This window comes from Melospiza georgiana, chromosome 12, assembly GCF_028018845.1.
Source record: "Melospiza georgiana isolate bMelGeo1 chromosome 12, bMelGeo1.pri, whole genome shotgun sequence".
NCBI lineage: Eukaryota > Metazoa > Chordata > Aves > Passeriformes > Passerellidae > Melospiza > Melospiza georgiana.
The window spans coordinates 4,906,081-5,048,625 of record NC_080441.1 but is presented as its reverse complement, the minus strand read 5'-3'; the positions used below and the strand labels follow the sequence as shown (position 1 = coordinate 5,048,625).

The window sequence follows — 142,545 nt, the reverse complement described above, 5'->3', positions numbered from 1 at the left end:
GCAGATTTAGAAACAGAGGATAAAAATGCTGAGCAAAACCATCCAGCAACATTTCAAGCAATGTTTCACTTTAGATGCGCCTGCTCATCAGCAGAAATATTGAAATTTTAGCTGGTTCCAGAAAAGCACAAACACGTGATTTAACATGAAATGAACTTTACAAACAGTCAACTTACAGAGACAAAACAAGGTTGCAGTGAGGAGCCAGAGCTGCTCAGGGAAGAGAAATGTTTTGGGGAGCCTGAAGGGAGGAAGAATGAAACTCAAATATTGCTTTAAGAGTAACTTCCAGCTTTAAGCATTTCCAAATGCTATGAAAAAATGTATGTATGTAAAATATAACTTCAACCTTTCTGGATGCAGCTGCCAGCCACGAGTGAAAGCATTTCCCCAGGAGAGGGCAGGAGCTCTGTACACAGGAGCTGCCAGCCCCAAACCCTGGCGTGGCTGAAATACACAGCAGCTCCTGGAGTGGAGAACACAGGGCAAAAATTCCCTGTCTCAAACACCTATTTCTGCCTGAGCCTTTAGCACCACAGTCCCCCAGACATAACCTTAATTATGTCAGTCAAATGTTTGTATTTGTTAATTCCTTTCAAGGGACAACACTGGAAATCTGTGCTGGTTCTGCAGTTCACCAGCCTGGGATAAGATCAAAACTCCACAACAATCAATAAAATAATGAAGCTTATTTAACCTTCCTGTTGCAGCAGTCTCACTCCCAGTCTATTTTTAAATCCCTCCAAGGCTCACAGCAAGGCAACAGACTGGGAAAATCAACCATGTGGGAGCTCAGAATTGCTGTCTGACCCTCAACTAATTCCAGAATGGCCCAAACCAGCCTAACAGCAGCATCATTTTTAACATTAGAGAAGCCAGACACAGTAGCTGGAGCTGTCTGCTTTCAGACACTGAACCCTCAGCAGTTCATGGCCAGCTCTGAGTAAACTCTGGTGTGGAGTGATTCCACAGCAGGAAGCTTCCAGCACTCTCATGATATGAAGTAACAGAATATTAAAAAGCTGAAGGAAGTCCAGCAAGGCAAAGGCACACACACAGTCACCCCAGCTGGGTAACTGGGTTGCATAGATACACCATGACCATGGTTACAATGTTCAGAAGCAGCCAGGGAAGAAAATGAAGGAAAAAGTCCCTTTCCAGGATGATTTATTAATCATTTGAAGGAATCATAGCCAGGCTACAGCTGTCAATATGTGGTTTTTAAACACCTTCTAACTTCTCCTGTTTACAGGAGGAACACTCAAGGTGTTTACATTTATTTTAAATGTCACTTTCTTTCTAACAAGTGAAAAGATCCCATTTTAAACTCACGGTTTTAGTTCAGCTGCCGGTGTGAGAGAATCCCACAACATTTCAGGTTGTTTTGTCTATCTGATTTTCCTCACTTTATTTTTACAGTAACCTTGATTACTTCAGTACATAACATCCTGCTCAGAGTGAGCTGGGTAACACATTCAAAAGAACATCTGAAACTGCTCTGAAACCTTTGATAATTTTTGTACATTTTCACTGAAAAAATCCTGCTTGAATAAAAAAGTGAGTTTTTTCTTTTTCCTTAAACAATTCCCTAACACTGGAAAACCCAAGTGGCCCTGAACACCAGGCAATTCAGAACCATTCCAAGCCTGGTGCTCCACACCTTCCCTCACCCCTACAAAGACAAAAAATAAAAATGAGACCAAAAAAAATCAGGAAGAGAATTTGAACGTCACTGTTTATCACAACACATCACAAGTGGTCTCAGGTACAAATTTCTACAACCATTTCTTATTTTACAACTGCAACAAGAGTTTGAAGCTACTGAGAGCAGCCAGACTCTCTTACTATGCAGAAATATAAAGGGATTGCTAAAATTAGCTCCTCCATACAACCAGAATATTAAAAACAATGGGATGTTATCTGCAGAGAGCAACAGACCTGGCAAAGAGTCCAAAAATATATTTTATTCCTCCTGTGCTGAAGTGATGCCACCATACAAGTCCTCAGTTATATGAAATCAGCTTTTGGTAACTCATTTTTGAACTAAACTGTTAATTTCAGCACATTTAGCCTAAATTTTAAAGACTAAAAAACTCAAAGTCCACTTATTTGTTTCAACAAGTGCATTTTCCAGGAGGTCCACGCTGTCCATCCTTGCGTGTTCCAGGAGTTTGGCTCTGTAGGAAAATGATCTGCAACAATCATCTGAGCTGACACATCAGTTCTCCAACCAGAAACAGTTCTCATAATTTAAAAAAAATCACTTCATAATTTAAAATATATCTCACTGACACTCTGCTTTGCTTGGAACTAGAATATACCACCATTAGTAGCTGACTTAGAACATCAACTTGAATTTGTGAAAAAAGCTTGCAAAAAATAGATCAACTTCCAAATGTACAGAAAAGGACATCAGAGCTGGTATTTTTGGGTCACTTAATGTATTTTAGAAAGAGTAGCAAGATGGGAGTGAAGTACCCTATATTACAAGTATTCAAACACCTAAGCTGAACTGTTTTACACCTCAAGTGTAGTGCAGGGTTAGTTCCAGACAGGGAATTTGGAAGCAGGTCCAGAGAACTGCAGCTCTGCTCAGTTACACTTGATCACGGAGGCGGGCCAGTCTCTGTGACAGCTCATCCTGCACAGTTGGGAAACAAAAAGGGAAAACCAACCATCAGCAACAGGAAAAGCAGCTTTTGCCACCTCGTGTCCAGCTGATGAGAAATTCTCTCATGGCTTAACAAGATTTGCTTAAGACCTCAAGCATGGTTGGGAGGGAGGAGCTTCAGAACACAAAATTAGGCAGAGAAAGAATTCTTTCAAAGAATGGGGAATATTTGATAGGACATGGGGGCTGAAATCCTTCCCTGGGAGGTGGGGAGGGCCTGGCACAGAGTGCCCAGAGCAGCTGTGACTGCCCCATCCCTGGGAGTGTCCAAGGCCAGGCTGGATGGGGTTTGGAGCAACCTGGAATAGTGGAAGGTGTCCCTGCCCATGGCAGGGGTGGCACTGGATAAGTTTTAAGGCCCCTTCCCTTTAACATCCAGCAAATGCATTGTTAAAATTACTTTGACAGCAAGACTTTTAACCACACAGTTTCCTTGGAAGAGCTGAAATAGAATTTAACAATTTAACATTTTGTTTTCACTGAGGGAAGCATTGATTCTCACATCCCATTTCTCCAGAAAACATTGACCTCACTGAAATCCAACATTTACCTGTTCTGCTGAGGCCACACTTGTAGAAACTGAACCTGTCTGTCCTTGAGGTAGTTCCATGTTCAGATCAAGGCTAAGAGGAGAAAACAGAGCAAACACCAAGTCAGGCATGCGTGGATCAAGGGGGAAGCACAGGAACAATGAGACAGCACCCCCTGAACACTCCAGAGTTACACATGCTGGTGAGCAATTTTGACTCGCTACCAGGACAAGTCAGGTATGTCCAGAGGTAAAAGGAAAATTGTGGTTTTTTCTCTGCTTCCAAGAGACAGTTTATAACACAAGGGTACTTGACCTTCGATATAATCAGCAAGGGCTGTGGGAACCATGATTTGTTCTAAAGAAATAGAAATTTCACCTACCCTGCTTCATCTGCCATTTCCTGCAGGAGCATGTCCACTTGGTTCTAAAGGAAAACAAAATAGATTGCTGCATTTGGAGTTTCTGACAACCTCCTGTTAGATTTTCAGAGAACAGGAATTATTTTAACAAAACTGATTTAAAGATAAACGCCTTTGGCAGAATAATTTTGTGCTTAAACACTAGAAGATATGGACTCAAAAATAAGCAGCAGAGATGCTCAGCAGTTAAAATTACATTAATTGAATCCTGGCTTGTAAATAGTGTTTCTACAGAATTCAACTTACCAGTAAAAATCCCCAAACATATACCTGAGTGTTTCAAGTGCTGTTAATGAACACTTTAGACACATAATTTAAGATCACCTTGCTAACACATATTTTATCATTCTTACTTGTGGCGTTGTCAATGTTGTAGTGTTGCTCATTGTGTCTTCCATCTGCTGTGTCTGAACATCCAGTGTCTCAAACTGATGCTCAAATTTGTCCATTAGTGCAGATATCTATGAAAAATATGAATCAAATCACTTATCTTCAGATAAAAGAAAAAATACCTCTCAACTGGAAAATTCTTGATTGAATTTCCCTTTTTAAAACTTGTCCCTTCTGCTTTTGATGTCAGCTCCAAGAAAATTAAATCTATTTACCTTTTCCAAGTTCATGCTCTTCAAGGTGGCATCCATGGACTTCACCACCCCTGCCATTGACTTTGTAACCTGAAACAAGGAGAAGGAAATTATTACAAGGAAAAAAGAGCAGTTTAGGAACAAATCCTTCCCTGTGAGGGTGGGGAGGCCCTGGAATGGATTTCCCAGAGAAGCTGTGGCTGCCCCTGGATCCCTGGAAGCCTCCAAGGCCAGACTGGACAGGGCTTGGAGCAGCCTGGGATAGGGGAAGGTGTCCCTGCCTAAGGCAGGAGGTGGCACTGGATGGGCTTTAAGGTCCCTTCCAATCCAAATTATTCTGGGATTCTGATATTTCCTACCCAGCTCTCTTATCTCTGTTCACAGAGCTTTGACAGTACCAAATAGGAGGCAACATCCTATCGCCATCTGGAATGTCATATCTTAAACAGCTCCTACCATATCCAGCTCTAGAAATTAACTCAGCCACTTGAAATACACATTCTGAGGCAAAATTCACTAAAAATGAGCTTTATATGGCATTCATTTCTCTAGACTTGAGACCTGTCACTGTTAAGGGATGCATTGGGTCCACAGGTCACAATAAACTTTCAAGGTGAAGAGCAGTAAATTAGTTTACCTTAAACAACTATCTGTTGGAATCACAACTCCTACCTCATGACTTTACTTTGAAGGGGAGAAGCACCTTTACGAAATAACCCAAAAAGCAGCTGCCAGAGGAATTCCAGCAGCCGATTTACTCTTGGCTGCCTCTAAAACCAAAAGTGAAAGCTCCCAGCTCACTGCAGCCAGCATGAAGCCACCGCAGAGAAGATGAGAAGTCTCCTCCTTGCCCCTCAGGAGGGGGAGGCCTCACCTTGCCCATGGTGACGGCAGTCTGGACCCTGGCAGCCACGGCGTCCACGCGGGCGCTCATGCGCAGGAAGTTGATGGCCTGGTTCTTCTGGCGGATGGCGTTCTCGGCGTGGATCCGCGCCACCTCCATGTTCCCCTTCTGGATGGCCTTGGCAAAGAGGGAGACAAAAGGAAAACCCTTTTACCCTTCCCTGCTCCTTTCCCCTTCTGGATGGCCTTGGCAAAGAGGGAGACAAAAGGAAAAGCCTTTTACCCTTCCCTGCTCCTGTACATAGGATGTCTGTGTAGTCTGTTTTGGATTTGAAAGAAGCGTTAATTAGTCACTGTGTCTTTTTCTATTAAAAAATAAACAAATCCCTCCCTTCTCCCACAACAGATCACAAACGTTTCCAAGATGAGAACTCCCAACTTCTTTCCAAGGAAGGCATTGGAAAGAATGCACTTCAAACAGGCAGTTTTGCACAGCTACAAAAACACAATTTCTGTTCCTGAAAACAGTTTCAGTCTCAAAACACAAACACAGGCACAGGTGGTACAGCTGTATCTCATGGGAAAAAACACATCAAATCAACTCAGCCTCTCTCTTCACTGCTTCAAGGACTCAAAAGCTGTTTTGAAGTTCCTCTCCACAAGCCCATGTAATACAAGCTGATAAACATGAAGTGGTTTTAACCCTGAGAACAACAGTCTCTATCAAAGCATACACAAGACAATCCTCTAGGGAAGCAAATGCCATGAGCCATCCACGAGGATTTATCCTGTTTATTAATAAACACAGCAATATTTATAGTCACATATTTTAAATCACAAACATTGACTACATGATTACGAGCATGCACACCAGGGAAATGACAACACAGCAGATGTCTTCCTGCCCTAACAGGCAAGCAACAGATTTAAAAACTTGGTTCAGACTTACCTTCTTAATTTTAGCTTTCTCAGCCTTTTCTTCTTTGTCGCATTTTTTGGAGTTTCTGTTGAGCTCCTTTGCAGCAAACTTCAAATTAAACAGGTGTTCTGCAGTGCACGTTAAGGGACTAAACCTATTTCAGAGTGATCAATCCACCACCCAACACCCCCCAAGAGAAGCTGAGAGTGGTTCTCTGCTGGTTACTTTCACTCCCACACCAGAAGCCTGAGACTCCAAGTGAAATGATGAATAATGGTTTCCTGACCTGCCTGGAACCTCTCCATCCCAAAAAACCCCAAAACCACTGAAAGACACAACAAATTAACTGTGTAACAGCAAACTGGCTCAGCTGGCCACGGCCAGCTACAACCCAGCAGGATTCTGGATTTAAATTGTTCTTCCAGCTCCTTCCCAGCCCTGGGTCATGTGAGTGATCCCAGGCTCCCCGACAGCTCTGTCATCTGACTTTTGGGCAGAGAGTACTCCAGTCAGGAAGAGAAACTTTAAAAACAAAAGTTCAACTGCTTAAACTGAAAGCTCCAAGAAAAGAGCAAGACAAGCCTTCAGAGAGATTTGGAATGACTGCATTAAACCATTGCTGACAGAGAACAGAGTGTGTGCTGTACAAATAACAATCAAAAACGCCTTCTTAAAATACTGTTGATGAAAGCTTCCAAATAATATCAGTCCTTCTCAAACAATATGTAAGTAAAAAGCTTTGTAGGTTTCTTTCCTGCTACCTGTGGTATCCTAAGAGGAAGATCCCAGCAGGCTCTAAGATGATTACCAATTAAGTGGAAACACAAAGTTAAGCATTATGAGTACTTGAGGTTTCTTCAATATTTCAAGCACATAAATTATTCCAGAGCAGTTTTCTGCTTTAAAGAACAGCTATTCCCCTTACTCTGACAGGAACCTGGAGACATTAGGAATGTCTTTTGTTATCCAAAACCAGAGCAGTTTATTTTGAAATAACTTCCTCAGTTACTCAGCTAGGGAATTTACCTGACATTAAACCAGCTCACCCATTCCTGAGGAGCACATTCCTGCTCCTCCCTTCAAGTGTCTTTCTCAACGTGCCACAAACCAAGTGGGACCCAACTTCCACCTCAGTCTGTGACTCACAGTCAGCTGCCCCAGCAATCCCTACCAGGACAACCGGCAATGCCAGCAATGCCTGCACATTCCAACCACGCTGAGACCACGGCAATCCACACTGAGACCTCTGCACTCTGTAAGTTTTCTGCCCCTGTGTGTTAAGATGGTTTTATACAGCAATAAAGTTTCAGTCGGCTCACACAGGGCTCTGCGTGTAAATTCTTTCCAAGAGCAGGAAGCACAGCTGACGTAGTGGCTGTTTGGGGAACAGCCCAGCTGACATCACTCTAGTTTGCACACATGTATGCTGTCCCTGCTGTCCCATCTAATCTACACTATTTTTAGTATAAACTGTGTTTTCTGCCTCAGGAACTGGGCTGTCCCTCCAACCACCACATCCCTGCCTCCTCCTCCTCACTCCCAGCCCAGGCTGCCTCACCACAGCTTGGGAAGAGACACCGAACCTCCCACCCACTTCCTTGTCCCTTCAGGGCAGTGAAACCACAGAATCACGGAGTAACTGAGGTTACAAGGGACCTCTGGAGATCACCCAGTCCAAGCCCCAGAAAACACCTGGAGCAGGTGACCCAGGAACGTGTCCAGGAGGCTTTGGGATTTCCCCAGACAGAGACTCCACACGCCCATGGCAGCTGTTCCAGTGCTCTGCCCCCTCCACGGAAATAAGTTCTTCCTCGTGTTGAGGTGGAACTCTTGGTTTTTAGTTTACGATCACTGCTTCTCATCCTGGTGCTGGGCACCACTGAGCAGAGCCTGGCACCATCATCTGACACCCCCTGGTACTGGTATGGAATATGAGATCGCTTCTCGCTTTTCTCCTCTTTAGAAGAGAATTCCGAGGTTGAGCGATCTCAGCCGCTGCCAGTGTCACACCCAGCCCTCCCGCTGCTGCCCCTCGGTCCCCGCGACCACCGCCATGAGGGGGATTCGCCCCCTCGCTCCCCGCGCCCCGGGGGCTTCTCCCGGCGGGGAGGCCTCGCTCGCCACCTCCCCCAGCCCGGCCCGGCCCGGCCCAGCCCGGCTCGGCAGCTCCCGTCCCCCCGCGGTCCCACCCGAGGATACTCTCCATGTTGGACATGCTGGCGGCCCCGGGGGGAGCGGCGCGGCTCCGGACCGGGCTGGGGCAGCGCTGGGCCCGGGGCGGCGGCGGCTCCGGCGGCTCCGGCGGCTCCGGGTTCCGGCCCCGTGACGAGCCGAGGCGGGGCCGCGCCTGCGGCTTCGGTCTGGGAGGGACCGGGAAGCTCATCCCGGCCCTCCCCTGCTGAGGGCAGGAGCAGAGCCTTAGCTTAGGGTGCTCCAAATCCCAGCCAGCCTGGCTTTGGATGCTTCAGGGATGGGGGAGCCAGAGCTTATCTGCGAAATCTATTCCAGGGCCTCACCACCCTCACAGGGAAGAGTTTCCTCCTAATATAAAGTCTAAATCACAGAGTATCCTGAGTTGGAAGGGATCCACAAGGATCATCAGTCCTGCTCCTGGCCCTGCACAGACACCTCAGCAATCCCACCCTGTGCATCCCTGGCAGTGCTGTCCAAACCCTCCTGGAGCTCTGGCAGCCTTGGGGCTGTGCCCTGGGCAGTGCCCGACACCCTCTGGGGACAGAACCTTTCCCTGAGCTCCAGCCTGACCCTGGCACAGCTCCGGCCATTCCCTGGCTCCTGTCCCTGTCACCACAGAGAGCAGCATCTGCCCCTCTGCTTTCCCTCATGATGGAGTTGTAACTTCGCTGAGTGTCCCCTCAGCCTCCAGCTGAACAGACCAAGTGCCCTCAGCTGCTCTTCAAGGCACTTCAGCATCTTCATGTCTCCTCCTTTGGACAGCTCTCCTCTCCTTCAGTTTGAATCCATCCTCAAGTTGTCCCTTCTCTCCAGGCCCTTGTAAATAAATAGTGGGTACTGGGAGGCCACAATTAAGGCCCAAAGCTTCTCCACAGTGGACAACCCCAGATCTCCCAGCTTTTCTCCACATCAGAGCTGCCCCATCCCCTGTAATCATTTGTGGCCTCCTCTGGACTGGCTCCAGCAGCTCCACATCCTTCTGGACCCAGAGCTGGAGGCAGCTCTGCAGGGCAGGATCCCCCTGTGCTGCTGCCCACACTGGGATGAGCCCAGGACTTGGGGGCTCTGGGCTGGGCCATGTCCAGCCTCTCACTCACCAGGATCTATAGTTAACAATATTTTCTGCTGAGGTATCTCAGACAAAACCTGCCAGAGGAGTGATGCATCTGTGCTGGCACTTCTTCCCAGGTGAAATGCCTGTATGAGTTGTGGATACGGTAGTAATGCAGGAGTGCTTGTAGCAAATGAACTGCAAAGAGTGTGGCAGAAGACACTTGAGCAAAGCCAGTAACTAATTATTCTTGCTGGTGTCTCAGGAGTCTGAATTTATAGTGATAAAGATCAGTCCTGGCTGTGAAAGCTTTGAAACTGAACTGGTGACTCCACAGCAGTGACAGACTCCATGTGTGTAATAGGAGAGGTCTGCAGGAAGGACCTTTTTATCCAGGAGATGGGAAAAGATGAGATTTTCTGCATCTGATAATTCTCAGTATCACCAGTTCACAGAAGTGTTATTATCTATGGTTTTAAACCACATCTTGGGAGGGCTGTAGGAGAGATTTAACATATTTAATAGTTCTCTGTTTAAAAGAGTCTGTTCCTGCTTGGACAACCATCCTGTGTTAAGCCTCCTGGAAGCTTGCACTGTAATTCTCATGAGTAATAGTTCTTTAAATGAATAAGGTTTTCCAGGGTCAGAAGCAGACTCTAGATCATTGAATATCCACCTCTTTTTTCTCTAATATTCCTGGAACTCTCTCATTAGGACATGATTTGGAGGTGGCAGTGATATTGGATAGGAAGTATTAGAGTGGTCATCTACTCTGAAAAAAATGATTCATTTCAGTGCTGTCAAAGAGAACTGAACCTGGCCTAATTACTCACAACAGTGTTAGAGAACAAAGCAGCAAAACCTGCTCAGAAACAGGAGCATGCAATGTTCTACCTCAATTAAACCTGGAGAAGCATCAGTCAGTGTCACACAGGTGTCACAGGAGGAAACACACTGAGCTGCAGCTTCCTCAGAGCTGCTCAGGACATTAGCTCACAAATTCCAACTGAAATCTCTCCTTCTTTTTGACTGCTAAAGAAATATCCTGATGGTATACCTTAAAAAGCTACCTGAGTTAAAAAATAAATTTTATTGGTTTGGGTTTTTTTCCTGACAATCATCACTGACTTTTCATTATTAAAAAAACTCCAAATTTGGAAGAAACACATTACCAAGCAACCTGAATTAAATATGTTACCTACTGTGGGTGAGGTGTGGACACACACCAAGATGTTGGCACAGATTGCAATAAAACTTATGTAATTTAGTAATGTAGAAATATTTTCATTATAATAACAGCTGGAAGCATAGGAGGGTCCCCCCTGATCTGTGCTTTGGTGCAGAGTGAGGCTTTGCTCACGGGAGCTCAGTGCCCAGACCCTCCAGCCTCTCTCACCCAGGAGAAAAAGAACAACTTTGACATTGGAATCCTGTTTTTTGACATCTGAGTCACCTATGGTTAGGAGGGAATAAAGCTGTTGATTAATCCCTGATCTCTTGGTAGAGTCCTTCTGCCTCTAAAATGAGGAGTTTGCTGTATCTCAGGTTTTCAAAGGTGAAGGTGCTGTTGGTGGCTTTTTCCAGCCAATAAAATTGTAAATAAATTGGTTTACCTTCAAACAATCATGGCTGTCCAGTACTGCTCACTAAAATCACCTAAATCACCTAAATCAAGACTAAAATCACCTTGCACAGACACGATTCCTGAACAGTTCCCTCCTGCATTTTTCATTTCAGTTCTTGATAAATCCATTTTAGAGCCCCAGCCATTTTGCACTAAGGTACCAACACTCAATTCTCAAATCTCTTCCAAAAGCAGCAATTTCAAGTCTGCCTCCTGCCTCCTCCCCTCCTACACATCTTCCACCTCATTTTGGATGCAGCAAATATTTATTTTTCCTTAAATTTTCTTGAGTTGTGAATTATATGTTGCTCCCTCCATAGCACTTTGGAGAAATAAAACTGACAAAGTGAGCTGCACAAGAAGATGAGCTAGGGAAGAAGCAAACTGAAAATATGAAAAAAAAATCAGAATTATTAAATAAAAGTGTTGAAAACTCAGCAGAATTGAGTTTCCAGGCATGACGGAGGTGTATGGATTTGCCAGTTTAATGAGTGCACTTACAGGTGATGATGGTGTTTAGGGCAGGAAGGAGGTGATGAGGTGGAAAACATTCATTAAATAAAATTTTCCTTCTCTGCCTGTGGTGTTTCAGCTGAGCTTTTCTGTTTCTTTTACTCTGCCTCCATCATGTTCTTTTTAATCTCTTTTTTTCCCTTTCCCGTGTGTTTTCACAGGCAGGAATTGACCAATCCAGGATTTGTTAAATGTAATGAGCTTTTCAGTGCAGCATGGTACAAACATTTGGCATTTCCTTCATGCCCTTCAGCCAAGCCCACAGGAATACCCTTCATGTTTTGCAAGAGGGAATAAAGGTACATTTTCTCTTCATGGTACCTGAGATCCCATATTGCATAAACTTCCCAAGAGTGGCTCTTACTATAAAATGTCATTTTTGAAATGCATCCAAACCTAAATATGACTTTGCCATTAGGTATAAAGGCCACAAACAGAGCTTGATTCTTATTCCTGTGATGATCAAATCCTTTAATTTTGACGTAGTGATGATTTTCCTCTGCTCAATGAGATTCTCACCATGTGCAATGGTTACAGGCCCAAGCCAAGTGAGCTCATGAGGGCTGGCTTGTGAACTGTGACACCAAGAGCGATGAGGATCAATTTTAATCACAATAATTGATCTGGTCCCTTAGTCACTCCCGGTGTCAGTCACGCATGAGGCGCAAGAAGCGGCAAATGTTAAATAGGAATTCAGAGGTAGAACACCAGAATGAGCAAATCCAGGTGTGATGCAGCACTGCTGAGAACTCTGACCCTGCAAGAACACTTGTCATTAAAATGCAGGGTTTTTAGGGGATGCAAATAAAAGTAATACAAGGATTAGAGTCATATTTAAAGTCTACATACAGCAAAAAGAAATTAAGGACATAAAGACATTGGGGGATGTGGGATCTTGGCTGCATCTCTGAGGCAGAAGCAGTTGGCCATGGGAGGAGGGATGATGTTATCCCTTGGGATGAGCCAGGCAGCTTGGATGGAGCAGCACTGGCACCAGGACCTGCACGCGTTGCCCACTGGCTGCTTTGCTTTTCTGCATGCAGCAGAAAGGAGGGCTCTGCAGCTCAGAGTTCCTGATGGCCCGAAGTGCTGGTGACTCACCAGATTTCCACTGCAGGTGGTTGGCAACTGCACGAGTCTGGTTCAAAGAGGGAAGGACAAATCAGTCCTGGCTCTGCTGGAGAGAGATGATGGCAAAATGCAGCTCTGCCACTGTCTGGATCAACAGGGATGTTCTGGTGGCTGTAAAAGCCTGCTGGTCCTGACAGTGTTTGTACCACACGAACATGGCTACATCCCCAAATGAGCATTTCCATGGCTCGATAAAATCACTACAAGTGTAAGGTAACCATAAAACCATGGAGTGGTTTTATGGAAAGGACCCTAAACCCCTTCCCCACCCCATTCTTCCCCACCTTCCACTATCCCAGGTTGCCCCAAGTCCTGCCCAAGTTGTCCTTGGCCACTTCCAGGGATGGGGCAGCCACACCTGCTCTGGGCAGCTGAATGTTGTTTTGTTCAGCACTGAACTGCTGGTTGTTTTTTCACTGAAACACCCCTGTTATAGTTCCACCACTGAAAGTGGACAAAACTGAGTTTCTGTTCCACAGAAAATTCACCAAAAATTGTTCCCATTTAGAGTGCACAGTAGAAATTATACAAATTTCCAGGAAAGCAGAGTCAAATAATTAATGTTTTAGAAAAAAACCTCATTTTCTGATTTTATTTTTAAATTTCAGTTGGTTTTGGTTTTGGATTTTTTTAATAAATCACCCTCCTCTTAGTCATATTTCATGTTCTTTAAAACATCATTGCCTTTAAGACCTTCTGGCTGTCCTTTGAAATGTTGCCATCTCCTTCAAAGTTTGAAGGCAAGAAAACTTCTTCCTCCATGGGCATTATTTATCTGAAGCAGCAGAGGGATTTCTCCTGTCTCTTTGTAGAACAATGAAGACAAACAGGACTGTAAAGCCCAGGATGAACTGTTTAGGAATTCAGAGCAAACCTGCCAGGATCTGAAAGGCAGCAACCAGAGGGCATGAAAGAATCACTTCAATAAAACCATTTAATTCTCCAATAGCAGCATTAATGATCTGATCCTCCACCTCTGACATCCCCCAGATTGTGTCATTTTCAGAAAAATTGGTGTAAATCTAAGTTAGGTCTTTTTGAAAGCCAGCAGGACAGGGAAAACCAAAAGGCTCTACATCACTGGGCTCAATTATTTTTACTACTAAGTTTTTTCTCTATTCCATTACCATGAATTTCCTGAATAAGCTTCATTTCCAGCTTATCTCTGCCAGGAGCACTGGCACAACCTTCTACTGAGCTGTGCTGGTTGTGTTCTGCAATGGTTTGTGGATGTTCAATTTAAAATAGGGACGTAGGGTTTCACTCAAAATAGATTGAGGGAAAGAAACTGCTAGTTCTGAAAAAGATTTGAATGTTTATTTTTTCCCCTCTAAAATGCTTTCTGTCTGTTCTTAAATAGATCAATATTTAGCCTTTGAAAATACTCTGTCAACCACTGAGCAAATGAGAAGCCTGGGACAGATTTAAGGAAAAAATTAAACTTAGTTAATGTGACAGGGATGTGATTTTTCTTCTGGAAAAAGACTGGTGGAAAGAAGCAGTTAAAAGACCCAGCGTGAAGATTAAAAAATCAAAATTATTTATTTTTAAAAATTAACCTCCTTTCAATAATAGATCAATACAGCAGCCAGGAATGGCTCTGCCACTGCTTCGGGTTGTGGTTACACTCAGCCCAGCCTTGGAGGAAGACAAGGACCTCCAAAGGCTCAGAGACTTCAAAAGCTTTTATGTGGGGTAGCAATTTTTTTTTTCAAGTTAAAACGGTATTTTTATGTCCTTGCATTACCTTTTGTTGCATTTTATTTTGGGGGGTTTAAGAAATAATCCTCTAGAGTTTTTAGGGCTTTTCCCTCTTTTGTCCCCAGCTGCAATCATGTGACAGGGAACCTCCAGCAGCCTACGTGACTGCTCCGTGCTCCAGGGATTCAGATTTCTGCTGCCAGGGCTGTCTGTGCTGTGCCGAGCGTTTCAAACATGTTTTCTCAATGATGATCAAAACAAATCCTTCCTCTCAGTGCAGCATTTATCAGCGTTGTTGATTCTCTGAAGGAATCGCTCAGCACTTGTCATTCTTTGGGATTGCTGCAATATTGCACAACTCAGTAAATAACAACACCGAGCTCCACTGCAGCTCTTTTCACACAAAGCCCATGAAACTGTTCCTTGTATCGTAGCACATGAATCCCACTGCAGAGCCTGCCTGTTCCTCCCTTCACCATCCCACCCAGGCTGCCCAGAGCCTTCCCCGCTTTGCAAATGTGCAAAGCGCTGCTGCTGCTGCGCTGCCCGGTGACTCAGCGCTGCTGCCGTCACGCTGAGGTCAGTGCCAGCTGCAGCCCTGGCCTGGGGCTCGGCACGGAACTGGCACCGGGACACCGCTGCCACCCGGCTCTGTCCCTGCAGGGACACCGCTGCCACCAGGGCTCTGTGGGCTCTGTCCCCGCTGGGACACCGCTGCCACCCGGCTCTGTCCCTGCAGGGACACCGCTGCCACCAGGCTCTGTCCCTGCAGGGACACCGCTGCCACCAGGGCTCTGTCTCTGCAGGGACACCGCTGCCACCCGGCTCTGTCCCTGCAGGGACACCGCTGCCACCCGGCTCTGTCCCCGCCGGGACACCGCTGCCACCAGGCTCTGTCCCTGCAGGGACACCGCTGCCACCCGGCTCTGTCCCTGCAGGGACACCGCTGCCACCCGGCTCTGTCCCTGCAGGGACACCGCTGCCACCAGGGCTCTGCCCCTGCTGGGACACCGCTGCCACCCGGCTCTGTCCCCGCTGGGACACCGCTGCCACCCGGCTCTGCCCCCGCCGGGACACCGCTGCCACCCGGCTCTGTCCCTGCAGGGACACCGCTGCCACCAGGCTCTGTCCCTGCAGGGACACCGCTGCCACCAGGGCTCTGTCCCTGCAGGGACACCGCTGCCCCCAGGGCTCTGTCCCCGCCGGGACACCGCTGCCACCAGGGCTCTGTCCCTGCAGGGACACCGCTGCCACCCGGCTCTGCCCCCGCCGGGACACCGCTGCCACCCGGCTCTGCCCCTGCAGGGACACCGCTGCCACCCGGCTCTGCCCCCGCCGGGACACCGCTGCCACCCGGCTCTGTCCCTGCAGGGACACCGCTGCCACCAGGGCTCTGTCCCTGCAGGGACACCGCTGCCACCAGGCTCTGTCGCTGCAGGGACACCGCTGCCACCAGGGCTCTGTCCCTGCAGGGACACCGCTGCCACCAGGGCTCTGTCCCTGCAGGGACACCGCTGCCACCAGGCTCTGTCGCTGCAGGGACACCGCTGCCACCCGGCTCTGTCCCCGCCGGGACACCGCTGCCACCAGGCTCTGTCCCTGCAGGGACACCGCTGCCACCCGGCTCTGCCCCCGCCGGGACACCGCTGCCACCAGGGCTCTGTCCCCGCCGGGACACCGCTGCCAGCAGGCTCTGCCCCCGCTGGGACACCGCTGCCACCAGGGCTCTGTCCCTGCAGGGACACCGCTGCCACCAGGGCTCTGCCCCCGCTGGGACACACACAGGTCCCGCCTGTGCCCCGCTGGACGGGAAGGGCCATCTCGGCTCTTTTCCCTGCAAGGACTAGCGGATTTGTCTTTACAAATAAGCTGGTAGATAAAACTAGCACTGGGAGATAAAAGAAATAATGGGAAGGATTCCACTGATTGGTGAATGGGAAAAGATATTTGCTTTTACAAATAAACTGCAGGTTTGCTGATAAACGCAGCATTAGACATTGAAAGATGAAAGAACCAATGGGGAAGAAAAACCCCTAAAAACCCCTAAAAATCCCTAAAAAGCGAGGGTTATACGTTAGAGGGAAATCTTTAGTATCAGGCATAGTGGAAAGTTTGTACCTCTCAAGTACCCTAGCCAATGGAGAAAGAGAGAAGGGAAATATGGCTGAGAAATTGGGATAAAAAGGAGGCTACATCCTCCAAAAATCTGAGAGATCCCAGAGGAATGCTCCATGGCCTCTCTCTTTATTCAAATAAAACCAGAAAGGACTCCCCTGTCTCCTTTTTGGACATAAAACTCTGGTGTTTGTGGATTAATTTTCCTGACAATGGGAAGGTGGATCTGAGTCAGCCATGTCCTGACAGCCAGGAGGGACACGGGGGACACAAGGCAAGGGAGGGGATTGTCCTGCTCTGCTCTGCACTGGGGCAGCCTCCCCTCCAGTCCTGGGGGAAGTTTTGGGCGCCACAAATAAGAAAGAATTAAACTATTAGAGTGTCCAAAGGGGGCAAAAGATGGTGGAGGTTCTCGAGGAGTGGTTGAGATCACTTGGTCTGCACAGCTGGACAAGAGGAGCCTGAGGGGAGACTCATCACAGTTACAGCTTCCTCACGAGGGGGAGAATGGGGGATAATGGGGATTTCCAGGCAGTTAATGCTGTTACAGCACCAGTGAGTGCAACAAACCTACAGGGAGGTGTGAGGCCAGGTGTGACCCTGCTGCGGACATTGCTGCTTCCAGTGGGGGCCAACGTGCCTGGTCTGGGCAGTGGCACAGTCCTGGCTGTGGGGACAGCCCCAAAGGAGGGACACAGTCCTGGCTGTGGGGACACCCCCAAAGGAGGGACACGGTCCTGCTGTGCTCTCTGTGCTCCCCTCAATGGTGTGGGAGGGCTGGAAAAGCCCTGGAGCAGGAGACCAGAATCACAGGATCATTGAGGCAGGAAAAGACATCCAAGGCCATTTAGTCCAGCCTGTGACCAATCCCCACCTTGTCACCAGCCCAGAGCACTGAGTGCCACCCCCAGTGACACCTTGAGCACCTCCAGGGATGGGGACTCTGCCACCTCCCTGGGCAACCCCATTCCAATGCCTGACACAGCACCTATGGAATGTTTCATGGATTTGTGTGTCCTCACCTGGGTCTGAGGGTGAGCAGCGGCAATCTCAGACATACTCAGAGCACTGATGCAGGAAGACATTTCAGCAGTTTCTCTGCTCATCTACAGTATTTCATTCTCCTCCCTCAGGTGCTCCAGAGTGCCCTACACAACACAATCAAATTATTGGAGCTCTACTAGGAGAGAAGATTGGATTAGCAGCTAAACAAACCGGATCAGGTTATAGATTTCTGTGCAGTTTTATTTTCTTCCTACCACCACAGGGATTTGTGTCAACAGGCACAGATACAAAGCCACCAGCATTTGCCATCCAGGGGCATCATGTTATAATGGCCACACATTTCTGAAGTGTAAATATTTTTTATTTGGGATCTGATACAGGAGTCAGAGGTGAAGGGCACACACAGAGCTTGTCTGTCCTTCTGACTGGACAGGCAGGAAACAGCATTTTCTGAGCTTCCCAGCTGTCCATTGATGACGAATTCCTGCTTGTTCCCATTTAGCCCAGCTTCAGCTGGCCTGAATATATTCTATTTAAAAGTGCCCTGGGATTAGTTCAGGTTGCTCCAGACTTCAGCGTGCTGACGTTGGAGGAGATAAACAGAAGTAATTTGCTGATTCACCATTACAATTTTCATAAAATATGAGTCAGGGTTTTCTTCTTTCATGTAAAAGGGAAATTAGGTTACCATGCTTTGCTGAACACTGTGCTGCACTGTGTGTGTTCCCAGTAGCATCTCATGTTCCTGCAGTATATTTTTGGAAGAATAACCAGATTTATGAGGCCACATCTTCTCCTGTTTCCCTTGACTTTCCAACACACTGGCACTCACCACTCTGCCTTGAGTTAGAGTCTTCCTCTTCACTCCATTATAGAGTCATGTTCCTGACTGGATTTTCTGCAGCCTCTCACCTGCTGGATTGTTATAACTCTGTTTAAATTCAACACTTCCATGAGCTTCTCCAAACCTCAACATCTGGAGCAAGACTGGCTGAGTGCTCATGGCAGAGGGGTTGGAAGAAGAAAATCTTCAAAGTTCCTCCCAACCCAAACCATTCTGTGCTTCATGTCCCAGGATCCACCTCAGATTCCAGAGTAGGGAGACACCTCTTTCCTCAGATTTCTTTCTCATCTTGGAGCAGGGTCTTCCTGGCAGCTCTTGCATGTGCATTCCCCCTTGGATATTCCTACAGTTGCCTGGCCAAACCTTGCCTTCCTTGTGACTCTGATGGTGCCTTTCTGGTTTAAAACAGAGTTAAATTGAAGTGGTGACTGGAGAAAATGACATCAGCATTTAAATAGATTTCCTGAGGAAATTTTTAATGGTCATTTTTATAGCTTATTTTGTGCTTTTTAACTTTTTTCTCCCCGGTCAAAGGTCAAGGAATTATTTCATACAGATCAGTACAGGAAAAGAGCTAATTCTGACTAATCTCAAGGGGTTGATTGTTTTGATTCATTTTCATTCTCAGCATTGATGGCCTTCAGAGAGTTTCTTTGGATGAATCAAAATATTCTCCACTTCTGGCTTTAGGCAATACAAAAACTTAACAAGTCACTTCACATTTAAGAGTAAAACTCCATAAAAAGGAGCAGGAGCTATAAAAACCCTGACCTCAATGCACTTCTTGGACTTTCTTAAGAGAAGTTTACACAGCAAGGAGCTCTCAGTACTTCCACTCAGTGGCTACTAAATTGAATATAAGTTCCTTCCAAATCCTGGCCAAGTGCTCAATCCAAGGTGCTTGGGGATGAGAGGAAAGAATTTACAGTGTTTTGAGAGTCCTGTGTGCAATCTGGCTTCACTCTGGCAGGCTGGAAAGAAAAATTTCTCATGGTTCTGTTCTCTTTGGGTGTGTGTGTGCAGAAGTGAATGTTCAGTTCACCTGGGAAATGCACTTTTACACACCCCCATGCTGGTTCAGCAGCATCTGCCTTAAGTTAAGGCCATGGGGAATGTTTCTTCTGGGGTGATTTCCTTTGAGACAGAATATGCATCATTCATGACATGAAATTCTGGAGTTTTAGAAGGAAAACATAGCCCTGTGATGGAATTTTCCAAAGGTAAAGATGATTTTCTTCCACCTTGCTGAACTGCAGAGCACCGAGCGAAATGCACAGGGTATCTCAGATCTAAATACACGTGAGAATTGGGGGAGTGCAGAGCAGGCTCTGACCTTTACAGTTCTAATCTTCAGCGTTTCACAACTGCCTTTATTGCTCTCACAGTTTGAACTTGTTCTGCACAGCCAAATCCCTGTGAAATTTGATAAAATCTCCAGGTAGGGCTGGACCCCATGGTTGCTGTGGAGGATTTAGGCGCTGTTATTCCAGCAAAACATGACCTTGCATTAGGTTATCCATGGCATACTATGGACCTTGAGCTCTGCATTCATAAAACCCCACAAAGGGCACAGTTCCAAGCTCTGTGAAAAACTGGCTGTGCTTCTACAATTTTATTCAGCAAGAAATCAGTGCTGTGCGTCACTGGTCAAAAGATGACTAAGCTCTGGTTCTAAATGATAGAAACTGTGAGGATTTACAGCTTGATTATCCCTTTTTACTCCTTTGGAGTAATACCTTACTTCTTCACCAAGGAATTAAGAGATAAGCAAATCGTTAAATTAGGTGTTTGCTCAAGAGCTTCGCCAGTGAGAAATGTATTTATGGATATATTAAGTGTTTTCTGGAATTAGGACCAAAACAAGAGCAGGCAGCAAGAGTCCAGGTTTAGGGATTGTTTCTTGTACATCAGCACAGGAGACCTGGCCTCAGGAGTGGCCTTTAAAATCCTCATTTCCAGACCAGTGGCCTTTAAAATCCTCATTTCCAGACCAAACAAAAGGAGCTGGGTGAATTCCCAGCTTTACTGAACTCAGGAGCAGGAGTCCCAGCACCTTCAGTGGCCCTGGGATGTCATCAGAGAAATGTCCTTGTCCTTCATTTAGTCTCCTGCCACTTTTCCCCTTGGAGAATGTGGTGCTGCCAGCCCTGTGGTGGCACTCCTGACCTGCCTGTGGACAGTCCCAGCAGCCTGCTGACATCACCATGGCACATTTTTACATCTGCCTCCCTGAAAATGTGCAAAGAGGTAAAGGCACAATTCCAGGAGAATCCATCTCTCCCTGCCTGACATTAAATTGGGTTCCTTGCCCATTGAGCACAAACTTTCCTCAGTGTACTGAACACCATTCCCTTGCCCAGCCCTGTCATGGCGCTGCAACTTCCTAGTGATAAAAAGTGGGAAAAAAAGAGAAATATATGTATCTTTTCCTAAGTGCAGGAGGACAATTAACTAATTAATTTGCCAAATTAATCAGTCAATAGCTACATACAATGGCTGGGCAAGCCACGGGCTTCATCCTGGCACAGGGTAAGAGTTAAGATGCTCTCCCATCCCATTCCTCTCTCCAGCAGTGCTGCCTGTCCAGAGCCTTTGGGCTCCCTCCAGCTTGGCTCTGGTGGCCCAGGACCAGGCAACTGGAAAAGAGACATGTTTGGGCTGAGATTTGCTTTGTGTTTGGATTTTCAAATGTTTCCTCATCTCTTTTTCACTAATTTGTGAACTAGGAATATAAATTAATATTATAATAATAAACAAAGAAAATAAATAATAAACTAGTACAATAATATAAAGTAATTTAAATATAAATGCTTTTCAGAGCTGGGAATATAAAATATTATAAACTAACTTTATGACATCAAATGGAGTTGTCTCAGGAGTGGGATGCTTTAATTGTGAAGTGCTTTGTAATAGCTGCAATTGCTCTATCATAAAACTATTCCCAAGAGGAAAGATGTTTTTAAGGGCCCTAAAGAATAACAGCTGGTCTGGGGACTTTTATGTTCAACAAGGGTCGTATTTCCTTGCTGTGGATTCTTTTAGGAGAAAAGGTTAAAATCCTGCTTTGGTGTAATACCCAAGAGCCAGCCTAGAAGTACCTGGGTGCTAGAAGGTCAAGTACAGACACAGCTATTTGAGATAATTTTATATTTCCCTATGATACAACGCAATTTAAAATACTTTCATGACCTTTTTTTGCTCATTGTTATGAGTCACTGTAGTACTAAACCTGCACTTTTTTCGAAACTAATCATGTCTTACCCATTTGGCATATTTTCTCAGAACAGTTAAGTAAATTATCTCTCATTTTAGGTCTGTGTCTGAGCAAACTTAAACATTGTACAGCAGCAAAGGTATTCGGTGTCACAGTGCAACGGAAATTACCAAAAATGGCACGAATGCCATAAACTCATCCCATGCCAGGTTTTATCCCATCCATCCAGTGAAGTAATTATCAAAGATGATAAATTTTAGAGGCTCACATTGGAAAGCTTGTATTTTAAATTGAGTGTTTAGAGCCAGAACTGAGTCTGTGACATCATACCTTGTACAGAGAGGAGCATATGGAATGTTTACAGTGGGATCATCTGCAAGCAGAGCCACGCTGGAGGAGATCCTGGTTCCAGAGCCGAGGATCCCACAGCAGCCAAGAATTTTTCTACTCCGGGAAGGGCTGAGCTGCAGGTGAGGCAGAATTTGGGGGACTGAGTGGCCAAATGGTGCTCACATCACTGATTCCTCCTCAGTCATCTTAATCCTTCTATTTGTGCTTCTGAAATGTAGGTTTCCTTAGATTTCCTTGGCAGTTACATCCTGTGCATGTGTCTTGCCCAGAGAAGCTGTGGCTGCCCCATCCCTGGCAGTGTCCCAGGCCAGGATGGACAGGGCTTGGAACAACCTGGGATAGTGGAAGGTGTCCCTGCCCATGGTATGGTAGGATGGATGCTCTTTAAGGTCCCTTCAAACCCAAATCTTCCAGGATTTTATGAAATAGTGAGGCCAAACCGACAAACTATTTGTGCAGGAAGGACCTCGAAACCAAACCAGTTTAGTTCTGACTTTTCTTGAGTTTGATGATCTGAGAACTGGATCACCAGGATAAAAATGTTTGCCACAAGTCAGTGGGACCTTCTTTCCATAGGCTGACAGGACCTCATGTTGCACCAGGGAGGGTCAGGTTGGATATTAGGAAAAAATTCTTCACAGAAAGGGTTCTTAAAGCATTGGATTGGAATGGACTGCCCAGGGCAGAGGTGGAATCACAGTACCATGGAATATGCTGAGTTGGAAGGAACCCATCAAGATCATCAAGTCCAGCTCCTGGCCCTGCACAGGCATCCCAACAATCCAACCCTGTTCCTGAGAGCAATGTCCAAGTGCTCCTGGACCTCAGTGCCCATCCCTGGAGGGACTTAGCAGCCATGCAGATGTGGCACTTGGGGACACGGGTTAGCACATACAAACTGCCTGGGTTTGGCAGCGCCAAGGTCCCTCGGTGGCCTTAGTGGGCTTTTCCAACCAAAACAATTCCCAGATTTTATGCTTGATTTCCCGGTTCCACGTTTCTGTGCCCTCCACCTGCAGTGTGTGGCAGGGAAGGTGGACAAGGTGATGGTGGCCGATGTCACGTTGGGGCAGAGCGAGCACGACTGCAGTGCCGGCATGCGGACCCTCCGAGCCTGTGGGTGTGCAGGGGGCACCGGGTGTGGCAGTGCTACCGGGGTACCGGGTGTGACGGTGCTGCCGGGGGTACCGGGTGTGCCGGGGGTACCAGGGGTACCGGGTGTGCCAGTGCTGCCGGGTGTGACAGTGCTGCTGGGGGTACCGGGTGTGCCGGGCTTCCAGGGGTATCGGGTGTGCCGGGGATGCCGGGGGTTCCGGGTGTGCCAGTGTTGCCGGGGTACCGGGAAGGCCAGTGCTGCCGGGGTGCCGGGTGTGCCAGGGTACCGGGTGTGCCGGGGTGCCGGGTGTGCAGAGGGTACCGGGTGTGCCGGGGTACCGGGTGTGCCGGGGTACCGGGACTGCCGGGGGTGCCGGGTGTGCCGGGGTGCCGGGTGTGCCAGGGTACCGGGTGTGCCAGGGTACCGGGTGTGCCGGGGTACCGGGTGTGCCGGGGTACGGGGTGTGCCGGGGTACCGGGTGTGCCAGGGTACCGGGTGTGCCGGGGTGCCGGGTGTGCAGAGGGTACCGGGTGTGCCAGGGTACCGGGTGTGCCGGGGTGCCGGGTGTGCAGAGGGTACCGGGTGTGCCGGGGTGCCGGGTGTGCCAGGGTACCGGGTGTGCCGGGGTACCGGGTGTGCCGGGGTACCGGGTGTGCCGGGGTACGGGGTGTGCCGGGGTACCGGGTGTGCCAGGGTACCGGGTGTGCCGGGGTGCCGGGTGTGCCAGGGTACCGGGTGTGCCGGGGTACCGGGTGTGCCGGGGTACCGGGTGTGCCGGGGTACCGGGACTGCCGGGGGTGCCGGGCGGCGGCGGGCGCGGCCCCCTCACGGCGTTGCCATGGCGGCCATGGCGCTGCGCTCCGCGGGGGCGGGCGGGGGCGGGCGCGGGGCGGGGCGGGGCGGCCCCTTCAGCACCAGCGCGGCCGCGGACAGCGGCGGCCCCGGCTGGAGCGGCGCGGGCGCCGCGCGGGGAGCGTCCCGTACACCCGCACGGAGCGTCCCCTCCGCCCGCACGGTGAGTGTCCCCGCACGGCGGGTGAGTGTCCGCCCAGCCGCTCGCTGCGTGACAGTCCCCACAGCCGCTCGGTGACTGAGAGTCCCCCGCAGCCGCTCGGGAGCTGAGCGTCCCCGCAGCCGCTCGGTGAGTGGATGTCCCCCAGGGCCGCTCGCTCGGTGCACGGGTGTCCCCCGCATGGCGAGCGGGTGTCCCCAGAGCGCCCAGCCCGCAGGGCCGGCGGGTCGCGGGTGCCCGCGGGGTTGGGCCGGGCGGGGCCGTTGCGGGAGCGGTTGGGCTCGGTTAAAAAACTTGGAGAAACCGGAGCGCTCGGCTCGGCTCGGGCCTTTTCCTTCGCTCTCCGTAAGGCGTTTTCCTTTAGAAACTTTAGGGGTGAACTTGTGAAAAGGGCGGCGCGGCGGTGCCGGAGGGGCTCTGTGTGTGTGTGTGTGGCTGCACGTGAGCTCCGTCCCACTACGGGCGTTCCTTCGCATGAGCCCTAAAAGCTCCCTGGAGCTGGGCAAGCCCTGCCTCGGCACGCTCGTAGTAGCGGTAGTAGCAGCGTGGCATTCCTTACTCGCTGTTGGAAGCTCTGTCATCCCGCTTAGATGATGACAGCCCTGGTAGCTGAGGCCTTTTCTGTGTATTCTGCAAGGACCATCCGTGTTTTGGGGGAGGTCACAGCCTGGAGGTGACAGTGACAGTGAAGTGACAGTGGCAGCAAGCTGCGATTCTGTGCCCTGAACTATTCGGAAGTGCCTGCATGCAAAGCAAAACTGCTTTCCAGCAACTCGGGGCTGGAATTGTGTGTCTTCTCAGCCAGGAATCACTCTCGTGTGCTCCCTGCCTTCTCCCACAGGCATCTCTGACACATCTTTGAGCCGCTGCAAATCTGTAATAGCATTAATTGTTCCCTCGGAAAGAGGAGGCTGGGCTCTGCAGGCTCACACGTTGTGCTCCGTGTGCTGCCTTGAGAGTAACAGCCTGTTCGTGGCTCCCATGAAAAGCAGCCAGGTGGGAATGAATGGGGATGTGCCGAATTCTCCGCTAAAGGCCGAGGGATGAATAATAAATGACAGTGACTCCAGAGCAGGGACTCTCCCATGCTTCCTGCTCCTGACTTCTCCTAAAGCTCTAGAGGCACATGTGATGTGTCTGTCCCATTCAGAAATGTTAAAAACAATCCTGTGCCCTTTCATCCTCCATGTGCTGTGCCTGCAGCATCCAGGAATTGGGAATACGGGCTTGCTGTGTGGAGGGAGAATAGCTGTCTGCATTATCCCTTCTATTCCTTGTGTCTTATCCCTCTGGCATTCCCACAGCTCAGTTCAAAGGGAGCACCAATAATTCCTTTAATTTGCAGTGCTGCAGACCTCTGACCTCAGGGCAGTGCTGCTTGCACACCATCCCTGCCCAGTTGTGCATCCCAGGCATAACTTTACAGTAAATTTAGTTTTGTTGCCTCATTAGGCACCAGACACACAGGGCTGTGTGCTCTGGGATGATTCAGCTGTGACACAGACACACAGTGACCCTTGTGAGCAAAAGCCTGACCCTAAATTCCTGCCCTGCAAGATCAGGGCTTGAGCTCCTGCTCAAGCTCAGGAGTAACTGCTGATGCAATAGAGTCCCATAATTTATGAATCAACCGTAAATCAGGGAGACAGATGTAGACCAAGTTTCTTGAAAGATCACATTGAGACTGAGTTATTTTGGAGAGTCAATTAAGCAGCATTTAGGCTGGCAGTGGAAATTAATTCATTAATTAACAGTGCTTGAAGGAATTAAATTCTTCCCATGTTTCAAAACACTCCTAATCCAGAGTGGTTTCGTGGTTCTGGGCTCTGATGAGCAGACTGCAGGAGGGGTTTGGGCTGGGCCACCCGTGCTTGGCCCCAGCAGGGGGGAATCTCGCTACCTTTTGCTCTGTTTTGCCTCTCTCATTGGTGTTGTGAAGCCCTTGGTGGGTCCTCCTGAGGTTGTTGACGGTGTTTGTTGAGTTCTCAGTACCTTGATGGTCTCTGCATGTGGGGATAGACATTTGTAATGGATTTTATATGTAGTTATGTCTCCCATGTCATATACATGTCTTCCATGTCATATATCTCTTATGTGTCTATGTTTAGCCCAGTGGTTTTAATGGATGGAAGGCAATGAACAGTTAGAGGATTGGAGGCAAATTCCAAGCCAAATTTCACCATCAAAGGATGGGTAACATGGAGTGAGGGGTGGTCCATGGAGAGTGGAAGCCAACCCAGAGTTTACGTTGCAGAACTCAGATGCTCAGCCATGAACAGATGAGGCCAAGTCTTCTCCCATTTACACCAGAGCAATTCCTCCTGAACTGAGTTATTATTCAGTCAATCCTTCATCAGGAGCTGTAGTGGTGAGATGGGAAGTAATAATTTCAAACTGAAAGATGGCAGATTTGACTTCAGTATATGGAAGGAATTCTTCCCTGTGAGGGTGCTGAGGGCCTGGCACAGGTTCCCAGAGAAGCTGTGGCTGCCCCTGGATCCCTGGAAGTGCCCAAGGCCACGTTGGACAGGGCTTGGAGCACCCTGGGATGGTGGAAGGTGTCCCTGCCCATGGCAGGAGATGGAACTGGATGAGATTAAAGGTCCCTCCCAAGCCAGACCATTCAATGATTCCATGAATTTATGCCATTTGGATTCAAACGTTAAAAAAATACAAATATTTTGGGAATTGCAGGCTGGCTTTTTGCCTTTGCCACCATGATCTTCACGCAAAAATAATTATTCAAAGCGTCAGCAGAGAATCGAAGATGCCCCAGGGAATCAGCAGTGTGCCATTGCCTATGGCCATGCTGAGTTAGTGTGGTACAGCGAAGGAGAATCCAGCTGCAAAACTTGAGCATAATACTGAGCGTGGTTCCTTCATGTTGCAGAATTGCTCCCATTTCAGTTCTTTTCTAGAAAAAAATATTTTAGAAGCTCTAAAAACTTTCTTTCAGCATGTACCACCAAAAGGGGAGTTTTCCTCCATAAAATGCCACGAACGGGTACAGCAGATGTTGATTTATGTCCACATCAGCTGATTTTCTTCTCCATTACCCTTTCTGCTGGATCTTTGCTTATCCAGCAGGTCCTGTTGCCCTGACATCCGATGTCAGGTTGGATGTTTTTGCACATTTGGTGAAAGCTTGCCTCAGTCTTTCTCCCCAACTTGGTGTCGTCAGGTGCATGATGGTCATTATGAATTATTGATAGTGATGGAAAAGTCACGAATGCACAGCTGTGCTGCAGGGCCTGGGCCTTTTTCTTGGGTTTAATCATCACTTTATCTCCTCTCTGCCTTTTAGTAATAATGTCAACAGAGATTTCGTGCTGCCTTCACCACAAAAGAGGAGCAGTTCCCTGCTCTGCTGCTGCAGCCAGAATCCTTTTGCCTGTCGTAGTTTGCCCAGAGTTCTGCAGATTTTTCAACTGCAAACTAGAAAACAGTTCACTTATCAAAAAACTATTTTCTGTGGAAATCTTGGCTGTTACTGATGCAAAATTAAACATAAACTCCTGTGCAGCAAATACTTTAAAGATAATGAATAATTCATTTCTTTTCCCCCAGTTTTACAGTGTAACTCATAAAATTGGGAAAATGACATTAAAATGAAATCCCACTGCTGTGTTTTGTATTCAGAGAGTAACTTTTTAATATAAGTATGGAAATTAATTCATAAAAATATGAATTCTATATGAACATTGTAAACACAAATAGCAACATAATTAAATAATGGAAGACACAGTAATCTCTGAGTAGCCTGTGAGACACAGTCCTGTGGAGGTGCCAGCCCAGCCTGCTCCAGGATACAGAAGTTTTCCCAATTGAATTTAAACTCCCCCCTTGCTGTAGCAATAGGGAAGAGCCTTTATTTGGAGGGATCCTAAACTGCTTCACAAACCAACCTGAACCTGGGCCTGGAGCTCACAGCTCCTGCCATGAAATGAAAATACTCCTGGAGTGGAACAGAATAATTGCTCAACAGAAACACTTCTGTAGCCTGTGCAGAGCAGAGCAGGGGTGAGGCAGAGAGGCCTTCAGGGTGCATTTCTTTCATTTTTGGGGCTCCTCCCAGGGAAAACTCCAGATCCACTCTGGGTGAGCAATCAGAACCCACCCTCCACACCCCAATGGCTCAGTGTTGGTTTGGAGGAGAACCCCCACTCTGCATGGACTGGAGGAACTAAATCCAGCTTCCAGCAAGGGGTTTTGGGCTGTGATCAGCCAAAAAAGAGAAATCCATTTCGTGGATGTGGTTGGGTTGGAGCCCTCTGAAAACAGACAGAAGGGTGATCCAGGAGAATCCTCTCATGGTTCAGTGACCATGGGGATATTTGATAGTTGTCCTTTGGTGTAGATGAGGGGAAGATGGTTCTGGAGAGTTCCTGAGGAGAGCCTTGACTTTGTAAATGCCCTTTTTACCCTGAAAGCAGCCCAGCTTTAGGGCTGCAGAGGCACATGGCATCACTCATCCCTCTTCCTCTGGCATTTGAAGAGGAGAGATGATTATGAAGATGGTTAATAGATGGAAAGAGAAGGATTGTTTCAATTTTTACCTTGCCTGCTTTTGCTGCAGTTTAGTCATAATAATGAGAGTTTTTGATAAGCGAGCTTTGGATTGAGTCACTGGGATCTCGAGTGAGTAAATAGATTTTGGGATTAGTCTGAGGAGCTGAGCAGAGCAGTCAGGGGAAGCTGCAGCACACAGGGGGAGGAAGGAATCTCTGGGACCCTTGGCTCTTGTTCCTGCCAGCTCAGGGAGCATCACCTGGAAATGCCCTGGGAGAGCTCATGAGGTGCTGAGCAGCTCCACATCCATCAAAGATTTAAGATCCACCTGGAAGGTTTGAGGGTGGATATTCCTGAGGGTGAGACCTGGGAGTGGGGACACCCAAAGGAGTGACCAGCTGGGAAATTGTGGCACAGAGGGAAATCCAGGGCACAGAGCCCCACATCATCACCCAGACCCTGCTGCATCTCAGGATACTCCTGTGCTCCTTAGGCACCAGGGGAAAATTCTTGGGAATGGCTGTGTTGGTGCATGTTGCCATAATTCACATCCCCAGTTCAGGAACAGGGAAATGGTCTCTTTAAAACACAGGGTAATTGTTGACATCATCATTTTTATTTTTGTTTTTCCTTCAGCTGAAAAAAATCCTGGGAACCCTGAGCGTAGAGTAAGGAAATGATGCTTTTTCCTGTGGTGACTGAGCCAATAAAAGGCAGCTGTTGGGAATAATGTCCCAGTAGGCAAAGCAGCTCATCAATCTCAGCTGCTGCTTCTATGAACATATTATATAATAATGCCTCTTCTACCAAAAAAAAAGTGCTATAAAGGTCTCTCTTCTTCCCCTAAATATCACCAGGGGAAGCCATAAATTCTGCTCCAGTGTTAATCTGTTCTATCAGGGTGATATATCCATTAGTGGATATCATATATCCATTAAACCTTCCATCCTTGCACAGAAAGAAATAACAATATTTCAGCATTAAAAAGAAGTTTGTATTTTATTTTTTTTTTTTTTTCGCAAAGTGACTGATTTGTCTGACTTTTCCAGACTCCACATGCTGAGATCCTTTTATCTAAGCAGCCCAGAACTCTTCCTTTGCCATCAAGGCCTGACTGGCTGCTCACTGCCAGGCTCAGAGCTGAGCTCAGCCCTTGCCAGACTTAACCCTTTATTGAGCTGCCAACGTGAGCCGTCAGTGCACGGATTTGGGAGCAGGTCAGGAACATGCATTCAGCTAATTAGTGGCCCATCAGGAGTTGGAAAGCAAATGAAAGCTGCAGACAGGCCCTGGCACAACAGACAGGTCCTCACAGGGTGAGCAAAGCAAGTGCTGTGCTTCTGGCAGCACTAAAATGGCATTTTCAGGGATAAAAATCTGCCTGCTGTAGCAGGGAGGAAAAATCCATTTTATTCCTAATAAAGGAATAATGCAGTCCATACCTCCTTGGGCTATAATTTCAGCTTTTCCAGCAGATTATGTAGATATTTACACTTAAATCATACTTTAAATATTATCTTTACTAAGAACCATGTGTAATTTGAGCAAAAAAGCTGATTGTGGAACACAACTCAACAAGGAGTAAATTTCTGTGAATAGCAAACCATAGAGTGGACAGGTCCTGCTTGGGATAGTCAGGGAACTTGAGTGGATGTTGTGAGCTTGGCAGGATGGGGTGCTGGAATGGGAGGTCTTGCCTGAGAATACTGACTGTCAGCACATGTTTGAAATGAGAAACAAATGTAAAGGAGTGCCTTTATGATAGCAGGTGAATATTTACAGAAATACTTCATTCCAGCACATGGCATGAGCATGGAAATTCCAGCAACAGGACCCTGGGCTTACTCTAAATGAACCAACAAGCAGAGCTTCCTGTCAGCTGCACACTCTGATAGAAAGAATCTAAAGCCACTACACAATTCATAATACTTCATTCTGCTCTGAATTATTATTCATTCTAAATTTTATATGACTCTACTACATCCCTGCTAATTTGCATGTCTATTAATAATATTAAATTCCCACTCAAACCCTGTAGGGAAAATGGCAGGTTTGTTAATATCCTTGCAGAGGATTAAGCATGACCTGAAACCCAGAGTCTTTATAAAGCCTTTGGTGCTTTTCCCACTACTTTTCCCTTTCCATTCCCCACTTCAAAGTCTGTTGTTACCCCTGCAGGACTGCCAGGCTGCAATGCATCATTTATTATGTCCAGCAGGTGACCGGTGGTTAACATTGATCTCCAAATGAATGTGATTGTTTGTTGGGTTTTATTTCCTGCAGCTCTCCCGGGGAGCTTTGTGTTTCTGTCAGCGACAAGATGACAATTCATATTTCTACCAAATGATTCAGTGACTCATCCTATTAACTCTGCTGGAATACACGCTCCCAGTCGTCCTGCCACGGTGAGTCCGTGGGATTTTGCATTCTTGCTGGGAATGTTATTCAGGATTCAGTCCATAAATATGTTTTTGGTAGTACAAATAAGCTTTTCCTAAAGCAGGAACTTTCCAGGGATGACCACAGTCCAGAACAGACTAAATATTGAAAATAGCAGCTATTTTTAAAAAGTTATTGAAGTGTTTTATGGCAATTGAGGTACTGACCTCATGGTTTTTAAAGGGTTTGGTTGGTTTGGACTGGAGGCCCTGTGAGAAGGAGCCTCATGTGTTGTGGGAACTGATATCAAGTCATGATAAATAGGCCCTTGAAAATGTTGCCCTGTGAGGGGATCCCCATCTGGCTAAGAATGAGTGTACCATGAGTCATGATGGAAAAATGGGACATCCAAAAACCCCCAAATATCCAGCATGACGGAATATGGATTATTATTTCATACTGGGTGCCCAAGTTAAACTCCTCAGTTTGTGCCTCCTGAGAACTCCCAGCTCATCGAGCCAATATCCTGTAATATTCCAGTAGAAATAGAATCCCAGCATGGTTTGGGTTGGGAGGGACCTTACATCCCATCTTGTTCCATGGGCAGGGAAACATCCCCGTCTGGGATGCTCCAAGCCCTGTCCAACTGGTCTTGGAGACTTCCAGGGATCCAGGGGGCACCCACAGCTTCTCTGTGCCAGGGCCTGCCCACCCTTAAAGGAAAGAATTTCTTCCCCATATCCCATCTAACCCTGCCCTCTTTCCCTTAAAGCCATTATCCAAGTTCCTTTTGTTGGGTGGGAAAAGCAGGACACATTTTTGTGGATCAAGCCTCATCCTGTGTTTACTTTTTGTGCCCTCGAAGGTGCCATTCTGTGGCACAGCCCAAGCCCACAGCTTTGCATTTTGCCCACCTTGCAGCCTTATCTGCCAGGGGAGAGCTGAGCCATCATTTGTTATCCCAGGGAAACTCGATGGGAACTGGACTGAAAACTGATGGCAACTCATGCGTTATCTCTTGATAACAGGATAAATAAACACTGCCTTCACCACTGCATTAACAGTAATGGAAGGGAAAACTCATGGAAAGCACTGTCAAACCAGTTTAAATATGTCCCCATTTAGGTTTCCCAGATGTTTTACTGCTTCTCCTTGTCTCATCTGGGTTTAAATTACGACTGGAAGTCTCTCCACATTTGACATTCCTGCCTTTGGAACTTATGCCAGCTGCAGTTCTAAAGTAAGTGAGCAAAATACTTCCAAATGTCCAGCTTAATAGAGAAATGGATCTTTGAATTAAAATAAAGCTTTAGCAAGAGATCATGGGCATTTATAGTGATGTGTGTAATGTGTAAACAGGAAAACCAGTGCAGAGGTGAGAGGAATGGCAGAATTTCTGTGGGTGGTTCTGGAGTGATCCTCCAAAACAAGACCACCACAGCAGCTCCCAAGATATTTTGCTACATCTCTTTTCCAGCCTCTTCTCCCAGGGAACAAGGGACAGAATGAGGGGAAACAGCCTCAAGGCATGCCAGGGGAGGTGCAGGTTGGACAGCAGCAGGAATTCCTTCGTGGAAGGGGTGGCCAGGCCTTGGCAGGGGCTTCCCAGGGAGGTTTGGAGTCCCCATCCCTTGAGGTGTCCAAGGAGGTGGCACTCAGAGCTCTGGGCTGGTAACAAGGTGGGGATGGGCACTGGTTGGACTCAGTGGTCTTGGAGGGCTTTTCCAACCTCCCTCACTCTTGAGTTCTGTGATCTCTGAGAGGTCCCTGCACAGCTGATTTCAAGTGCAAAGTAAAAAAAATTGGAGCATTTAAATACGCTTCAATTCCCAACCTTTATTGTAAACAGAAAAACATGGGAGCAGATAGAAGCCAAGGGAAGAGGATGGAGCTGCCACAGCTGCACAAAACCTATTTCAGCTGTATCCTGCCTCAAAATGCCAGCACATGGCAAACCCTTTGAAAACACACTGAATCAACATTATGGAATATATAAAAAGAGAATCTAAACAGTTTATCAGTAAAATATGAGCTAAATTTGATGAGACTGTTCTCTAGACTGCAAGAATCTGTTTCTATGAAAGTTGTGGGGAACATGAAAGATGTCATTAGCATGGCAGATTTGCTTCATTCAGATGTAAAGCCAGATCTGCTTGGATTTTTTTGATCAAGCTCATGCAGAGTGGAGAGCTAAGAGGTGGTTAATGAAACATTTTAGCATCATTGTCAGCCCAAACTCAGAGCTGCTTGCTTCAAAAAGAAAATTAGAGCCTCTAATTTCAATAGGAAAATAAATGATAAAATCTAACAATATTATGTTTCAGTATCCAAACATTTTTCCACATTGTGACTGCTTTAGCAGGTGAAGGTGACCACTCAAGGACAAGTTAGAAGTTGAGTCAGAGAAATATTTTTTTAACCTTATAATAAGAATGATATATCACAAGACTTGACTGGGTCTGATCCATCTTATTCTGTGCTTCTCTAGCCAGTGTATGTAAAAGAAAACACCTTGAAAACTGCTTTTCTTCATCCTTTTTCCTGGCAGAGATCTTAAATCAGATGGGATTCAGGGTCTATTGCAGTTTATGGTAACATTTTAAAATCCACAAGCAAAAAAACTTCAGAAAAATCACTAGGAGAGAATCTCAGTAAATTAAAATATTGATGAAGTGTGGAAAAAACACCCTCTTTTGCATTTCATTGCCATGGTGGTGATGTTTGTGCAGCTCCCATTGGCCCACATGCAGACTTTAGGACAAGAAACCCCTGAATGTGGAACACCTGAGATGCTTTGGGGTATTTGTGTGGAAGGAGTTTCACAAAGGGAATTCTTTGGCAGAGGGCAGCAGGGGAGCTGGGATTGGGGGTGCCAGTGAGGGATCTGCATCCAGGGATCACAGAATCCCAGCATGGCTTGGTTGGAAGGGACCTTAAAGATCATCTGCTTCCAGTTCCACTTCCACTGTCCCAGGCTGCTCCAAGCCCTGTTCAGCCTGGCCTTGGACACTTCCAGGGATCCAGGGGCAGCCACAGCTGCTCTGGAATCTGTGCCAGGTCCTCAGCACCCTCACAGGGAGGAATTTCTCTCTAATTTCATCTAAACCTCCCTTCCTTTTAAAACCATCCCCCTATCCTATCACTCTCTTCCCATGTAAACTGATCATCCTCCGTTGCAAACAGCAGCAGTTTCCAAGGAATAAAGTGATTTTCCGGCCTCTTTTCTAATTAAGCAGCTCAGTACTCACTTGTGCTTGGCTTCATCCAGGTGCTGTGGTCACATGCAGGGAGTTTCCTTCCCTTCATCCCAGGATCTCTGGTTTTACACAACACTTTGACTAATTAGAACCTCAGTGTTGCTGCTGATGCATTGTGACAGAGGATAATTACATTAATAATAATTCCTGACATTAACCTGAGCGCCTCAGTAAGTAAATTTGCCCCTGCTTTGAGAAATCAGGTTCCTAATGACTATTAAAGTGCCTGGAAATTGTTCTTTTTGCCAGAGAAGATTGAAGAAAATAACAAAATAAAATCCTTCTAGGAGAGTGAAAGGTTAAAGTATTGGCTTGCAAACTGGTAGAAAATTAGTAAATCATAAAAAATACTATTACTAATAATAATGTTTATTTAGCCTTACCTGCAAATTAATTATGTTTTTGAAAACTGAATTCCTGGGGTTTTTTCCTAGTACATTTTTCTCACTTGTCAGAGTTTAAGGTGTTATTTCAGCACAGAATTCTTTAATATTTATCATAAAACATTTATGGTGAGATTGAGCTCCCAAAGCCTCCTCAGATTCTCCAGGAATCACTTCAGAGAAATGACATTTTGAGGGATGCCTCTTCAACACAAAAGAGAGATTTACTGACATTACCTTCTCCTTTCAGTTTCAAACCTCAGTATATTGCAGTAACATCTGAAATACCTAAAAACATGTAGCAATAAAGGAAGGATTTCTAAGCTTATTTAGAGATATGCCCATCTTCTGACTTTCCAAGTGTTTGAAGAGGGTCCCTGTGCTAAAAGGGGGTTGAATTTCAACATTCCCTTCTCTGCTCCCTTTTTTTTTTTACGTCACATCATCAGCCTCAGAAAGGTCAAAGTTTTGCAATATCAAACAAATGCCATAATAAAAATTACTGCTTAGACAGCAATTCTGACAATTTTAAGTTAGCTACGTGATCGTTTGGGCTGGTCCACCACAATCTGGCATGTAAAAAGCTGGACTTGATGATCTTGGAAGTCTTTTCCAACCTTAATTCTGTGATTGTATGAATGACTGAGGTGACAACATGGCAGCAAAAACATTTGATCAAAACCTTCTTCCAACCTGCCTCCACCCAAGGTTGTCCCACTTCCAGAATTAGCAGTAGCTCTCTGTAAAAGCTGGTTTTTAGGATAGACTTGTACTGAGTTGTCATAAAGGCTCTGAAGGATGCATAGCTAGTTTTAAAGGAATAACCATGGAATTCTTATGAATATTTAATGGTGAAATCATTAGCATGTAGAATTGGCAGTGCTGCAAAGGGCAGTTTCTCTCCTTTTCAGTTCAAATGTTGTGCCCTCTAAACTCCTGCAGGAAAAATGTGGATATTTCTGAATACACCTGAAAACATACCTGATATGGGTGTGGAATTATACACTATGTACATGATGCCAGGAGCTACGTGGTTGTGCCAGACCTGTGGGACTGATTCCAAGACCTTCACACTGTCAATTAAATTCCCAACTTCAGTCCTGCTTTAGCCAACTTTTAAAACATTCCTTCAGCTTCAAACATCTGGTTAGTCCCATTCTTTGTCATGAGGCCAGGAAGGTGCTTGGAATTACATATGCTCCTGATCAGCTTAATGGGAGCTGAAATTCCAGCAGAAGTATGTGAAATAGAGCTCTGCCATATTCCCAAGCCATTTGGCAGCTCACAAGTTACTTGAAATTACTAAAATATTCCAGAATGTGGAATCTGAAGGCGAGGGAAGGGGAATGTATGACAACGTACATATGGAGCCACCACTGGTTAGAGAAACAACAGTGGGGACTTTTCTGTAGTGTTGTTACTTAGTAGGATTTTACTTTATTTTTATCCTTGAGCTTTGGCTGAAAGAATATGTTTGAGCCATCTGGCTGCAGAAACACTCGGGGGTGTTTCAGAAGCAGGTTCTGGGGGCTGGCAGATTCCCAAAGGCACTTCCTGCACCCAGCTGGTTCCTCACTGAGACCCTTCAGATGCCACCTGGCCACCACCTGAGGGTCTCATCTCATTGTTAAACGTGATGCTGTGAATTCAAGATATCATTTTAAACTGAGAAATTCCCAAAGCTGAGATTTATATCCCGTGTATTCTATAGGTGCTTCTTTCTTGAGGTCCTTTTTCCACAAGACTGAAAGGGGTTTTCTCACCAGATCTGCAAACCACGACCTGCAGCATTGGTACATTAATGTAGAACATGGCTGATGGCTTAGAAGGGAAATATTTTCCACAGAAACGTTACGGAAACAACTTGACAATTATCAGATATCCAGTCCTTAAACCACAAGTGATATTAAAGGATGTCTGTGTTTAGATGATCCATAGAGACCAAAGTTCATCCAAGGCATATGGCTGGATAAACAGGGAGCAGGTTGCAACATTCTTGGTTCTCACAAAAAAACTTCCTGGTCTTTTGGTACTTTTAAGTATTCAAGTCACTGAAGATCAAGGGAGATGTCTAGGCAGGACAGAAAGAACAAATTTTCTCACTTTGCTCATTTTATCTCTTCATGGCGAAATTTATTTGGAGTTCCATTAGAACCACCAAGTACTTCATGTTATTAACCTTTGAGTAGTTTTAAATTGGGTCTATATGGTTTGCTGCATTTACTTTGAGTCATGGGTTATAGAATAACGTGATGGCTTCTCAGCAGGATTAAAACCTGAGTACATTAAAATTCAATTAAAAGCCTGTGACAAGTGCAGTGGTTGACTCAGACCATTAACTGGGGTTGTGTCTCTAAAATGAACAGCTCTGTCACTACACTGAGGGAGGAAGTTTGGTATAACCAAGTGAAATGTCCTCTCTGGTATTCCAGAAAGTTCTAACATTTGTCTCTAATTCCTCTTTTTCTGTTTAGCCAACCAATACCACAATGACTGAGGACTTGGACCACAGATTCAGTTATCTCACCTGGGATCAGATTAAAATCCTGGATCAGGTTTTGACTGAGGCTATACCTATTCATGGGAGAGGAAATTTTCCAACCCTGGAGGTAAAGCCTAAGGATATAATCCATATGGTAAAGGAGCAGCTCATTGAGAAGCAGATCCATGTCAGGGACATCCGCCTGAACGGTTCCACTGCCAGTCACATCCTGGTGAAGCACAATGGCACCAGTTACAAGGACCTGGACATCATTTTTGGAGTGGAACTTCTCAGTGAGCTCGAGTTCCAGGTGGTAAAGGAAGCGGTTCTCAATTGCCTATTGGACTTCTTGCCAAAATGCGTTAACAAGCAAAAAATCACGGCTCAGACCATGAAAGATGCCTACGTGCAGAAGATGGTCAAAGTCTCCACCGACCACGACCGCTGGAGCCTCATCTCCCTGTCCAACAACAGCGGCAAGAACGTGGAGCTGAAGTTCGTCAGCTCGCTGCGGCGGCAGTTCGAGTTCAGCGTGGACTCCTTCCAGATCATCCTGGACTCCATCCTGGCCGTCTACAGAGCCTCAGACCGGCCCCTGACGCAGGACTGCCACCCCGCCGTCATCGCCGAGAGCATGTACGGGGACTTCAGCCAGGCCATGGACCACCTGAAGTACAAACTGATCTCCACCCGCAACCCGGAGGAGATCCGGGGAGGCGGCCTCCTCAAGTACAGCAACCTCCTGGTGCGTGACTTTAAGCCGGCGGATGAGGCTGAAATTAAATCTCTGGAACGTTACATGTGCTCCAGGTTCTTCATTGATTTTCCCGACGTTGCCGAGCAGCAGAGGAAAATCGAGTCCTACCTGCGCAACCACTTCATCGGGGAGGAGAAGAGCAAGTACGACTACTTGATGACCCTGCGTGGGGTGGTGAACAAGAGCACAGTCTGCCTGATGGGGCACGAGCGAAGACAAACCCTCAACATGATCACAATCCTGGCTTTAAAAGTGCTCGGAGAACAGAACATCATCCCCAACGCGGCCAATGTCACGTGCTACTATCAGCCTGCTCCCTATATCAGTGACAGAAACTTCAGCAGCTACTACATTGCCCATGGACAACCCCCTGTGTTCTACCAGCCGTACCCTTTCCACATACAGCTACAGAGCGGGATGGTGTAGGAGCACTCCAGCCTCCAAGCACTCACCACTCCTCCCTTTCCAGTTCTCTCCTTAATAAAGGCCTCATTAAAGCGAGTTTTATCAGCACTTTTGAGTTAAGGACATATTTTTGTGCAAGTTGCCAAAGTTGTTTGGTTGGTCAATGTCTAACTCACCATTAAGCAGGTGAAATAAGTGAAGCGTCTGTCATTCGTGAAGTGTTTATACCTTGATGTGTGTTTGGGCTGTATTTTTTTGCAATGAAAAGAGAAGGATATAAATTATTCTAATTTTGTAAAAATGAAATGCACTAAGTTCTGGGTTCTAAAAAAAAATTCTTAAGAAAAATGTAAATGGTGTCAATGAAAACTGAAGCCAATTAAATACCTCTCTGTAGAAATGCCTGATGTTAGAAGGGACAGTGCTCTGGGTATGTCAAAGTCAATCATCCCTTGGTTTTATCCATGCAGTTCCAGCAACTTTTATTTGCAGCACCTTTGAAACCACACATTGCTGGGTCATCTCTTGGTGGCTGATTGTTCCTCAGGTCAGTCAGAAACTCGGGGTCACTCCCCTCTCCACAGAACTGGTTTGTGCTGGTGAGCAGGGAATGCCCCTGCCAAGAGCAGACTCAGCATTTTGTGTATCTGAAATTTCCACTGATCCCAGGGAAAGATTTGGCTGCTCAAGTCAGGCAGCATCAGAGCCCAGGATCTGCCTCACAGATAACAAAAGCTGTAAGGGGTACAACTATTCTGATTAAATTGGTTTTGAAAACCAAGGCAAGAGGATGAGAAAGGAGGTGAAAATTGAGCAGAATGGGCTCACTTTCTATCACTAATTTGTTATTGATCACAGCTGCTTTAATGCACAACAAACAGAGTCAGGAAAAAACTCCAAAAGCCCAGGACTGGCGCTATTTTTGGGTGAATTTTAAAAAATCCTTGGCAGTGGCATTTGAAAAACTCTTTTGTACTGGTAAAGTCCTGTCTGTGTTTAGATACCTGCACACATCCACCGGTAGCAAACAAGGATTTACGATCAGGAAGCAAAACATGAATTATACATTTTTGTGTGTGTGAGTGTTTACCAAAGATAAGTTTTAAACATGTCACATAAGTGCCTCCCTGTGCCAGTTGCTCCATGAAATGCTGGAAATGGTGCCAGAGAGTTCCTAAATTATGGAAAGGGAAACATGGAAAGGGAAACACACCCTGGCGTTGCAGAGTGGTTGTAGCAGTGACGGGCAGAGGGTTTCTCCAGGATGAGCAGGTTTGGGACAGATGGATCTAAAAACCAAACCAAACTTGGGAAAAGGAATATGGAACAAGGACTAGTGGGAAAAGGAGGTTTGGAAGGGGTGTGGGTGTAAAATGGGAACAGCCAACTGGAAATGCAAGCTGTAGAGTTTCTTACATTGACTTTGTGTGTCGCTGTGTTGTCCCTGTCACTGTTCATCCTCATCTCCTCGGCTCCAGAGCAGTGGCTGCATTGCATCCATTTCCAACAGGTGTCAGGCCTTGGGAATTTCTTCTACTTGGGCACAGGAGTTTGATTTATTTTACAGAGAAATGTGGTCTATAAATGTGCTGTTTTGAATCAAACATTTCTAAATTTTCTAAGGTCTGTGAAGTCTGATTGCCAGTGAAATGTAGCTTCCCTTTCCCCCATTATATTCCTGTACATTTGAACAAAGAATTGTTCAAAGACCATAATCACTAAAGTCGACTTTTTTCTGTAAAATACAGTGCAAAAAATTGGTATTTCTACAAAATAAGGTTTTGCTGATGAATCTGATTAATTTTGTGATGTCTTTCATGAATAGAGTACTGTTACTTTTGCTGATTTTTCAGGTATGTATAATTTGGTGTCTGAAAGCACACTTTATTCCGCTTCCACTAAGATATTTCTGTTGGTTAAACTATAATTAATAAAACCATCAATTCTAATTGCTCTGTGATCAGCTGTGGTAGCACCATGTTTGCATGAAAGCACTTCTAGGGAATTCCCCCTGTCAGGAGCAAAATGGAGTGAGACATGGTGGATTCCTTTAATTTCTGTTTTAATTGAGCTGTCAGGATGACAAAGGGAACCTTTCCATTTCGTTTGGTGTTTGCCATGTTAAATAGCACTGTGAAATTCTGTCAGAGCCTTACGTGGGTCACATCCCTGCTACTGCTTGGGATCTGCAGGGATGAGGAGCTGAGAGCTGGGCTGGGCAATCTGTGGGAATCAGGCATCCAAATGCCTTAAATTTCAGGGGGAAGGGGGCTCCTGATCTCTTTAGATTTGTTGGAAAGTCTCAGTCCATCTGCACTGACCTGTGACCTTAATGTAGTGTTGCCACATTGATTTATTACTGCTCCACTCCCTGGTGTCCGTGGTTGCTGGTTGGAAAAATGGGTTGATCTCCCCAAGAACCAGGGAACAGGTCAGGCAGGAAGGAGCATTTTCAGCGTGTCTTGCATGGCCAGTGATCCAAAACCCAGAAAAATTCTTCTCTAAGGTGTTCTCCAACCAACAAGTAGAAACATGCATTGGGTAAAGCACTAAAATACTTTTAAAATCAGATATTGTGGAAATATCAGGAGTGGTGAACTCGCTGTGGATTTGTATAAGCCAGCCTGTGCACTTGTGCAGAACTTTATTTAGATATATATTGAATTCTGTCACCTCTCTGTTGATCCAGGTTAGGTAGGGAAGGGCTCAGCCAAAGTCCCTGGAGCTGGTGGGAAGAACCCCCCTGGCTGCAATGGGCTTTGTACCCCAGGAAAGAGGAAAAACTTAGGGGAGCACCTACAGGCAAAGGTACAAAGACATCAATATGCAAAAATCTCTCAGGTATAAATAAACCCTTTAAATTTATGGAAAAAAGGTCTTATATTTCTTACCTAGAGGTAGTTCAGTTCTGAAGGTTGAGGTTGTGATTTTGTATATGTAAGCATATATATAGATATATATATATATGTAATTTATTAAACCTTACATATATAAAATCTCATTTATCTACACCTACAGGGGCAATTAACAAAACCTGATGGTTTGAATTATTTCCTTCCAGATGTTCTATTGATACCTGGCAGCAGTAATTAACCTGGAGGGTTTTTTTTTGTTCAAGGTCATAATGATTCTGTAAAATAATATTAAAAAGGGGATGATGTATTGACTGCTGATTGCAAAACGCTGATATCAGTGTGTAGGATGGAATATTGGAACCTCTTCTCCATTTGTTACTGATTTTATCATGTGCAGATCTAAATCTACAAAGAATTGAGAGTTTTCTCAGTGCCAGTCTCCTGAGCTTCATGTTTGCATTATAATTATATCTTGTTGTTACAATCTGTTCAATGATTATAATGCCTGGAAATTGTAATGCTGATTTTATTTAATCACAAAACTTCTTAGGGTTTACAGCTTAAAGTTATCTAATGTTGTCAGGACCTAAGTGTTACAGTTTCAAGTGCTTTCCTTAAAAAAAAAATGTCCTTTGAATTTTGTGTTTTGTTGTAAAAGGTCTATTTGAAGCAAATACTTTATGGTAGTTCCTTTAAAATGTATTTTGTGAGCTTTATACTCGACACGTTACAGAGGTTTTTGCAATGGATAAAAGAAATGCAAATTGTGCTCAGTGGAGGTGTTGCCTCTCCATGTGTTACCTGGAGCCTGAGGATCTGTGAGGGGATTTGGGTGGTGTTAGAGGAGTTACAGTGATAAATTGGAAATAAATTTGGAGTTATTCAGGTGTGGATTTAAGATGAGCTGCAGAAATACCTGGAGAAAGGAGGGCAGCGAGCTCAGTTTTGGTTTGATTCTTTTTCTATTAAATAATCACATGGAAGGGCATTCAGGACAAAGCTGTTGCAGATGAAATATTCCTCTTAATGTGCCATCTGAAGCTGTGGAAAAAAAAAATTGTAATGCTACAAATGTGTAAGAATCCCGCCAATTTGTAGGTCATTAGTCCACGGTGTTGACTGGTGCCTTTGGGTATTTGGGGGGTGATCATTAAAAGAACATTTTATTTAACCTCTGGTTTCCTGTAATCCCTTCATTGCTCCAGCTGGAGGTTTCTCCAGGAAGCCAACCTGAAGTGTGGTAACTGCAAGAGAGATGAAAATTTGGTTACAGCTCCTCAGGTGGATACAGCACAGGCTCAGATTCAGCCTGGCAGACCCACAGGGAAAGTTCTAGAAGGGTTCCCAATGATCTCCCATGCCTTGGAATGGCTCTGTGCTCCTCAGCACCAGGCTTGTGTCAGATACTCACATTTGAAGTGCCTACATCTCTATAATAAAAACCTCACTGTCTGCTGGGTCAATAAAATTAATACTTCAATGACAAAGGATTGGACTTTACATGCACATCCCCACAAATCTGATCCCATATTTATCCAGGATTTCTGGTGATGTTGGGCCAGGGTGAGAGAAACTCCCACAAACCTGTGGGTTTTAACTGAGCAGCATAACCACATCCATCACAGTTACGTTTCTGGTTGTTTACTTGGATTTTCTGGGTTTGAGATTTTTAGGGGTTTTTTGTTGTTTGTTTGTTTCATGGGCTGGGTTCTGCACTACTGCTCATTAATTCAGAGTTTTTAAAGAGGACAAGACAATATTGCTCTTTCTGTGGGGAGGTGTCATAGCTGTTAAATCCCATGGACTCTGAGAGTCTTACAGAGCCGGGGCAGAAACATTCCAGAGGTTTTGACCCCATGTGAGAGCTTGGAAATTCCCAGTTGGCTCAAAATGGTCCTCAGTGTTTTCCCCAGCTCCACTCAGCCCTTCCTTGGGCACCGGACCCATCCCAGGGTGTGGGAGGGCAGTGAGACCCCTGCACTCCATGGAAACATTTTTTCCTCAATTTTATCCAACACTGCTCAAAACAGGGTTGTTTCACCCCTTTTTCACTGTGCAATGGGTAAATTTTTGTAAAAGCCCTCCCATTATTTTAACCAGCAAACACCATTTTATAATAATTTCATTTCCAGACTGGTTTTTTAATACAGTTGGATTTTTAAGAGTTTGCCTCAATAAAATGGGAAGTGGGGAAGCGAGAAGGCAGCACATATAGGGGAGTTTCCCTTCCTTAAATATTCACCAGATGTTTTCTTGAGGAATTCAAAATTTGAGGAAATACATGAAGCTGAGAGAGCTGCTTTGTGTTCTAGTGCCTGCCACCCCCATTTTTTCTGCTCCATCAACCCCCATCATTAAAGACCATTTCATAAGCAAGTGATTTTCTTCTTCTCAGCTGCCTCCATATTCAGCTCCATTTCATCCTGTGCCATTGCAGAACCTGTGCCTCGGAAATCACAATTAGTTACCATGGAAAGCAACTCAAGACCATAATAAATACACTCGAAGGCTGCTCACTCTGCCTAGGATTCCAAAATAAAAGTAAAAATAAGTCCTCTGGAGAGCTGGATGCAGATCATGGATGTTTATGGGCATTGTGTGCTTGTACATCCCCCAGGTTAATGTCATTTTTATTTCATTTTCATCATGTCTGGGTGCATGGGAACAGCAAACCCCTCCACGATGCAGCCCCACTCCCTCCCAAGCCCACCCTCCAACTGGAACCCCTTTCCTCCATCCTCTGTTTCATTTTTCTATAAATATTTCCCTCCTGTTGTTGATAAGAGTTTATTCACACTCCTCCTGGTTTTCTGCTGGAGCAGACAGGGACAGGATGCTGCCCATATGTCCCTGGATTTCTGCACACACAAACCCAGCAGCGTTTCCACATCCCAGGAGCTGCCCAGGGCTGGCTTTGCCCTCCTGTTTTCCCCATGGAGCAGCAGGAGGAGGACAATTCCCAGCTTGGGATGATGAGACCCCGCAGTGCTCTCACCATTCATGCCAACAATTTCTTCCTCTAGCGTTTCCTCAGCTCCTGACATTTCCCAGACAATGGGCTGGAATTGCAGCTCGTGGTTCTGTCTCAAGGATCCAAATGGGTGTTGGAATAGATCCCTTGATATTGTCCTGCTGTTGACATTCCCTGGCTGTTCCCAGGGAATGGCATTGCCCAAGCACAGATCTGGATTCAGCACCAGACTTGAATGTCTGATTTACCCCCAGATCAGGAGAAAGAGCTGTGACCTTCCCATGTTAAAGTACCCACAACTCATTTCACATCCTTAACCCAAATTTCCATCCCAAACACTCACTTGTGGAACATTCTGATCATTTAGACCTTTAAATACTGTATCCAGTGAATGAATTTCTCAACTTCTGTAGGAAAACAAAGTGTCACGAGTGTTTTTATCCAAGATATGGTGCAGGCAGGTGTGCTGTGCTTCTTTCACTGAGACGCGGCCCTGGGAACATTTAGGTGCTTTCCTGAACTGAAATGGGATTGTTTCCACATTGGTTCTCAGTAACATAACAAGAAAACAGGTTCTAGGACAAAAACTAAGGAAGATCCCTGGGGGAGAGTGGTTTAGGTAAAACCAATATGTTCTCCTGTGAATGTACAAAACAAGGGGTGCTCAATGCCTTTTGGGAGCCAAGGAAGAAGGATCCCAGCCTGGAACACTTCTATTATTTTTTTTGGTTGGTTTTGAAACACAAACCAAAGGGTTTTTTTCTTTTTAAATAAAACCAACTGCTCCCTTGGTCTGGGTGAGGCTGGGTGATCCCAGCTCGGGAGTCAGAATGGATCCTCTGGCCATGTCCACGTCCTGCTTGGTGGCCACAGAGGACCCTTGTCACAGACATCTTTTATGAAAAATCCTTTCCTTAGGATTTTTCCTCCTGAGAATTTGAGAGGCCTCAGGAACAAAATGTAAACATTGATTATCTGCTGATGTGGAATGCAACAGGTGCATCTGGGATTGGTCTCATGTGGTTGTTTCTAATTAATGGCCAAACACAGTCAGCTGGCTCGGACTCTGTCCGAGACCGAAGCTTTTGTTATCATTTCCTTCTTTTTCTATTCTTAGCTAGCCTTCTGATGAAATCCTTTCTTCTATTATTTTAGTATAGTTTTAATGTAATATATATCATAAAATAATAAATCAAGCCTTCTGAAACAAGGAGTCAGATCCTCATCTCTTCCCTCATCCTCGGACCCCCGTGAACGGTCACAGACCCTCTGTCCCACCCTGCCAGGTCTGCAGCTCTATGGAAACACCACTGGACATCGTCATTTGTGGCACTTCAGTCACCCTGGAAACAAAGTGGCTGCTCCCAGCCGTGACTTTTAGCACAGCTAATTATGTCATTAGTGTCAGAGCCGCTGAACCAGGCCGTGTCCCCTCCCTGGTGCTGCCGATGTTTCCATGGGAATGGCCGAGCTCCACGCCTCGAGGTGTCACAGCTTCTGCCGCTCCTGCCAGGGCAGCTTTGGTGGCTGATCCCAGCCCTGCAAATGGACTTTTGCAGGAAGAAATTGCTGATGAATTCAGTCTGATTTACTGAGAGCTCTGCCCTGAAACGTTTCTGGTGCCATCCCCGTGTGTGGGACTCAGCCGCTCTCCCACCTCAGGATCCACTCAAGGAAAAGAATTCATTCAATAAAAGGTAATTATAAAAAAAAAAAAAAAAAAAAAAGTAGCAAAGTGAAAGCTTTCCTCCCTGTTTCCCAGGGCTTCCTGTCATCCCCAGCAATGCTGATCAGCACTTCAAGGTTTCAGAATGACTCAGAGGAGATTTTGGTGGGTGTCCAAACCATTCATTGTCTGGCACAAGGCACTGGTTCCATGGGGAGTGTGGCCATGCCCAAGAGCCAGATCTGCTGCAAGAAGAGCCTGCCAGGCTCCTCAGATCCACAGGCCAGCAGGAAAACGCTGCTGTTTACCTCCTCACTTGCTCATACCTGGGGCCAAATCACTGCTGATGAGGTTTTCTGAAGTTTAACAGCATTAGAGCCACACACTCACCAAGAAAATTGGCTTTAGTTTCTGACTGAGCAGCAAACAGCTCTGTAAAGAGCTAATAAATGATGTTTGGAAGAAAAAAACCACTGAATTATTAAACCCCTGTCCTGAAGGCTGCGCAGGTTGGCTCTGCAGCCTCACAGAGCTGCTTCCCCCCAGGAACAGCCCTGATGGATGGGCTGGAGGGGCTGGGGCTGATCATCAGCACCCAGCTGCTCCACAGAGGTGCTGCCACCTCGACTGGCTGGGGCTGGCAGCATTTTGGGTGTTCTGAGAGGCTGATCCCTCCCCAGAGCTGCAGGTGGTGGTTTCTGAATAAGGGGAAATAAGAGGAGGGGTGGATGGGCACGTTGAAGATGAAAACTGAAAACAGCACTTGTGGATTTAGAGAAATCAGTTAAAAAAATGATGAAAATCACTGAAGAGCCACGTGAGTCTGGTTCCCCTGGCCTGGGAGAGATGGATGGCCTCGTTAGCAGGTGATACCCAACAGACCCAGCACTGCTGGAGGCCCAGCTTTAACCAGGGAATGTGGAGACCACAGGGAGATGGATGTGGTGGAGCTGTGCCCAAAGCCCTGAGAATGAGGCTAAATGCCTGCTGGATATTTCTCAGCACAGACAAGAAGCAGTTGGGGACTGTTTTGCTGGGGTTCAGCTCCGTGGTTTAAATGCAATGGGAGTTTTTTCCCCTTTTGGGGATGCTTCTATTTATCCCTTGCTCCCATCACCCCACATGGAAAATCCCAAGACCCAGCCATGCACACACCTCTGACATTCCTTCACTTCTTGAGGAGCCTCTGCCTGCTCTGTGCTGCAGCTGGCTTTTGCTCTAAAGCAGAAGAAAACCTGGCAAAATATCTTTGCAGAGACAATGTCAACATGAAACGGCTCCAGACTGGAAATAAAAGGAAGCAGGTGGCTCTTGACTGGAAATCCTCGATCGCAAGGTTTGGAGGGCCCAAATTCCTGCAGCCACCCCAGCTCTGGGAAAGGCAGTGGGACCAGAGGCTGGGCACTCAGACCTCATCAGCAGGGTGGGTTTGGGCTCAAATTCCTGTTGGGAAAACCTCATGGAGGGTGGGGGTGAAGGGCTCAACACAGCAGCAGAGCCTGTTCAGGGCCACTGCTCGCCTTGGACAGAGGGGAATGGGGCAGGAATGACTCCCACTGCCAGAGGACAGGGCTGGGTGGGGTGGAATTGGGAAGAAATCCTTCCCTGTGAGGGTGGGGAGGCCCTGGAATGGATTTCCCAGAGAAGCTGTGGCTGTTCCATCCCTGGAAGTGCCCAAGGCCAGGTTGCATGGGGCTTGGAGCAGCCTGGGACGGTGGAATTGTCCCTGCCCATGGCAGGGGATGGGATAGAGTGGAACTGGATGAGCTTTAAGGTCCCTTCCAACCCAAACCATGCTGGGATTCCCTGTGCTGTGCCTGCAGTGACAGATCCTGCTGCAGATCCAAGGACACTGCAGAGAATTCCTGCTCCCACCGAAATCCCCTGGCAGCCTCAGGTGCCAATTACTCCAAACCTGACTCCAGCTGAAGAGCACCTGCTCATAAATATCCACAAATCCTCCTACATCCTGTTTGCATCATCCTCCCTGTGCTTTGGTGGGAGAGAACATGAGTAAATGACTGACTCACAAGGTCTTGTTTCCCAAATTTCATGCAGTTTTCAAGTTTTCCTTGTACTTTGCATTAAGATGCTTTTATAACCTTCATTACACAGAGCACAGACACAAATAGCTCTTGAATTCATAAATATGGAGCAATCAATGTATTTTATTTTGCAATTATTGGGACAAACAAATAGAATATTTTGGGGCTGCTCAGATGTGCTCTGTAAGTGATGCCTCCCATTGTCCATTAATTGTAAGGATTTGGTAAATGAGCTTTAAAGGGTCTATTAGTATTCATTAGGCAGAAGCTCCCATGTATTTTCTGCAAAATTAATGAAATAGAACAGTTTCCTCTGCTGATGACGTGGCTGAGCTGCAGCCCAGCTCAGTGCAGGTTCATTACAGGTGTCTTTTTTTTTTTTTTTGGTTCTGCCCAAAATCCTGCTTGGGAACGTTACAAAGTTCCTTTTTCCAGCTCGTGGCTCTGTAATGAACACTGGGGTGGGCACTCAGCAATTTTCTGAGGATTTTCAGGGTCGAGTCCATTGCCCAGCTGGGAGATGATCCTTGAAATCCAACTGGGTCTTGGAATGCTAAACCAGCATTGCCAGGGCAAGAGCTTTGGGGTGTCCCAGTGCTCCCCAGGGTCGACCCCAAATGTCAGTGCTGGGGTGAGGGAGGAGGAGGTGACCCCTGCTCTGTGGGGGTATGTGGAAGGCAGCTCTGCTCTCTTCTATTTTCTTTTTTTCTTTTTTATTTTTTTAATATTATTTTACATCAAATGCATTTAAAACAGTTTGCCAGTGTTGTATTTTTTGTTGGGTTTTGAAACATGAACCAAACTTTCTTTTTAAATAAAACCAACTGCAACCAAAATCCCAAAGGACAGCTACACAAATCCAGAAGGGTTTATGAAACCCCAGGTGAAGAGCTGAGGACTTTTTTCCTCTCAAATTAAGGAAAACTTGACCTAAGGAGGATTTCAAGCATGTCCACATGGTGGAAAATTCTCGAGGAGGTGAGGAAGGTGAGCTGAGGCTGCAACAGGCTGTGCCAAGGGGTGAAATTCCAGCAGCACAGCCCTCATGGAGTCATGGATTGGATTCATGGATTCATGGATTCAGAGGAGGGTCTGTGGGAGCATCCCCAGCAGTGGCTGTGTCAGGAGCAGGAGGCAGCAATGGGAACAAACCCTCCTGCGTCATCCCTGGAAACCAACACCCACTGCCTGTCAGGGCGCGAGGATGGAACACAATAAATTAATTTATAATGGAGCACGTGAAAGGAAAATAACCCCAATGGCGAGCTCTGCTGACAGCAGGTTTGTTCTGGGTTTGCTGTGGAGGTGCCAGCTCGGGTCCTGGCAGGTGATTAATGACCTGGAATGGGAGAGATGCTGCAGCCATGCCAGGAGCTGGGAGACAAACGAGCCAGGGCAGAGGCTGCAGGACGTGACAGGTTCCTGCAGACAGAGGTAAAAAATGACTGAGGGGAAGGGTGGCTGAAAAACCAACTCAAAACCAATCAGGAAAAGCCATAAAAGAAATCAATTACAATATAATGAAGGCTAAGACATTCTGAATTTTCCTCTTCCCAAAAGTCTGATTAAATCAGCAGAGGGAGTGGAGGAGTGTGGGCTCTCATCCTGAAGGGAAACACTTGCTGGAACAGTCATCCATCAGACTGGGAGAAAAGTTCATCATCAGGGGATTACTTATGGCCAAAGAGAATGCCAGCCCCAAGTCACAGCAAACTGTGGGATTTGGCTCTAAACCCCAATGGAAGTGGCAGAAGCAGATTCATTTATCCACAGGATCTGTTTAATAAAGAAGGGAGCAGGTCAAGCAGCTGATGGCTCTATATAAATATTTAAATGGCACCAGGGCAGCCCAGCATTTGTGTTGCCCAGGGGTTTAGGCTAAATAAATGAAACTGGCCTTTCCCACCTTGTCTTCTGGAGCTTGGTAAATATTTGGGATGCTCAGCCACCGAGAACAGAGTTTGGGAACAAACCCACACCAGGCACTGAATTTAAGAGGAAATATCTCCATGCTCCCACTCTGAGAGAAGAAATGATTGCTGCTTGCTGGTTAAGTCAGAATAATAAAGGATTTAGTAAATTTGCTGCTTAAAGGCATCTGAAATTACAGATAAATGATGCAAACTGAAATCTTATTGATCTTTTGATCCATCTCAGGGTCAGGTGGGGACGCAGCTCCGCGTTTCTGCCATGTGATGTTAATGCATGGAAAGACAAACTCCAGCCTGCTTTCCCTGAGCAGGAGGAGCTCTGCTGGCTTTAATGGACTTGGAGGCATCCTGAGAATTCCATTTAGGACCTGGGCTGTGGTGTGTAGGTGAGGCACGAATGAGTCAGGGGTTTCTCTGGCTTGGAAGAGGCGCAGGAACCTCCTCAAGGGCAGAGCGAGGCATTGATCCCATCCCTGCCCAAATCAGGGATTCTGCACAGCTCCATTCAAGGCAAAACCTCTCCAATCACCATGTGAGTGTTTTTCTGTCCCCTCCAGCCCACGCAGAGCAGGGCAGAGGCTCAGCAGCACCAGCAGAAATAGAAACACTCAGCATAGCCTGAGCTCCCTGCACCTCTGCACTTCCCCACCTTTGCTCACACAGGGAAGGGCCAGGGAATCATTGCATAACTGGGCTGCACAGGAGCTGCTGGGCTGGAGCAGCCCTGGAAGGGACAAATCCCAGCTGGAAATTTCTGACTGGGCTGTCTGGGGCTGTGGCAGGTGTGAAGGGAGCCAGGGGAAGTGCCACGAGCTGGGAGTGCTGAGCGGCTGCCACAGACATCTTTTATGGAAAATCCTTTCCTTAGGATTTTTCCTCCTGAGAATTTGTGAGGCCTCAGGAACAAAATGTAAACATTGATTATCTGCTGCTGTGGAATGCAACAGGTGCATCTGGGATTGGTCTCATGTGGTTGTTTCTAATTAATGGCCAATCACAGTCAGCTGGCTCAGACTCTGTCTGAGACACAAGCTTTTGTTATCATTCTTTCTTTTTCTATTCTTAGCTAGCCTTCTGATGAAATCCTTTCTTCTATTCTTTTAGTATAGTTTTAATATAATATATATGATAAAATAATAAATCAGCCTTCTGAAACATGGAGTCAGATCCCCATCTCTTCCCTCATCCTCAGACCCCTGTGAACACGGTCACAGAGTGGCTTCCCTACCAAGCCAATCTAAATTTTGTAATTTTATGCACAATGCAAAATAAAAGGTATTTTGTGGAATCACAGGATGGTTTGGGTGGGAAGGGATGTTCAAGATCATCCCATGGGCAGGGACACCTTCCCCATCCAACCTGGCCTGGGACACTGCCAGGGATGGGGCAGCCACAGCTTCTCTGGGAAATCCATTCCAGGGCCTCCCCACCCTCACAGGGAACAATTCCTTCCTTCATAAATCCTCCATTCCCCAAAACAGAGCCCAGTACAGCCTCCTGTAACAGCACAAGAGAGGAGAAATGTCTGGAAATGGAACTCCAGTGACCAATGCAAAACTCTTCATCCACCCCCTGGCTAGACCAGGGCAGCACAAACTTACATTGAGGGAGTTAAAACTGTGTGATCAATGAAATAAATATTCCCCCAGCAGCTTTATTGGATCTGAATTTACCCACTGGGTGAGGCAGGAAGGTTTGGCAAGGAAACACCATTTCTATCCCCTCCCCTCTCCTTGGGGCTCACCTTGCTGAGATGAAAATGGGGAATTGCATTCTATTGATTTAAATCCTGCAGCTTGTTTTGCATCAGAGGAGCTGTGCTGGCTGCAGTCAATTATCCATTTGAAGGCTCTATAAGAATTAATTTTTAGGGGTGGGAAGGAGAGGCCTGGATCACATTAATGATTAAACCTGTGTGGGATCTCACCATGGCCCTTCCAACAGGGACAGAAATTGGTGCCAAACCTGGAAGAGAATCCTCAGAGTGTCCTGGCTCCTCCCTGCCCAGGCTGCCACAGTCAGAGAGGGATTTGAGATTGAAGAAAAGTATGAATCTACCCTGGGTGATAAAAAAATGAGTTTTCTCCTAAAATGAGCCTTCCCAGCTCTATGAGGTGTGGAAAAATTCACTCTGAAGAGGAAAAAAACCCAAACTATCATCATTGTGAGCGCTGCTCAGAGACATCTGCAAGAGCTCTGCTGAAATGTCACAGATAAATGAACACAATAATGTAATATTGATAAATGAAGACAATAATGGGATATTGCTGTGCACGTCGTGGGAGCAGAGACAAAACACAGGGATGAGCAATCCCTGCTGGATGTCACACACGGCAGCAGGTGAGTCTGTAGTGCCTGGGGACCCTGTGCCATCCCAGGTCACAATTCCAGGTGGGCTGGGACAGATCAATGTGTCCTCCTTGAGTTGGCACACAGCTCTGGAGACTCTGCTCTGGCATTTAATGGGATGTGGGCAGCAAAATAACACAGGCAGGGATCCTGGATGGCACCCAGGAGGCCTTTCCCACCCCTCCTCCTCCTCTTCCTCCTCCTCTGGGTTCATCCAAGGTTTCCCTCCCAGCTAAACCCAACTCTGCCACCTGAATTATGAACATTGGGGATTTTTTTCCCAGTCCCCCCTTTCCCACTGCTGTGCGTTTTCAGGAACATCAAATCCTACAAACCTTTTATAGTTGTGTTTTTATAAAGAGAAAATCCTGCACCCACCATATTATTTGTGATGAGGGGGAAATTAAAAGAATGCAGTGGAGTTTCATTCTGGGGGAGTAAAGGAGAGCACAGGAATTGTGTGTGTTGAGGGAATTTCCATCCTTTCACCCCAGAACAGCTCAGACCTGTCCCACTTCCACAGTGTCCAAACAGGAGAATAAAGACACAACACCACATACATGAAGGTGTGCAAATTCCAGAAATATTTCCAGAAATTTTCCAGAGATGGGAGCTGCGGGTGGCACCTGGATGTGGCACTGGAACCAGGAGCTGCCAGGGGCTCTGATGGCCCCAGATCAGCTCTGCCAGACAAGAATAATCTGGGGTCCATTTCTTCACTTGGGGGGTATTTGCTGTTTCTTCCATCCTTCAATTCCTCCTAAAAACATTTTCCCTGCCCAGGTTTTGGGGCTGTGACTAAATCAGAGGATTCAGAGGTTTGCATCCTATGGAGAAGGAGCATTTCTGCTCATTTAGAGCTGGAATTGGAATTCTGACCCACCTGGAACACAGAGTTGTTTTTATCACTCCCAGGGCCTTTCCTTCCCCAGCCTCATCCCCTGGCAGATATCCAGGGACAAGCATTCAGCATCCCCAAAAGCTTTTTGCAGATTCCTTGGTTTGTTTTTCAGGAAGACAGAAACACCTGAGTCAGATTTACTCAAATAAAAGAATGGCAGAGCAAAACAGAAAAGGACATTTGCCTGCAGAGCCAGCCAGGGGACAACACTGCACCCAAGGCACAAACAACAAAACTTGAATGAAATAATTACAATTTGCATAAAATTGAAGGCAGAGAACTTCCAGAGATCTTTGTAAGAGTTCCCTTTCCCAGGACTGGGAGAAAGGACAGCACCTGCCCAGCCTCTCCTGTTATTTACTCTGAACATCTGCTAGCAATTTCTTGCAGGACATAATTAGCTTTTAATTAGCAGACAGGTCATTTGTTACCTGAACCTATTGAGCAACACCTTGAGTGCTCCTTGGTGAGGGACCTTTGCTCGCAGAGCTGAGGTTGTGTTTGAGGCAGTGCCTACTATAAAAAATCAGTTTATTTCTGGCGTTATTTGCTGTGGCATTGATAAGGCTGTGGTGGTTTTTATCTGCTGTAATGAGCTGGAGCCTGGGGGCTGCTGGTGCTGGGGATTCTCTGTGGGGATAAGGAGCAGAGAAAGGGGCAGGGCTGCTCCAGGGAGTGCTCAGGAACAGGGAGAGGGAATTTTTGGAGAAAGCAGCAGTGCTGACTTCTTGATGTTTTGTCACCTGATTCCAGCGGGTTTGGGCTGTGCTTTGGGGCTTGGACCAGCCTTTAAATGAATTTGTGCCCTGGATTGGTGTCAGCAGAATGGAGGACGCTCAGGGATCTGTCAGAGTTCCTGAGGGTGTCACAGGTGTGCAAGAGGTGCCTGCCCTGCCCCTGCCCTGCTGTTTTGGGCTGGAAAAGCAGAGCACGGAGAGGAGCTCTGGGCAAGGATGGGGTGCTTTAAGGAAAACCATTTGTTAATGGAAACCCACTGAGGAGAGGGGACCTGGGCACCGATGGCTTTCCTGGGTTCCTGCTCAGAAAACATCCTCATAATGTGGGTTAAAAATCCTGATTTTAATGTACCTGCTCATCCATCTGATTCTCCCAAACACTTGGAAGCTTTTCTCTTGATTTTCCATGAAACTGAGTGAATATTTTATAGGATGGTTAGGAAGGGTAAATTTGGTTTGGGTAAATCCCATTAGGGGATTATTGCCTTCCTCTGAGGGGTCTCTGTAACAAACTGCTCCTTCCTTGCTCTCCCTGTCCCAGGCATGGGCTCCCTCACAGGTGCAGGAGGAAAGGCAGCACTAAACTGGGGGGAATGCCATGGAGAACTTTCTTTGCTGATAGCTGGGGGCAGCAGAATGCTTCCTGACATGTATTGATTCAGCAGAAAGTCTATGATGTATAATAATGCCACTTTGTCATTTTATATCCAATTATTTCTGCTCCACGTCCTTGGGATTTCCCAGCTGAGCATTATGAAGTGGGCAGAGAGCAGCCTGCACTTTTTAGCTTGCTTAAAAAACAGAGATGCTGCTAATCCTGGAGGAGCAGCTGGAATTCTTCAGTCTAGGCTGGGCAAGAAATTCCCTCTCATGGCCCAAATGCCCTTTGATCATCTTTGGGATTCCCCTAAAAGTGAATGCTGCCCTGATTTTCCTGGTCTTTGCTGCTTTCTCCTTTGCTGTGATGTTCCCTGGAATCTTCTGTGCAGTGCTGACACAGCAGCCCCTGGCTGAGGGCTCAGGCCCCTCTCTAGGGTCAGGAAAAATCTGATTTTCTGCACCGATCATCCCGCACCTGAAATTCAGGCTGCTCCCACCTGGAGCAGCTGCAATGACTCAAACACTGCCTGAGCTCATTACACAAATAACCCACATAATGAGCTTTGGAAATTAATTGTTATTGATGCTCAAAACCACTGCAGAAAGACCCTGTGCTTGTGACCATTGTTCCAATTAAAGTTTTCTGCTCTGAAAACCTGAGACTTGAATTAAATTTTAAAGAGAAATAGCAGTGGAGAGGATTCCTATGTGTCACTCACAGCGGTCAATGAGTTGTTCCTCATGCAGCTGGGCAGATGTGATCTGAAAATCCTTTTGGGCTGAAGGAGAGCAGGTTTAGATCGGATATTAGGAGAAAATTCTTCCCTGTGGAGTTGGGGATGGAACAGAGTAGAAATTTTCCAGGCATGGATTTCCCAGAGCAGCTGTGGCTGTCCCTGATCCCTGGCAGTGTCCCAGGCCATGCTGGAGCAGTCTGGGCTGGTGGAGGTGTCCCTGCCCATGGCAGGGGTGGAATTGGTGATCCTTAAGGTCCCTTCCCATCCAAACCACCCTGGGATTCCATGGAATGACTGGAGCAGGTGCCAGGTAGAACACCTGGAGCCACCATGGGAAATAGCACGGCTTTGCTCCATCTCCCAGGCAAAAACCATCTCAAATACCAACAGTGCAACACCCAGGACTGATCCTCGCAGTGACAGATCGCCTGCACCTCCCCGCGTCCCTCTCATCCCACCCGGGGCCATTCCCCACGCTCGGAGGAAGCCCTGCCATGCAGATGAGCCGCGTTTCCCGGGAGCCGCTCCCTTTGTTTCCCCTCCGATGCCACAATTGTTCCTGTCCGTGTCCCCCCCCGTCATTGCCGTGCCGAGCGCGGCTCCTCGGGCGCTGGTGACATCCATGAGCGCTCGGCTCCTCCCGCAGAGCCGGCCCTGCCCGCCTCATCGCCGTTCCCTCGGTGGCACCGGGGCCACCGCCGGGTGACATCAGAGCCTGCGTCACCCCGGGCCCTCAGCCCGTCCCTGGGGACGCCCGGAGTCTGGGCTGGCGATTGCTGAGATTCCCGTTCGGCTCCGGAGGGCTCCGGAGGGTTTGTGCTGCTCGCTGTCCTGTGCATCCCGCTGCCATGGTGACCGGGCGGGATGCTGGCACAGCCCGGCTGCGGATGGGCTGGCGGCTGCCTGAGGGATTCTGCCACACCTGAGGAGAAAGGGTAAAATAAAACAAGCAGGGAAATCTGCGCTAAAAAAGACTTGGGATTTTTTGCCTGATGATCAGGGATTCGAGGTTTTCATTATTTTTGTAGAATCACAGAATGGTTTGGGATGGAAGGGACCCCAAAATCATCCTGTTCCAAACCATGGCTGGGCACATCTTTCACTTTGTAGCTTAAATACAAAGATTAGAAGCCTAATCCTGGGGCTGGACTAAAATTCCCATGGATGGAGCAAACCTGAGCTGGGTCTCCTCTGAGCTGTGCCCTCACACAAATTTACCTCCCTCCACAGGGACCTCCCTCCACACATGGTCCCAGGTGGATTGAGGGACAGGGACTGACCACACATGGTCCCAGCAGGATTGAGGACAATAATTGACCACGCATGGTCCCAGCAGGACTGAGGCTCCACAACTCATTGTCCTGCCATACCGATCCTCTCCATTTCAGCAGGAAAGCACAATTCACCTTCCAAACAACTGCAGAACTTTCTGCTGCAATGTCAGGTCTCTCCACGTGTCCTGGTGGTGCACGGGGAGGTGTCTTTGCAGTTTGGAGTGGGTCACCCTTTGCGACCTGGTTTTTGTCAGAGCGGCTCAGCTGGCGCGTTCTGCTGGACACCGTGTCTGACACAACCTGTTTGTGGAGTCACTGCATTCATTAAATACAAAGAGACCCAAAGAACATAAATTTTGCATTATCTATTTACTCACATCTCCCAGACCAATTGTTTATTTTGGTGGACTTCCAATGCCCGGGGCAGACAGGTCGTTGGAGCCACTAATAACATTTTTCTCCTCTGCTCAGCCTGTAATTATTATCTTTCTCTCCCTTTTATCTCTTCTCCTCTGTAGTAATAAAGTTCTGGTTCTTCAGTGGTACCTCAGGATGTCTGACCTACAAGGCAGATGCCCAAAGGGATGTGCTGCCACCAAAGCAGGAGACAGCTCCAGCTGAATTTTAATGGCATGTTGTCAATTCAACAAGAAATCTGCTTTTTCTTGCCGGTCAGATGAAAACTTCCAGGCATGAGGGAGTTGGTGGCAGAGGAAAGCAGGAGTGCTGCTGCCCAGGGAAGTCCTCGTGGGCTGGATGGAGTGAGAGGAGATGGATCTTGCTGGCAGGATTTCCCTGGATCACTCTTGCTGCAGGGTCCAGGTGGCCAAGGGTAGAGTGTGGCGATTATGGGAAATATTTTTATACTCTCACATTTCACTTCATGAGCTGTGAAATGTGGGACCCCTGGAGAACATTTCCCTTTGGTGGCAGGTTGGATCCCACTTCACCTGGGTCACCCTGGCAGCAGCTCCCCTCATCCCGAGCCCTCTCCTGTCCTCCCAGAGCTCCTGGATCTCCTGTCAGGGCAGGAGCACCACCCCAATTCTACTCCTGGTTTGCTCCTGGTTGGTTCCACACTCTTTGGGAACTACTTCTACTACTAATTCCACTTCTGGTTTGCTCCTGGTTGGTTCCACACTCTTTGGGAGCTCTCCCCATTTCTGGGCTGCTTTTGCTTACCCTGAGCTTTCTGGGGAAGGGTGAAAGCTCCTGCTGAGGTGGTTTCAGCCCAGAAATACCCTAGGAACAGGTCACCTTCCTTTTCTGGATCCTGGACCACCTCAGGCTGCCAATTTTAGCAGTGCCAGAGCTGAGGGTTTGTTCTTTATCACCTCTCAACCCCTGATGCTCCACAAACACCCAGGGCTTGGCCTTAGAGCATCCCAATCAATATCTCCTTGGATCTGTATTGCACAGAAAAAAGATAAAACATCCCCAAACCCTAAAGGGTGTTGATCTTAGGGAAATTAGTGAAGGCCAATAGCTCCATTATGTTTTTCTATTACCAGACAGATGTTAATCCTTAATGAATTATGTTTGCCTGAATCCAGGAGCACCATTTATCCCTTGTGACCTTTGCTGAGTTGAGTTATTAAGTGTTATAAATAACTACTCTTAATATGCAGGCAGTGTCCAAGTGCTTTTTATACTGATTCAGGAACAATCACAAACTAATTCCCCACAAATAATTCCTCAGATATTTGAATAAAAAGAAGACTCCATTTGCATATCTGCCCAGAAGGAACTCATCTCCCTGGAAAAATATGCTGGTTTGCAAACTGCTTTAGTCAATGGCTTTAGCACAGTCACTCTCACAAGAAATTATGCTAATTCATGTGGGAGATTTCATTTTCTTTCAAAAAGAATGGAAGCACAGTAAGACACAGAACAGCCCAAATGACTGCAGGGAGAGGCGCTGCCCTGAGAAATGAATTGCAGGATCTACTCAAATAAATCATGGTTTGTTAGGGAAAAACAGTTGGCAGGTTTGAATCAGATATAGCCACGGACAAGTACTCAATGAACAAATAGAATTCAGGATTTAATTAGGATGTGCAGGTGTTGTGTTACATGTGCAGGACTCGCTGGGATTGGCAACTGAAAACAAAAATAATCACTTGGGAACATCCAGGAGAGAATCACAGAGTCCCAGCATGGTTTGGGTTGGAAGGAACCTCAAAGCTCATCTCATTCCATTCCCTGCCATGGGCAGAGACACCTTCCACTACCCCAGGCTGCTCCAAGCCCTGTCCAACCAAAAGAGCTGGAATACAACTTAAAATCTCATGGACCACTTGGCTGATTCACCCCACATATCCCCACAACCAACAGGGTGGAAAATAACACAAAAATCCCGTGATTCTGTGGTTTGTGGGCTATTTAATTTTGGATTCAATGAGGGGGACATGGAGGAGCTCAGCATGGCCCTGTCACGAGGCACCTGAGGTGACCTGCAGAGCTCCCATCCAGAGTTTGCTCCTCACCAAGTGAGACAAACCCAGAGCCAGCACCGAGCACTGAATATTTCAGCAGTGGGGATGTGATGCCTTGGCCAAACCCCTGAGTCCTTAATTGCCAGCTTTGAATGTTGTCTCTGTTTGAATAAGACCATCAAGCTGTGCTTTAAAGCAGCTTTTTAGTCAAAGGAAGATACAAATATTCTCATGTCTGTGAAGGATCCCATCAACTGAAAAAATCATGAGAAAGCCTCTCCTGAATGAAGCCTGGGCTGGGTTGTGAATCTTTAATGTGCATTTCTGCAGCTCCTTTCAACACTCAGCAAATTCACATTCTCTTTGACAGAGTAGACATTTTCATGAAGTATTTATAGCAGCCAAACAAAATAACCCAACTTCCTTTTTAACAGAGGTTTTTGGGAGGCAGCTCCCAAATCCCAGTCTTCCTTATTTACACTATAAACAACAGAGAGATCAAATAATAAAATGGAACTGCAATTACACTGGTTTTTCCAGTGGAGAATACCTCCTTTTGTAAGAAGATCTGGGTAGATTCTGGCTGTTCTGTACAGCTCCATTATTTATGAGTCAGGAGGAGAAAGGAGAACTGGGAAGAGCTGAGGGAGGAGGAAAGAGCAAACCCAAACCTGCTCCTGTGCCATCAAACCCAGCCCATCTCCTGGGCCCGTCCCAGCGTGGGGAGAAGGGTTTGCTCTCCAGGGAAATCCATTCATCAATTGATAAAATTCACTGCAGGGCACAACTGCCAGGAAAAACAGGGCAGACAAAGATTCTCCATCCTACAGATGAGATCCTTTCACTTGATGGACAAAGTCCTGCAGGCTGGAGACCCTTGGAGGGTCCTCAACCTTCCCTCTCCAGTGGCTGAATCCTGGTGCCGTTCCTCCTTACACCACAAATATTCCAGACTTTGGATGGATTTTCTGTTTCCTACAGGCTTGTGACTCATGATCTGCTGCCATTGAATTGGCTGGGTTTAACCAGTGGCAGAAAGAGGAGATTCTACAAATGTGAATCCTCTGCTCCAGCTTCTGCATTTTATAAGTCACTTGATATTTCCTGGTTTAAATGACTCCAATAAATGTGGCTTGCTGGTCAATTTAGCAAGATGAGTGTTTCTAGTGAGGTCAGTGCAAGACAAATAAGCAAGTTTCAGTAAAATGACTCGTAACATTTCATAGAAATTATTAAAAAATCATAAATGAGTGTTGCTTCCCACTAATTGCCCATTTACAGCCATATTCCCATTGCTTCCTTCAGGAGCTGCACCAGTCAGACCTTTAAAAAATATACAAGGAGCTTAGAGAAGACATTTGTTACAATTGATTGGATGCAGATGTCTATAAAAAAATGGAAAATGGGAAAAGGAGAGCAATATCTCTGAGTTTTCCTGGCTTTTATGGGCAGCAGAAGACCCGGCTGCCATCGTTCCTCTGCCTGAAGGCAAAGATTTCCATTACCAGTGAATCAGTCACATGGGCAGGGAAAGAGATAAAAATTGGTCCTTTGTACAATGTTCAGCTGAGGTAATTAATTGGGGATTGATTCAGGAGAAATCCAACTCATTTGAAGTCTATGGTGATGAAATCAGCACAGATGGGTTGGAGCAGGAGGAGCTCCAGCCTGGGGTGGGAGCAGCCAGCCTGCCCCAAGGCTTTCCCAAGGCTTTCCAAAGCTGGGAATTTGCTGTTTAAGTCCCAGGAGTGGCACTTCTGTCCCCATTTCAGCTCCATGGGGCTGCTCCCACCTTGGAGGGCTGAGGCTGCAGCCTCGTGCCTGGTTCTGCTGGGATGGGACATTTTAAAAACACATAAATGTAATTATTCACAAACTACCTCCATAAGCCATGTCTTTCCTTCCATCTGCACAGTTTTCCCTGCTCTGGAATGTGATCCAGCCAGGGCTGTGCTGTCACTGGGCAGTCCTGTCCCTCTCCCTATGGAAAAATTGGTGCCACCAACTCCTGGTTTCCAGCCCAGCATCCCTGACTTTTGGACTGCTCAGAGCATTACTGCTCTGTAATCTCAGCCTCCTCCCTCCCCTTCCTCTTTTCCATGAATCTCTGCTGACCCTCTATTTGGGAATTCCTCAGTTAACACTGTCCTTTTTTCCTCTTCCAAGCCACCCAGGGCCGTGGCTTCACCAGCCTGAAATATTCCATTTAATTCCCACTTTTGATGCAATTATGGATCCAAAAATCTGCCAGGCAGAGCAGCATCCCTGCTGATGGTGATGAATGGAGCAGAACCAGCAGGATGTCAGCCCCTGGATCCACCTCACTCTTCTCCAGGACCAGGATGATTCTGGGATCTGCCCGCTCATTTGGAACCTGGAGCTGGAAAAGAGATAAAACCCAGGCAGTAAAGTCCTGCTGTAGAATTTAATATTTCCCCTGCCAGTTTTTAAGGTTTTGGTACAGAACAAGGCTTCTTAAACCTGTTATTCCATAATGAAAGGGGGGGTTTTAAACCTGTTTTTCCATATTCCACTATTTTGCTGGGCACACAGAGAACCAGACCAGAGCAGGAGTTTTTTGTCTTTTACGCACAGCAGAGCTTGCTTGTTGTATTTTAGCTACATTAACTGCTCGAAGCAATTTTCAGTATTTCTAGTGAGTTAAATTTAAAAAAAATAATGAAGTTTTGTGCCTGCTCCAGGGGGAAGCAGAGGTGGAAATAATGAACCCACGAATATTCCATGGGCTCCATAAAATGGTGACGCAGCTCCGGAGCAGTGGAGGCAGCCAGGGCAAACCCTGGCACCAAAGCTCCTGTGGAATTTCCTCCTGAATTCCCTGAGCCCTCTGGACACCCAGGAGAACGCAGCCAGAATAATCCTGACTCCTGCATTTGGTCTGCATGATTATTTTTCACACTCAGGTGTTTGGAGTCCAATGGCTCCGAGCAGGTTTAAGGATTCCTGCATCCTTTACCAGGATGCAGGAACGTCATGTGTAGATAAAGGAAAACCCTTTAGAAATCTGGGGGTTTTTTTTGCCAAATCTTGGGAAAAACACATTAAGAGGAGAGCTCCTGCATGTGGGTGATTCAGGCTGCTTCTGTGTAAGCAAAAAGAGCCTTTTTCAGGTTTGAATTTAATTTGGATATCATTTGAATTTGAAATTGTGCAGAAAATGTAGAAAATCGACCTCTCAGTTAATCACAGTCCTCCCCCAAATGCTACCAAACTAAAATGCAGCTGTTTTTGCAGGCAAAGGAGTGGTTTTGCAGCTCTCAGTAATAAAACAGCTCAGACAGAGCTAATGGCCTCTCTCCAGAGGCAGTGGAGTCATTCCTGCCCTCCAACTTTTCAGATCCTTATTTTCATTAGGTTTTTATTTAATGAAAGAATAAAACCCACGCACTCACATGGAGACAAAACCCCAGGAAAGTCTATTTTAAATAAGAAATCAATGTAATCATGCACCTCAACTCTTCTTCCCAAAAATCTGCTCAGAAGGATAAATTTCAGGTGGGACATGGTGGCTGTGAGCAATGCTGGCTAGAAGATATTTTAATTTATGAAATATTGTATTTTATTGTAGATTCAGGGGTGTCATGCCGCTGATTCCCACAAATCTCATGTCCCATCTGAGCTCTTACAGATGTGAATCCCTGGATGTGCCACAGCCCTGCATCCCTTATCAGGCTTATTTAACACCTTATCTCCTTCCCTGACAGCAATAACACTCTTTAATTTTAATTTTAATTTTAATTTTAATTTTAATTTTAATTTTAATTTTAATTTTTTTGTTTTCCTGGTGAGGTCCCAGGAGATGAGATTTTCCTGGGCATCCTGGCATTGTCCATGTCTTAATGTGGATTAATATTTCCTGAATATTTGCCTGACATAGATCACTTCGGGACCTGGAATTGCTTGGTAAGGGATGAGTAAAATTCTTTTCTCTTATTTTCCTGGCTCTCAGTAGTAAGAGGAATGATTTGTGCACTTTGAGTTGGCCTCTAATCTCCTTTAATGGGCTCCCCTAGTGGGAAATAAATAGATCAGGGTCAAACCCCTTGTCTGATGCTCACATGGGGATAACACGGATAACACTCCAACAGGAAAGAATTTCCAACCCAACAGGTCCCAGGGAGCTCCCCCCTCTCGGATACCACAACACAGAGGTGGTTTGGAGCTAAAAATAACCTTTATTTGACCCAGTGATACACAGTGATGAGGAAGCTTTAACCTATTGATCCAGGGCATGGCATCATGTGTGGAATGATCCCTGAGGGAGCTCTGGGGCTGGATGTGGAATTAGAGGAGCATTTACCACACTCACACGGAGCTCTGGAGTTAAAGGAGCATTTACCACACTCACACGGAGCTCTGGAATTAGAGGAGAATTTACCACACTCACACGGAGCTCTGGAATCACAGGAGAATTTACCACACTCACACGGAGCTCTGGACTTAAAGGAGCATTTACCACACTCACATGGAGCTCTGGAATCACAGGAGCATTTACCACACTCACATGGAGCTGTGGAATCACAGGAGCATTTACCACACTCACACGGAGCTCTGGAATCACAGGAGCATTTACCACACTCACATGGAGCTCTGGAATCACAGGAGCATTTACCACACTCACATGGAGATCTGGAATCACAGGAGAATTTTCCACACTCACACGGAGCTCTGGAATTAAAGGAGAATTTTCCACACTCACACGGAGCTCTGGAATTAAAGGAGAATTTTCCACACTCACACGGAGGTCTGGAGCTCTGGAATCACAGGAGAATTTACCACACTCACACAGAGCTCTGGAGTTAAAGGAGAATTTACCACACTCACACGGAGCTCTGGAATTAGAGGAGCATTTACTCACACGGAGTTCTGGAGCTCTCTCTGCCTTCAAACGTGTTTTCCCTGGTGCCTGCATGAATTGTGCCCATTGTTTCCCTGCTAGGAAAAAGCAAAATGCTTTCCAGCACGGGAATTATTTGCCATTTTATGAATAAAATTATCCCATTGTATCCAGCAAAAGGGCATTTGCTCCAGTTCTCATCACTCCCAGTTTTCCCTCTCGCAGTGCAGTTTCACAGCACTATATCCCAGCTTTTATCCCATTGTTAATGGAGAGGGGAAAACATCACAGCCAGGATAAATCCCAACTCTGCCCTTCTGCAGAAGCACAAACACAAACCCCATCCCAGAAACAAACCTACCACAAAAAAAAAAAAAAAAAAAAATCCCATTTTTGCCCTGTTTTGCTCCTGATACAAAGCTTTTTTCAAGAAAACAAGCAAATAGGAAGGAGCAGTATCCATTACAACCAGACTTCTGTGTTATGAAGGCTGGAAAAAATATCTACCATGAGGAAAATTAACTTTTTTATTTTCCTTTTGCCTTCCTTAATGGTTCTTAAGTCACTCAAAGTTTTGAAGGTAAAATTTCTTTCTAAGCAAAGCCTTGGACTATCCCAGTTCTGAGGGATGTTTATGGCCAAGCTATAAAGTGATGGTAATGGAAATGTTGGTAATCTTCAGCCACAATGATCCCAGCTGGCCCCTCTGATAATAAAATTGTATAAAATGAGGATTTAAAAGGACTCTCTGATCCACCAGGGTTATCTGCAACTGAGTAGTGAAAACAAGTTGGATTTTCAGCCCTGCTGTGTGTTTGGGGTTTTTTTTCCCATTTTTTATTTTTACCCAATGGCTGGAATGGTTTAAATTAGTGTTGGGGATGTGTTAAGATTTTATATTGTGAATATTTCAGTGGATATCAGTCTTTAAAACTCTGCTCTTTAATATTCTGCTTAGTTTAGGAAATTTGAGAATTATGGAGCAGAAATGACACAAAAACATTGTACTATGGTGCACCAGCAAAACAACCAGCTGAAATTTCTCGCAGTGCGGGCTGCACTCTTGCAATCAATTCGGCTTTGTACACATGCAAAAATGTTCCCTTTGGGAACGTGCTCGATATCCGATTTTCCCCGAGCCTCTGGAGCACTGGAGGGATCAATAGCGACCCAAACCAGCAAGCAGATGGATGTTTCCCTCCACAGCCTGTTCAAATGCTCCCCGTTTAAAATTCTTTTGGCTAAACAAGTCAGAATGCTTTAAGATGCTGGAGAAAAAAAAAAATGGATCTTGCAGTTTTGGAGCAGGGAACTCCCGGGTTTCCTGGGCAGAGCCACGAGCGCCTCGCTGCACAGCCCATGCTAATGAGCCTCATTATTTAATGATAAACAGCAGCACTTAATTAGTGCAGCCATTAGCACACATCAAGCCCTTTAATTGGGCTGGGGGCTGTGGAAGGAGCTGGTATGAGCCGAGCCGAGCCGAGCTGAAGGCTCCGCTCTGGAACCATGGGCAGACGCAGAGCCAGGGTGCACCCATTAATTAATTACCCACGGCCAGGGTGTTAATTGGCACAGGGCGTTAATTGGCACAGGGATGGCTGCAGCTCCCTGGACACTGCTGGGTGGGACGGGGATGGATGGGGCAGCCGAGTTCCAGAGCGGGATCTCAGCTCTTCATTCCCCGCTGGCAGAGCCCGCAGCATCCCGGCAAACCATCCACCCTTTCCTTCCCATCCCTGCCGCTTTTCCTCCTCCAAAACGCATCCTCAGCCTGGCCAGGTCTTTCCCCCTGGCAGGAGAGCCCACGGGCACGGGGCCATGGGCGCAGGGAGCCGGGAGAGGCTTGGCTGCAGCATCGCCCTCCTGCAGCATCCCCGGTGCGTGTCTGACGAGGATTCCGAGCTTTCCGCAGGGATCCATCTGCCGGGGCTGCTCCCGTGTGAGCCCACACAGAAATAATTCCTTGTGTCCTCCCCGCTGGAGGCACAAATCCCTGGACTCGGGTGGCAGATGGGCTGCAGGAGCCTGAGCAGCGTCTCTGGGGCTGCTTGTGCTCTCTGGGACACGGCGGTCGCTGGCTGGGAAAAAAACCTGAAACGGTGGAAAACGATGAAAAATTATGAAATTGCCAAACTGAGGTGGAATTACAGCTCAGAGTTTATCCCTGGAAGGATAAATGGATGCAGGATGTGGACCCTGGGGTGGATGGAGCTCTGCTGAAATCAACACTCGGGTTTTCTTTCACTCCAAATCCTGTGTTTGTACATCAGCCTGCCCCAGAACTGGCTGCCCCCAAAGCCAGGAGGGTTCACTGTCCAACAGTGAAAAGTATCTGGCTGTAGCTTTTCCAGTGTCTAAAACCCACATTTAATCAGTTAACCAAATATTTCACTTACATCACTTTTCTCAAGATAGAGCTTTGCTGAAGACTTTTATTGTAGCCCTTTCTAACTGAGAAATAACCATTTAAATAGTAAAACAACAGGCCCAAATCACCCAAAACCACTTTTATGAATTATGTAAGTGTGAAAAACAGATTGCAATGAATTTGGTGAGAAATGCCTGTGGTGGCTGGGTCCAGGTCAGGCTCTGAGGTCTGTACCTTGTAACACCTCCCACCAACCTGGGACCAGTGTGTGCTGGGCTGCGTGACTTCACCCACCTTCTGCTCCTCCAGCTGGGTTATTTCCAACCTAAATTAGTCCACGAGACGTTTCAAAGGCACTAAAACAAATGATAAATATCCGGCTTTATAACAAATTTCTATTTTGCAAGATTGGAAACTTCGGTTTTTTTGTGGATCACATTTTCTTCTGAAACTTTGTGCTTCTGCCTTTATTCATCAGAAATGCTTTAGTCTTAATTTACCATTATTCTGTGGCTGCTTTATGGAGGAGAACCAAGCTGCTCTCCCCCCTCCTTGCATCTGCCAGGAGAACAAAACGCTGATCCTCTGCACCTGTCCCCAATTCACCACCAGCTGAAACGAAATTCACTCGCTCAACAAAGTGCCAGCAATGACTCAGTATGGAAATAAGAATGATTTCTTTTAAACTCTATTCTGAGGCAGCACAAGAGAGAGGACCTGTGTTCCATGGCAGAGCAGATCTGCTGGGTCACGTCCACAATCCTCTCCCAGAACTTCCTCAACAGCTCAGAGACAAAAGGACAAAATACTGATTTTCTATCCTAGACTGAGGCACATCTGCTCCAGTCCCTATTTACATTTCTGAACGTTGACAAGGCATGGTTAAAATGCAAGAATATGGAGCAAAATTAGAGGAAGTGTTGCAGGTCCCAAGTTAGATCCAACCTGCACTTCAGTTTCCCAAATATCCACCAAATTTAAGGTCCCTTCCAACCCAAACCATCCTGGAATTCTGTATTGAAATAGTAAACCAGGAAACATTTCAGCTCTGAGGATGCTGGGGCAGGAACCAAGGAAACTTTAAATTCCTGTATGAAGCCTATGGATATCTGCTGCCCACCTTAACCAACCCAGGTCCCTGCTCCACTCAGATTGTACAGCCACTAACTTCCAACAAAAGTTTGGGTTTCAGGTCTTCTATCTGTTCCCTGTTTTCAATAAAATCCTTTTTGTTGTGGTGAATAAACCTCATCCATTCCTCATGGCAGTGAACACAAGGAGGTTTTGCAGCTATTTAAAAAGTGTCTAATTGCTTCTTTTGGAAAAAGTGCCTGAATGTTCCCGTTCCAGCACTGAACGAGCTGCGTTTGTAGCTGCTCTCAAGATTGTTTATCTTCCCTGCTCCTCTCTTCCTAATATTCTCCACTTCAGTTATTCTGAAGCTGTCAGGCTCCATCTAAAAAGAAAATGAGTAAATGATTTAAAAAGGAGCTGGTTTAGAGTTGAGCTGAGTGTAAAGCAGTGAGTAAAACAGAGTTTTATTGCAGTTATGCCATCCTAGTGTGGAAACGCGTGGAAAGCCTTTGTACCCTCACCTCAGAGAGGCACTGACACCATTATTTCTCTTCCCATTTGCATAACATCAGAATTAAGTGCAGAAATATCCGCCCTCGGAAGGATATGACTTGGGGACAAAAAGGAGCAAAGGTTTTTACCGTGTGACCCAGAGAGCAGGGAGAGGATTGCTCTTGAAAACTGCTCTTGAAACAACTCTTCCAGTTTTCCCACTTCATGTTTGATTCACATCTCTGTTAAAATTAAAGATAAGTAAAAACTGATCTTTGTGGCCCAAATAATGATGCCAGTTAGCAATTGTGATTTATGACATTGGTGCTCCTGTTTGGTGCTTTCTGCCCACGATTCCATCTGGAAGTCACCATCAGTCTGTTTGTTGTTGGCTGATGGCTCCAAAGCTTTCTACAGGTCTCAGGTTTATTGCTGTGCTCATATTTGGGAAATAGGATTCATTGTTGAGGAGCATGAGGGAAATGATGTCACTCAGCCACTGTAAGTTTGTGAAGAATAAAAAATGCTGGGCCTTTCCTGGAGGACAGAGAGGCCACCTCCTTCTCCCATAAAACCAAGTGCCACAGGATCTGTCTTGGAGACAGACTCCTGCAAGCCACACAGAACATTCTGGCTGCAAAACAGTTCCTCATCACAAATGGCTCTGTGCCACTACAAACAGGAGGGAAAACTCTCCTTAAGGTGTATTTGATACTGCAAAGTTCAGCTTGACCCATTTGCTGGGCTTGAACAGTCAATTCTTTTGTTTCTCAGTGTTAATCCAGCCTGAAAAACTCTTTATTCTGAGTGAAAGGTTATCAAAGACTCCATGGAGAGGTTGTAGTGCACATGGATTGACAAAATCATTAAAACAAAGCCCTTTTCCAGAGAAGCTGTGGTTGCCCCATCCCTGGGAAGTGTCCAAGGCTGGGTTGGATTGGACTTGGAATAACCTGGGCTAGTGGGCTGAGGGCCTTGAATTTTTAACTTTGGCTTTCTCTTATTTTTCCCTTTAAATGTGAACTTCTTACATTTTTGATGCTCATTTGTGACATAATTAAAACAGCTCTCTCATGTATACTCTTGGAATTGTTCCAGCAGGTTCTGCACCTTGGTGTCACCATCTGCAGGAATATTCCTAAATGTGTTCCAGGTGAGTCCCAGAGGCAGAAGAGAAAGGAATCTTCCCCATCCTGTTGGGTGTTAATGCCCACATTAAAATATCATTAAATATTTTGCTCTGCAATAATTAGATCCTGTCTGAGGCCAGTATTTAAAGAAAGGCCACCAGGCAGCAGAAAAAAAAAATAATTCAAAAATACATAAAAGTCTCATTAACCACTGAAGCCACTGGTGGGAAGATCCACTCCAAGGGATGAAGTTTCTCCTCTTTTCCTCCTCCTTTAACTCCTCATGGATCCCTGAACACAATCAGGGTTATTTCCCTGCTGATCCCACCCTCAGGAGATCTCTGGCTGCTGAAGCCCCACGAGCACAGGACCATCCCCTTCGTGCTGGGCTGCAGGGGAGCTGTGCTCCATGGAATCCTCAGGGAACGTGTCCTGGCTGAAGGCACTGCTCCTGACCCAGCCTTGCCCTGAGTTTGATAATGATAAATGATAATGATCTCCTGAGCAGCAAAACCAGTCGGGCCAGACGCTGCCCAGCCACCCAGAGGGCTCCAGGGAGGGTGTTTGCACAGAGCTCTGACAGTGGGGCATGAAAGGAGGTTAAATATGTTTTATTGAGCTTGGATTTGCCACCTCCCAAGCTCAGCAGGTTTATTTCCCTTCTCTTTGTATCCTGGGAGGCTGTAAATAACTTCAGTGCTTCCCAGGAGGTGGCTCTTGCAGCCACACAGAAAATGTGGGGCTGGATGTGGGATGCAAGGGGTGTTTCCAATGGTCTGGGAGTTGTGGGTTTGTTTGTTGTTTTTAATGAAAATTAAATAATTGTGAACTTCCATTCATCAAAATTTGAATGAAAAAGGAATATTGATTTAGACCTCACAAATGAAAATAAAAAAGGAGGAAGAGGGCAGGAGCAGAACCACACAGCTTTGCTCCCAGAGCTCTCATAGGGATGGACATTCCTGATGTGGGGGTCTTCCAGGTCAACAGAAAATACGAATTTATCAGCCTGAAAATTAAGTTTTATAAGAATTTAACTCAATCAACACACTGAGAAGTTACTCAATTTCTGCTCTTCCTTAGCTTTGGGCTCCCTACTGCAAAGAAATAACTCTCCGCACTCAAGAGGTTATTGAGAAATTGTTTTATTAAAGCTCAGTTCAGAAGATGAAAATAAATGTAAGGATGGCTGAGAGCAGTGGGATGAGCTGTCAGGACACAGTGGGACCTTCCACAAAGGCTCCCAAAAAACTTAATCACCCCAAGGCTTTAATTTGAGCGGTTTTGGGAAATTCAGGTGGTGATACAGGGACCAGAAAAAAGGGCCACTCTAAGTTTCCAGCATTTCCAGCATGTGTGGGATGTTGGCTGATTTGGAAAGGTGCAGGTTGAAGTAAAAGCCTGCAGATTCCTAGAACAATTGTGCAAATCCTCTCCTGGTGTCAGAGCATGGGATGAGCCATGAGGAACACCCAGCCCAAAGCTGACCCACTGCCTGACCAAGCAGCAAGAACCAAAAGGCCATATGAATGCAACAAATAACCCCCAGGTAGTAGAAATTGGAGGAAGTGGGGAGAATCAGGATTGGGATGTGGTGGAGGAGCCTTCATGCTGCTCCTTGGTGGCACCAAGCCATTGGGTCCTGTCACATGGAACCACAGACCTGCCAAAAACTTCAACAGGTTTTTGCCCTTTCTCCTTGAAACAGTAACAAAACCAAGAAATGTGACAATTCTGAAGTCTGGTTTTGGAGTGTTAAAAGTGCTTTTCTTGGCTGGGTGCTGCAATTGGAGGTGCATGGTCCCAATGATGCCATCAAGATCTGCAAGGTCCCTGTGCCATCGAGCAAGGTGTGCATGATCTTTACATTATTATATAAGGTGTGCATTGTCCCTACAGAAATGCACAAGGTGTGCCTGGTCCCCGTGCTCCACACAAGGTGTGCGGGGTCCCTGTGCCATCAGGAAAGGTGCTGGCAGTCCTTGTGCCACCCTGCAAGAGGTTCCTGGTCCTCGTGCTTCCAGGTGAGGTGTGAATGGTTATTCCATCTCTGTGCAAGGTGCAACAGGTCCCTGTGCCACCAGGAAGGGTGTGCACAGTCTCTGTGCCATCAGGAGTGGTGTTCACGGTCCCTGTGCCATCAGGAATGGTGTGTGTGATCCCCATGCTGCCATGTGAGCTATGCATGGACCCTGCATCCCTGAGCAAGTCGTGCACGGTCTCTGTGCCATCAAGGAAGGCGTGCATGGCCCTTACACCATTTTACAAGGTACGCGCGGTCCTTGCACCATCATACAAGGTGTCTCCGCTGTTCCAGGAGCACAGGCCATTCTCCCTCCCACCAGACACCGTTTCTCGCCCGGCACGAGTGAATCCCGGAGCGCTGCTGCCATGCCCCCGCAGCCCCGGCTCAGCGCAGGCCCCGGCCGGGGCAGGGCAGGCAGGGGCAGCAGGAGCAGAGCCCGAGGGCCGCCCTCAGCAGGGCCGAGCGCCGCGACGGCCGCTGGTATTTGGCGGCTCTCTTCACCCCGCCGCCCGTCTGGGCCGCGTAGTCCAGGGTGCGCAGGACGTGCTGCTCCACGCTGTCGGCAGCGCCGTGCTGCTGGGCCAGCAGCCCCTCCAGCTGCACGAACAGCCCGCGCAGCTCCAGCAGCTGCGCCTCCAGTTCCATCAGCTGCCGCTGCCGCGCCTGGGCCAGGCCCAGGTGATGCTTGGCCTTGAGCTCCTCCAGGTCGCGGCCGACGATGCGAGGCCCCTGCGGGCTCTCGGCCAGCAGATCCACGTCCTGGGCGCCCAGGTTGATGCCCGCCAGCTCCGCCTGCCTCTGGATCTGCTCCTTCAGCCGGTGCCGGTAGCGGCTCTCCCGGGCGTAGTGGCGGGCGAGGACGGCGCCGTAGCGGCGCAGCAGCAGCCACAGCTGGGTCTGGCGGACGCGGGGCCCCGCTCGCCCCGAGCCCCCGACCGGGGCCGCCGGCGGCGCTCCCAGCCGGGGCTGCAGGGCCGCGGCCTGGCGGGCGAAGGCGGCGCGGGCCGCTCCGAGGCCGCTCTTCTCGCGGGCGATGCTCTCCTCCGAGGTGCAGCACAGCACCGACTGCTGCGTCCTGTCGATGCTCTCCGAGAGCTGCTCCAGCCGCTCCAGCGCCCGCCACAGCTCGGCCGCCTCCCGCAGCGCCCGGCCCACGGGGCTGGCGTCGTCCCCGACGAACGCGGGGTTGTCGACGCTCAGGGAGTCGTCGTGCGGGTCCCCCTCGGCCGCCACTCGCTGCTGCAGCTCCGCCAGCCGGTCCCTCATGCTGCGCGGGGCTCCGGCACCGTCTGCGGGGACGTGTGAGGCTGCGGGAGTGCTGCGAGCCTTCCCGGCTGGCCCCAGAGCAAATATTGATGGAGGAGGGCAGGTCCTGCGTCAGCCCCGGCCAGGCACGGCCGGTGGAGGGAAGGGCTCGTCCCGGGCAGAGCGGGGGAAAGGCCCGGGCCGGGAGCGCTGCCAGCACCGCCCGCACCTGCGTCACGGGCCGGGCTGCGGCTCCTCACCTGATCCGCCGAGGCTCGGCACAAAGACGCTTTCATTCACCCAGGAACAAGGACACCCAGGAGTCCCGACAGACGGGGCACGGAGGGGGTGACCCACCCGGTACCCCCGGCCTTCCAAACGCCTCCGGCCCGCTCCAAACTGCCGCGGCCTCACAATGTACCAAACCCAGCTCCTGGATGTACCAAATGAAGGGCAAATGACACGGAGTCAGTGACTCTGCCGGGCTGGCAGGGACCTGCAGGGATCACGGAGCCCAGCGCCTGGCCCTGCACAGCAGCATCCCCCAAAATCCCACCCAGCTCCTGGCCCTGAACAGCAGCATCCCCCAAAATCCCATCCAGCTCCTGGCCCTGCACAGCAGCATCCCCCAAAATCCCATCCAGCTCCTGGCCCTGCACAGCAGCATCCCCCAAAATCCCACCCAGCTCCTGGCCCTGAACAGCAGCATCCCCCAAAATCCCACCCAGCTCCTGGCCCTGAACAGCAGCATCCCCCAAAATCCCATCCAGCTCCTGGCCCTGCACAGCAGCATCCTCCAAAATCCCATCCAGCTCCTGGCCCTGCACAGCAGCATCCTCGAAAATCCCACCCTGGCCCGAGGCGCTGTCCAACACTCCTGGAGCTCGGGTCACGCAGTTCCTGTTGGGAACTGAACAGGGATGGAGGCAGAGCTTTGCCTTTCCCTGCTCTGCAGTTCGGGAAGGCTCCGGTGGTGAGGGTGAATTCAAAAAGATGCTCCTGGGGTTTCCAAGCTGGAAATGAGCTTTGGTATGACCCAGCTGTCCCAACATCACTGCAAGGCAGTGCTGAGTCCACTCACTGCCGAAATGAATAAAAATCACAGCTGAATTCTAAGACATCTATAAAAAATACCTTTTAAAAGGTGCTTCTACAAAATGCATTTCCAAAGTGCATGGGGAAAATTGCTGTTCTCTGTCACTCTGGTATTTTATATAATGTATTTTATAATGTGCATTATCCCATATGACCTTAACATGATGATATAAAGTATACAACAACTATGATATAACATCAATATAATATCAAATCAATAATATTGACAGAGGGACAGCCAAGGGAGGTTTAGCAAAGGTCAAGCAGCTCTGAAGGGAGTAGAATTCCTTCCCTCCATTGCCATCTGATGGATGTACATAAAGGGGGATCCAGCCATCTCTGCAAAACAAGTTTAATTTTGTTCTCTGTAACCATCAATAAAAAAAAATTTAAAAAAATAGAAAAAAAAGGCCCTTTTGTCCTTGGGGTTTGGAGGATGAGTGTTGTGTTAAAATGGAGATATTCATTCCCATCAGAGAGGAAATGCCACTGGAATCAGCACAATAAAGTGAAATGTCAAATAAGTCAGCAGATTAATGAGGGGAAAAGTCAAATTAGAATGACAGAATCCCAGAATCATTAATGCTGGGAAAGGCCTCCCAGACCACCGAGTCCAACCTGTACCCAATGCCCACCTTGTCACAGCCCAGAGCACTGAGTGCCACCTCCATCCTTCCTTGGACACCTCCAGGGGTGAGGACTCCAAACCTCCCTGGGCAGCTCCTTCCAATGCCTGGCCACCCTTTCCAGGAAGGAATTCCTGCTGAGAATATTTATTCCATGTATTTATTGTCAGCACCTGCCCCTGGCTGAGCACGGAGCCTCCCCAGCAGTTCTGCACAAACCCAGCCCCATCCACCCCCCCAAAATCCCTGTTTAAACAATCTTATCACTGCTGTTTATCAAGGGCAAGAGCAGAGGAGTAATTCCTTGTTTCCCATGAAATATCCCTTAGGTAATAGCAGGAACAACCTTTCCCTGGAGCTGTCACCACCTGAACCCACCCGTGTCCCACAGGGGCTGAGGGACCTTGCCCAGAGCCTCCTCCTCCTCCCCTGCTCCTTTCATGGCATTTCTAGTAATTTCACAGCACTTTCAGGCATATTCCCCTTCTTTTTCCAAGAAATCATTAGCTGCTTCTACCCTTTTTTCCCAGAAAAATGGGATTCTGGAGCCAGACTGGATGGTGATGGGGGTGAGGGTCTCCATCCCATCCTGCTCAAGACTAAATAAGCTTCTCAATCCGTTTATAAATAAAGTTCCTATATCCAGTTAATAAAACTTCCAATTAAAACTATAAAATTAGCCAGTTGCATCAGAAAGCAATTTTTTTTACCTTAAAACCTCCATTCTACCTACCTTTTTATTTTTTACCTTCTAATGCGTCAACTACTCAGGAAGCAATGCAAAACCAAAGTAAGAGTTTCTCTTTTTATTTTTTTTTTATTAAGACAATCCCACAGCTGGAAAATGAAACATCCTAGATTACATCAGTGACTTCAAAAAAACTCTAGAAAAAAATCTTTACAAATTTACATTTGTACAATACAAAAAACTAACAGCTCATTGCATATAAATATTACATTTGGTCTGCCAACATGTGGCATCAAAATCCCTGAAGTATTCATTAAAGGGACCTGAGATAGCGGATGTGAAGATATGGGCATAAATATCACCTGAAAAAAAAATAATATAGAAAGTAGACATAATTCTAATAGTTTTGTGCATTTTTTTGGAGTATTTTAAATCCAGAACACGACCTGGAGAGCCTAAATCATGTGAATTTTGCTCTGACATCAAGTGGTATTTCTACATGAAATCTGCTCTAATGACTCATGGAGGAATGAAGAGCCTGAATTAATATTTCTACAGAAAAATAATCCTCAGACACTGAGTTCTGAACACATCTGAGCAGCCACCACTCTCTGAGGAAGAATTTTAGGAAGAGAAACTGCAGATTTGGATTTTACCTGTGAATATTCTGGCAGGATTTCCCCTTCCTCCCCCCAAACAGCTCCTCACAGACCCAAACCCAGGAAGATCTGCAGTGCTTGCCAGTGAAAACCCCCAAACCCAGGAACTGCTCCTGATTTCCCACTGGTGGAATTATTTCCCAACTATTTACACATTTGCCAGCTCCCCAGCGTGGCTGCAGTTACTACCAGGAGTAGTAACTCCAAGTGCTTGGTTTGCCTTGGAAGTCTCACAGACTCGGATCAGGTACCCACATCCACACACAAAAATGTATTTCAGCACCATTTTTAGAACACTAGAGTTAAGGCTGTGACAGCAATTCCCACTGGAAATTTAAATTTTTCAGGGATTCATAGCACAGTTGTGTGAGTTCGCTGTGGGCCAAACGCGACGTAGTAAAAATATACAAGCTTCCAACAGGTCTTTGCATTTCTAAGACTAAAAAAGGACGAGTTTTTAGACTAAATTTTGCAGGCTGTTACTTACTATACATAAAGGAGTTTTTTTACCATGTGTAAACCTTGGATATATTGAAGAGTTGAAAAGCCTCTGTCGCTCATGCGCAGGGATTTGCTATAATACACATTGTAAGAACACAACAACAGCTCCCTACCTATTAAATATAGAGTCAGCCTTGGAGGGTTAACTGCTCCTTCAGGAAATCATCAGTATTTTATAAAACTCTGCAGGATGTTTTTTAAATAAAAAGATAAAATGTAAACACATAAAGACGTTTTTAACCCATGGAATTCATGACAGGACACTCCAGATATCAGGACACAACATCCTCAAACCTACAGCTGTTTACTTTTCCTTGGTGTTCACCACTCAAAGACGGAATGAATCAAGTTTTTATCAAAAATTAGTGATTTAAAATTATTTTTTTACATTAATATTCTGTTATTTGGAGCACAGGGACATTCCCGATAGATCCAAATGCTTTGCAAGCGTCATCTTGTTTTTGGGAGTCAAGAGAGCCTCCAAATATTTTAATTTTTAAAATTAATTAAAAACTCTCTGCCACACCCCTGGTGCCAGCTCCTTTCCTTGCTCTCCGAACTACTCAGCCCTTCTGCTTCCCCACAGGAGGAGCAGCTGAGATGGACATTGAGGAAAACATTCCAGGAAAATGAAACAATGCAAACAGGATGCAGAATTTGAAGCAGCCAAAAATCCTCCAATAATTATTTCTCCCCAGTTCTTTTTAGTTTTTGTGTCTGCAGGGTGGGGGTGGTTGGGATTAGGGAGTGGCCTCTGCTTGGCTGATGCAGAAAGGAGTGATGGAAAGAGGGAGGAGGGATAAAAACTGCCCAAATTCATCCGAGTTCAAGCACCAACAGAAAGGTTTGGATTAAACCTAACAGCCTGGCAGCCAAAATAAAATTCATCATGATACCCAAAGTTTCCAAGAGAATAAATAAATAGCCTATAAAAGGAAACTACAGGTCAGAGGTGAGGCATGGCAAAGAGGAAAATAAATGGTGATGGAGAAAATAAAAAGCAGGTGAAGTTTGGGCTGAATAATGGAATTATTAAGGTTGGAAAAGGCTCCAAGATCATCAAGTCCAACCTTCAATCACATCCCATCATGGCCACTGAACCACCAAGGGCCACATGTGCTCAGTTCTTGGATGGTGACTCTGCCACCTCCCTGGGCAGCCTCTTCCACTGCCTGACCACTCTTCCCATGAAAATATTTTCCCTCATATCCAAGACAACAGCACTTCACTCCTGCCAAACAAGCTCTGCCATCCATGCCCTGGTCTGGAGAGAAAGGGGAGCTGCAGGGACAGGGGACTGGGGCTGGGAGAAGCTGAGAGCAAAGACACCCAGGATTTCAGCCCTGTCTCTGCAGGATGGATGGAGTGTGGGGCCTGGGGCCTTTCCCAAGGTGTCCCCGCAGTCAGGATTGGATCTGCCAGTGGGACATCTCAAGGGAACAGAGCCACCAATGCCCAAACATCTGCAGGAATGAGGAGCTCCTGTCCTGCCTGCTCACCCCAGGAACCCCATTGACAATCAGACCTGAAATCCCATTCCTTAGGCAGAGCCTGGAGGTTTTTGTGGAGAGTTCAAGGAAAGACATTCCTGACTCTGCAGCCTGCCCAGAGCTCAGCTTTTGGTTGGTTTAAATCACTTTAAATCCCGCTTCTGCTGCACCTGGTGGGCTCATCCTCAGTCTACCACACCCACAAGCGGCTCCTGATAGGATTTGGGATTTGAGAGCATCCAAGTTCCTACAAAAGTATAATTATTCCACAGAACTATGAGAAATCAACTGCCCAACTCAGAGAAAGAATCCAGACACAAATCCAAGCAAAAAGAACAGCTCTAAACCCAAGTTATTTGTCATGCTTATAAAAGGTTCTCATGCACAAAAAAAAAAGAAGCTTTTTTTTTCAATTTTTACACTAAATTCTGCTGTCCCAGCACCCCCTGCTCTAGCTCATAGTCATGGGACACAGTAATACTTACGCCACAGCAAAGTGATGCTTCACTGGTATCTTCACAGTACAGAGAAAAGATACAGTTAAAAACATATTTAATCTTACTCTAATTGCTGCTAAAATACACCAACTTATAAAATGATTTCTCTGGAATCCCTGTGGTTTCTCTCTCCCCGACCCCTACACAAAATAAATAAGGAATAACTGGATTTTCGCCCAGTCAGAAATAGAGGAAAAAAGCATTTCTTTTGCATTTCAAGCTTTTCAGGCTTTAGGATAGAACCCATAGTGTTTACATTAGCTCACAGGACTGATCTAAGGGATATGATTCCAACTATGGACTGATGCATACATGCTATTCCTGGTTACCATATGTAAAAGGACCAATCAGTCAAACAAATAATACATTTATAAATATAAATGCGTGTATATATACAGATATATGAGAGAGATGATAGGACAGGTGTTTCTACTTTAAAGCCCAACACAGAACTAGGAGAGCCTCTGCACTTGGTTTTTTCCCCACCCCCCCCCCAATCAAAAACCAAATCAAGTCTAGCAATGGATTATAGCTGATTCCAAACATTCCTTACAAAATTAAAAGTGTGGGTTTTGTACTGTACCATAAACTCATATTAATGAGCAATTTAGGATATACTCTCCTCCATCACAAAACTAAACCTCTGCTTTTTTATTTTCAAGTCATTTTTGCATCTAACTAGGATTTTTTTTTTTTGGAAAGCGAGATAAAATAGCTAGTGCTTAATATAGAAAGTCAAAAATTAAATTCCTTCTGCATCTGAGAATATACATGGGTCACTCTTTGCTGCCTGAGGTTTTCCAGAATTATTGACCAAGCTGTGCACAGAAGAACTTCAGGATATTGGATGAAAGCTTAAAAAAAAAAACCTTAAAAAACCTTGAAAAACTCCACTGGAACTTTGTAGTCTGTTCTGACTTGTTCTCTCTGTAACCTGGCTCTGAACTGTCAGACAAGGGGAGCAAACTGGAATCCCACATCCATTCCAGGAGAGCCCAGGAAGGAAGGAAGAGGCTGCTCACCTGCAGCTCAGCCCATGGCACCGCCGAGGTCCCCGAGGAGCCAGAGCAGGGATCTCCTCACCAACTGCACTACCACTGCCACAGGGGTTCAAGTCAGCATTTCCCAGGACAACAAGAGCACAGTGCAACAGGAATTCTCTTCTGGAAGCTTGAGACACAAGAGTCAGTCTGGGGGGGCGACAGCTCCCTCAGCACCTCCGAGGGGCCTAAACCACATTTCCATGGAGCACGGGGCAGTGGGGCCAAGCAGCCCCTCTGCACAGCAAATCCCCACCTGCCCCAAACACCTCTGAGAACCACTGCATTTGTTTTCATGGTGGCAACACAAGGAAGATACAGCTACTCACAACTCCCACCCCTCTACGCTCCTTCTCGCCTCTTCTTCACCATGCTCTGAATAACAGCATCTATTTTCTTTTCACTTTCCAGTAGTTGTAAATAAGAGGTAGCTGAGCTACTATTAAAAATCATGCTTTGAAGAGGAGGAACCTTTCAAATGTTGAAGTCACCCCTTTAGCTGCACAATCTCGATTAATACTATAAAAATATGAGAGGACAAAAAGAAAATAGATGCAAGTAACTTTTGCATTTGGCACCTTTTGTCTAGATATTCATACTTCTCAAGTATTCTCTTTTTAATAAAGTTAATGCACACATAGGACACACCACATCAAAGGTTTGCTACATATTTACAAGGCACCAACCCTTTGTCACTGTTTTTACACGGATAAAGAACCAATAGAAAGCACATCAGGACCCCCAAAACTGTAGTATGGACATACTTCAGTTCAGCACATTTCCATCAACGTTTGGCCTGGGAAGATTAAAATAATCCAGATCCTTCTTACAATATAGAAACTGTAAACATTTTATAGCTGCCTTTAGGATTGGTGTATTGTGCAAAAGTTATAATTATTACTGTGTCTAAGGATTTATGGCAGAAACCACATAAAAACTCTGTAAGAAGGTGCTATTTCTATAATACAAAAACAAAACGAGGGAGAGAAGTCATAAGCGTGACTCGAAAATGTCATGTTCTTACTGAGAAGCTGGAAGCCTCTGCAATGTGATGAATTCGTAGTGTGTGGGGAAGAATTTCTGTAATTTAAGGCCTAATGACTAAGGCTTGTTTTGACCAATGAAGTGTGGAGATCTGAAGCTTTAAAACAAACACAAACTGACAGGATGGAAAAGCACCACTGTGAAAACGTGAGTGGAGTCCCCGCACAACTTGCTTGGTAGAATTTCTGGTAAAATCCCTGCAGTAGAAGGCCATTGAAGTTCTTTTAAAATTGTTCCAAAGTTTTCCATCTGTCAATAATTCCATCCCATGAGATGGCTGACCCTGGCTTTTTCTGTCATTTTCCGCACCCTGCCTGACCTGGAAGTACCAAGGTTCAAAGGATCCTCGGTGTGCACAAAATTGTCATTGTCGGAGTCGTCGTTGTACAGGACAGTTCTCCTGCCCTCGTTCCTGGTTTTGATCCGAGGGGGTCGGCTGAACCTCCCTCCAAACACGTTCTCCCCAAACTGTCCCCCAAAGAGGTTTTCAAACTCGTCGTCGGCGAGCCGGGCGCGCTTGGCTCTGGTGGCTCCTCGCGAGGCCCCTCGGCCTCCTCGGCCTCTCCTTCCTCCCCGGCCGCCGCCTCTTCCTCTGCCGCAGCCTCTTCCACCTCTGCCCCCTCGGCCCCCTCTGCTCCACCTGCCCCACCTGCCCCATCTGCCCCTCCTCCCCGTGCCTCGGCCCTGCCAATTCCGTTTGCCCCCGGTGAGTTTCCGTTTGATTTTGCGCTTGGGTTTTTTGGATTGCACAACTTTGCTGTAGTCGTGGTCGCCGTCGATGTAATCCTGGTCTGTCCTGGAGGTTGATTCTGAGTCAGAATCAGAGCCACTTCTGCTGTCAGAGCTGGAGCTGGATCCTGATTCCCCACTTTCTGATGAAGACAAACCAGACTTTTCCTTTAATTCTCTCTTCTTTTCCTCCTCCTCCTCCTCCTCTGCCTCCTCCAGGGGCTCATCCTCCTCTGAGGCGCTCAGCAGCTTCCTCTTGACTCCTGCCCGGGGTTCTCTGCCATCCCCGTTGGTGAGGGGCCCATCAGGAGAGTGATCTAAGCAAAATAACAAAATAACCCCATCAGCACCACACCACAGCCAAACAGGACACAAAAAGTGGGATTTGCCTCAGCTGCCTTTGGGATTCTCTTCAGCTGTCTCTGAGGTGTGCTCATGGATGATCCACTGGGAATTACTCACCCACATGCTGTGGACACAAGCAGGTGCTCTAAGAGGAGAATCTACCAAAGTAAACAAAGTTTTCACCTGGAAACAATGACTGTAAACTCTCCTGAGCAAGAGTTCAGTGAAGATGCAGGCAAAAAAAGGAGCCTGGAGGGACCAGGTTGGATACAAACATCTAAAACTCAGCCAGGTGAATCCTGCCTGGGGTGCCAAGGCAGGAAAACTCTAAAATCCATTTCAAAACTATACATACATAAAAATAACACTGTGCAAACAGCATTTATTCCCTATCATATGCATGTTCTCAAAAGGCTTAGTCCAGAGAATATTAATGGAAAGAATAACTCAAGGAAGTCAGTGACATAAGAAAGCTCACAGGGATTGCTGAACACCTTAAATGAAAATTCAATAAAGTATCTGGCTGGCTTGGGACCCAAAATCCTCCATGTTTTCAGGGTTATGAATGTGACAATGAAGATTAAATATCTTCTTTAAGACAGGAAAAGCTCATCTGCAGCATCCAGCACTGCTACAGCACAGGAGTGTGGACTTGGGAAAGGCTCCAGGGTTCAGGAAATGCCCATGTAGTGCCCATCTTGGTGGAAACTCTGAGTAACTCATCTCCCAGATTACCACACCTGATCTGTTTCCCTTCTAATCACAACTACTTTGTTTTGCAAGTGAGAAAAATATTTATATATTTTTGTAAATTTTTTTTCATCTTCGGTTTCAGCTTGATTAATAAAGGCAAAGGTTCTGTGGTGGGAATTCTCTTGGTTTGTTTGCTGTCTGTAATTCCTGAAGGAACTGTAGGAGTTTAAGTGCAATCAAGTTTTCCATCTGAAAGGACTTTAAAGTTTTAAAGGACTTTTTAAGGTGTACATGGAATCATCTGCATTCCACACCTCAGACAAGACACCACAGAGTAAAGGAGCAAAGTAAATTCAATTTTTTGGTATGGTTTAGGAATATAAACAATGCTACACTGAGGCAATAAACATCAGACAGAAGCAAGATCTTTCATCTCTAGTGAAACCAGTCAGTCACAGCACAGAATTATTCTTTCTCACCTTGTTTCACTGGTGTAGATTTGCTCCTGACTGGTCTGCCTTTCCCTGGGTCTATGGCATTTCCACTCCGGCTCTGTGCATTTGAGCCTGATGAAGATGGTTGACCCTCCAGCTCTTCACCAGTGGCTGAACCCAGAGGTTCTTCTGCTGTATCTGAAACTTCAGACAGGACAGCACAAGGGGACAGGGTGATTTTTATGCTCTGTTTACAGGGCTGTGTCTGGGGAGGTTCTGTCAACAGCCCAAGTCAGGGCAATCTCACCAAGCTGCTCTGCAGCCATGGAAAGACAGATTCCTCCTGAGTGTAACCCCAAGCAGGATTAATTTAATTAATTATCCTTCACTGCTGTATGAGAGAGGCCCATACAGAGGAAGTCTGAGCTTTTGTCACTGGAATAATTCTTATCACAGCCAGACTCAGGTTCCCAATTCCCTGATCCTTCCCCAGGACTGCCCAACAGCCAAACTCAGCTAAAACAACCTACAGACAACGCATTTCAGGACCTTGCTCCTTCAGCAGGCAGGCTTTGCATGTGTCTCATGAGGACAAGACTCAACCTGCACAGACAAGCTGCTCTAAGAGAAAGGCTGGATTTCCTCACCATGAGATGAGACTGAAGAGTTAGTCCTGGTCAGGGGCAGTGAGGTATTTTGGTTGGGTTTAGGTTGAATCTTCACTTGCTTCTGTTTCCCTTTTGGGCTGCAAACACAGAATATCCCAAAGAGAGAAATCTGTTATCATCACAGACTCAAATACAAAACTGATTTCTCCTGCAAAGTGATTCCTTCTTCCTAGGTGTGATAACACTAAAAATAGTTACACCATGGTGCTGTTTGCTAAAGGTATAGGGAGTTTGCAGAGACAAGGTTTTATCCGCCCTTTTAAAACCAACAGTCAGTTTACTCAGATAATGTATCAGATGAAGGCAGAGAAGTGTTACACAACATTTTTTCAACAGCTAAAAGGTAAAGAGACAGCTGATCTTTCATTTCCTCCAGAGGGAACACTTGTAACCACATCGTATTTCACTTACCAGAATTAGAAACTACAAATTGAGCGTGATTTTATCTCCCAAAAGAGTAAGTTCAGCAGGAAATGAGCAACACTGCTGCTGGTTATTCCCAAAAGCACATTACCCCTGTGCTCTGGAATGGCAGTGCCAGCCAGGCTCCCCATCCCTGCTTTACCTGGATGCTCTGCTGGTTGAGGGGGAGCTGCTGCTGCTCCTCAGCCGTTTTCGGTACCGAGGCCTTTTCCTCTTCTGGCATTGCATTGCTGACTTGTACTCAGAAATGATGTTTTTCATGTGGTTCTCAAATAAGGCAGAGAGTCGAAGGGTCATGCTGTAAATCTGCAGTGAGAGAAAATGGTCAGGCTTATTAGAGTTGAATAACTTGAAGATCAACTTAAAAATCATCACAGAGATGTCCAGACTTTGTAGCAAAAATAAAAAATTCACACCGATGTTCCACTACGAGGCTCTTTACAGAATATTTCCTTCCATGGGCCATGAGTATTCTTGCAACAGAAAGTGTTTTCTTAAAAGGATTTAGTAACAGCACAAAGTATTTCCAGAGCTGAAGAAAAATGGATTTCTGGATTACTGTCCCCTTTGTCAATCCCCATGAAACAGGGAAGCAGGACTTAAGATAACTTGAATACCAAGGGAAAAACAATTGGATTTCACATCTCCTCACATTTGTTTTTGTACTACATCCCTGGTGAACTGTCCTTACACCACCCTTATAGAGCTACCGAGAAGCAACCAAAAATGTCCTCAGTCCTAATTTCTGTAAACCAGATGTCAAAATCTTTAAATCACTTTCCTGTCCTCTTTCCAGGCCTTGCTTTTGTGTAGCCTCATCCACAATATGTGCAGTTATCAAGCTGATAGCCTTGTTTACAGGGATAAATTATTGAAAAAATAAAAGCAACTGGTGACCAGTGTTCTGTTACAAATATTGCAAGGAACAACTGCAACAGTGATCATCGTCCCAGATGAAAATGGATGTTAGATATCATCTGGAAGAGCAGAACAAAGCAAGTTGATAACCACAGAATTGGTGTGTCCTGGTTATTTTTATTACACCAAGCAGTGCTTTGCTCTTCAGATCTTATTTCATGTGTTTTATTCATGTAGGGCCAAGGTCTTTGTTAAAAAACCAGGCATTAAAATTTATTACTTACACGAGACTTTTTATTAGGAGTGTAAGCTTTAGAGTTGCAGAATATTAAACGAATATCTTTGTAGAATTCCAAGGGACTGGTGTAGTTTCCTGCTTCCAAGGTTTCTTTCACAGTGCTGAAGTCCATGGGAGTGTCTACAATATCTCGATAATCCTGTGAGAACACACAAGAGGAAAATCAAAGCTCTCAAATCCTACAGCAGTAACATCCCCTCAGTGCTCATCCAGTGGCTCAAATCATTAGTTTACTTTCAGAGCTGTTGCAGATAATTCCCTGAAAATATCAGCTCATAAAGGGAGAGGACAGAGCCATGCCCAGCATGGATGTTCTGCCAAAGGAGGAACAATTCTGGGTGTGGAAGCTGCACTTACAGGGTAAGAGAAGAGATCAACAGGCTGCCTGAAAGGCTCTGAGTCCTCTCGTTCATAAATCAGGTTTAAGAGCTGCTGGCACTGCTCCTTCCAAGCATCAGCACTGGCTTTCATGGGCTGCCTCTTCACCCTTCGTCTCACCTGCAGGGAAACAGGTACTGCAGATGGCATCACAATATTCACATTGCTCCCTTGAAGTTCCTACTAATCTCCCAGCATTCTGCAATTAAAGCATTACCCAATTAAAAACAGAAATCCAGGAAGATTAAAGCAGAGCTGATGGCACAGTAATATGCAAATGAGACAAATCAAACAAATTTGCCTTCTCTGGTCATATATAACTCTCAAACTCATGAGAAGATGCAATATTTCAGCTCCAGCCTTGCTATATTTATCAGCTGCATTGAAATTTGAGTGCTGGAGATATTTTCTTTAAAATCAAATTTTTTTAAAAAATGACCACAGCAGAAATTTTACTCACTCGTCTCTTCCCAGAGGAAGTGCCTGGAGCATCTGAATCCACATCCACTTCTGCCACCTAAAGGCAAAGGGAATGATCACACACAGGCAGGTTTGGAGAACCCTCAGCCATGGAAAAAGGGTTAAAAACCAGCCAACAACAACCACAGGGCACTTGGCAACAGGAGCTACAGCACATTTCAAACTGCACTGAAGGGGAGGTGTCAGGAGAGGGAAGCAGCTCAAGGCTGTGATATCCACCCTGGATTCTACCTGACATTTCACTCCAGGGATCAACTGATGGGAAATGACACAGAATTACATAAGGAAATCAGCTCTGCTGCCTCGCTGACAATGGAGAGCTGCTGTCCTTCTGACTGAGTAACAGCTCCACTTCCCAGCTCCCCTCATTACTCATCCTTCCCACAAAACATCATGTACTGAGAGAAGATTAAAGACAGGCAGTTCCAAGAAGCATTTTTACTTCAGGGAGCTTATTGTCTCAGGTGAGCCTAAACAGCCTCATCTCTAAATCTCAGTGCAATTACCCATAAAATAAAGACTCAACAAAAATAAATTTTCTTTCATGTGTTGAATTTTAAAAAGGAAGGAAATTATCTTACCTCCTCTTCCTCATCAGTACTGCTCAGGTCCTCTGCTTTCACCTTGTTGTAGATTTCTAATATATCAGTACAGCTCTGATCTCTGCAGGACAATGACAAAAACCAAGGAACACAATGAAGGATCCCAAGAATTGGAGCTGTGGGGTCTGTGAGGTCCAAACTCACCCAATGAAGCGGAGCAGGACATCTGTCACAATTTTGGCTGCTTTGACTATGGGGCTGTCTGGCTCGTTGAAAGTCCTGGCATTGTGTTCAATGTATCTTACCTCCCACATCAGGGCAGAGATTCTCCTGAAAAATACACAAAATTTAAGGAATGGGATGGAGAGGAAGGTGTATGTTATTTTTGTTTCACGTTCAGTAGGATTCTTTGGTAAAAAAATGGAATTAGGAATTCCAGATCAAGCAGAAACAGGTTGTCCTCAGAAGGGAAAAAAGGAGCAGGACATTATGTATTCCCAAATTAACTGGGAAAGCTGAGATTCCCAGCATCATTCAATTCCCTTCTAGCAACTGCAACACAAGCAAAACCCCTGCTCAAAGGCAGCAGGGCTGGAAACAAAGCAAACATGCTCTGCCTCCAACACAGCAGGCTCAGGGTGTTCAACCAACATTCCAGATCCAGCTACAGCAGCTTTTGGAAGACTCACTTTGCCCAAGGGCAATCTGATCTTCTGCAGTTGCTGAAGGGACCTTAAACAGCCTTCAGCTCCACATAATAATAAATGCAATAAATGTCAGCTACAAACCCAAACTCACCTATAAAACCTGTTTTCAAGCCTCCTCCTGATGGTGGTGAGGTCAGTTGGATAAGCAACAACAGTGCAATACATGGGATAGGCACTAAGGTCCACTGGAACAGCAAAGGGATTAGAAATGTCTGCAAGACAAAAGACCACAATGATTTAGATGCCTCCAAGGGATGTTCCACCAAGATTCCTTTCACTGGTTTCTGGGGTTTCCTTCGAAGAATTCAGCAAAAGCAACGCAGATCTACAGTTGAGAATGTCATTACCCACAGGGCAGGGTTCCTCCTCTTGTACCATCTATTCCTGCTCTTGAAAAAGCACTTTTTGTTTAAGTATCACATCTGAGATTTGTGTGCCAGCAGCCAATCTGACTGAAAGGAACGAGGCATTTGCACTTACAACAGGAATACTACAACACGCAACACCGAGTAAGAACACAGACATGTCCTGGGTGTAAACAGAGGCAGAATTTAAAGCACAGTGTGCTATTAAATGGTTACAAACCAGTTATAAGGAATTTGGAGGTGAGGGTATTTAGTGAGGATTCGCTGGTTGGTTTTGAGGGGTTTAATTATATATTTTGCTCTTTAGAGATGACCCACTGGGATGCCCCAGAAAAAAAGGGAATTTAGCTTGAAAACTGAAATATGAAATTTAAAAGGCTCTTTTCAGTAATTTAGTTGGGTACATTTCAAGTCCCAGCACTCCATCCCATCTACTCTCCAGTCCTGTGCCCCCCTCCCTGCTATCGTTAATCCTTCCCCCTTTTCTCTCCAAACATACCAAGGGAAAGAAGCTGCTCAATCCCTCGGATTACTCGTTCACATTCTTCATCTCTGGAATGGGCCCCCCACTCTCCCTCCTGGGGCTTGTAGAGAAGAGCTGTCAGCTCCTCTGGGGTCACAGGAACTCCAGCACCGACCTCCTCCGGATAAGCAGCTGCAGAGGAACAATTCCAGAGGGTAAATGCAGGGCCCCAGAGCTGTTTGCTTTGTGCAGGGACAGGAATCCAGCACACACTTACTTCCTTCTGGGATTGGCTCCATGTCCCATGGACTCATCCTCTCTCTTTCATTGTTGTCCCAGCTATTAAAAAATTCATTCAAATGCACAAGTTAGAGCTGAATATAAAGACACACCTTTTCTTTACCAGATTTGACCCAAAAGGTCACTCCAGTTAGGAATAAGACATTCCAACTCCCTGTTTTCCTCTTGTACCTCCTATACAGTCACTGCACTGCTGTTTATACCACAGTCGTTGCTTTAGGAATAAATTTAAAAATTTTTAAAAATTAAATTAAATTAAATTAGCAAAAAATTAAATAAGTAAATACTCAAAATATTCTAAAATAAATAGTAAGTAATAAATAAGAAGTACAATATGTGAAATTAAATAAATAAATAAAGTGTCGGGGTATGTATTTAAATGGAAAAAGGGATTCTAATTCTTGATCCTATTTCTGAAGTTCTCTGAGTTGTCAGGAGGCCCAGGACATGGCAATACTCACTGGACACTGTAGCACTGGAAGGAACTATCAGGATACTCTGCCTGGAAAGGCTGCTGACTCTCCACAGTCCCAAACCACCAGGCATCATCAATGATACTGCGAAACCGATCCCCTGCAAGGGCAAACATTGCACTCAGAAAAAGAACAACAGCAAGAACTGCTAAATATTTCCTTTTAGAGAATCAGCTCCCTCTTTTGTGAACGCCCTACTTTCCATCCCTGCATCTTGCAGCACAGGAGTTGAGCCCTTGCCCTCAGAGCAGGACTTGCCCATCTCTGGGAATTACCCACAGCTGCCTCACACCTCAGATTCCCAACAGATCAGGAGATTCTCCTGCTATCACTGCCCTTGGAACAGTTTTTCTCATTTCTTTTTTTTTTTTTTTTTTGCTAGAGGAATTGCAGCAAACATCAAATAAAAGTTTCCAATAATCTTTATAATATCACGTGTGTATAGTCCTTTACATCATGTAACAAAGACACTGTGTCCCATTAAACAGCTGCAGAAATGGTGCAAAACACATGGAATTGGGGAAAAGAAACCTCACCTATTTGCCAGTTCCTTTCTTTGGCTTCATTATAAAACTGATGCAGCACAAGGAAATCAATAACATCTGGCATATCATGGTACCTTCAGGAAATAAGACCAAACAAAGTTATTATTACTGCATAGAAATGCAGTTCTAGATGAACTGCACAGTCCTCAAATTCCATGCATTTGAGATAACCATTACTGCCATCTTCATGCCTTGCACAGGAAATAAGAAAGGAGGAGGGGGGAGCATCTACACTGCAAGGAAAGCTCTTGAAGTATGTCATCAGCATTCCAGTGACTTACTTTATGGAAAAGGATTCTCCTGTCATTTTGCCTGTGATTGGATCTAGGAATGCAAGCTTCAAGCAGCAGAGTGTGGGAGGCCCAACTTCATATTTAATTCCTACAGTCTTCACAAATTCTTGTTCCTAGTTAGCAAGAAGCATGGAACAGCATTATTTTATCTTGCCAAAAACAAAAATATCCATTTTTAAGTGAAACATATTAATAAAATCCAAGTATGTTTCCACTCTACAGCACAGGTAATTTCACCCATTAATTTTTCTTTCCCCAATACTAAAATCAATCACTGTCACCACAGAAAGAAAAATGAAGAAGCTCATTCCCTTGGCAGGTTTGTGAACAGAATTCCTACAAATTATTTAAGAAGGTTCTAAGGAACAAACTCAGTTTTAAGCACATCAAAGGCTCTCCCTGACCTACCCCAGGGCCCCTCACTCTTGCACAGTGGGAAAAAAGGAAATTCTTCCTCTGAAAATGGGAATCCCACAATAGCCTTTATGTTCATGTCCTGTCAAAGCCCATCCTAAGTGAACAGCTATTTCCTTTTCCTCACAAACTGATGATACCTTGGAAAATCACAGCTGGAATCACTGAATATCTGGGACTGGTAACTGGGTATTTTCCCAGTAAAGCAACTACTTTTATTAATAGAATCACCAGCATGGTTAAATGAACATGAGCACATATATGGGCTCCTCTCTTGATATGAAATCTGAGGAAAGCAGGAAAAAATAAGGAATACTGCAGATTAAGGCTTGGGAACTCATCCAAAGCAAGATCCAATGTTTCAGAGAACTCCTGCACACATTTAGGTGTTTACACCATGATTTCTTACCACAGCATTAAAAACAAGAAACAGAACCCAAATGCTCAGGTCACTGTAAGAGTGGTGAGATAACCACAAGCAACTCTGCAGTGCAGGGTTCTGAATGAATTCAGTGTTCAGGAAAAAATAATTTGTGTGAAAAGAGACCCCTGAGAATCAAATCAAAAACCAGGAAGTGAACAGATGTAAAGACTTTGTGTTAATAAAAACTAACTTTAATATTTACAATTAAAACTTTGATATTAGCATTTTAAAGCAATCCTTTCTTCACATTTTTCTTGTTGGTTTTTCATGTCAGTTTAACATTACAGAGACATTCAGCTCTTTGAAGTATTTCTTGAACTTACCCTGAGTTCCATTTTGTTCCATGGTTGTTTTTGCATGTTAATACTGTAAATTTTGGCTTTCCTCACTGCCCTCACATAAGCTTCATGGCCTTGCCTAAAGTAGATGATCTTAAAAGAGAAAAAAAAAAGAGAAAATTTCAAGAGAAAAAAAGAGCAAATGAGAAAAGTACAGCAAATTATTTTAATGATTGTGCTCTTCCTGTTCATAATACCAGGTCTTATCCCTTTGAGAACACATTGCACACTTATTTATTTCATCATAAAACACTCTTCTAATTAAAAATATTTCTATCAGCCAAATTGGCACCTGCTCTGTGCTTTAAAAGTAGGATCATTAACAAATGTGCAGGTGAAGATGCACAACTGATTTTTCATGTTAATCCCAATTTACCTGAGCAAAAAAAGGGACACAAGACATCAATCTGTAAGCAACAAACTGCTTGGGAATTAACAAAGTTATCAAAACTCAGCCTGTCCTGAGCACAATTCCCTGCAAATATTGCTGGGCAGAAGAGTCCAAAGCAAGCAGAGCTGCTGATTGGAATGTGGAAATGGGGCTGTGTATTCTATTCCATCTGTCAGAGGTGGGGCAGTCATCTTCTGTAACTGGGCAGTTTTCTTTATCTCTCCCACAGCCAATCCTCCCTGCAGGAGATCTCAGCTGTTCATGGGCCATTAATTATTAATTATCTTCTGTCCATGGCCAGTGAGTGTCCCTGCATGGCTGATCCAATCCCAGCATCCCATGGGGAGATGCTCCGCCCAGGGGAGGAGCCAAGCATTCCTACCTGGACACAATCTGAGCTTTGGAGCACCACAGCAGCCTTTGCCCACTGCATTCCCAGAGGAGCAGCCCTTTCCCAGTGGATTCCCAGAGGAAGACCAGGCCTATCTACACCACCACTGGATCTTCAGTGGAAAACTCCATCCTTCTACAGGATCAGTGCTTTACAGAACCACATCTGTCACTCCAGGAGGGCTCCACCAATGGGACTGCCACCAACACCCATCCCAATAGGGTGTCAGGTCGTGTTCTGACTCTGACAGTGTTGTTTTGTATTATTGCATTGTTTTGGGGTTTTTTTTGTCTTCCCTAATAAAGAACTGTTATCCCTGCTCCCATATCTTTGCCCGAGAGCCCCTTAATTTTAAAAATTACAACAACTCGGAGGGAGGGGGTTTACATTTTCCATTTCAGGGCAGACACCTGGCTTTCCAAACCAGGACAGGGCAGTACCTCATCCCCCATCTGGGGCACGAAGGGCGAGCGGCGGGGAATGGTGTCCAGGATCCACTGCGGGGCCAGCCACTCCTCACTGGGCTCCCCTTCCAGGGACAGCAGCCCACTGGCTTTCTAAACACACATCAGGACATTACACAGTAAGTGACATAGACAAGTTAAATATCTGCATTAATTTGGAATGCAATCAACACAATATTCAGAGTACAGTTAATTACTATGGAAAACTCATCGTACAGCAGTTACTGCAGGTAAGATACAAGGAAGAGCAAACTGTGGAGTGTCGTCCTTCCCAAAACCTCCACTAAATAGACAGGTTTGTTATAAATATAACTGAAAATTAAAACCTTCACAAATCATTAAAATGGCTTAAAACATTCATAAATCATTAAAATGCCCATGGCAGGGGGGTGGGATAAGGTGATATTTAAGACCTCTCAAACTCAAGCCAGTCTGTGGTTCTATAATAAAGAAATAAATTGCATTTTTATAAATATTCTAAATGTCTTTTAAAAAAATACCAGGAAAAAGACATCTGACCATGTCAATACAATACAGATACATTATAATTTTACAACAAAACCACCCTGTTGTAAACCTGACTGTGGTGAAGAGCATAAACCTGAGAGGAAAGAAAATGGAATCTGAAATGAAGAACCACCTGTGGGAAACATGGAAGCCCAATAAAACAAACAATAAAATTTCTCTGTACCACTGGTAGCACAATTACTGTGATCTCTATAAATATTTTTTTACTCTATGCCCATTTGTAAAATATTTTACTTTGAAAACAACCACTAAAACCTGTATTTATATTCATAAAGTACAAAAGACACAAAGAATTACATATGCTGACCTTCTTCCTTGGCTGTTTCAGTTTCCTTCGCTTTGGCTCCAGCCCTTTTGTTCCCTTCATATTTTCATCTTCAGAACTACTGCAGATTTTCCGAGCTGCCTGCCTGGTTTGTCTCTTTGGAGGCTGCAGATTAATCCCAGCATCTGCTGTCCAGTCTGAATATTCACTTGTTGAATCACTGTAGATAATAAAAAAGTTGTAAGAAAGAGAACAGAAAACCTCAGTTTCCCCATAGAGAATTGAAAAGTCCAAACATTCACCTGCTCTCCTGGTTCTGCTCAGGATTAGCAGAGAATTTTGTTATCATGTGAATTTGAAGAAAAACAAGTACTCTCTGATTTGTGATTTCAGTAAATTCTTTTACCGATTTGAAACTCACAGTAAAACTACATCTATGGTTGATATTAATTCTCATTATCTCACTGATTCACAGACTGACTTCATAAGAACTGGCAACAAAAAATGCATGGAACATTTAAAGAACTAGAGCACTTCCCTAAAAATCCAGCTCTGACTTCTTCAATACCAAATAATACAAGTACAGGATTTATATGGCAAACTGGCATTGATTTTTTTCAAGTAGCTCTTAATTAAAGCCAGTATCTTCTTATAAAAGGCTTTTTTTTAGAAATTGTTTTTGACTTGGAAAAGAAAAAGAACAGAAAAAAATCACAATATGAAATGTTTCATGACTAACTGATCAAAAATAAATTTTCAAAATGAAGTCTGAGTATTTCAGTATCAACTGTCCTATTTAAATCCCATAATGAACCAGTGTTCCCAATTCAGAGCCCAGTGGAGGTACCTGGAACTGCTTTCACTCTGCCAGGCTGCCACAGGATCATCCATGGATGCATCACTTGTGCCAACAGTCTCATCTTCCTGTAGTGAAAACAAGAGGATTCACTCTGGGGCCAAGGGTAAAACATATCATTTTTGTTTGCAAGCAAGTTGTGTCACACAAGAAATGCTTTCCATTCAAGGCTGGTTTAGCTTTAAAGAAATAAATCCACAATTTCTTCCCATACCTTAATTAATATTATAATATATCCTTCTATAGCTCCTTTAGAACAAATGTGAATTTTAATTATATCAGAACTACAGAATGAGTTCTTCTTTAAGTGCTTGATTAATAAATTTTATGCTCAGGGCCCAGCTTTTTGAGCTGTTCTCTATTTTCAATGCATTTACAAAGCAGCAATGTTCACTCTCTTCCTTAAGAAGAACAAGTTATATTTATCTGGTATATTTTAAGTTCTTCCCTTGCCAAAATCAATGATAAACACCAATACTCAATCTCTTTCAACAGCAGTCTACAGATGTAGATGAAATCAAAGCACTGCAAAATGAAATCAAAGTCCTGACCCAGAATCCATGTGCCGCATGAAATCCCAAAATAGCAAGTGGTTTAACACAACCCAGTTAAATTTATTTGAAAATGTTTCAGGTTTCCAAAAATACAGGAGCTGTTTTAAGCTACTTTTGAACCCTGTCCTGGCATTTAGGTAAATGATCTTTCACTCTCCAAAACCAACATGCCACAGGAACACCACAAATCCCAGGGACTCAATGACCTGAGTGTTTCTTCCCATGTGGAGAATCTCAGAATATCCTGAAGGGCTGGAAGGGACCCACAAGGATCAGAGCTCAGCTCCTTGCCCTGCCCAACAATCCCACCCTGTGCATCCCTGGCAGTGCTGTCCAAACCTTCCTGGAGCTCTGGGAGCCTTGGGGCTGTGCCCTGGGAGCCTGGGCAGTGCCCGACACCCTCTGGGAACCTTTCCCTGATCTCCAGCCTGAGCCTGCCCTGGCACAACTCCAGCCATTCCCTGGGTCCTGTTCCTGCCAAAACCTCTCTGGGTTCCCAAGACTGCTCAAAAAATCATCAAGAGAGGCTCTGTGATAGCATCAGCAGCAATTTGAGGATCCTTGGATGAATTCTCTCAGGCCCCATTGATTTGCAGGAATCCAGCTGGAGCAGATCCCACACAAGCTCAGGACGGACTGGAGTTGATCACTCTCACTCATGGCCCTCCAGCTTAGAGCACTGGGACCCCTTTGCTCCATCATCCATGTTGAAGACGGAGACAAAGGATGTGCCAAAGGTTTGTGAGGTGACCATTCCCATCCTGGAACGAGCCAATATTATTTTTACACTGCCTTTTGCCACAAACACATTTGAAAAACCTCTTTTTACTGCCCCCCACCCCAGCCCTGGCAGCCCCAGCTCAAACTGAGCATCAGCTGCACAAACTTCCTCCCTCCAGCAAACACATGGAACCTGAATGTGGATTTGGGAAGGGGGAAGGTGCTGGAGGCTGCTGGGAGGCTCAGACCTCAGAGGAGCTGTCGGAGTCGTGGCGGGCACAGGGGTTGTGGCTGGCTCCCTGCTGGCTGTGCTCGATGGTGGAGCGCGTCTGGTACGCGTGCTGCCGCTTCCGCTGGTTCCTGCGCAGCGAGCGCCCGCCGCCTGCCTGCAGCTCGCTCTGCCAGGGCAAAACGGGGACACATCAGGGAGACACTCAGCAGTTTTACACACTAAAGAAGTGCCTGGTTACAGTGGCTGAGCGCTGCATCCCAGTCACAACGGGGCAGTAAGAAATCCTTGTGCAATTAGACAGTATCTCTGACACACTGCGGATGTTTTAGGTGCGGATTCTTGGTTTAACAGAAATTCTACTTTATAAAGTAGGAGTCTTTGGAAAGGAAATGATTGAAAATACCATTCTTTTCTATAAAATTCCTGCAGTCTCTGCATAAGATAAATCTAGCCCTTGTAAAAGTTTGGCACCTCTGCTTTCCACAAGTCAAACTGAAAACCCACCGTGGCTCTGCGATTTTCCTTTCCCAGCATCTTCCCACCACCAAAACCTCAAGGATAGAGATTTACCACTATTTGGATATTACAGACAGCCAAATCACAGTTACAGAAGGAAGAAGACAGTGAGCCAGAGAAACAATTAGGACTATTGATCTTCTAAATAATTCAATAAAATTGGTTTGGGGTTTTTTGCTGGTCTTATTTTTGTTGCTCAGAACTGCTTCCCACTGAGGCTGTTTCTTCCAGAGCACTAACTCACCCGTTGTAATGTGTGGGATGGCTTTCTCTTCTTGTCAGCAGTGTATAAACTGATTTCTATTTCACCTTTGGCAGCTCGACATTCTTCCTGGACCCTAATAATACACAAGAAACAGACATTATATTCATTAAATCATCATGGAACTCAACAGCCTCCTTAACATATACATTAAAATACTTGTGCTGCTCTGAGAAGTCTGTTCATAAAACCCCCTAGCAGCATCCATCCATTTGCTCCTGGAATCACAAGTTAAAGAAACAAAGTCATTAGCTGAGCAGCCATAATTATTTTCCAATGTATTAAAATTACTTTCAAGTCTTTTTTAAATAAAGCTTGAGGAAAATGTGGTACTTGGAGTACTGAGGAAAGACTGCACTGTGAAAAGAAGGAATTACCATTCTCAACTCCATTCTGATCCAAACACTCCAAACAACCCAACCAACCAAGCGCCAAAGCCCAAAACTCATCCCAGGAGCATGGAAGGGTCATTCCACATTACACAACTGAATGTCTGATCGCACTCCCACTGAGCCTCTTACTTGCTGATGCCCGGAGGGAGCTCGTTGACCACCACCCTCCTGCTCCAGGCCATGAGGTCCCTCTCGGTGGCCATCTGGCTGCGCGGCGCGTTGAGGTGCATCTGCCGCACGCCCTCGATCTGCCCGCTGCGCCGCAGCCCCACGTTGGGGGGAGAGGCCACCTCCAAGCCCGGGCTGCGAAGGGCTGGGAGAGAGAAAGAAAGAAAGGGCTTCTTCACTTCCATGGACCACCAATAAAATCATGGAGTCACAGGGTGGTTGGGTGAGGAGGGATCTTAGAGATGAAACAGTGCCAGCCTCTGCCATGGGACACCTTCAACTAGCTCAGGGTGCTCCAAGCCATGTCCAACCTGGCCTTGGGCACTTCCAGGGACCCAGGGGCAGTCACAGCTTCTCTGGGCAGCATCCCCACTCTCACAGGGAACAATTCCTTCCCTGTATCCCATCCACAATTTAAAAGCACAAAGATCGATAAACAAAGGTTGATAATAATGGAATCACTGCCATCATTGTCCTTACTTTTCCTTCACGACTCCCACAGGCTTAAATGCTGTATATCAAATGATAATATTGCATTTATGGTTGTGCAAAGCTATATAAAAATATCTGGCTGTTTAAATACTTTAGGCATAATCCAATTAACTTACTCAAATGGGCAGTTCATGTGGGCAAAGTCACTGATCAATGCAAGTTCCAGAAAGGAACTGCTCTGATTTCCACACTACTCATATCTGAAAACTCCTTCCCACAACTACAGGGACACACAAATAAAACTGGGAGCTGGGGCTGTACAACACATCAACATATCCTAAGCAGCAGAAAAGACTTTGTGTGAGCTGAAGCTGCCTTTTAGGCAACCTTTCTGAAATATCAACTTAGATCAAAGCAAAAATGCATTTTCATATTTTTCCCTGATATTTTTCTTACTCCTTCTTGGATTGAAACACAAACAATTCCACATCCAAATCCTAATGAGCTTTGCCAGGAAATCTACTTCAAACACATGTAATCAGTCACTTAACCTAGAAGTGATTTATTAGCAGCTGTGAATTCTCCCAAGGCTCAGGCTGACTTGCAGCACAGTGCTGGGCATCTGCTCCCTCCCATCAGCTGCACTCACTCAGCTGCTCACATCTGATTGAGTGTGGTTTCAATTTTTAATCACTCTGTGTATTAAAAATAAAATCACAGTAGCAGAACACTTACCAGGAGAATAATCTCAAGCTTTCTAAGGAAACACTAAGACAGAGCAACATGTTTATTTTATTAGCACTGATGCTCAGCCTTGTGCTGCAGCAGGAAACCATTAGTCTGTCACAACACTGTATTCCACAGACAGCCCCTAATTATATGCTTTCATTTTGGCATTTTGCAGTTATGAAGCTTCATCTCTGCACTGATATCAACACAATACAGTGAACTTCATGCTTATTTTTCAGGAAACTGGTTTATAGCAGGAATAATTCCAGTCTAATAACTCCAAACAATCAGATACAGCCCAGTTAGACCATTGGGTGCCCTCAGCTGCCCCTTAAATTTATAATTCCCCTGTTGGAATCCACAGAACATCCTAGTGCTCCACAGGGGTTAACAAGGTGTACAAGAGGAGGAGAGAAAAGAACTTCAAAGACAATGTGTCAGAACTGACATTAACAGTTTGATAAGTCCTGCCAGTGATAAGGAAGGAACTGATGAAGATAAGGCTGGACACTGACCTCCATTAACAGAGTGGGATCTGTTGAGGGGAGGGTTTGGAAGAGTTTCTCCTTCATTAATTAGTCTCAAATCTTGTTCCCTCTGGAGCTCTCTGATCATTCCATCAAGGATACTCTCATCCTGGTCATTGGTTTGCTGCCCGATGACTTGTTCAACCACCTCACCATCACCTTGACAGGAACAAAACCACAAATGCTGTTTAAATGATGGATTTCTGTATTAGCAAACAGCACAGAAATAAAATAATCCCATTTAAAACTCTGCACCACAATGTGTCTGCTCTGTAAAACATCTGATCACCAGCTGGCTTTCTGCTCTCATGTAATAAATGGAGGCAAAGTTTAGAAGAGAAGTTACAATAAAATCCTAAAACTCCAGACCACATGTAGAACATAAACACAAGCCATTAGAAACAGCAGAAAGAAATAATACTTCAGTAGGTAAGAATGGAAGGTATTTTTGGAGATCAACATTTTGCCTAAAGTTTGTGCATGAAAGAAAAAATAACTCTTTTACAAAACAAAAGCTGGCTTTCCATGTCCTCCCCACCTTCCTGCTTGCTTTCTCACATCCACAGTTACAGAGGTTAATAGACAATGCTTTGAACATCTGCCATATACCTGGGGAAAATCAACAGATTTTTGAATACTCTTGCCTCCAGTGAATTTGATTCCACACACAACCCCACCCCACCCTCTCTTCTACCTGTATATTGAATTTAAACCATTAATTTCTACATCCTCACAGCACCATCCCAGGAGCTGGTGCTCAATACTGTGCCACATTTGTATTATTCATGAGCTTCAGACAGAATACCATTAGCAACATATCCCAGCTGAGGAATAAGTTGTTCATCCTTGCAATTTTCCCTCCCTGGCACCAGCCTCTGGAATCTCGTGGGATGAGGATTTCCATCAACATCCACCAGGAATGGAGGAGGCATAAGGTGTGGAGCCTGTTGAGTCTGCTCATCCAGCACATAATTATTGGCATCCCGGATCAGGGGCCGGTAATCCGTGTGGAAGAACATCTGATCAGGAATCTGAAAGAAAAGCAATTCAGGAAATAAATCAATGGCCATTTGCAGCTGTCTTACTGCTCTGGAATGGCTCCCATAAAGCACAACTCCTACATGTGGGATCAGCACAAGGCATGTTGTGACAGAGAGCAGATTCCTACCACAACTGTGGTTTATTACCAAGGCCCGATGCAGAAATTCAACAGTAAAATAGGCCAAGAGAGGTGGACAGAGGAGTAAATGCTTTTCTCCTCTATCTATAGAGTCTCTTGTCTAAATCTTTTTGATTTAGATAAACAGCAACTGCTCCATGACCTAATTATTATTTTGTCTGGGGCAGGTTGAGGGAATAAATTGTAACACAAATACTTCTAAGACAAAATCAGGTCAAGACAGGGAAGAGTTTAAAATTCATTCAACCCACCTTTTCATAATATTTATTGCATCCAAAACCAAATAGTAGCAGATGTCCATGAGAGTCTGTGCAGGCAAAATGCTGCCCATCTGGTGAGAACTTGCAATCAAAAACAGCTCCATGGCCTTGGCCCTCAATCTGTACCAAGCACAGAGAATTCCTTTCACAACCAGACACAATCTATAAGAGCATTTTCACAAACATTTCCCCTGTGCTCCAACACGTACTGAATCCTCATTCTGTGACTTCTCATCTTGTTCAAGACAGATTTATTTATTAGAGTTAAACTGAATAACAAAGTAAAACTTCACATTTTCTTTCTGTCCTGAAATCTCAGCCCAACTTTTAATGTATGTTCTGGAACAACCACCTGGAAATCTACATTTTATGTTAACGGCAGTCATAGGGCAAGATCACCAAAGATCTCAGAACTGTACTGGCTCTGGAGGAATTTAATGAAATCTGCTTTTGTTTAAAGACCAGTTTTGTGAAAAAAGAAAAAACCAAACCTTCTGTGATGCTTCTTACCATGTTAAAGTAATTGCGAATTTTTGTTCCTTTGTCTATATCCCAAACAAAAATATTCCCATCGTGTCCCGCCGAAAGCACAATCCTTTGGTCAAAGGGATGAGCCTCCAGAACAAAAACTTCATCATCATGACCCTGCAATGATAGCAGGGGAAAAAAGGCAGTTTTATTTCTCCATGTGGTACCTCCAGATCTGCTGGGAGTCACTGAGAGGACATCCCAGATCAGGGAGACACACATGACACCTCAATTTACTGGAACTGTGCTTGGTCACCATTCCTGCCACAGGCTTGAGGCTTGGCAGTGTCACAGCTCAGCATGGCTGAGATGGGGAGGTATGAGGAGGAAGGAGACACCAGGGCACAAATGGAGCCTCCAAAGGCTTCCCAGCAATCACCAGGATCCTGCACATCAGCTCCTGTCCCATGGTGCACCCTCCTCCCAGCAGGCAGGGGACAGCTGGATACTTCAAACCCTTGTCATGGGAATGGTGATGAGTTCAGCTTCAAATCAATCTCAGAGTGATCTATATCCACTTGGGATTGCCCCCTGGAACTGTACTCACAGATAAGCTATGGAGAAGCTGCCCTGTGGATGAGTTCCACACTTTGAGGAGGAAATTGTTGACTGCAGTGATGACGGTGGCATCGTATCGATCCCAAGCCACCATGGTCACCTTCAGCTTGGTGACCTTGTCCTCTCCAGATACCACATTGTTTCTAAGGAAATCAGCAATTTAAAAAGGAATAAATCAGTAACTACATATGGAAACACTTAGGAGGGCTAATTCAGTATGAAATCTGGGGGAGGATGGATCACAGGCACCTCTGTGACTCTGGCTAAGGCAGAGAATGAAGGATGGCTCTGCAGTGGTAAAAACCGAACACAGGAAATATTTGGTGCCACTGAGATTTATAGAGCTCTATTTCCTTAAAAAGGACATTTTCTCCTCTGTTCCTAAGCCATCATCCTTCCCTACCCCAATTTTTCCTTTCAGCTCTATTAGGCTTTTTCCTACAAGGCATTTTTCTTATCAGTCATCAATATCAGTAAACTCCACAATGAGCAGGAACCTGCTAAAATAAATCCAGCTCACACTTCCGACTGCAAACACTGCAAATGCAACCACTGAAATATGGAGAATTCTGCAAAGCAAGTGCCTAATGGATTTCTCCATTTCTGCTCTTTGTTGCTGTGAATATTCAATTACAATTCAATTACAGGGCACTTAAAGAAGTCACTTGAGGATCTCGAAAAGAAAAACTCAAAACCCTAATGGAACCTGAGAACCAAACACTAATTTCACCTCTTATCTGGAAACCCAAGGTAGAAATACAATGTTTAAAACCATGTTGGATATATATTTATTTATTTATTACCAAATGATTACTGGGGCTCTACCTCCTTCTGTGAGATAAATCATTTGACATTCTTATTTCATTTGTAAAATACTAAATATTCCTTAACCATTAGGATAAGGAAGTACCAACAGATTATTATTTCTTTGGGGGTGAATTAACCACAACATTTTCAATAAATGCATGGAAATCAATTAGAAATGGAAGCAAATAACCAGTTTTCAATATAATGGAAGATTTAGCTTGCAGGTAAATGTGCCCACGAGGTGTGTTCTGCTTGTTCTGCTTTACCCTGTCATTTTTGTGGCCATATCCAGGACCAGACTCTTCCAGTCATGCTGATGGTAGTGCCAGATTCTTGCTGTTCCATCCCTGCTTCCACTGACAAACCTTAAGCTGTGGGGCAAAGGGAAAAAAAAAGGCATGAAATTCTGAATAAAGACGGTTTCATCCCCACATGGACACCAATAAATTTATATATATATACTTAGAAGTGTGTACTTGTGCATCTCTACCTCTCTCACTCATGAAGTTACAATTTTCCTCTCAGATACTGGAGGGTACAAGAGAGTTTCTAGCCCACAACACTAATTACATTTGGCTCCAGCAGCAGATGGCCTTGGAATGACTTCAATGTCGTAATTCATACGAGCTGCACATTCCCTTTCTAATGACATCAGCAAATCCCTGGAGCAGCTCAGAGTGGCAGCAAAGAAAGGGAAACTGAGTGCCAGGAGTCTGGCATAAATTATAATGCATTAACTGAGGGACAGGGTGAAGACAGGCAAGGGAAAGAGCCAAATGGAGCACAAGGAGGTTGTCCTGCCTGTGGAGCTGAACAGGAATATTTTCATTTTTAAACCCTTCCTTATTTAAAAATTTCAAGTATGCAGCAAATGTATTTAACCACATCATAATGCTTTGGCCATCGATGTCACTGAAATAATTTTTGTTGAGAAACTGGGGAAAAAGCTCCTCAAGTAATACATTTTGGAAGTATATTACATTTATATACAAAATTACACTTAAAAGGCAAATCTATTCAATTTTATGAAGTAATTGTTTCACTTTTCAGTTTTCAGTTTCCCTGATATGATTTTTTTCACTGGGATGAAAAAGACTTTGAAAGTGCTCGTGACAAATTAATGTTCTTCTTAATTTTACCTCTTTATATTAAAATAAAAAGGAAGGTTCCCCTTTTTCATTCAAAGCATTGTTAGAGAATTTAATTTTCAGTGAGTGTGTGACCTCCTTCCCTCTCACATGGCTTGGAAGGAACTGGTGGTACAACTATCCCAGCACATTCCCATATAATTCTACATGACAAAGCTCTCCAAGTACAGGTGCACAGTTACAGTTGGGCTTGGAAGGCTCATCCCTTAAAGGCACATCCCTTAAACCTCCTGCCCAGCAAAATAAAGAATAGGAGCAAAAGCTGAGATAAAAGTATCTATATTTACTAACTTTTGCTTTAGACAACATTGATTACAATGCTCTTCCTCCTCAGGCAACCCCTCTGGGGGCTACGTGGGAAAGCTCTTACACAGAAATATTATAAAATTTGGGTTCCAATTTGCTGTTTGAAAGAAAAACCAAATTAAAAGCACAGTTACAGAACATTTTTGTTGTTACAGCAGAGGACAACGAGTTCGAGCTTGTGGACATGACACACATCTTGCAACACACTGTTATAATTTGTCCAAGATTAGGCCAAGCCCACGGGCAAATCTTCCTGTTGTGCCAAATTTTCCATGAAATGTTGCTTGGAAAATTAAATGTCATCATTGTCAGGTCCAAAACCCAGCACTCACCTGTCACCGTTGTTACAGAACTGCACTGCAACCACTTTGTCCTAAACAGGAGGCAGGAGAACAACAGAAGTGAAAAACTCAGCCTAAAAGATCTCCATTATGAGATTTTTACTTAGAAAATAAAAAAAAAGGTGAAAAAATTCAAGTACAGAAAAGTTGTATTTGAAGTTAAAACTTCACCAGACAACTTGTGTTAAACACTGAAATAGGAACCTTCAGAGAGGTGATGGTTTCCTGCAATTTTTACATCTAACATGAAAGTGCATAAAGAAATTTACCCTTGCTTTATTAACACTCCCAAATCATTGAGTAACAAATGTTATGGTTCAGATATAGTTTTGCCCTTTTTTTAATTTGCCCAATACTTGTGCTGGCTCCATGATTTGCTCTCCTTACTCCCACTGATGTCTCTATCCCCTGGTAACTGGGATTTGTTTTAGGGGGGGCTGGCAGCTGTCTGCAGGATTAAGAGTGGATTTAAAGAAATTAAAGGAATTACAGCTTCTTCCAAACCTGTTCAACACAGAAAACATCCTTTTCTTTTGTGAGCAAAATGCTTGTTAGATGAGTTTGCTTGGAGACTTCAATGGGAGAGCCACAACTCCCACTGAAGTTCAGGGAATCAATTTAGACCTTGGGCTTAATCCATAAAATATTCCTGAGGTGGTAAATTTTTAGTTTGAATTTTTATGGGAACATTTCTGCATTATCTGAAAAAAATATGCTTTTAAGCTTTATTTTCTAAATGAAGTTACCATTGTGATCCAAATTTTGACAGTACAGTCCAAATTCTGAATTACTTTGTCTTATGTGGATTTAACTAAACATTCAACAGCAAGTTTAATAGGAAACAATGACATTGTGCATTAAAACTGTTTTAATTCTTCATTCCAACACAGAATTCTTTCAAGAATAAGGGAAAACCACCTGGACCCTCAGTTTTCTGGGAATGAAACACATGAAGCCTACTTTGTACAAACCTCTTGACTGAGAGGGATTTAAAAATAAACATCCCATAAATTTCCAAGCATTTAAATACCACAACGTTGAAAGCCAAACAAATTCTAGACAGTAAATAAAAAAAAAATAGGATATAGAGAAATCAAGTTCCTGAAATGAGGAAAAGGAAGGAGGGAAAAAGAGATTTTCTTTTGGATTTGCCTTACCGTGTGAGATTCCAGCTCAGCCATTTTCTCTGGAGATTCTGAGCCCAAATAATAAATTCTTATCACATGGTCAGTGCTCCCTGTTGCAATGAACATGCCACCTAAAACAGAGAATTCTCTGTGAGAAGAAAAGTCATCCAAGGAACAACTTATTTTAACTTCATTTATTTTAATTTTCTGCTTTCTTGTCAAGGCAGCAAACTAGTTTTAAACAGAAAATTTCAATGTAAACATGCTGAATATAATATTTAAATGCAGTTTCAGTATGTGCTTGACACATATCAGAGAAATTATTGCTGAGTTGGGATGCAGTGATTAAGGTACTTTATTGCAATTTCTTAACAATATTGCTCAAAAAGGGGACTATTGTGTGATTTACTGCATTGAAATGGGTTTAGTTACTTCAGGATTTCTGGCTTTAAAAAAGGAGTGCGACTCTACAAAAGTTCTCAATTTCAAAAAGCAAATTTAATGAGTAATTACATCATTTTCTTTGTAAAAATCAGTATTTTTGCTCATCCAAAGCTGCAAAGGAGGTTTGTTAAGATGAGATTTTCCAATACATTGAACTGATCCTCTGAGAATTCAGCCAAATTTGGAAGACTAGCAAAAGCGTAATCTTTGACAGAGGATTTCCACAACTTTTCACTCAAAAACTTTACAAGGTAAGGTCTTAAAAGCATGTTACTGAGAAATATTTCTAATATGCAAAACAAGAGACTGAAAGCCTTGGAAGTGGTCAAGATATTTTAGTTTAAATTACAGGAAGAAAGAGAAAGAGCAGCTTGAGGCAGACACTTTGCAGGGAAGACTTCCAATAATCACAATTTGACAGGACTAAAATTACTGGAAAAGGGTTTAACACTATTTATATTTAAAGAGAAGTAACAGAACTGTCACCAAAGCTCCAGACTGATGAAACAGCTGATGATGGACACGTACCAGAACTGAAGGATGAACAGGAGATCTGAACACCAGGCCTGGACCTCTCTGCAAACTTCACAGGACGATCCCTACATGCAAAACACAATATTTTTATTTTTTCTTCATTATTCAACACAAACAGTTCCCTGCAGCTCAGCAGGTTGAGGTCAAGCTCATCTTAAATCTCTTAATTTTATAATTCTCACCGAAGTTTGCTGGAATTTATTTTTCATTTTAGGAATTTCCTTCCTTAGTTTAATAAGAAAACAGTAATTCTCTAGACTGAAAAGATTATTGAACTGATTTATCATTATCCTCACCAAGTGAAATCTATTTGAAACAGACCCTGCCAAACCATTATTCCAATAGCATTTCCCCCTGATTAAATATGGATTTGATGTCATCTACATATGTACATTCTTCTGATTAAAGGCAAATAAATTCTTCTGCCAGTACATTTTGGTCAGGGATTTAATCCTAAATGTAAAAACTGGAATTTCTTCCACAAGTTTGGCTTGCAAAGCACAAACCTCAGAAATAACAACCCCAATCTCTGGACCCCTTTGGGTTCCAACACCACAGAACCCCAAAGTGCTCCTGCCCCACACACCAGTTTATTGAGCAAGAAACCACCCTTATTTCATTATCTCAGCATTCTCCTCCATGCTAAAATTAAAAATTAATTCCTCCTTGAGTTCAAACAATTGTAATTATCTCAAGAGTCTCACTTGAATTTCATGGTGTTTGCATGCCACTGCCAGAAGCAGATTGTTCCGTCGGCACCAGTGGAAGTGAGGTATCGAGTTGTTCCTTTCCTTGCTGGAGAGAACTAAAAATAAAAGTTGTAACAATTAAACCAGCTCCTATTTTCTCTTCTTTCATGCTGGAAACTTGTTGACAAGAATGTTTTTCACTAACACATTAGTTTCTCTCCAGGAGTACAGAGAGCAGGGGTAAGCACAGAACCTGAACTTTCATAAAAACAAAGCTGAGCAAATGGACAACACCTACATTTTGGTTAGGAATTCTTTGTTTTTACCACACAAAGGAAATTGGAGAAATGAAACAAGCCCAACCCTGTAAATGGGGCAAAACCAGTTCTTCCTAGGATAGAACTGGATCAAACATGGCACACACAACTATTGCTGCATCCAAGCCCAATGAAGAACAGCTGCACAGCAGGATCCCCTCTCCTCTATCTTCCTAATTCCTGAACCTTTCTAAGGAGTGGCAAAGCTTTTTATTCTTGATTTCATAACTGCAGCAATACCTTTGATCCTCAGGCTACCTGAGGTATCACACATTACCTATCACTGAGGTAATTTGATACAGGAATCCAGCACTGCTTCCTCAAAAAGCACTGACTGATTATATTTTAAATTATATTTTAAAACTCAGTTTTACAAAGAACTTGAGAAAAACACACACACAAACATGCACAAATATATATATACACATACATAAACATGTAAATAAATAACACACCAGTTATAAAGCCATTTCTAACACAATCACCTTTACATGGTTGAAATCAGATAAAACTGGAAGTGTAGGGAAAATGGGGAGAAATGAGACTCCTGGGGAATGCTGGCACGATGGAGAAGCCTGTGCTGAATCCAAGGCAGCACCACCCCAGGAGAGAGGGATTCTGAGCCAAACAGCCCCACTCACTCTCCCCTCTATGTGCATCACCTGCCAAATTGCAGGGATTGTCTTTTTCATCCTGGAATTTTGTTTTTTTGGAGGGTTCTGCCTGGCAGTTGTGAAGTTGTTTTCAAGAAAATCTGCATTTGCTACAACAACCAGAACAGCTCTTTAAAACTGAGATAACAAGGAAACAAGAAATGGGGAGTAAGGAATTTTAACTGATCCTTCTGCAAAACAAATATTCTCAGTGAACACAAGAGTGTTGGGTCAGGTGCTGTGCCAGGAGCACCACCAAAGATGCCAAACACGAGCTGAGCCAAGGAGATGCTGCTGCTCTCTGCGTTGCTCTAATAGAGCACCAGATCTCCCATTCTGTACACCTAAGGAAGCATTAGTGGGATCACACAGCTAAAAACAAATGCAAGCAGGAGGATACTTTTGTGAGCACCACAGGATTGAGATAACCAGGAAAAACACCCTTAAGCTGGGACAAATCACAGCCAAAACCACCAATTTTATCCTTGACCGCCACAAATCTTACTACCATTCTAACTGAAGGTTTTAGGGGAAAACCCCATCAGTCCCTACCTGTATGGAAGTGATGGAAGCTGAGTGGCCCTGCAGGACTGCCAGGGGGGCACAGGTCCTGAGGCACCACACCCTGACCACCTTGTCACAGCTGCCCGCGGCCAGCAGCGTGTTCTCGTAGTTGACGGCCATGTCCGAGATCTCGGCCGAGTGGCCGCGCAGGGTGGACAGCAGGCGCCCGTCATCCGTGGCCCAGATCTTCACCAAACAGTCATCTGACCCCTGGAATGGCACAGGAATTCCCAAAGGTTACAGGAAATATGGGAGGGGTTCCATGCATGTCGCACACGGATCAATGCGGATGGACAGGGAACACAGCCCTTGTGAACTGACAGGACAACTCTGTGGGATCCCACTGAGGTCCAGTTTTAGGAAGAAATTCTTCCCTGTGAGGGTGGGGGGCCCTGGCACAGGGTGCCCAGAGCAGCTGTGGCTGCCCCATCCCTGGAAGTGTCCATGGCCAGGCTGGACAGAGCTCAGAGAACCCTGGGCTAGTGGAAGGTGTCCCTGCCCATGGCAGCGGTGGGACTGGAAGACTTTGAAATATTCCATCCCATCCAAACCATTCTGGGGTTTTATGATTCTATGAACTGTGGAGCCTGGGGATCATCTTATGGAGTCAAGGATTTCAATTTGATAAAAGAAAATAAAGCAATCACAGGATGGATTATGTTGGAAATGGAACTATTTGGAAGGCAGGGACACTTTCCACTGTTGCTCCAAGCCCCATCCAATCTGGCTCCAAGGATGGGGCAGCCACAGCTCTGTGGGCACCTTGTGCCAGGCCCTCAGCACCCTCATAGAGAAGGATTTCTTCCCAATTTCCCACCTAACCCTCTCCTCTGGCAGTGGGAATTCCTCCTTGTCCTGTCACTCCATGCACAGGGATTAACATCAACAGCTAAAAATGCAATATTCATTTGAAAAATCTGTTGATTTTAAATATGCCCAACAAAAAGCAAGGGCATCACCACAGAAATGGATGTCACTGCATTCCAGAGAAAAACTTGAAATAATTGTCACTGACACACTACAAATCCATGAAGGGAAATTTAGTAGAAAAGCAACTTGCAGCTTTTCTCTACATCTCCATCTCAATCCGTGACTGTTGAGGAACTCAAGAGAGAAAGAAATCAAACCAAGCAAAGCAATGTTCACAAAGAAAAAGGTCCAAATGTTAAACTTACTGTAAAAATTCTCCTGCCACTGCGATCGAAGGCTATGCAATAAACAGAGGAGAGGTGCCCCAAAATCCTCTTGTGCATCTTCATGTGTTGGTAGGTGGATGTTGGGAACAAGTGGCTGAAACGGCCACATCCAGTTAATTGCCTGGCAGAAAGGATATGAACTGGGAGAGAAAAAAGAAGCAAAAAGAAGAGTGAGGCATGAATTTTGTCCAGAACTCAGAGTAAATAAATATTAAATCAAATATAGTATTTATTAATGACTTTATTATTAGAATCAGCAATAAATCTGAACTTCTTCCACCTTATCAGAACATTCTGTCCAGTGTTATAAAAAGAAATCCCACTCCTGATGGAGCCTTTCAGTACCCACCACAGGCTGCACCTGCTTCCTTACCAAAAATATAAGCAGAATGAAAAGTTCCCACCACAACTGGGAGTTATTCCAATGTTCAATTCATGAACAGGTAACAGATACATTTATCCTACATGGACGTGGAAAATCTTTAAGGAAAATCTTTGAAGGAAGAAAGGAAATTAAGGAAATTTAGGAAATTACATGTTACTAGTATCAATTAGAAAAAGAGTATAATAGTTTATTTTAAGTGGGTTTTTTTGTGATAAAATAAGTGATAAAAAGTGATAAAAATCTTTATTGGAATGGCTTTCAGATCACATCTGAGGGCCAAAGGACTTCCACATCCACATCCTTGCATTCCCATGGCAGGGGAATTGAGGAACAAGACACAGGTGGCACTGATGGAAAACTCCCAGTGGAGGAATGGCAGGTAGGAGAAAAAACTGCAACCACAACAAACTCCTTCCTGTTTCCATAGCCAGCAGCCCTTCCAAGAACAGCCTAAAACCTGAATGCACCAACTCACCATGTAAAAAAGCCTTTGACTGGATGCAAAATTTGAGACCATTTTGGGGTATTCAATTCCACCAGTCCTCTCCTATTTCTATTTTCCCTAACCTATCCTCGCTCACAGCACTTGAACTTTGGATTTGAAAGTTTTGAGAGGGTTTTTGAGTGGCACTTGAGGATCTAACAGAGCTGTGCTGGTGGGTCTGTGGAGTCCCTGTGATAGCAGATCCCCTGGAGCAATTCCTTATCTTCCCCTGCACCTTGATGTGGGCTGGGCTTCACAGGAGCCCCACAAAGCTCTTTAGTGCCTTTCACTCCTTCAGCTTAAAAGTCTAGTGAAAAACTCGAGCCATGTCTTAATTGTCTCATGATATCACTGCCAATCTACCAAAAAAAGATCATGGAATACGTTAAAAAATTAATCTACAAAGTCAAGAAGTGCCATTTCAAAGAGTTCCTAACCCGTAACTCCTGGTGTAAATTGATACCATTGAAGTATTTACACACAAGCAAGGAAAAGAAATTGTTTCCAGCTTTAAAGAAAGCATTTTTGTGACTCAGTTTTAGGCTCTGAAATGTGGATTATTTTTAATCACTCAAAGCAATTGAAACATGACACAAGGGAAAAAAAGCTGCATAAAAGATGCTTGCAAAAGCCATCAGGCTCCAGCATAACCTCACCTTCAGTCAATATTTGCTTTGCATGTAAAAACACACATTCAGCAATACTAAAAAGCAAAACACACTAAAGCAAATTAATTTACTACCTACCTACTATTCAATTGATACCTAATATTACACAGGGCTGTTAAACCAAACTGTCACCCTGTGCAAAATAAAACTGAAATTTTATACTCTTTTTTCCTAACTCAAACACAGAGATCACACAGTGATAAATGCTCAAGGTACCTCAGCTTTGCCTACACATTATTTTATTTACTCTTTGAGTATGACAGCTTAAAAGCTGAATTCTTAAAAAGATTACACTTCCCTTTCCCTACTCTGTGTGCCAACAGAGACATGGAGTCATTCAGCAACTGTGGTGGTTTGACCAGGAAGAAGTGGGAATTCTGGGATGTTGTGGTCAAACCAATGGGTGCTTGGATTTTGATATTGGCACCTGGGATAACCAGTGGGTTTTAGGACACACCTCCGAGAACACCCAGGGGTTAAAAGCAGAGCTTCGGCCCTGGGAGGCTCTCTTGGGACTTCGAGGGACGCAGGTCGGAGCTCTCCCCTGTCCAGCCGCTGCTGCTGGGCGGGGGAGGGGCAGCCATGCGGTAGGCCTGGGCCTGGACAGAGATGGGAGTGAGGAGGCCCTGGAGGATGGAAGGGTGGAGAGCAACAAGAGACATCGGGCAGCCATTCCCCCCCCCCCCCTTTTGGAGACAGACAGACAGACAGAGAGAGAGAGAGAGTGCAGCCTGTGTGACCTTGAAACTCAGTAAATATGTGCGGGCAGCAGGCAGCCCAGCTGAGGAGATGGGAGGGGGGGTGCAGCCAGGAGTCCAGCCGCCTGGAGGAGTTTTTTAACCCTTTTTTTGGACAATGAAGGCCTTACAGAACATTAACCCTTCCTAGACGAGTGATAAGAGAGGAGGAGGATGAAGGAAATGAACGACTGATGGAGGTCTGGACCAGAGAGAGAGAGAGAGTGAGAGATGTTGAAAGAATGGAGAAGATGGAGTGGCATTTTATGCTGGACTCTTTTGTGTAGTCATGGACAGAGCTATGTTTCCGTGAGATACAGAGACTGAGTCCAGGGGGAGAAATGTCCCAGAGCCAAAGAAGAGTCAGTGTGTGGACCCCTCGGCCCCAGGGGGTATATAAAATATGGGGGGGACGGATGTCCCAGAGGATGAGAGGTGAGATACTGTGCTTTTCTGGAACTGGACAATGCATCCTTAAAAAGACAACCCTGGAAGCAGCCCTGATCCCTGTTTGGTGGTGAGAGCACCGGAACAAGGACGGAAAAGGCCACCATGACACATGGAAGGACTCCCTCTCCTCTTGAGGAGTTGAAAGTTTGACCAATCTAAAGGGTGGTGCCAGACGGAATGTGAATAATTTTGGGAGTGTGGATAATTTTGGGAGATGAATTGTACGGGGATCTGGAGGAGGAGGGGGAAGTGTTTCTGTGTAGTTTTCATTCTCCTTGTGATTTTTTTTTTTTCCTTTGTGTATGTGTAGTTTAGTGTTTGTGTGTAGTTTAGTAATTGTTTGTATGTAGCTTAGTTAATAAACTTTTCTGTATGTTGAAGTTGGAGCCTGCTTTGTTTATTCCTGGTCACATCTCGCAGCAGACACCGGGGAGAAGGTGTCCTCATGGGGGCTCTGGCTTTGCCAGGCCCAAACCTTAACAGCAACATAGTGATTCTGCTGTGCCTTTCAAGGTTTCAACCATTTCAATACATATATATTTATATATTTAAATACATAATAACAGTGTATCTGCCTGCAAGCAATTTCAAATGGCTTTGAATGTTTTTTTAACCACACAAAGAACTGTGTGAATCAAAAAGATATAATCTCATGTCAAAATATTCCTTATAATCACAATGTTTTCTGTGTCCCCCTGCAATGTTTCTGAGCATTTACCACTGCTGTTTGTTGTAAATCCCATGAAGGAAGCACCAAAAGGCACCAAAATCCCACAATTTTGGCACCTCACTTTTCCGGTCGATTCCCAGCCTTGCAATCAGTTCAGCTTCAGCGGATATGAAAGTAATTTCTTTTTTTTTTTTTTTCTTCTGTGTTTATTTCCCTATTTGCACAATAGGGATAAAACTTCTCCATCTCCCATGGATAATTACCAAATAAAAAGCCCTGTTTATGAAATGCTTCAATCAGAGACATCCAGAACTATTGTTGAGCCATGAGGAGCAACAACTTTATCAAGGCAACAGCATCTCTGGACAAAAAAAACCTATCACTGCTTCAAAGGAACAAAGCAAACATTCTCCATTCCTGTATTTTTAGGAAGATTAATACACAATATCTAAATAGGGAATTACCCCCACATGACAAAAATCCCTGTCAAGTTTCCTTTCTACAGCACAATGAAGTTATTGTCCTAAGGCCCCAAAGCACTAAAACCCAACAATTCCCACATGGAGAAATAGCAACTTAGTAACCCAAAAAATTTTTACTAACCTATCTCATTAACTGATGTATTTCATGCCACACTGGATGTAAGAGCTGCCAAGTCCACCCCCTCACTATTCCCTGCCAGGAAAAACTTTCAAGACAGTTATTTCCCATAAAAAGGGAGGAGATCCAGCCTTCTTGATAAGAAAAGTTAATTTTGTCCCAACACTGAAGGGCCACCTCAGCTCCTCCAACTACCAACTTGTAAAATACAAGCATTTTTCTCTTTTTGTGGTCCTGGAAGGCCACACCTTGAGGAAAACTGCAGTGCTTAAAAGCTGAAAACGGCAATTCCCAAATCACAATTTAGCTCATATTCTACTATAGATAACAGCACAATGTAAGAACCCTTGCAAGAAAGCACCTAGGAAGGATAAACCCCAAACCCAGCAACAACAACCCACCAGTGAAAGCTGGATTTAAAAAACAATCATCAGTCAAAGGCCAGACTTCAGAGTTAAATCACAACCTTAGAAGGAATTCAAGCATTTCAGTGAGGCAAAGTCACTGAGCAGCACCAGCTGGAATTCCTGCTCTCCCTAAAAACTTTGTCATTCATTCACTTTTTGCAAGGAAAATTAGAAAATGGGAAAACTGGTGCAAATGTCTGTTTTAAAATCCGTTTCTCAGGGGCGATGAGCTCCCATCAGACTGTCTGACTTTGCAAGAAGCTGTGTGACTTTGTAATGAGGATCTGGATTCTGCCTTCATCACAAACCCGAGCAGGGATCGAGCAGGGATCGGGTACCACTCCCAGGAGAGACACAAGGCTTCACAGGAATGCCAGGAAAGAAACAGAGCTGGCTCCCACATGGAAAACACCTTCTCAGAGAGTGGCTGTGGGGCCACAAAGAGCCTGGACCCAGGAAAGCACTGAAAGCACAGCTTGTTCCAGCTCTGGGCGCTGCTGACCTCATGGAACTCATTTCCAGCACAACCACCGTCGATTCCTGACCTCATCCCTCATCCCAGCGCTGCTCCTTGGCAGGCCCAAGGTACCTGCACCACCTTGGCTGTGAATTTCCACCCAGCTGAAATGCTTATTCACTGAGACTGTGCTGAAAACCCTCTGCTTCCAAATTTTGTGTTGTTTTCACTAACAACAAGCTGCCCACAGAAAGATTTCCATCCTCAGGTTAGAGCAGCTCTTAAGAGAGTGAAAACAACCTTCTTTCTAATCTGCTCTGAGCTGCTTGCACAAAAAAAAAAGAAAAAGAAAAAAAAAAAAAAAAAAAAAGCCCTAACAAAATCGAAGTAGCATCAAAAGCAGGTTTATCAAAGGGGAATCACTCCCAGTCCTGAGGTACTGCATGACCAGTCTTTCCACTTTCTGTCTGGGAGAGCACAAAGGGAGCCCTGAAAGCTCCACTACAGCACAATCTGCCCAGAAAGGCTCGAGCAGACTCTCTCCTCCTCCATGGCATCATGTTGGCAGCAGGAAGCTCTGCCAGGGCTTTCCCTCCCTGTCCCCCTCCAGCAGATCACCACAGCCCTGGGAATGACTTCCACAGCTCAGCACTTTCCCACAGACTCCCCCAGCCAGAAGATGCCCAGCTCTGCACAAACGCGCTGCGAAAAGGCAACAAGGATTTCCTGCTCCAGTTCCACTGTGCAGGACCTTTAATTTTGGATTATGGACCACAAGGTCCCATCCCAACCACATGGAAAGGAAATCACTGCAACTCCCAAGTCCTGCAGCTGGGCCCTCCCAGTTAATCCCATCAGCGACCCCCATTCTCTCAGAATTGATGGTGGAAAGATTAAATCCTTATCAATGGAAGGGAAACGATGTGAGAATACTCCTGGCTGCTCATTCTATACCTTCTTTATCACTTTGCACAGGTACTTAAACAATCACCTCACTCCTGAATACACATTAATGGGTGTCTTTTACTCCAGCCCAACTCCTTCAGCAAGTAATTCCAGAAAAGTCCATGTGCCTGAGCCAGCACAGTGTGGGAATTCACAGTTATGCCAAAACACCAAAGAGGTCGGGTACACTTCATCCTGTACTTAAGACACACACACTGCAGCATCCCTGGCTGGCACCACTCACCAGGGGAAAAACACCCATTTTGCACAAATACACAAAGAATTTTCTGACCTCCTCTTCAGGATGCACAAGGAATCCCAAAATCAAACTGCTGCCTGAAGTAAATTCCTTATTTTAGTATTTATGTACGCTTTCCCCTCCTAGTAGTAGTTTATGTAGCTACACCAAGGACTGTATTCTTCCCGGAATCAATACCTATATAAATTATTTCCTGGCTATGAAAGACCCTTTTCCATATAATACCTTTGCATTTCTTAAAAAAAAGAAACAATTATTAAAACATCCAAACAAAACAATTGTTCTGTTCTTTAATTCACTAAATAGTTACCAAGCAAGCAGCACAGTCCTTTGCCATAAAAGCATGACAAATGCTGAAGTCCAATCTGCCAGGATGCCTCATTAATAATACCACATATTCCAAAAACACCCAGTCTGATGAAAGAATTGATCTAAGAATCCGTGCAGAAATACAACCAGAGGAGTTGTGTTCAATAAATCTGCAATTCAGACTATTAGTAATCCATCAGCACAACTGCTCACAGTAAAGCAACTGCAGAACCAGCCTAATATAATAAATACACAGATAGAAAACTGCCAGCACCATCCCTGCTTCTCCAGAGGGAGGAAGGATTCATAAGTGAAAGGGCTCCCTGACAAAGCAGGAAAATGTATCCATTTGCACAGAGATAAAATGCCCTAAAAAGAAACAAACCAGAATTTACTTTTATGCCTGCAAGAATCTATTTTTTTTTGCTATAAAAGCAGTTAATGAAAGTTCAAACCATACAAGGCAAACACTTGAGTTTATATAAAACAGAGCAGATCTGTGATGAGATGTAAGCTGAGAGCCCACATATATCTGAGTTTTATACAAGTTCTTTATCTAATTGTGTGGACAACTGAGGCTGAAGGAACACAAATGTTGCTTTGGTGATTATTTCCTTTTTGGAGAGGGATGTTGCAAGCAGTCTGTTTTCTGTCATAATCCAACTGAAAGGAATTCTTGAGTCAAAGAAGTTCCCTGGGAGCCAGACGCTTTGCTCTGGCCAGGATTCCATGATGATTCCAGGATCCCATGCTCCTGTGACCATGCCCATCCAATCTTACAACCACAAGTACATATTATGGAGGCATATCATAAAAAAAATACTCCAGCCCATTGCCCTCCAAAAAACCATGCAAAACATGGCTACACACACTGTGGAAAATCCAAGCCTGAATAACACAAAAATGACCCTATTGTCAGGGAGAGACCTATTTTAGATTAATTAATTATGAAATGTCAGAGAAAACATTAATGAAAACCCAGAGTAGTGTTTTAGTCAGTGAGAGGCACTTTCTGTGGGGCAGGAATAAATACAGAGAGGAGAAAAGGAACTTTTATGGACTTGCAGACTCACCCACGTTTGGTGGCTTCCCGTAGTTCACCGGGAGTTCGGGGGGTCGGCCCCTGTGCAGAGCTGCAAATGCAGATCCTTTCCATAGCGTGTGTCTGAAGTCTGCACCAGCAACAGGCACAAGGGACAAGAAATAATCAATACATTAAATAGTCAAGAGATCAAGCACCACTCCCACCAGCCCAAAATAAGATCTGTCTGATTAACACTTTGTCAGATTCCTCATTAAAAGACTGTGACTCTGATTTCCAGTTCCTCAGCAGTGCCACTGTAAATGGTTTCAACTTATTTTTGCTTAATTTGGGTGATTATTGACTCTAAATCCATGGAGAGAAAAAGTGAATTTAAAAGTGGGTGCACTTTATATTGAGGCCCAGCTGAACTCTGCCATGTTTTCCTTCTGCAATGCCAACACTTAAAGCACCTCTGCTTAGCAACTGCACATTTGAGATTTCACATTTTGCTGCCTAAAAGTGAGAGAAGTGAGGGTTTTTTCCAATAAATCTGTTTTCCTGCAATATGTGGCAATGTGCCCTCCTTTCAGATTTTCCTCTGCACCCCACCCTCCCAAAAAAATCATTGTTTTAAAGTGAAGACTGTTCTCTTTAAAGACTCTCCAGCCCGCTGCTGCCAAGTGGCCTCAGAGAGGCTCCTCTCTAGAACAATAGTGATTTTTCTGAGACTGTTCAAAGTGCCTCAGAAATTAGACCTGGATTTCTTCCATTTCTGGCCATCTGGAGGGAGAGAAATGAGCTTCCACGGTGAGTAAGTGCTGAAACAGAAGGACAGTGCCGCAGGTTGGTGGATCTGTGTAGCACCATGTAGGTCTCTGAACACAAAGTGCACAAGCTGAGGTGACTCAGAGGCTCCTGAGAGCACCTTCTGATTAAACCCCAAACTGCTGCACAGAGTATTAAATGATACTCATTAAAAACAGCACTCAGACTCCCTAAAATAGATCCATCCACCTAAACCCTTCTGTTCCCCTGCAGAAAAAATGTTTATTTTCTCTTTACATTTTGCTGCTGTTTGCTTCCAAGCTGCAAACTGAGTGTGAAGGGAAGGAGTGTTTCTCTGCAAACCTGAATTTCTGCACCTAATTACAGCAAAGCAGAGGCAAAACAAGACTCAGTCCCTAAAACTCTGTAGGGCAATGTGTTTGGGAACAGCTCATCCCTCCAGGAGATACCCAATGGATCAGCAGATGCTCGTCAGCATCACGGTGTGACTTCACAGGATGCAGGGAATTAAGTGCTCAATTGCCACCAAAACAGGAAGGTCCTGCTCTGCCATCCCTCCTCCCCTCCCAGGATGATGCTCCTCCTCCTGTGTCACCTCCAGCCCTGTGATCCTTTTCCACCAGCTCATTTAATTCACTACAACAAAATTTTGCAACATCCCAGCTCTCTGAATCAGCACATCAGAGGATCAAGGAAGTTCTGGCTCCTGCAGGGAGGAAGTGGCAGGGGCATGGAGTGAGGAGGGAAAGGAGGAATCACTTCAATAGCAGATGGCTCTCAGATCTCTTTAGTTCTAACACAAAACTGCTCTCAGGATCATTCTCTCGAGCACAGAGAGTTTTTCAAAGGGAAAAGGACTGGTGCTCTCTTCATGAAAGGAATGGGGGCTTTTAAATTAACTTGAAGCAGGAATTGTCACTGAAGAATCAGCCTGGCCTTCTGCTACTCCCTAAATGCTGCCCCAAACGCCACCACCCTGTCGTGTGTCTGCACAGGCACGGAGTCAAAGAATTGAAAAAGCCAGGCTGAAAAATAGCCCAGCTCTGTGATTTTAGACACAGATGTGTGTAAATGTATATGGTAAAAAATGGCATTTTTCAGATGCATCAAACCCCTAATCCCATTCACATCATTTACACAAACACCAACACACTGGGGAAGGAGGCAGAGGAAGTAATAATATCAGGCAACTGTAGGCAAGAATTGCTTAAAATGGCATTTTCAACCCAAGAAAATACATCCAACAGAGCCAGCAACAACTGCATTTTAGGAAGAAAAAGCTGGCAAGCACAGGAGACAAAGCAGGGCAAATGCAAATACACAGATATCCCAACAGGAATGGCAACAAAAGGGGGTTAATCATTAAAACAGAATTCAAGCCCAGATAAATTGAGATTCTCACCTTTTGCTGCCCTCAGGAGAGACTGGCGCCCGACACCCAGCAAAGTCTGCACCCCCAGCACACTCTGGGGGATCTCCTTGTCCAAGAGGGGTCCAAGCCTCTCACAGATCCTAAGAAGATAATCTGGGGGGATGTGTGCATTGACAGCCACCTAAACACACAAACAACACAGGCATTTGAAAAATGCTTTATTTTTCCTTCTACTGGTAGCACTTTGCTTTGTATTTAAGTGTAAAGTTACTGCAACCAAGCCTAAACCCCCTGAAAATCCTCTCAACATTAATTATACTGCTTTTTAAAGTGATGTGAAGTGTTGCAAAAGCCACATCAGAAATTTTAGGCTGTAACAGCTTAATTGTAAATTTAGGATATCCCTCAAAAAGAAACAAAAATCTCCAGTGCAGTGCTCTGCTCAAACAACTTTTTTAAAGCCTTTTTTACCTTTTAGTTCATTCTCTTCTCATTTTTTGCTTAACTGAAACACCCTTGCATTGACATCACTGTATGAAGCACATGTGTAAAAGAATAAAAACCTTAAAAATTACCTAAAATCCCAAAAAATCAATACTCAGTCTCCACTTCCCAGCTCCTGGGAGTAGGCATCTTTAAGACCCACATGTGTAGGCTCCAATTTTGTCATGTTGGGAGAACATCCTTTATTTTTCCCTTTGGACAGAGACTGAGTGACAACAGTTTTTCTGACAGTCTGTTCAAACAACAAACAAATTGTGCCTCATTATCCAGAATGTCCTGCACTGCCTGACTCCCATATTTACAAACTGGCAGGAAAAGCTCTGCCCATCAGAGCTCCTCTGACACAGCACACACAGCTCCATCCACCTCTGCCCATGGATCAGCTCCTGCCTTCCCAGTCCCAGGGATGTGCCCAGCTCCTGCCCCAGCACAGCAGAGGGAGGGAGTGTCAGGCATCAGGAAGGAGGAAAAGGTCCGTAATTCCCTCAGCCCTGCTGCCAAAACATTGTTCACTCAACTGTGTCATCAAACAGATTATTAGCACACGTTGTTGGGAATTTTTTTATTCCAATTGGGCAACAGCAGTGGAGCTACAGGACCCAGCACAGCCAGGCAGGGCTGGATACTGTCACCACCTGCACCACGAGATGGATCAAGACTGTCCACAATTCAGATTTTAACCAAAAAGGGAAATATATCTAATGAAATATACAAATTACCAGTTAATTAAATATGACTAAAAACAGTTAATTAAATATGACTAAAACCAGTTAATTAAATATGACTAAAAACTCTCCCAATGTGAATGGAACTCTTGGAGGAGAGACAGGTTCCTCCCTCTACTCATCTCTCAGTCACTGCTGCTTAAAGGATCATCTCATCAATCATGATGATTCTAAGGATCCAGAATCATCATTTTTTCAGTGCAGCAATGAGAAGCCTGATAAATGCATTACCATGTTCTCATTCCAAGACTTTCCATCCTGTGAGTGAGCACCAAGGAATGACCCTGCGAATGCTCTCCTGCACTGACAGGGTTCTCCAGTCATTTCAGCTTTTTTCCCTAAAATCAGAGTTCTGAAGTTATATCAGCACCTTCCTGGTGGTACAACCAGTGAAGTTCAGTGTATGAGCATGGATTGTGTCTCACTGTAAATGATGGGATATAACAGAAGTTTAAATGAGAGAAAAGGATTATCCAAACTTTGGTATTTCCCTCTTATTCTGACTCATTCCTGAAACAATGCAAATATGCTTATGCTACAAAATAATTTACAATGCTGCAGTAGCCTCCCTTCAGTGTGTAAGATTTCTGAAAGGGAAGTTCTAGAGAGAGAATCTGCATTTAAGCAAAATCTGAATATGAAATTCTTATTTCCATCTCTGATAACCAGCAACAAGCCCCTCAGTCACCAACTGCCAACAGTGATGCATCAACCTTAAGGTTAAAAGGTCAAAAAGACCAACCTAGAAGCTCTGAAGTTTTACTTCCAGAGCACCAAAAAACCCCAAACCATACCATTCTCACTGGAAATGTAAAAAATCCAAACCATTTTCCCAGTGTAGCACAGCAAACACTGCCCTGTTCACCCTGGAGCTGGTTTGGGAGTTTCACCCTATTCTGTACCTTGGAAGGTGCTGAATTAAGACTGGCAGCAAATATCCCACTGCAGAGACAGAGCCCAAGGTGCTCCACGAGCACTCCTGACTACCTCCAAAATGGAAAAGGACTTGGTGGCTCAAAGATGAAGGCACAGTTTTATATGGAACAGCAAAGAGCAAACACGGACACACGCGGGGCCCGACAGCATTCCCTGATCTAACTTCTTTCTTTCCCTGCACATTTCCTTGTTTCTACAACCCACAACAGCCCCAAATAAGCAGCCCTTAATCTGAATATTAGCACTGCTGTTACTAACAAACAGCTCCATAGGCAGGCAGCAAGAGCAGCAAATTCTCCTGGTGACTTTTTTCCATAATAACTTCCAGAAAAAAATGCTTAAATCACAGCCCAGAGCTAAACAAGCAATTCTATTTTCAGGTTCCCAGAAGAACTTGAATCAAAAATCCTTCTTTTCACCTCTGAGAGAGTTGTAAATGGGTTTTAAGTATTTTTCTAGAACATGAAAGCTGCAAACATCCAGCTGAAAACAACCAACATTTCCCAGATCAGATTTTCCTTAAAAGAAGGATGGAAGAAGGCAAAGGTACAGCTACACCTCTTAGTGTGTGCTTGTCCAAATCCCACGTGGCAAAATGAAACAGCAGCAAGGATATTACCAGCTCCTCCAATATATTAGAAAAGATTTTGAAATATAATTAGAAAATATTTTAGAAAATAATCAGAAAACTGGAAAAAATTAGAGATGAGTAATACAGGCCCAAACCATGCATGTTAAAATAACACAGAGCTGAAAACGTGCTAAGTGAGAACAAATGCTGCATCTTGGGATAAATCATAAAGAAAATATGGTTTGTTGCCTTAGGATGTGAAAAATCCTATAAAAGTTAAAATATGAGAGCACAAGAATGCAATAGAACCAGATGAGTTCTCTGACACAGTAACCACACAGGTACAAGGGATCTAAAAAGTGAAAGATTAAGTGAAGCCAATCTATCCTTTTTAAAAAACTCTCCCAGTCCTGACTGCTTGAGCCAGGCTGAGATAAGCTGCTCCAGTGATAAGCACAAGGAAAGAACTATTAGTGAAGTCACGTCAGGGCTGGGAGAAATTCAACCCCTGAACCTGTTCATGGTCCTGTGGTTGGAAGCATCACTCAGAGACCACGAGCTGGGACAAGCAGCTTCTGGATCCCTGAAACCAAATCCCCTGGTGTGACTCTGATCCCTGTTTGGACAATGCTCTCCGGCACAGGGTGGGATTTTTGGGGTGTCTGTGCTGGGACTGGGGCTGGATTTGATGATTCTTGTGGGTTCCTTCCTCAGGAGTCTGTGATTCTACAGCTGCTGACAACTCCTCCTCCAAGGAAGGGAACAAACAACCCAAAAAAGACTCTTTGTGATTACTGCTTAAAGTAAGATGTCTGTTTTGACAGAGATGGGAACCAGGGAGCTCTGGGAACCATCTCTTTTGGGAAGCCCCGTGGAACATCTCCCCAAAGCACAGATTGGAGGCAGGAGCTGCAGGCTGGAACGTGGCAGTGACACGGCCCTTGGGAGGCTGCTCTGTCCCCATTCCTGCTGGGCAGGCCCAGCTGGGCCTCAGCACTGGATTTTTCTCCTCCAGGTAGTCATCCAACACTTCCTTCATTTGCCAAAATAACCATCAATTAAGAATCCATTGACAACTGTATCAAAAAGCAGTGGAGGAGGCCAAGAGGCCCAGGCAGCTGAGCAAGCAGGAAATTACTGACAACCTCAAACAGGGAATCTCAGCAAAAGGAAGCTCAGACACTGGACCTGCCAAAGATGCCAGCAATATGCAAATAGACTGGAATTAAAAAAGCCTTTACCCACTGGGGTCCCCAGAGAGAACAGGTTGGAACGACCATGCTACAGATGACATTTTCCTGAGGTGACAAAACCGTAACATCTCTGCGCTGCTAATGCTGGGATTGGCAGGATCTATAAATACCAGCACCTCGGACTCAGGGCTAGTTTTAAATCAATGCAGATGGGCAAGGCAGGAACTCGGAGCCAAATCCCATAAGCTGTTCCATACCAGCACAGCCACTCATGGATGCAAACTCCCCACTCTCCAACAACAGCTGATTTTCTGTTTTGCCTGGAATGACGTGTTTTTCAGCACAAAGACTAAACCAGGCTGAGCCAGAAGACTCAGCCCATCAGAAAGTTCTTAAAACCAGAGCAGAGCCAGTCACCTTTATCAGGAATAAACAAAGATAATGTGGAACAGCAGGTCACTGGAGACTGTGCTGATAATCGGGAGTCATTCAGCTCAACTCATCTGTAGAGCAGCTGACTCCACACCGAGCTGCTGTGGCTCATTTAAAACCAGAGCACTAATTGCCTGCAAGTTGGACACACTTCAGACCTTCAAAAGGCCGGGCTGGATGGGGTTTGGAGCAACCTGGTTTAGTGGAAAGTGTCCCTGCCCATGGCAGGGGGTGGAATGGGATGGGCTTGAAGGTCCCTCCCAACCCAAACCAGTCTGGGATTCTGGGATTCTGTGATTCACAGACCCTTCCCTTTACAAACACGTGTCTCAAGACCATCAGTGAGAAAGTAAAACCATTGTGGAGTACACCTGGAGAATTCAGCCTGGAGATGAGGGGAATCATCGGGGGCTGCAGCTCCTGCTGAGGGGCAGCTCCAATCTCTCTCCCTGAGAGAGGGAACAGGACCCAGGGAATGGCTGGAAGTGTGTCAGGGACATTGAGGTGGAGATCAGGGAAAGGTTCTTCCCTTAGAGGGTGTGTTGGCACTGAAAAGGCTCCCCAGGGAATGGTCACAGCCTCAAGGCCCCCAGAGCTCCAGGAGGGTTTGGACAACGCTCACAGGGTGTGATTTTGGGGTGTATGTGCAGGGCAGGAGTTGCACTGATGGCCTTCCAGCTCAGGACACTCTGTGACTCTGTGATTAGCTAGACAGGCACAGCCACATGCTGCAGGCAAAAAAAGTGTTCCAACGTGAAAATAAACAGGAAAAACAAAGGGAACACAAATGCATTCTGTGTGGTTCTGCTCCATAGGTACAATTCTTATTAGCGTGTCTTAAATTACTCATCTGCCCTGTGATACCTGATATTTAAAGTAAAAGATTAAGTTTATTAAAAAAAAAAAAGGAACAAAGGAATCTCAGTGAGCTTTCAGATCTTGCCTAAAAACTCGAGTGAAGTGGGAGTAAACATTCCCTAGATAAAAACCATCCAGTGGCCATTGGGCTGCTCCATCTTTATCACTCCCAAAAGCCCAGGAGCAGTAACAGCATACTCAGTGCTCACAGTATTGGCATATTTTCTGAAAAACACCACTCAGAACCTGGACAGCCACACTGAGGATGGAAAACAAAGCTGAAACAACAGAACAAGAAATACTCTGTCTGAATATTGGGCACACAAACAAATCAGACTTCTCTGGGTTGTAAACTCTCACAAATTCAATTACCTGCCTGACCAGAGTAGCTGCACCACCCAGCTGAGATTGTAAACGATTTTGGGTTTCTGGCTGTAAAAAGCAGAAATGGGTTGAAAAAAGCCCTTTTACCTCCAACTGCTGGCATCTCCAATTTAATTCTGGTTCATTATGTGCCTGAGATAATTAAAAAGAAGGTTGGAGTGCTTTGTGTTCTTCATAACCCTGGCTCTGTTCTGAACATGGCATTCAGACATCCAGCCAGTCCTGAAGTCGAGGAGCTCAGGTTAATAAACAATCATATGCAGCCAAAAGTCCAAATTCCAAACATAGCAAACCCTAAGCAATGAGGGAGAAAAGGCCTTTCTTCAATATCCTTAACACTCTGAGGATTCAGACAGAAACTCAGCTCATCCCACCTGGCATCAACCTGTCTCACTGTAATGATTCATTTATAATCCTGGTCCTTACTGAAAACCATGAGAAACAGTCAAATAATACTAGATAAATGGGCAAACTAAAAGCATGGGTTAGTGCTGATTAGTTTAAGACACAGGAAAAAAATTTAAATTTAATTATTATATGAGTTTATACAGAAATAAAAAATTTCCCATTAACTCCAAAACTCACTTCAAAATGGTTTTTCTCTTGTTTCTGAAATGTTAAAGAAAAGTACATGTTTACACACATATTTAAAAAATTATTTTAAGGTTTTAAGGCTTTTATGTATGTGCTACAGAGAATGAAAGGAAAAAAAATTGTATGTCAATCAAAGTGATACGCAAAACCACTCTGACACCAGACTGCACACTGGCACTGCTAATATTCCTCCTGGATATTGGGTGCAGTACCATGCTAAACCTGAGACAGCCCACAGTTAGATTTCAGATTCTCTAGGAAGACCATAGAGCACTAAAATCTATTGAATGCAGAACTTATTTTATGTCTGCTCACTCGATTTACAGTCCCAGAATTATCCACAAGAGGTGTGAGGAAGCCCAGCTTCCACCTGAAATTCTGCATAGGCTTTAGAAAGGGAAAGGCAGCTGGTCCAAAGGTCTGCTCTGGGCACAAGTTCTGTCCACACCTGAGCTCCTAACGTTGCTAAAGTGGCAAACCAGCTCCTGAGCCAGATGCAGAGGAGTTTGAGCAACAGCCATGGCAAAATCCCACGTCACTATTGCTCCATGGGAGCGGGAGAGGCCAGGACGTGCTTTCCATTCCTGGCAGGTGAGTGCCAGCGCTGGGCACAGGTACCAGGGCTATAAACGCTATGGGGAAGTTTACAGCCGTCCAACTGCAGAGTGCTACATCAGCGCCACACGTCACTGCCCTGAGATCCCAGAAATGAAAGCAAGGCCGCCCGGACGCTTTGGAAAAGGACTGGAACAGCTTCAGTTCTGTCACTTTCACACGGACACATCTCGAGGTGCGGGGCCCAGGGCCACCCCCCAGCCCCGGCCTTGCGGAGGGACTGACCTTCCTCAATGACACACATTCAAGGGTTCAGCACTTAGCCAAAACAGCCACTCGGTGAATTTCACCGGCATTTAACAGCCACAACACCACACTTCCTAACCCCTCCTTTCCTGCCTGACAGCAGGCCCAGACGCCGCGGAGAGGGGCGGGTTTCGCGCAGGCCGCCGCAGGCCGGGAATCCCTGACCCAGCCCGACAGCGCCGGGCCCGGCGGCACGTCCGGCACGTCCCCCCACGCCGGGCCGCGGCAGCGCGGCCGAGCCCGGCCCGGAGCGGGGCAGCCCCGGGGGCGCGGGCGAGGCGGCGGCGATGGCGCGGGGGGACCGGGGGGGACCCGCGCCCCGCGCCCCCCGCCCCGCCGCGGCGCCGCCGCAGCCAATCAGGGACCGCCTCACATCGCCGCGCACCGCTCCCCGCGTTGTAAGGCGCAGCGCCATTGGCCGCGCCGGGCCCCGGTGCGTGCCCTCGGATAACCCCCGGCCCCACAATAGCGCGGCGCGGCCGCTCCGCCGGTGCCACCGGGCGGCCCACGGGGGTCTCACCGGCAGCCCCCGGCCCCGCCGCGCCACCGCTCCCCACCCGCCCCTCCGCTCCGCACCCCGCGGCCCGCCGCGGCCTCGGCGGGGCGCAGCCCTAGTGGGGGGGACACACACACACACGGGGCGAGGGGGGAGACGCGGCGCCCGGTGCGGCGGCGGCGGCGCCGGCGCGGGGGGCGGAGGGAAGTTGTCGGAAAAGTCAAGAGTGAAACTTGTCTCACCAGGTCTTCGAAGCTCCGGCGGTGCTCCTTGCCCTGCCAGTCCAGGCGCCGCGGAATGAGCTGCGGGAGGGACACGGGGACGGGGGCGGCCGTCAGCGCGCGAGCGACCCCTCCCCGGGGAGCACCCCCGGTGCCCGCCCGCGCCCCCCGGGATGGAGCCCCCCGGCCGCTGCCCCCGGCCCCGCCGCGGGGCAGCCGCGCTCCCGCCGGGTGTCCCGGGCGGAGATGGGCTGGGTTAGACGGGGCAGGGCAAACGCCGACCCCGCCGTCCTGAGGGCTTCCCCCGTCCCGCCGGGGCAGGCGCCTCACCTGGTGCTCCTCCAGCTCCTCCACCAGTACCTGGGGACAGAGGGACACACAGACACACACACAAAGGACGTGAGTCCGGCGACCGCAGCGCAGCGGCTCCGCCGCCCCGTCCCGTCCAGCCCCGTCCCGTCCCGTCCGCCGCCCGCCCGGCCCGGCCGGAGCGCCGGCTCCGCGCTCACCTGGGCGGATTTCTTGCAGGGTCCGGACTGCAGGAACCGTGCGATCAGGTAGTAGAGCTCTGCGGAGAGGCGGGGGAGAGCGGGTTAGACACGGTTAGAACGGAGGGGGTGCGGAGCGCAGCCCCCGCCGCCAGCGATACCCACCGGCTTCCAGCTGGGTCGGGGCGGCCGCCGCCGCCATCCTCCTCGGGAGGGGGAGGGGAGGTGGCGGATGGCGCCCCGGGGGGACTCGGCTCCTAGTGCGGGCGCAGCCTCATGCCGGAGCGGCGGTGCCGGTGCGGGGCGCGGGTCCCGGTGCGGGTGCGGGCGCGGGTCCCGCCCGGGCTCATCGCGGCTCCGCGGACCGAGCGCCGCCGGCACCGCCCGCACCGCCGCCGCCCGCCGCCGGGGGGCGCGCGCGGCAGCGCCGGGCGGGCGGGGGGGCAGGAAGGGCGGGGCGGTGACGCGCCGCGGGGGGGCGCCCGCCACTTCCGGGCGGCGGCTGAGGGAGGAGGAGGAAGAGGAAGGGCCGGGCCGGGCCCGGAGAGCCGGGATGTGCCCGAGGCGTTCGGGCACCGTCACGGCGCTGCGCTGGGCCGGGCTGTGCTTTAGAGGGCCCGGGAGCCGTCACGGGGGAGCTCTAACGGTTTCTGTCCTCGCGGGTTCCGCCCTCAGCGCTCCCGGGTGTCCCCGCCTCGGCCCTCAAAGCTCCGGCCCTCACGGCTCCAGCCCTTCCCAGCCCTCATGGCCGCAGTGTTCTCGGTCGTGGCCTCCTCCCTGGCAGCGCCTGGGAAATGGAGGTCCATGTGTGCCTCATATGAAGTAGTTTTTAAGAGGAGGAAGGGATTCAGGAATCTTAGAGATCCTGTCAAGGGTAGGGGGATGGAGCCCACGCGTGTGCCATGGAGGGGACACAGGATTGCTCAGTGAGGAGGTGACAGCGCCTTCCGGGCTACCGGTAAACAAGGCCTGGCTGCAGAGAAGTGTCTCAGGTTGGGGTGGCCTTAGGAGTTAAAAATATTTGCTCCCAATGACCGGAAAATTCCAATGTGATGGATACAGCACCTCTTCTCAAGGAATGAAGGGGTCAGGGTCAGAATAGATCGTTTTAATGGAAATAAATATTTTTCCATGGGATGCATCCTGTCAGAGCTCCTGAAATCGGTGTCACTTCAGCAATGAGTTGCTAAAACGCATCAAGTGAATTGTATTTTATCTCAAGTATCTGACATTTGGTGTTAGAACTCCAGTGTAAAAACCACTGTCATCATGGCATAACAAAGGACAGCCTCTCCTCATGCCTGGAACACAGAGAGCTGAATCACTGTGAGTCGATGCTCTGGTAATATTAAGAATAAATTCAGATTGAGCACATATTTATAGCAGCTGCTCAGGACTGGGCTTGCTGTGGAGCACTGGCTCAGTTTTGTTGCTGTGCAGTCATGGTGCAGTCCCTCCTGCTGGCAGCTCCACAGGATGCCTCCAGGCACCCAGGGAGAAGGATTTGGGGATTTGGCATAAAGCTGCTCCACATAATTCACCTGTACTCACCTGCCCCTTATCCACCTGTGGAAGTTATTTTGTGCCAGGAGCTTGAATTAACTGGGTGATTTGTGGACCTTGTTTCCTCTTCATCATCCTCTAAAGTTCTTGAGTTCTTAGTGACTGTTGAGAGGATCCCAGAATGGTTGGTGGAAGGGACCTTAAAGCCCACCCAGTCTCACCCCTGCCATGGCAGGGACACCTTTCCCTACCCGAGGCTGCTCCAAGCCATGTCCAGCCTGGCCTTGGGCACTCCCAGGGATCCAGGGGCAGCCACAGCTTCTCTGGGCACCCTGTGCCAGGGCCTCATCCCCTTCACAATAAAAATTTCTTCCAAATACCTCACCTAACCTTGCCCTCTGGCAGTGGGAAGCCATTCCCCCTTGTCCCAAGTCCCTTTCCATTTTTCTTGTAGGCTCCAAACAAATACTCTTGGAATGTTTTCAGGGCAGGTTCCTTGCTCAGCTCTCAGTGGACAGACACGAGGTGCCACCCCACCAAGCTGCAAATTCCAGTGGCTTCCCAATAGTAACAGCTCTCCAGCTTCCCAGCAGGACCCTGGAGCCTCCAGAGCTGCAGAGCTTTCCAGGAGAGACAGGGTGAAACTGCTGTTGTCAGAATGAGCTCCCAGGCAGGAGAAGCACACACTGATCCCACTCTCCAGACAGGTAATGTTTGTCCCACCTGTCTTCAGAGCCCAGAACTGCAAGCTCATCTTTTCATGCATGATGGGCAGGCAAAGGAGAAAACAGATGATGTTTTACAATATACCCTGAAAGTACAAATGCATCTTTCTGAGCTGAACAGAATTCCATGTCAGGGGAAAAGCAGCCCCAGAAATAGTGGCCAGCACCATGTCCTGCTGCATTTTGGTGCCAACAGCTCCACATCCATGCTCAGGTGAGAGCCCAGCAACAGCACAGGAAAGACATGGAATTGTTGGAGCAAATCCAGTGGAGGCACCAAGATGGTCAGAGGGATGGAGCAGCTCTGCTGTGAGGAAAGGCTGGGAGAATTGGGGTTATTCAGCCTGGAGAAGCTCCAGGGTGACCTAACTGTGGCCTTCCAGTGCCTGGAAATGAAGATGGAGAGAGAGTACATCAGCCTGGAGTGTCAGGACAAGAGGGAATGGCCTCCCACTGCCAGAGGGCAGGGTTAGCTGGGATATTGGGAAGGAATTCTGCCCTGTGAGGGTGGGCAGGCCCTGGCACAGGGTGCCCAGAGCAGCTGTGGCTGCCCCTGGATCCCTGGCAGTGTGCAAGGCCGGCCTGGACAGGGCTTGGAGCAGCCTGGGACAGTGGGAGGTGTTCCTGCCATGGCAGGGAATGGGGCTGGATGGGCTTTAAGGCCCCTTCCAACACAAACCATTCTGGAATTCCATGATTCTGTATTGTTTAGGAATGTGACATTTCCTTGGCACCTTTTGGTGCCTTACTGAATCTCTGCACTCATGATTTGCTTTCATTTGAGCTTGGGGGTGGCACAGGTGAAGCTGCAGCACCACCAGGCAGGATTGTTCTCTTTGGGCCTGTCTAGAGCCCATGGGGATTTCTGCAGTAAAGCCCACAAAAGCCTGGGATAGAAAATGCTCCCAAAGTAAGCTTGTGCATGCCTTGCTTGTGTCCTTCCTGCAGCATTCCAGTGGAGCCTGGCTGCTCCTTGCTTGGTGCTCACTCCAGCACCTTGGGGCAGTGCTTGGCCATGCTCGGTGTTGCTCCAGACGTGGCTCAGATGGATTCCTGCATAAGGAAGGGAGAGTGTTGGAATGCCCCAGGTGTGTCCTGTGTGTGCTGAGGGCACAGCTGTGCAGGTACAACCAGCATTCCTCCTTCCCAAACCGTTCACAGGGGACTTCCCCCAGCCTGGCTGTGGCTGGACTGTGCTGCTGTGCAGTCACTCCTGAGCCTCTTCCCGACATTCCTGACTCCCTGGCACCTCAGCTTCCCCTCCTTAACCCTCTCCCAGCTGCTCCATTACTCCCCAAGCCTGCTCCAAGGACTGTTACCGACACCTCTTCCCACCTTTCCTGGCTTTTCCCCTCCAGGAGTCATGTGTGGTGAGTAATGCCCATCCTCTCTTTCCCCAGGAGCTCCATTTCCCCACCACACGTGGGTTCTGCAGCTCCATGACTCATCTTTTTCCAGATCCTCTGCATCCAAGCAGCAGCATGCTGGGGCTGATAGTAAATCTCAGAGTGAAAGCAGGATTTTATGGATGTGCTGATTCATCTTTCCTCAGAGCAGAGCTCTGTTATGTAAATGCCAGCAGCAGCTGGTGGCAGGAGGAGGGAGAACAGACTAATGAGCCACGGAAGGATTCAGGAGCAGGGATGCTTTAAGGAAGAAGCTGGATTGTAATTGTTTCTTTCCATACTGCTATTCAAATAAAAAAACTGAAAATTTTTTGAGGGATTTTAGGAGTAGGAACTGATGACATTCAAATACCCATCGCTTCTCCCCGTTTGGTTTTGTAGGGAGTTTTACTCTCAGCTGTAGTTAAAAGTAAAACCCAAACCCCTGTTTAATTTGGCTACAAAATTAAATGAACTTTTCTACAATTAGCTTGTAAAACCAGGTAAAGGTGTCTCTCTCATTTTTTATTTATGATTATTCTGCCCTCATGAGCCAAATCCTACTTTAGCCATGTGTGAAAACAGAATTGTGGTTTAGTATAACCAGAAATGTACAGTTAAAATCAAAAAAAAAGAAAGTTTAGAGTAGAATTGTGTAGATGTGGTAGGTTTACCTGCATTGTACCTTTCCAGTAAATGTAGGTAAGGATTCACATGCCTGAATTCAGCTGGATTTAAACGCTGGAACAAATTATGCATTTTTGGCTTTTTTAAAAGAATATTTTCTGTGTACATTTCATAAAATACCCCCGAGTTGGAAGCAACCCACGAGGATTTCTATGAACATTCTGCTCATCTTGGGTCTTTCATCTGGAGCTAAATGACAAATAAGGATGGTAGTTAAATGTAATCCAAGTTTTTGTTTAGCTGATTCAAAAATAAGAGTTGTTCAGAAGGAATTCAGGAGTTGGTGCCTTGTGCTACACAGCTGTGATTAAAGGAGTATTGAAAAGTCCAAGCTTATTTTAAGATCTTTACACAGAAAAACCTCAAATTTTGATATCATAGTTTATTTTAAAAAATAAATGAGATGCAAAATAATTAACACTAATTACAGTTGCTGAAGTACAGGGCTTATGTGTGCAAACCAACATCCTGTTTTTGCAGGAAAAATCTCCAAGTTCCCACTCCTTCCTGTGGTTCTCTTCCTCGACAAGAGCTGTTAAATAATATCTAAATAGCTGTTAGATATTACACAAGATCTGCTCTAGGGTTTTTGCTATTTTTAATAATTTATTATTTAATTTCTCTGCTGCATCGTTCCAATCATTCCTCTAGATGGTGCCAGACACCCAAGAGTTGGGAGCGACATTATCCCATAGGAAGGCGATGGAGGACGAGCCAGGACGCCGCTCGCCTTTGTTTCTAAATTCTACCTTGCAGCAGTTCATCTTGTTGAAAAATTACTTGTTCTGGTGATGTAAATATGATGAGTTTTTTCCTTTTGAGAATTCTAAAATCCATTCAGCCTAAATTCCACCTTGCTGGAGCAGCGTCATCCCTTGCTCCGTGGGCTGATCCATATCTCACGTTCCTTATGGCAGCCATTAGCTGCTGGGAGCTGGGATCAGTGCGTGCAGCCCCGCTGCGACTGGGGAACTGAATCTGCCTGGTTTGCAGAGCAGTGACATTTCTGGCTATTAGCTAAACATTCCTCCTTATCTCTGTTTCACCCAGAAATGCCAAATCCAGCTGTGGGTGGAACTCCCAGGAAAAGGGGTGGCTCTGTGTCCCTGTGTGCTCTGGGCTCTGCCAGCAGAAGGACCGGGGCAATGATATCAGTGCCAGGTCCATCCTCAGCATCTCTGAATTCCAACTTTGTACCTCAGAACCCCCAAGTTGTATAGCAGCAAATTTACTACTGGGTGTAAGTGACCAGGTAGGTTTTGTTATTGCTGCTGTCACTTCTGCACCCTGCACAATCCCTGTCTAAGGGCTCATTCTGACCTGTGGCCCCTGCTTGGGATCAAGCCCTTGTTCCCAAACTTTTCCAGCTTCTCCTGATGTACCCTGGCTGCTGCCAGTCCAGGGGTCCCCTGCACAAGGATCTCACCCCAAAAATACCACCTGATATCACTACTGGGCTAATTCAGCAACTTTAAGTCATGCTAAATATTTGTAAATAATCCTTTGATGTTTTCTTTGTGATTTTTTTAGGTTTTTAGGGCCAAATCCTGCATTTTTGGCTTCTCTTGGAAGCCTGGGCACAAAGCACTTGACTGCAGCTGGGAATTCATCACCTCTCTCCCTGGACATGCAAATTTTACTGGAACTCCCTCAGCTAAGTAAACAATTTTAATAAAATTACATCCCTCTGTATCCCATACCCTTTTCCATAAAGTTTTGAGAATGTTTGTGTTTTAATTGTATTTCTCATTTTCAAATATCAGAAATATAAGGAAGGAGTGCAGTAGGGTTTTTACAGCGCTGCTTTTATTGAAATAAAAGGTTATAAAACATTTTGATTAATTTTTTTTTTATTTATTGATATCCCTAACAGGCAGACATTGTAAATAAGCTCATTAATACTCTTTAAATACAGCCTTATAAAATTAATTCTCAATTACTGCATGAGGTGATGGATTAGGAAAATGTCCCATGTAAATTTGCTCACAGGAGTATGAGTTTGGAATGAACTTTCTATGTCACTAATCATGGAATCCAAGGATGGGATTTTGGAACATTTCTCAAAGTGCTGTCCCATACAGGAATTCTCTTCCCATTATCTTTACTTATTGATTATAAAGCCTCTTTTTGTGATCTTCAATTTGGGGTGATGTCTCCCTCTTATCCCTCATAAGGAAAAGCTTTAACATGGAAGCTTCCATAAAGTCCTCTGCAGTAAAGTGACCCCATATTTCATTTAATTCTTGCACTTCCATCATTTAATGGACATTCACATTCTCCTGTGGCTGTCCAGCTTTATATCTCTGGGAAAAGTCTTTCCCCTGATGTCCTCAGGAGTTCAGATTTCAGAATCTCTTTTTATTTTTGGCCTTTAATTATTAGGGCTTGAGACATAACTTGCTACAATATGTTTTGTGTGTCATCTTGATTTGGAGAGGCCTTACATTCTTGGAAGGTCCTTTAAAGTGTTTTTTTTTTTAATCAAAGGAGTAATTTAATTTAATTTAATTTAATTTAATTTCCAGTGAGGTGGTTTTCAACACCTGCAAGTTCTTGCCCTGTTGGCTGTTCCCTTTCATTTCTCTTACACCAATAAAATTCTATTAAGAATTTATGAAGTCCCCAAGTTCTGTGTAGTTGAGTTTCTGCTGAAAAACCACCATAGGTGGAAGGTGAAGCTGTGAAGGCACATGGTATCTGTCAGGACAGAACTGTGCATCATCCTTATTTCTCTGAGATTTTCTTTGTTATCCCTGGATTATAATGGCATAAGTGTGGAATATGCTGTAGAGGTGGAAAAAAGCTTCTCCTGTTTGTTCTCCACATTGTCCTTGAAGTCTAAAGGATCTGCCATTTCCTGTGGAGGATCCTCCTCTCTCCATGTGTTTCCTGATGTCTCTGGACACCATTCTCCCTCCTGCTCTGTGCAGCCAGCAGATCTCAGTCCCTTCATTTTTTTCCTCTCTTTGCTCCTTCCTCCTGCTTGCTGACTGAGGTTGTTGCAGGTAACACCTTTCAGACCTTGACTTTTTTCCAAACCCATCTTCCATCTTGACTTTGCTGCTGCCTATGGACTCTGCCAGCCCCCCATGTCCTTGTGTTTGGGGGTTTTGTCCTTGCTGACTCTAGGATGCCTCTGGAATGGCTGAAGAACATTCCCATGGGAGATACAGTGCATCCTGAAATGAGACATGGAAAAATCCCATTGAGAGTGATGCTGTCCTCTTGGTGCAGGTTTCAAGCAGGTATTGGAGAAATCCTGGGAGCTGAGAACTGAGGGAGGGATTTAGGAGACCAGAGGCTCGTGAGATGCATCAAGACTCTTGAAAGCGTTGTTTTGTCTTTCTTGAACATGTGGAAAACAAACCAGGCTGCAGCACTCCCTCCCTGTCAGGAGAAGAAAGGAGCAGGACGAAATCTGTTGTTGGAATTTCCCTCCAGCAGCACTTCCATCCCTCCCAGCCAAGGGCAGTTGGGGTGAGCCATGGCCATGCTTGGAGGACTCATCCCAGGGGATCTGGGTGTCCCAGAGCTGCTTTGTTCCCTGCAGCCCCACCCACCCCCTCAGCTAAAAATGACATTTTTGACCAACTGCTAAAGCCTCCTGCTCCTGCTTTAATGTTAATTTTGGGAGTTTTCAACTGGACTCTGAGCTACCTCCTTCAGGAATCCACGTGGCAGCCCCGAGGTCCAGCCCCATCTGGGTGACAGAGTTTGTTTCCTTTGGCAATGTGGATTTAACAACCAGGCTTCCAGCCCTGGGAGTCATTTCCCTCAAATAGCTGCAAAATAAATGATGGGACATTTTCCAGTGCAGTGCTGCAACCACCCAAAACACCACTGTAGAATTCACAGAGGCCAGGCAGAGCGAGTGCATTAAGCAAGGCTTAGGGGGATTATGGAATTAAATTGGGAGCCCCTTCCACCCTTCCCCCAGTCAAAGACATTCGGAAATAAATATTAAAACAGGGTGTTAAAACAATGGCTTTGGCTAAAACCTCTGCAGGCAAAGAGCCTTGTTGTGGGGGCTGTTGCTGAGCTGTGGACCAGGCTGTGTTCCAGAGGGTTTCCATCAGGGAGCCGGGGTGATCTCAGGAACACCAAAGGCATGGCTGGAATGGCTCTGCTTCCCAAATCCCCTGTGCACAGGAGAAGTGCCCCAGCCCCTCATACAGCTCTGGAATTTGCCTCCCCTCCTCTGGACCCTGCTGCTGCCTTTGGCATTCCTTATCCTCTGCCTGCACTTCCCAGCTCTGTCCTTTCCTGTGATCAGTGCACCCTGCTCCTTTCAGGGAGAGTTTGTGCAATGAAAGCTTTGCTTTAATCTGGGCTGGATTTAGCCAGATGCTGCAATCCTGGGAAGGCTTACATAGGGCTCAGGTCTGCCATGGGAATGTAGCCTTGATTTGATAATCTGGCAATGGTTTATTTAAAATTAAAAACATAGAAAACCTTTGAAACAGCTTTTTTTTGAGCTCTTTTGGCCTTGCAGTACAACAGGCACCCTGGCTCTCAGTTACATATAGGGCCTGGCACCCATGAAATAGGTTTTAGGCTAATGAGGCACACTCTGCCTGCTTTAATTAAATTAATTAGAGCCAAAAAAAGGCATTTTCCATTAAAAGTCTTTAGCATCATAATAACACAATGAATTTAAATATTTAATATAAAAATACACAAAATTAAATATTAATTTCCAATACACTTACAGAGTCCATTTGACCAAATAACCCCACAAATATTCCCTTACCAGAGAATCCCATTTCTTTACATCTCTATTAACATAATTACAGACCTTTGTATTTAAAATCTTTATTTTAGTGTAGTTCTCCTGGTAATAAATCTATGAGACACCTGTGCAGCAAGAAATAGGATTTACAGAGATTTTAAGCTTTTGGGAGCAAACACAGTTTATTCTTTCCTGTGTCAAGACCTGGGGTAGATGAGCACAGTGACACCAGAGGCAGCTGAGTGTATTAATTAGTGCTAATTAATAAAGCTACCGGGTTCTTTGACCTTCTCACAGCACTGCATGGGTGGAGGAGGAAGGATAAGGAATGAGCAGAGGAAAATCCTTTTGGTCAGAGTTTTTCCATGCCTGCCTCTCCTCTCTGACTCCCCCAGGTCCTTGTCCCCCTGTGCCTTGGCAGGGAGTGGTGGCAGCTCATCCTGCGGGCTGGAATCCCAGGGAATCCTGCAGCCCCCTGGGAAGCTGCTGCCCAGGAAGGGGCTGGGGATGCTGACTGCTTGTGACAAGTCTTGCCTGGGAGAAAACCAACACGGCAGCGGTTGGAAACCTGAATGATGTCACTATGGCAACAAAATAACTCACCTTAAAATAAAATGTGCATTGGAAGCAACCTCATGTGCTCAGGGAACACAGGGAGGAAGGTCCTATTTTTTATGTGTATATATTTTTATGTTTATGTATTTTTTATTATTTTTTCAACTTCCTGAATTCCCTGTTAGCAGATGCTGATGCAGATGTAAGAATTATTTTAATTTCTCTCAGCAATGAAATGAAAGAGAACATGACCAGAGCTCCAGAAGAAGGAAAAATGTGTTTGCTGGAGGGCAGGAAAACCCTGGAGCTGTTGATAACTACAAGGCATTCTGATGTATGTGAGATCCAGTCTATCAATATCTGCAGCTCACCCCAGTGATTTGGGACTAATTATTGCTAATAGTTTTCATGAACATAGCCCATCCCTTTCCAGCAATCCCAGACTCCATTTCCATATTTGTTCTTTTCAGACAGGTTTGTTTTCCCCTTGATTCTGCGTTAAATAACAGCAACAGGTGGAAATGTAGAGATTTCTCTGGAAATTCCAAACTCTCCCTGGCTCTTTTTATCCCATGAGCATCCCAGCCAGCTTAGAGCTGTGGTGATTCAGCCACAGTGCTGCTGGAGAGATGTTCCCAAGTTTTTCATAATCCTGGATGCTTTTCAGACTGGAGTGGGTGACTTTGCCCAGCTCTGTGTGAAGGAGGCTGGGATGGGCAGTGCAGTGGTGGGGTGAGGCTGTGAGCTGTGCCAAGCTCTTTGCTGAGAGATCCAACCCTGACAGCAAAGAGGAGTCATCCTCATCCTGTCAGGCTTTTCTCCTGCTTGCCAAAGGCCAGGAGCATTTATGGGATGAAGCATAAGGCCATGGAAAGCCCAGCACCCCTGATCTGGTCCTGCAGCGACCCTTGACTAATCCAGGGTAAAAATAGAAACACAAATTGTCTGGTGTTTCACTGGGCAGCAGAAATCCGGCAACGCTTGAGTTTGAATCATCCAGATGATGCTCTGCAAGAGGGGGATGTTGCTCTGGAAATCCCACTGATCCCCAGGGGCTGATCCCCAGGGAAATCCCACTGATCCCCAGGGACTGGAATCATGCTCCAGGTGGAGAGATGCTCCCAGTGCTCCAGCAGGAAGGGCAGGGCTGGAGCTGGAGCTGTTTGAAGCCGAGCAGAGGCAGCCTGCATTGGCACTGTGCTTGCCCAGCGTGTGTGTGCTGGGGACAGAGCACCTGCCTGGCAATGGGCAGAGAAGTGCCAAAGGCTCCACAACCACAGGTTTTCCCATGGTTTTTGCAAAGTTCAGCTCATTTGTAAAAACTGTGGAAAGCCCAAAACATCCCAGAAGGAATCGTCAGCAACCACAGCTGCATGAGCAGCTCTGGACTTCCAGTTCTTGCAGTGCAAAAATAAATACATTTATAGAACAACTGTATTTTATATAATATAATACTTATATAATGTATAATTCTCTATTATAATTATATTATATAATATCATAATTTTCCTCCCTATATCCCATTTTCTGAGAGCTTTGCACCCAGTTCAGTGGCAGTGAAAATAATTTACTTCCAACTGCTTCTTCTACAGGAAACCAGAAAAAGTGGATTAAAAGGAATGAGGTTATGGAGCATGAAAAAATATTCCAAAACAACTATGGAGGAGGAAAGAGGAGTTTCTGTTCTGACCCTGGGTGAGTTCAAGGGGGTACTTTGGATACCTGGGTGCCAAATAATGCTAATAATTGAGGCTGTCACATTTTGACGTCATCAGCACAGCATCCAGACGCTGCCTCTCTCCTTCCCATCGGTATTTCCTTGCAGTCCCACATTCCCTGCAGCCTCTGCTCATTGGGAGAGCAGGGAATCGCTGCTGCAGCTCCCTGCTCCCGGCAGCGCGGGAGGGATGAGCCGAGATTGAAATCGTTCCCTACCATTGATGTCAGGACGACTCCAAGACCGGCTCCGGCTCCATCCACATCACTCCTACACCCCATCTCTGCAAGGAAAAGTAATCACTTGTCTTACCTCCGGGTTTAATTAGTCCCTGCTCCGGGGCTAATTAGGAGCGCGGTCCGCGCCGAGGTCGGGGCCGGAGCCCTCCCCTCCCTCTCCCGTTCCCGCTCCCGCTCCCGCTCCGTGCCATCTGCCATTGCCATGACACTGCCTTTGCTTTGCTTTTCACGGCTGGCTGGGCGCGCTGGATGCGCGGGGTAATGGGGCTATTTTTCCCCCCTTGGTCTTTGGAAAAGAAATAATAATACTAATAAACCCAGTGGAATGGCTGGAACTGCTGCACACTGCCCTTTTCCTTCCCACTTGTGAAGCTTTTTAGCATTCAGTTTTCCAGCAATTGGGAGGAAAATTGCCCTGAAAGAAAGAAAGAAAGAAACAAAAATCTGTGTTATTTTTTAAACACCCCCCCCACACCCCCCGCGCCACACAGGCAGCTGCAGAGAATTTCTCTTCCAAAGGGATGATGTAATGGGCTTTGTCAGCCAATGCTGGAATGAATAAAACCCGAGACCCGAAATCCATCCAGGCTTTTGATGAAACTCCTGAGGTTCCTGGAGCAAGTGGTCGCCAAAATAGGCTGGAACTGCTGGGTTTGTCATGCAGCTCTTGAGAGAAGTGAGATGGAGAGTCAAGGGCTCCAACCAGGGAATAACCAAAACCACCAGGTTATGTCCCTGCTGAGGGAAAGGGGACCTTGAGGGGCATCTGGGGACATTCAGTAAAGGGGTGCACAGCCCTTGGTGCTGAGACATCAACTCAGGCTTCAACACAGAGTCACTCCTGATCTGTACATGGCACTCACAACCATTTTATAGAGAGATATATGTGTGTATTTAATATTTTGTATATTATATATGATTCAATATTATTGCCCAGAGAAGCTGTGGTTGCCCCATCCCTGGGAGTGTCCAAGGCCAAGTTGGATGGGCTTGGAGCAACCTGGGATGGTGGAAGGTGTCCCTGCCCATGGCAGGGGGTGGGACTTGATGGGTTTATGGTCCCTTGCTACCCAAAGCAGTTGGGGATACTGTGATATGTAGAAAACATAAATATATAAACTATACACAAGTATCACCAATTCCTGCTGCAGCAATGGGCACATTGTTGCTCTCCCAAGGATGTTGTGGGCTGCTGAGGCCAGGAGATTTCTCCTTTCACTCTCTGACTGATCCCAGGTCTCTGTCTAGCTTTCTTTGGGGCCCTTTAGGCACTGAAAGAGGCTCTGAGGTCTCCCAGAGCTTTCTCCAGAGCATCCCCAGCTGTCCCAGCCTGTCCTCATAGGACACACTGCACTGTTCCTGTCACCCCAAATTCCTGCAGTGAAGAGTTTGCAGGGCAGGCAGGGAGAGCTCCCAGCATTCCAGAAGGTTCCAGCTCTTGCAGGGACATCACACTTCCAGGTGATGGAGGAGAATCGTGGATACATTTAGCCTTGGCTGCTCTCTGCTCCCTGCTTGTGCATCCCTGCAGCAGGAGCTGGGACAGAGCTGCTGCCACCATCCCCAGCCCTGTGGAGCCATCAGCATGGTGCCACATCCTCTGACACCTGAGAGCTGTGGTACCTGCTCCTGGTCCCTGTGCCATCCCCCCAGCAGCTGGATAACCCCAAATTCCCAGGGATAACCTCTCTGTGTGTGCAGAGCAGCCGTGCAGGAACCCCCAGCCAGGACCACCACACAGAGGCTACAGCACCAAGTGAAGCCAAGAAGATTTATAGCCAAGATGAGCCACAAAGGGGGTTGGAAATAATTCCCAAGCCCAAATGGAGCAGCACTGGGAATCTGGACCCCTTGGTGGTGGCCATCACCTCACCTTCAGCACCAGCAGCACCCAACAAACCTGGGCCCTAGGGTGCCATTTGGGGAGGGAGTTTTGCCAAGAACAGCAGGGTGTGGTGCCCTTTTCCTCCTGGTAAAAATCCAGCTCCAGTGGGGAATATTTCCAGGAGCACAGGGGGATGTGCACAGCCCAGGTCAGTGGCACAGGGCTTGGCAGGGACACAGGTGCTACTTTGGGTACATCCAAGCCGTGTGTCTGTCCCACCAACAGCCACATGCAGCGAACAGCAGGGATGTTTGCCTCCTTTCAAAGTGCCTGGAATGTAGCTGGAGGGGCTCAAACCAAAGGGGAAGTACAAACCTGTGTCTCCTCACCCCCCAGCCCCTTCCAGAGGTCCAGGGCTGGGGACAACTCAGGTCCCCTCCACACCCACGTGGGTTGCTGGTCCTGCAGTGGTGACATGTCTTTGTGTCCCACAGCCCCACCGGATCATCTTCCAAGAATCTGTGTAATCACTTCTTAAGCCATTATGATTCCTGGGCTCCATTTGGGCAATGAGTTACATGGTTTAATTACTCATTGTGTGAAATATGCTCGTTTTGCATCTGCCACTCTGTAATTTCATTTGGGGCCTCTTTGTTTGCTTTGTGTCCCCACACAAGAGCCACCGACCCCTATTCACTGTCCCTGTGCCGCTGCACCAGGGAATACAAATCCCGCATCCTTTTCCCCCCTGTCTGTCAATTCTTTGCAAGACAAAAAGGGTAATTTATTTAATTGTTGCTGATATAATGTCCTAAAAGTCTCCTTTCCCCTCCAACAGTTAATTACACTTGTTAATTATTTTAATTATTCCCAGGGTAATGCTGTAGGTATAGAGTAGCATAGGGGTAAACACGGAGTGGGGAAGTCGGGGTTTACTCCAAGGTCTCTGTTGATAACCAGGCTGTAACCACATGGGTGGTGAAACCACAGCAGGGAACATTTGGCCTGGATTTGGAACTTTCTGTTGGAAGGATTTATAGGAAGAGAAGGCAGATCCTGCAGGATTGTCCTCAGATGAGGCCCAGAGAGGCGACTCCAGCCTTTCTCTCCTGGCAGAGCCAGCACAAAATGGAACCGTGACTTGGGGAAGTACTTCTGGTCAGCACCTCTGTGATGGTGGATTTATAGGAAGGAAGAAACCAAACCAACCAAAATTCCAGCTTGCTGGAAAGCTGAGTCTCAGCCTGAGGCTTAGGAACAGCCCACCTCCAACTCCAGCCGTGTTCTGAGGGGAGCAGCGGCCCCGGATCCGTGAAACAGCAAAACTCGTTTGTGGTCCCACAGAGCAGCCTGTGCCAGCGCCCCTGGAGCCAGGGTGAAACCCGAGAGCTGCCGCAATCCAAACCTTCTCCACAGCTCCTTTTATCTTCCTGGGGGGAAAACAAACAGCGCAGAAGCCGGAGCTTTGTGGCTGGGATGTCGCACATCTGGTTTGAGCTCCAAGAAATGCACTTCCACCCCCTCCCCGAATTGTTCGTGTTAAACAAACAAAACCCCAGCGATTTTGTGAGATTTTGGCTCTGGGATAACTTTGGAGCAGCTTTTACTGAGAATTCCAGGCTTGTGCAGCACTTTATGGCCAGTGGAAGCAGCACACCTCGCTCACTGGGAGGGAGGCACTTCCAAAGGGGAGCAGCCCTGCCCTGGAACCCCCTTGCTGGGAATGCTGCTGGGAGTGGGAGGGGAGAGTGCTCTTGACCACTCTGTTTAGGTTTCAATCCAGCATTTTTCCCTGTGTAATTTATGCTTCCTCTCCCCTTTTAAGAACGTCTGGAATTGTTTAAGATGTGTCCAATTGTATTAAGTTGCCTTTGAGAGTTTTATGGTGTCAATTGGATTCCCGCTCTTAGGAACAGAGCTTTCCAATTTGCTGGATTTCCCTTTTCTATCACATCAGCCCAACTTCCTTTCAGTGCTTTCAGGTGTTACCTCAGCCTGAAGTTCACACTAACCCCTGGACATCACTTTCATTTGACTCTGTTCCAGTGATTCCCTGGTTGGTGCTGCAGGAGGAAGGGAGTGCCATTCCTGTGGGGTCCTGTCCCACTGGCCCCTCTTTTAGCAGAGATGGATAAATCAGGGCAGATCATGGAATCATGGAATCACAGAGTGGTTTGGGTGGGAAGGGACCTTAGAGCCCATCTCATTCCCTGCCATGGGCAGGGACACCTTTCATGAGACCAGGTTGCTCCAAGCCCCGTCCAGCCTGGCCTTGGACACTTCGAGGGACAGGGCAACCACAGCTTCTCTGAAAACAGATGAAAGGTGTGGGTGAAGGGGGTAGGAGCAGTTCTGATCCTCTCCCCATCCCCTCCTTGACTCACCCTAGCCCAATCCCAATCACCCCCCTTCCAAAGCAGGGGACAATGGCCACACGAGTCACCAGTGACATCTGTTCCCTCGTCCATGCTCACTTGTGACCACCTCCAGCTCCTCCGGGCCCTGGGACAGTGTGGAAGCCACGCTGACATTGTTCTCTCAAAGGACAGAGCTCCTCGAAAGCCGCCCGGCGCCGGCCCGGGGTGTTCCCGGCTCCTGGAGCCCGTCCAGGGCCTCGAGTTTCAGAGCGGGGGCTCCCGGCAGCTGCACGGGGAAGGAGCAGCACCGCCGAGACAGCCAGAGGGAGGAGCCTTCGCTGCCATTGCCGAGATTCAATTCTCTTCCTCCTCCATCAGATTAACACCAGTGTTACTCTATTAACTGCCAGCGAGCTGCTCTTGTTCTGAAAACCAGACCTGGCTGAGTGTCACAGAATCCCAGACTGGTTTGGGTTGGAAGAGACCTCAAATATCCTCTGGTTGTGCCCCCTGCCATGGGCAGGGACGCCTCCCACTGTCCCAGATTGATCCAAGCCCCATTCAGCCTGGCCCTGGACACTCCCAGGGATGGGGCAGCCACAGCTTCTCTGTACCCCCTGTGCCAGGGCCTCCCCACCCTCATGGGGAAGCATTTCTTCCCAATATTCAAACTAAATCTATCCTCCTTCATCTTAAAGCCCTGTCCCTTTGGCCTGTCCCTCCATCCTTTGTTCAAAGGCCCTCTCCAGCTCTCCTAGAGCCTCTTCAGGCCCTGGAAGGGGACTCTAAGCTCTCCCCAGAGCTTTTCTTCCCTGAGTGAACACCCCCAGCTCTCCCAGCCTGGCTCCAGAGCAGAGGGGTTTTCTTTTTTTTCGTGTACAGTCACTTCACTCAAAGGAGCAAAGGTAAATGTGGGATTAACCTGCAAAACCCTTCCTTTTATGTGTTTGGAGGGGTTGTTTTATTTCATTTTCCCCCATTTCTCCTTTTTTTTTTACATCCCAAGGATCTCACTGTGTTTGCCATTCCCTTGCTTGCTGAGGCAGCAGTGCCTTTTCCCTCTGTGCTGCTCCAGCACGTTGCTGATGGTGGAGGCCAGGATGAAGTCTGGAGGTGCCTCCTCTGATTCCCTGTCCCTCCCAGGACAGTGACCAGTGTTTTCAAAGTGGTTTTCAGTGGGTTTATTGTTCTGAGCAAACAAAAGAAAATGCTTGCCCAGTTCTGTTGAAGATCCTGTGAGGACACTGTGTGAGGACACTGTGCTGCTCTGGGGAGCCTGCACCAAAAGCTGGATCATGGAATTACATTTAGGAACATTTAGGTTGGAAAAGCCCTCCAAGCCCATTGAGTCCAACTGTTCCCCCAGCACTGACAAGGCCACCGCTGGCCATGTCCCCAGGTGCCACATCCACAGTTAAATCCCCACAGGAA

General features: G+C 46.0%; 5 protein-coding genes across 6 annotated transcripts in view; 2 read left to right on the top strand and 3 right to left on the bottom strand.

Moving 5' to 3' along the window:
- Positions 1-8,255, bottom strand: part of CHMP1B (charged multivesicular body protein 1B) — an 8,595-nt gene extending 340 nt beyond the window's left edge. Inside the window, exons 1-8 of the mRNA XM_058032889.1 lie at positions 8,168-8,255; positions 5,999-6,096; positions 5,081-5,227; positions 4,228-4,296; positions 3,976-4,083; positions 3,584-3,627; positions 3,222-3,294; positions 1-2,641 (exon numbers count right to left, since the gene is read on the bottom strand). The exon at positions 1-2,641 is cut by the window's left edge and continues 340 nt beyond it. Coding sequence (XP_057888872.1) covers positions 2,597-2,641; positions 3,222-3,294; positions 3,584-3,627; positions 3,976-4,083; positions 4,228-4,296; positions 5,081-5,227; positions 5,999-6,096; positions 8,168-8,183 — 600 coding nt within the window. The 5' untranslated portion in view covers positions 8,184-8,255 and the 3' untranslated portion in view covers positions 1-2,596. The remainder of the gene's footprint in view (positions 2,642-3,221; positions 3,295-3,583; positions 3,628-3,975; positions 4,084-4,227; positions 4,297-5,080; positions 5,228-5,998; positions 6,097-8,167) is intronic.
- A 15,629-nt stretch (positions 8,256-23,884) lies between these two features.
- Positions 23,885-40,926, top strand: TENT5D (terminal nucleotidyltransferase 5D). 2 transcript variants are annotated; one of them, XM_058032660.1, is made up of 4 exons: positions 23,885-23,947; positions 30,611-30,732; positions 31,832-31,946; positions 36,821-40,926. In XM_058032660.1, exon 4 carries the CDS (start codon positions 36,836-36,838, stop codon positions 38,009-38,011), a length of 1,176 nt encoding a protein of 391 aa, XP_057888643.1. In that variant the 5' UTR covers positions 23,885-23,947; positions 30,611-30,732; positions 31,832-31,946; positions 36,821-36,835; the 3' UTR covers positions 38,012-40,926. The 2 variants fall into 2 exon arrangements, with proteins under 2 accessions (XP_057888643.1, XP_057888644.1); XM_058032661.1 differs by lacking the exon at positions 31,832-31,946.
- A 29,900-nt stretch (positions 40,927-70,826) lies between these two features.
- Positions 70,827-71,708, bottom strand: LOC131088360 (syntaxin-1B-like). The gene has a single exon (XM_058032356.1). The coding sequence runs from the start codon at positions 71,706-71,708 to the stop codon at positions 70,827-70,829; it is 882 nt and encodes a 293-aa protein (XP_057888339.1).
- A 2,519-nt stretch (positions 71,709-74,227) lies between these two features.
- BRWD3 (bromodomain and WD repeat domain containing 3) lies at positions 74,228-125,655 on the bottom strand. The gene is made up of 40 exons (XM_058032354.1): positions 125,558-125,655; positions 125,414-125,472; positions 125,235-125,264; positions 124,926-124,985; positions 117,160-117,310; positions 115,021-115,119; positions 107,556-107,716; positions 106,369-106,590; positions 104,862-104,962; positions 104,152-104,222; positions 103,210-103,310; positions 102,044-102,084; positions 100,524-100,628; positions 99,440-99,593; positions 98,875-99,009; positions 98,356-98,484; positions 97,730-97,955; positions 96,913-97,083; positions 95,198-95,381; positions 94,659-94,752; positions 93,915-94,064; positions 92,384-92,460; positions 91,579-91,756; positions 90,720-90,836; positions 89,483-89,590; positions 88,310-88,434; positions 88,020-88,102; positions 87,472-87,583; positions 86,988-87,049; positions 86,747-86,902; positions 85,974-86,094; positions 85,380-85,505; positions 85,215-85,296; positions 84,614-84,670; positions 84,133-84,273; positions 83,762-83,914; positions 82,762-82,925; positions 82,176-82,273; positions 81,574-81,732; positions 74,228-80,373 (listed from the first exon to the last, which is right to left on the bottom strand). Exons 1-40 carry the CDS (start codon positions 125,592-125,594, stop codon positions 79,580-79,582), a joined length of 5,394 nt encoding a protein of 1,797 aa, XP_057888337.1. The 5' UTR covers positions 125,595-125,655; the 3' UTR covers positions 74,228-79,579.
- A 13-nt stretch (positions 125,656-125,668) lies between these two features.
- Positions 125,669-137,054, top strand: LOC131088681 (uncharacterized). Its single transcript, XM_058032926.1, has 9 exons — positions 125,669-125,995; positions 126,068-126,266; positions 128,920-128,990; positions 130,388-130,485; positions 130,743-130,944; positions 131,223-131,350; positions 135,205-135,310; positions 136,569-136,671; positions 136,802-137,054. The coding sequence occupies exons 1-9, from the start codon at positions 125,669-125,671 to the stop codon at positions 136,885-136,887; spliced, it is 1,320 nt and encodes a 439-aa protein (XP_057888909.1). The 3' UTR covers positions 136,888-137,054.
- The last annotated feature ends 5,491 nt before the right edge of the window (positions 137,055-142,545 follow it).

Coding starts and splice junctions, on each gene's coding strand:
- BRWD3 (XM_058032354.1), bottom strand. CDS start 125,594: ATGGCGGCGGCGGCCGCCCCGACCCAGCTGGAAGCCG. Junction 99,594..100,523: donor ATGGCCACAAAAATGACAGG/GTAAAGCAGAAC, acceptor TGATTTCCTTAG/AAACAATGTGGTATCTGGAG. Junction 98,485..98,874: donor TTCGCAATTACTTTAACATG/GTAAGAAGCATC, acceptor TGCTTGGTACAG/ATTGAGGGCCAAGGCCATGG.
- LOC131088360 (XM_058032356.1), bottom strand. CDS start 71,708: ATGAGGGACCGGCTGGCGGAGCTGCAGCAGCGAGTGGCGGCCGAGGGG.
- LOC131088681 (XM_058032926.1), top strand. CDS start 125,669: ATGCCGGAGCGGCGGTGCCGGTGCGGGGCGCGGGTCCCGGTGCGGGTG. Junction 130,945..131,222: donor TACTGGGTGTAAGTGACCAG/GTAGGTTTTGTT, acceptor TGATTTTTTTAG/GTTTTTAGGGCCAAATCCTG. Junction 131,351..135,204: donor ACTGGAACTCCCTCAGCTAA/GTAAACAATTTT, acceptor AATTTCTCTCAG/CAATGAAATGAAAGAGAACA.
- TENT5D (XM_058032661.1), top strand. CDS start 36,836: ATGACTGAGGACTTGGACCACAGATTCAGTTATCTCACCTGGGATCAG.